The 116,326-nt window shown below is 39.0% G+C and overlaps 6 protein-coding genes across 6 annotated transcripts in view; 1 reads left to right on the top strand and 5 right to left on the bottom strand.

The window, feature by feature from the left end:
• Positions 1–6,288: 6,288 nt before the first annotated feature.
• Positions 6,289–13,179, bottom strand: LOC135475660 (uncharacterized). The gene is made up of 7 exons (XM_064755592.1): positions 13,077–13,179; positions 12,437–12,570; positions 9,365–9,511; positions 8,607–8,810; positions 7,871–8,074; positions 7,191–7,394; positions 6,289–6,408 (listed from the first exon to the last, which is right to left on the bottom strand). The coding sequence occupies exons 1-7, from the start codon at positions 13,177–13,179 to the stop codon at positions 6,289–6,291; spliced, it is 1,116 nt and encodes a 371-aa protein (XP_064611662.1).
• A 5,037-nt stretch (positions 13,180–18,216) lies between these two features.
• On the bottom strand, positions 18,217–26,280 carry LOC135475462 (uncharacterized). Its single transcript, XM_064755371.1, has 7 exons — positions 25,875–26,280; positions 25,216–25,353; positions 23,482–23,686; positions 21,269–21,458; positions 20,349–20,397; positions 19,494–19,696; positions 18,217–19,156 (listed from the first exon to the last, which is right to left on the bottom strand). The coding sequence occupies exons 1-7, from the start codon at positions 25,998–26,000 to the stop codon at positions 18,847–18,849; spliced, it is 1,221 nt and encodes a 406-aa protein (XP_064611441.1). The 5' UTR covers positions 26,001–26,280; the 3' UTR covers positions 18,217–18,846.
• A 181-nt stretch (positions 26,281–26,461) lies between these two features.
• Positions 26,462–54,629, top strand: LOC135475266 (integrator complex subunit 8-like). The gene is made up of 27 exons (XM_064755101.1): positions 26,462–26,627; positions 27,454–27,579; positions 28,979–29,087; positions 29,707–29,853; positions 30,389–30,454; positions 31,044–31,104; positions 31,574–31,747; positions 32,460–32,552; positions 32,758–32,907; positions 34,189–34,286; positions 34,807–34,936; positions 35,484–35,548; positions 36,601–36,788; positions 37,478–37,617; positions 37,853–37,963; positions 39,262–39,472; positions 40,678–40,787; positions 41,877–41,961; positions 43,738–43,868; positions 44,604–44,663; positions 47,787–47,848; positions 48,768–48,886; positions 50,979–51,082; positions 51,493–51,543; positions 52,453–52,591; positions 53,337–53,380; positions 53,629–54,629. Exons 1-27 carry the CDS (start codon positions 26,507–26,509, stop codon positions 53,743–53,745), a joined length of 3,012 nt encoding a protein of 1,003 aa, XP_064611171.1. The 5' UTR covers positions 26,462–26,506; the 3' UTR covers positions 53,746–54,629.
• Positions 54,630–60,834: 6,205 nt separating this feature from the next.
• On the bottom strand, positions 60,835–81,789 carry LOC135474876 (neo-calmodulin-like). The gene is made up of 7 exons (XM_064754523.1): positions 80,977–81,789; positions 67,639–67,678; positions 66,030–66,173; positions 64,203–64,312; positions 63,124–63,214; positions 62,056–62,112; positions 60,835–61,283 (listed from the first exon to the last, which is right to left on the bottom strand). The coding sequence occupies exons 1-7, from the start codon at positions 80,980–80,982 to the stop codon at positions 61,120–61,122; spliced, it is 612 nt and encodes a 203-aa protein (XP_064610593.1). The 5' UTR covers positions 80,983–81,789; the 3' UTR covers positions 60,835–61,119.
• Positions 81,790–86,386: 4,597 nt separating this feature from the next.
• On the bottom strand, positions 86,387–97,984 carry LOC135475534 (sodium-dependent proline transporter-like). Its single transcript, XM_064755457.1, has 12 exons — positions 97,548–97,984; positions 96,272–96,743; positions 95,324–95,456; positions 94,268–94,402; positions 93,381–93,484; positions 92,730–92,854; positions 91,241–91,353; positions 90,400–90,531; positions 89,576–89,675; positions 88,596–88,696; positions 87,702–87,869; positions 86,387–87,231 (listed from the first exon to the last, which is right to left on the bottom strand). The coding sequence occupies exons 1-12, from the start codon at positions 97,729–97,731 to the stop codon at positions 87,046–87,048; spliced, it is 1,953 nt and encodes a 650-aa protein (XP_064611527.1). The 5' UTR covers positions 97,732–97,984; the 3' UTR covers positions 86,387–87,045.
• A 13,725-nt stretch (positions 97,985–111,709) lies between these two features.
• Positions 111,710–116,326, bottom strand: part of LOC135475659 (sorting nexin-21-like) — a 10,491-nt gene continuing 5,874 nt past the window's right edge. The window contains exons 3-4 of the mRNA XM_064755591.1: positions 115,977–116,092; positions 111,710–112,713 (exon numbers count right to left, since the gene is read on the bottom strand). Of these exons, the coding sequence (XP_064611661.1) occupies positions 112,036–112,713; positions 115,977–116,092 (794 nt within the window). The 3' untranslated portion in view covers positions 111,710–112,035. The remainder of the gene's footprint in view (positions 112,714–115,976; positions 116,093–116,326) is intronic.

Raw genomic sequence — 116,326 nt, 5'->3', positions numbered from 1 at the left:
AGATAAGTCCGAACGAGGAGTTGGTGGCGGTGAGCACAGAGTTTCCAGGGCCTTTATTGCTACTTAGTGCCAAGGACAGGGTAGTGAAACAAACCCTTGGGCCTCAGGAGCTCAGCTGTTATGCCTCTCTACACAACGCCTTCTTCACAAAGTGTGGGGGCTTCTTGATGCTGAATGTCGCGGCCGTGCCCCCTGGTCTAGGAGGATCCGAGTCCTATTACATCGCTGTCTCTACTAAAACAGGTAAAACACACCCTGAAAAAAGGTCCAAACATCGTTTCAACGAACAGAAACCGTAATTCTTTATTCGAGATCGGTTTACGCGTATCTCTGATTCTGTCAGCCGTATCTGTTAAGGTTTACATTATGCTAGCAAATGAATTTCGAGGTGAAAAAGAAATAATGAGTTACTACTTAACGTGTTGTCACAGAGGGAGAATGGTTACTGGATGGCGTAACCTGATATAGTTCTGATTTATTAATATTTGGAGGCAAGATGCTGTAAAATCCGGGAAGCACAATTTGAGATTGAAAGGCAATGGAAAATAATTTTAAATCTAATTTTGACACACTAGTGTCTGATGGACCCTATGATAAGAGGTATCTTTCTGTTAGTTTCCCTGCAGAGAAAGTCAGTTGAAAAAAAACTCATCGAATTGACACCAGCCTACAAAGGACTGGGCCCGCTTGTACGAAGCCTACCACGGCAATCAGCAAGATAGGGGCATTACGTCGCAATGGTACTTATCAGCTCGTAACGTTAAGTGGGATTCATACAAGTGGACCCAGATGTCTACCTGAACGAAATTCACTTCAACTAAATAGCATTAAAATCAAGTTAAAGGTAAAGCTGCATCCGATCTAAAGTGATCCCTGTTTAGGCCACAGCGGTCAACGGTTAACCGATTAACGTGAGTCTAATGCTGTTTATTGGGTAGATTGCATGGACGAAATATTTAACCCAAACCCATCATCCGCTAGAAGGTCAGACAAAAGAGAATGCCCGAAGGTCAAGTGAGATGACCGGTCTCTTCATATCCATGGCCTCCTACAGCACCTCTTGGTCAAACCTGTGTCAGTTTGTGGCGATGAAACATTAATCTCTGTAACGTGTCAAGATTAATTCATTGATCAGCTGTCCAGCACACAGTAGAATTAAGGCAATTTTTCATCAGCCGTTTCCCCAAAGAACAGATACGTTACGTATCACTGAGGTGTGGAATGGAACTCGTCTTTCGTCAAATATTATCTCCTCATCCTCCTCCCACACTTACTGGGAGCAAACACACCACATAAATCTTGTAGACGTCGAGCCTCATTGGCTCATTGGCCGAAAGCCTCGCTTTCATGGCGGATATACATGTGGGCAATCATGTCGCGCTTGTTCGGGTACGGCCCCAAATCAGGATATTTGTGATAAGCGTGACGGAGAAGAGCGGGGCTCTCCCTAACCCCAGGGGTTTTTACCATGTTGTTGAAAGCCGTTACTTAAGTGGAATAAATCTAGAATACGTCGTGAAAAGTCATATCAAATCAAAAAATAAATTATTTAATACATAAATGAATTTTATGTTTCACGATATTTCACCAGGGAAAGTTGCACACCACTTGATTGATCGACGAGACTATAACAACTATCTCAATGACCTGTCCGACTTTCGGGTATCTGTTGGGGCGGGATGTCATTTGAGGGAGATGTTAGTATTGGTGGGATCTGACGATGGGGTCATACGCCTCTGGGAACTCAGCATGGGTGAGTTATTTACGTAATTAGTAATGAGCAATTGAACTATGTCCATAAGGAGTTCCCATATTGCCACATTTTTTTCCTCTCCAGCTCGACTTAAAAGTCATAGCTCTGTAAGTATGTACATGTGGACATGTATCTGATTTGTTTATTTATTTGATTGGTGTTTTACGCCGTACTCAAGAATATTTCATTTATACCACGGCGGCCAGCATTATGGTGGGAGGTGACCGTGCAGGGCGCGAGGGAGAAACCTAGGCATGTATTTGCAATCTTCAGTTAAAATCTTTTCACCTTCTAGAAAGCATTGTCTACTCCAGTTCTGCTGCTGTGAAGTTCATTTCATGATTTCTGATGGTCACATATTTCTCTTGCTTTGCACTCATCTGTATCAGATGTTGCTGTAAATCAACTGTTTTCTAGGACGACCACAGCGTTTTCTATGCGTATTTCAGACGATCCTGCAAATCTCAACCCATGTTTTCAGCTGCAACCTCGCCCTTTACTGTGTGTATCTGAAATGTTCCTGCAAATATCAATCCATGTTTGCTACAGCGACTATACACTTTATGTGTTTTTTCAAATGCTCCTGTTAGTTTCAACCCATGTTTTCGTCATCATATCCTGTCGCTCTGCGTTTTTTTAAAAATGTTTCTGAACATCTCAAGCCATGTTTTCCACAGGCACGGGTGCCATTTATCGACCTCTGATGTAATTTTTCTTGCTTTGCATTAAATGGCATCATTGTCTGCAGTGCTGCCGGAACCCTATTCAGTTGTCAACGACACCAATGCTGCATTTCCATTTTTTCCTCCTTTATTTCCATTTGGCAAATCTAACTTTTTAGGGTTTCAAATTTGCTCACTGTAAATGAGCTCCCGCATCCTTCTCGTTCATCGCTCTGTGGAACCGAGCATTGCCAGTATGTATCCATATTGTTCACTGTCATCGTGAAACTCCATCGAAGGGCAAGATAACCTGCATGATCTAGATAGAATCTACTGGTCAGTTTTTTGTTTCGTAACACTGTTTTTCTGGTTCGAAATTTATTTCAGTTTTGCCGAATAAATGCGACAGATCATATCACATGTAATTAAATTTTACAGGTTTTAAGTTTAATATGAATAATAATAATAATATTTGAATATTAATAGGAATGTCTATGTCCATGATTAGATGACTTTACTAGTGATTCTCTCTTACATTTCATTGGCATTATTCCTTCTACCGATGAGCAGCTATACGGCATTGTTGTTCTTCTTCTTCTCCTTGAATGTGAGTGCATTTTTCAAATACTCTAGCGTCGCAGTATGTGACTGCACATGGCATTAAATGGGTCGATTTTTCCTGTTTATCTCTGGACAGAAAGCTAACGGCGAATTTCTGAACCTATACTGTGTTTTTTATTGGATTGATCTTTTCCTCCCACAATATAAAGCTGCCCGCCGACGTGTAAGTGAAATATTCTTGAGTACAGGGGTAAACCACCAATCAAATAAATAAATAAAATTTTGTGGGATTGGAATTTTTAGTGTTAGTCAAGGTTTGATATTAAATCAGGACAGTCACGTTTATGGTTGAAAGGAAACGACCAGAGATTGATGTGGACATCTTCATTTTGTCACCTACCATACCTGACACTTCCTGAAGGTAATGGCAGTCTGATTACGCAGTGAGAAGACAACGGAACTTTAAAGGGCACCTTTTACAATCTAAGTTCCACGATTAACAAAGAAAATGATTTCATATCTTTTATATCTTCCGGATGAAACCCACGACCATATATACGCAGGTTGCTGTCAGGCTTTCCCACGTACAGCCAGAGAGAGGGCTAGCATGAGTTTGACTTGAATTCACTCCTGAAGAGGTTCCTGGATCACAGCGCCGCGCTAGTGTGCTAACCACCTCGGCCACGGAGGCCTCATCTTTCTTATAAGCAAAGCTTTACTCCGATGTAATGGTGTCCATGTATTAAGCCTAATTGTGTCTGACAACGGAAAGACCGTATAGGGGCCACTAAAATCCACAGCCATTGTTCAGCGCTTAACGATATCAAATCAAAACTTTTTTCCAGGTCAGCTGCTTCGGCGCCTGCGCGGTCATACCCAGGGGGTCACCAGTCTATCAGTGTGCGCACAAGGGACCAAGTTTGTCAGCCATAGCTCGAACAAACAAGACGGCGCTTTTCGGTTGTGGGATGCTCAAACTTTCCAGTGTGTGGCTAGCTTCAAGGGTGACAATGAGGTGGATATAAGATAAAGTCAGCAGAATCGCCTAGAAGTAGTTTATCCTCATGTAAACTCCATTCATTCGGTGACATCTTCCAAAGTACAACCAACTTATACTATTTCTTGTCTTTCTAAAAACTAATTATCCTATACATAAGAAATCTGTGCTTTTACAGGGGTTTTTATTGTAAAACATCCATAACAATTGCAATGGGGTAAACTGTCCATGTCGACTGTAAATATTTAATGACTTATTCTAGCTGTTCATTTGCCTCTCCTCTCGCATGTAGGTATCCCATATACAACTGCTGCCCCACGGTGACCTGATACTGGGAGGGGACACGACGACCCGTGAGGTTGTCAGCTGGACCCTGGAAGGGTGCGGTCAGGTGGCCCCTAACCCCAAGCCAGGACCCATGGACTTCAAAGGAGAACAGTTGAACCTGATCTTAAAACTGGACGAACCTGAAGATTGTCCGGATGATCTGACAGATCCGGACACGGACGTGGATGAGATCAGTGACGAGCCGGAATTTCCGGAGGAGTCGGACAGCGCCTTAGACATATTAGACGACACTATTGATGCGAAAACTGGTTATGATGGGGACAATGATAACACAAGTGTAGAGGTGTCTTTAGATTTAAGCCTGAGGTGATGAGCCCTTTCATCCAGTCTTCTAACCAAGCATACCTGTGTAGTCTTTTCTATATGTACAGCCAACACACAGTACGGGGATAAAAAATTCACCATGCAATTATTGATGTGGAACGCCCGTATTGGTTGACGGCTGATATACCAATTTTTGAATTGACGTACAGATTTCAGACATTCAGACTTGAAGTTTGTTAGTACATTTCTAGTCCCGCGCAGTGAGAACCCTTTCCGACCTGATGTAGTTCTGACACAAGCTGTGAAGTATGTTGTTCATTCCTGGCTTTGGCATGACAAATTATGGGCAAACTGGTTACTAAGTTGGAAGCCATCTCTTATCAAAAAGCGAGGGTCAGCCCGGAATGGACCCGACTCGCCATTTTTGCCCGAAAAGATGTCCCATTAAAGAACATTCACCAAACACTGCATGTATATCCATTTTCCTATGACATAATTTTCCCGTACTTTGCGACAAAATCTACGAAAAAATATTAACGAAGTTGTATACAAGCCGGTCGAGACTGGTCAAAGAAACGATGTGTCGTTGGAATGACTGTCTGCAGTGGATTGAATAAATCCACAAATTAAACCTATGTTAAACCTGATGTAGCCTAAAAGACTGCACGCCTGTATAGCTGAATATGGTAACTCTTAATTAATTAATTAATAACTGTCACAATCTTCTGTACTGACTTTCGCACGCGATTTTTAGTATTAGCTACTTGGAGCATACAACAATGTCACAACGCCTAAACAACGAGTCACATGCTACTTACATCGGGTGGGCATAAAACATGGGCCTTACTTTGACACTCAATATCTCCGAAACCCTCTTTCGTCAGCTTCTAAAATTTTACACACTCAAAAGCCATTACGTCTATAGTATACAGACAAAATTTCAATTTCACCCTTCTGTTCATGGGACCAAAATCAAAATAGAGTCAAAAACGCATGTTCCGGACATGTAAAAATGATGGTCTACCTTGTTTTCCTTGAAAAGGTGATCAATTACTTGTCCGCCGCAGAGAGACCCATCTTGATTCAGCAAAACTTGTGCCTATCTGGCAGAAGGGTTTCTCGGACACTAGACCCAGACAATTTTTCCAAAAGACACTTGTTTGACGCGTGTCAGGTGCAGCGCGCGCTCTACTCATGACACCTGACAGGTGATGCATTGTGGGTCACCGGAACGTGCATTTTTGTGGCTTTGTTTTCCTTTTAACCCTGTGTACAGACTACTCAAGGTATGACCTTGAAAATTGGTCAGTATATTAACACAATCATGCCCTTTGAATCTTTAGGGTTTTGAAAGGGTTTAAACAAATAATAATGGAGCAATGCAGCGTCAAAGTACGGCCCATTTTTTTTTATGCCCACTCGATATGTTTTAGGGAAAAGAGCAGGTTTTGTATTCGATCTGTATGTGGCGTGTCAACAGATGCAGGGTAAAAGTACAATTAAGACTACTGGATCTGTTAAGTGACGGATATGAGATGGATTGGAACACAGCGTAAAGGTACAATCAATGCTATTGGGTCTGTAAAGTGACGGACCTGGGTAGGATTAGGTAAACGTACAGTCAAAGCTACAGGATCTGTAATGCGTCGGATCTGGGCAGAATTGGGTAAAGGTGCAATCAGGACTAATAAGTCTATAAAGTGTCAGATCTGAGAAGAATTAGGTAAAGGTACAGTCATAGCTACGGGGTCTGTAAAGCGTCGGATCTGGGGAGGATTAGGTAACGGAACAATCAGGACTATTGGATCTTTAAAGTGACGGATCTGGGAAAGATTAAGTAAAGGTACAATCAAAGCTACAGGATATGTAAAGCGTGGGATCTGAGCAGGATTGGGATTGGTAAAGTGTCGGATCTGGGCAGTACAATCAGGACTAATAGGTCTATAAAGTGTCAGATCTGGGAAGAATTAGGTAAAGATACAGTCATAGCTACAGGGTCTGTAAAGCGTCGGATCTGGGGAGGATTAGGTAAAGGTACAATCAGGACTAATCGGTCTATAAAGTGTCAGATCTGGGGAGGATTAGGTAAAGGTACAATCAGGACTATTGGGTCTTTAAAGTGACGGATCTGGGGAAGATTATGTAAAGGTACAATCAGGACTACTGGGTTTTTAAAGTGACGGATCTGGGGAAGATTAGGTAAAGGTACAATCAAGGCTATTTGGTCTAAAAAGTGTCGGATCTTCTAATGATTAGGTAAAGGTACAATCAAGGCCATTCCGTCTTTAAAGTGTCGGATCTGGAGAGGATTTGGTAAAGGTACAATCAGGACTATTGGGTCTTTAAAGTGACGGATCTGGGAAGATTAGGCAAAGGTACAATCAGGACTATTGGATCTTTAAAGTGACGGATCAGGGGAAGATTAGGTAAAGGTACAATCAGGACTATTGGGTTTTTAAAGTGACGGATCTTCGGAGGACTAGGTAAAGGTACAATCAAGGCTATTCGGTCTATAAAGTGACGGATCTGGGAAGATTAGGTAAAGGCACAATCAGGACTATTGGGTTTTAAAGTGACGGATCTGGGGAAGATTATGTAAAGGTACAATCAGGACTACTGGGTTTTTAAAGTGACGGATCTGGGGAAGATTAGGTAAAGGTACAATCAAGGCTATTTGGTCTAAAAAGTGTCGGATCTTCTGATGATTAGGTAAAGGTACAATCAAGGCCATTCCGTCTTTAAAGTGTCGGATCTGGAGAGGATTTGGTAAAGGTACAATCAGGACTATTGGGTCTTTAAAGTGACGGATCTGGGAAGATTAGGCAAAGGTACAATCAGGACTATTGGATCTTTAAAGTCACGGATCAGGGGAAGATTAGGTAAAGGTACAATCAGGATTATTGGGTTTTTAAAGTGACGGATCTTCGGAGGACTAGGTAAAGGTACAATCAAGGCTATTCGGTCTATAAAGTGACGGATCTGGGAAGATTAGGTAAAGGTACAATCAGGACTATTGGGTTTTTAAAGTGACGGATCTGGGAAGATTAGGTAAAGGTACAATCAGGATTATTGGGCTTTTTAAAGTGACGGATCTTCGGAGGACTAGGTAAAGGTACAATCAAGGCTATTCGGTCTATAAAGTGACGGATCTGGGAAGATTAGGTAAAGGTACAATCAGGACTATTGGGTTTTTAAAGTGACGGATCTTCGGAGGACTAGGTAAAGGTACAATCAAGGCTATTCGGTCTATAAAGTGACGGATCTGGGAAGATTAGGCAAAGGTACAATCAGGACTATTGGATCTTTAAAGTGACGGATCAGCGGAAGATTAGGTAAAGGTACAATCAGGACTATTGGGTTTTTAAAGTGACGGATCTTCGGAGGACTAGGTAAAGGTACAATCAAGGCTATTCGGTCTATAAAGTGACGGATCTTCGGAGGACTAGGTAAAGGCACAATCAGAACTATTGGGTCTTTAAAGTGACGGATCTGGGGAAGATTAGATAAAGGTACAATCAGGACTACTGGGTTTTTAAAGTGACGGATCTGGGAAGATTAGGTAAAGGTACAATCAGGATTATTGGGTTTTTAAAGTGACGGATCTTCGGAGGACTAGGTAAAGGTACAATCAAGGCTATTCGGTCTATAAAGTGACGGATCTGGGAAGATTAGGTAAAGGTACAATCAGGACTATTGGGTTTTTAAAGTGAAGGATCTTCGGAGGACTAGGTAAAGGTACAATCAAGGCTATTCGGTCTATAAAGTGACGGATCTGGGAAGATTAGGTAAAGTTACAATCAGGACTATTGGGTTTTTAAAGTGACGGATCTTCGGAGGACTAGGTAAAGGTACAATCAAGGCTATTCGGTCTATAAAGTGACGGATCTGGGAAGATTAGGTAAAGGTACAATCAGGACTATTGGGTTTTTAAAGTGACGGATCTTCGGAGGACTAGGTAAAGGTACAATCAAGGCTATTCGGTCTATAAAGTGACAGATCTGGGAAGATTAGGTAAAGGTACAATCAGGACTATTGGATCTTTAAAGTGACGGATCTGGGGAAGATTAGGTAAAGGAACAATCAGAACTATTGGGTCTTTAAAGTGACGGATCTGGGGAAGATTAGGTAAAGGTACAATCAGGACTATTGGGTTTTTAAAGTGACGGATCTTCGGAGGACTAGGTAAAGGTACAATCAAGGCTATTCGGTCTATAAAGTGACGGATCTGGGAAGATTAGGTAAAGGTACAATCAGGACTATTGGGTTTTTAAAGTGACGGATCTTCGGAGGACTAGGTAAAGGTACAATCAAGGCTATTCGGTCTATAAAGTGACAGATCTGGGAAGATTAGGTAAAGGTACAATCAGGACTATTGGATCTTTAAAGTGACGGATCTGGGGAAGATTAGGTAAAGGAACAATCAGAACTATTGGGTCTTTAAAGTGACGGATCTGGGGAAGATTAGGTAAAGGTACAATCAGGACTATTGGGTTTTTAAAGTGACGGATCTTCGGAGGATTAGGTAAAGGTACAATCAAGGCTATTCGGTCTATAAAGTGACGGATCTGGGAAGATTAGGTAAAGGTACAATCAGGGCTATTGGAACTTTAAAGTGACGGATCTGGGGAAGATTAGGTAAAGGTGCAGTCAAAGCTACAGGATATGTAAAGCTTGGGATCTGGGCAGGATTGGGATTGGTAAAGTGTCGGATCTGGGCAGTACAATCAGGACTAATAGGTCTATAAAGTGTCAGATCTGGGAAAAATTAGGTAAAGATACAGTCATAGCTACAGGGCCTGTAAAGCGTCGGATCTGGGGAGGATTAGGTAAAGGAACAATCAGGACTATTGGGTTTTTAAAGTGAAGGATCTTCGGAGGACTAGGTAAAGGTACAATCAAGGCTGTTCGGTCTATAAAGTGACGGATCTGGGGAAGATTAGGTAAAGGTACAATCAGGGACTATTGGGTTCTTAAAGTGACGAATTTTCGGAGGATTAGGTAAAGATATAATCAAGGCTATTCGGTCTGTAAAGTGACGGATCTGGGAAGATTAGGTAAAGGTACAATCAGGATTATTGGATCTTTAAAGTGACGGATCTGGGGAAGATTAGGTAAAGGTACAATCAGGACTATTGGGTCTTTTAAATGACGGATCTTCGGAGGATTAGGTAAAGGTACAATCAGGACTATTGGATCTTTAAAGTGACGGATCTGGGAAGATTAGGTAAAGGTACAATCAGGACTATTGGGTCTTTAAAGTGACGGATCTGGGGAAGATTATGTAAAGGTACAATCAAGGCCATTCGGTCTGCAAAGTATGGGATCTGGAGAGGATTAGGTAAAGGTACAATCAAAGCTATTGGGTAGATAAAGTGTTGGATCTGGGGATGATTAGCTAAGGGTATAATCAAGCCTGTTGGGTCTGTAAAGCGTCGGATCTAGAAAGATTTAGGAGTGTCACTCAGCTCTTAGCTGTTTATCATGCTCGTTAAATAAAATTTTTGCAAGCCAGTACATTTTGATGCGTGTAACATACATGTACATTGAGTTATGTATCATTAACCTATTATTGTTCTTTGTTATTGTTCGCCGTTTAGCAAATAAAAATATGTTTATACTTGTTGAACACAGATGAACACATGTAGATTTGCTCGCCCACGTTGCTTGAGGTCCTTGGTGACAATAGGTGGCGCTGGCTAGGCCGCTTGCGCAATTAACGTTCATTGCGTCATACTCAATGGAGCGCATGCGTCGCTTTCAACGTTCACTTCCGCAGGTTGTTGGGAGACCTCCCCACGCACGGTCGGAGAGGAAGACAGTATGAGCTGGGTGAGTTGGGCTCACAGAAACAGCTTTGGTGAGAGGCTCTTGGGTCATTTCGCCATGCCGGCGGTTTAACCACCTCGAGAACGGAGGTCCCTAAACAACGCTGAAGTCACTGGCGTCTTGAAAACCACAAACACTCTGTCTCAACCTTTGTTTCCAATAATACCTTATACACAAGAATTATCTTCATCTAACGTGATTCTAACCAACACCTGAAACAGTTTTAATGATGAATGCTAATAAAATAGCTCCACGAGGAAACCAGTGAGGCTAAGTCCAAACAGGCTTCAAGGGTCAAGCTTGTCATGGTGGCAGTGACGTAAAGCGATCGTAAAAAGCGGCATATAAATAAGCTGTAAAGACTGTCATGGAATATCATTTGTCTCTCCATCAACATATATGGAATATACTTCCGTAGCTATAGGTCCGTCTACTTGATTGTGCGATTATTCATCAGGAATTTGAAAAATGTAAGTTGTAGTTCCTCACAGATATGCCAATCACGCCATTTAGGCCTGTTTTCACTCCTCTTCCTCAATAAGTTATATTACCTTTTGTCTTTTCTTTTGAATGCGCTCTCTCACCATGCTGGCTCGAGAGAAATCAGGTTGGTGTATAATTTATGAAAGACTAACTTAAGCTAAGGCGGTTGGTTTCAGTGGTTTAAAAGCAAAGAAAAAACTAACCTGAAGTATGTATTAGATGAAATACCATTAAAAACTGCCCAGGAAAATAGCTGGATTTATGTTTTTTTACAATTTGGTTAATCTACTGAAACGCATTTGAATATTTTATTCTATGGTGACATTTTCTGGCCACGATGCTACCAGTGACGTAACATAAGTTATTTGTTACTTCACACACAGACGGCTACATTTCATCATTCTAAATGCATATCCACATAGATTTGTGAATGCATTCGTCAATTTGACCTTGAAAGAAATTATTTCAGGCAAAAGGTATGGATGTGCCGTAGTTAATACCCTCTGGGTCACAACAGGCCACCGTAGAATCTGATCTTTTAAAAGTTTACTTGGTTAGGAAAAATTCTAAAAAAGATAAATTAAACTATTTTCCTGGCATCAGGTTGCGTTTGTGCTGATAAATATTGTCGGATGTAGTGTACAAACCTCAACACTGTACACTTAAAGCTATACTATGCAATAATCTATGCATGTAGTTTCCAGTTTATCGTAAAGTTTGTGGCATTACATTCGCAAACAAAAAACTACATGCACAACTTAACAACAGTGGTTAAAAGAAGGAAGGAGACATAGTGACCGGCTTTGGGTGACGCGAGCCGCTTTATAAATTTTAGAAATGTTTTTACCGATTTAGAACTGTAAGATGTGCACAGACGAGGCTGATATTTTGTGAAAGGAAATTATTTGGGCTGTTCCAATATAATATGAAAAATTTGGCTGGATTTGTGCTGATCGAGTTCTAGCCAAAGATCTCTGGTAGGCCTATAGCCTCTTTAATATTAAAGTTCACTTATACGACGGCAATGAGATTAACGCGACAAAGCGTGTGGAGGGACTCGGGCAGTCTGAAGGCGTATCCGGAAGCTTGTGGTTTTGGCTGGGTCGGACGCTGACAGAGGAATTGGACCTATATGTAAATATAGACAGCTCTTAGAAGTGAAAAAAGATGATCGAATTAGGGCTTTAGCGCTTTTTGCGTAATTCTTGTGTAAAACCTGCTGTCTGAAACGTTGTTTTATTGATGACATCCTCAATTCGTGTACTGTTCTGAAAACGTATTGTTTTTATATTCGAAGCTAACGAAAAGTTCATCATACAAAACCTTAGAAGATTAGAAGAAAAAAGTCTTGGCCTATAGGTCATGGAAACGATTAATAATTAATGGCCAGATCAGTTTTTATTTCTTAAGTAAAGTGATATACATGTAAATGTACGTAGGCAAATGAGTAATAGCCTTGTGCCATCTAGTGAATAATTTGAAATTCAATCTTAACCTTCTCTACTCGATGAGATAAATGTTATTTGACCCTTACTGGGTTACCAGTGAGGTCGCACGAAATTCATTCAGCTCTCGCTGGTTCCTCATCAGCTTGTTCTCATACAACACGGCCTCCACTAAACAGGCTTGACCTTTGACCTTCCCGTTAGTCTCACAACTGGTGTCCTCGCGCGGAACTGTTTAACCAGCTCTCATCAATATCAATACACATAAGTAAAGAGAATGCATGTATATAAAATGATATTGGAAACTAAAAGGTGAGACGTAGTTTTTGTATTTTCTGACTTCATTTCAAGATTGACAAGATTTCTGTAAAAAGTCATACTCCTTAGAGCACCTGCACGAGTCTCTACACTCGGTTTACTTCACTGACCTTCCTCACTGAAGTTTGACCTTCCAAATGTTGAGTTTCAAGTGTTGCTTAAAATCATGCTGTATACACTTTAAATGAAGAGGATGTGTGTGCACAAAGTCAACGTACTATTAGAAACAAACGTTGAGAAAGAGTTTTTGCTGTTATCTGACTTCATATCCTGCCTCATCACCTTGGCCTCAGTGACCTCGGCGTTGTTCAAGATTTGTTCACAAGGTTTGCTATGATGTAAGTGATGTAAAGCGAACGTAGAGAGCGGCCATATCCTATAAGTGTGCCAGTAGTGACAGTGATCTAACACAAACTCACAGAGCGGCGTATGTGCTGCGAGGAGTAGCTTGTCAGAAGGTTTACTGGGTAGCTGCATGGTGAAAGGCGTGGTCTCACCTTGGTTTTGTCGCGTTAATCTCATTGCCGTCATATAAGTGAACTTTTCTTGAATATTAAAGAGGCAATAGGCCTACCGGAGACTTTTGGCTAGAACTCGATCAGCGCAAATCCAGCCGAATTTTTCATATTATACTGGAACAGCCCAAATAATTTCCTTTCACAAAATATCAGCCTCGTCTGTGCACATCTTACCGTTCAAAATCGGTAAAAACATTTCTAAAATTTATAAAGCGGCTCGCGTCACTTTTTAAAACTTTAGAATAATTTTAACACTGTAAACGGCACAGGAACGACAGTGATAATTACTGACAGGCAATAATGTACCGGTAAGATATTACAGTATGATGAAGCTAACCAGTTGGGGACTAGAACCAGCGATTTATGGGTTTGGAATCCACGCTACTATACCACTAGCCTAACAGGAAATTCCGTCCATCCCGGAAGAAGATCCATAGCGCTTATATATCACCCTGTTACAATGCATTTATACAGAATATATAATAATAATGTAAGTTGATTAGTTCACTATGTATTTGTTTTCACAAATCTCCTGTATAGCCTCTATAAACTAATAAAAGAAATATATACCGCAACGGAAATGAAGGCATGCTTGTGTACGACTTATGGTTGTGGTCATTGTGGTCAATGTGGAGAAAGTAGGCCTACCATTGCCATGCACCAGGACCACACAATAACCAGAAATCGAAGACCTGTCTACCTCCAATATGATGTACATATCTGTACTTTAAATGTTGAAAAGTTCACAAGGTCGGTGGTTTACGACGAGCACTCCATTTTCCTCGGTTCATGAAAATGGATGCCATCGTACAAATGACAATTCCTGAGTACGGCGTTAAACCGAATCCAAGATATAAATTCTGATACAAATAGTTGTAAACAAATGCATGTGAGTTAAAAAATTCTTTTCGTTTGTGATACTAAAAACGGTTGTGGCGGGGAAAATCGTGATGTAAAATGTAAAACCTTCCCCGCCCAAATCATTATCTGATATACTTCTGGCTTTATTTGATATGACACAGTGTGAATGCATTATACGTATTACCTCATCAAATTTCACACTTGATGTGTACCAACACTTTTTCCAATTTTACACATCATAATAGCTGTGGCTTTGTGATCATGTTAACCAAAACTGCAAAAGTTTTCCCATCTCATTCAGTAACATACATATGGTACCCTCAGTTTTAGTTGATGTATAATGTAACTTACAGGAAACAATTACTACTACACACTTTATCTGCAGTCAAGTTTTGCATATACGCGTGGTCATTTTACAAATCTTGTTAAGTTTGCTCCTTTACAATCTTGGGTGTGTATCTTTTACCTTTTCAGGCAACACGTATTTTACATATTCAGTTATTTTTTTTTACCAATTTCGGCGATTTTACAAATTTTGGCAATTACTCCGCATTTTTAGATTTTCGGGTAGCATACTTCAGTTAATTTTAACAGAAAGTCTGAGTGATGCTTCAGTGTATTCTGTTATTATACCATAATATTCCGACATGTTCAACATAATTTAAACTATTTTGTGACGTCACACGATTGTTGTGACTGCGGATTTTTTTTCACGAATCCACACTTGGAAGTTCTGTTGCGTAACATATTGTTTGTTGGTAGCATTTAGCTGTTATAGGCTATACTTAACCTATTGTCCCACAAACGCCTCATTGGTGATTCGAACCCATTTACTGTTGTTTGGCACGCCGCCAACTATCCGACAAGCTGCTGAGACAGGCTATGCAATCCTGATAATTAAGGGACTACAATGTTAACCATAGCAGAACACAAACGTGCGGGTAGTCTGGCCAACTGCTTACGTACAAGCTCGCCTTTAGAAATATCACCCGTCCCAAAGGATGCCCAGACGAGATTTGTTGAATAATACATAAAGATATTGTTTGCAGATTGACAAAGGTAGATACATACACGCGTAGGCTATATTTCCATATGAAATCAGAAAGAAAATGCTAAATTAAAAGCATCTTTTAAGGCCTCATCTAATATTTTAGCCAGGCCGATTGCCGGAACGAATAACCTGCAGATAAACGGTTTGTGTATGCAGTGAAGCTCAGAGATCGAAAAAATAATAATAAAAACAACTAAAATGAGGTAAATTTGAAAAACTTTACGACTAACTCTACAAGTTAATATCGCTCAGACAAAGAACAAAATCGGCTGAATATTTCAACTGTTTACTACGGTACCACGTGAAATCATGGACATAAAATGTATGGCAGGTTCCTTCAACAAATCCTACATAAGTTAGGAACCATTTCAGAAATTCGGTAAGTTCACAGTAAAAATTGAATCACTTGAATCCACAGATTCTATATTAGGCCTACCCGTACAAGTATTAAGCCGGAAAGCCAATAAAAAAGAAAGCCTTCCAACCATATATGTATTTCCGTATGTAAATCTAGTAACATATAACTGAGTAGAGCAACATGTATAACCGTCATCACTGGAAAGCACATTTTTGAAGATCAAAGTATCCTCATCTCTTAAACTTTACATTTGCATTTGTGTTGGATTTTTTTTTTTTCATGGACTGCTCCTCTGGCTGAAAGAGTGATCACAAATAATATCGTTGGCAGCATTTCTCTAAGTTTCGCTTGAGCGTTTGTACATGTACTCGCGGACAGGACTGCTGCGCATGCGGTGTACAGTCGCGTCACAGCTGTTGCCCTCAGCGAGTGGTTGGATACCCGCCTATTCCAGCTTCTGCACGAAGTCTCCCAATAGTTGCAGTTAATTGGTTGATTCCTATACGTTGTTTGGAATACCAGATGTCCCCAGAAGGTTTTTCTAGTGGCCACAGATAAAATGCTGGCCGTTTTTGAGGGCAGACATTACTCGACTTTGGCATGAACCAAGACTCCCAGCCACAAAACGGCCTCCCAACCGACTGAGAAATCATGACAAAGCTAAAACTTCTAACCAGTGTTGGTTATAAAGTTGAAACAAGCGAATGACGCACCGTTCCGGATTGTTTTTATATTTGTACTGTAGGCGTAAACCCTTTTACGCTTGATTTTGTGGTGTTTTAGCCCTCCCAAGTTACGCTTTGATAAATCCTCGAGATAACAGTGGCACTGTATATGATGAGAATCTCGTAATATGGATTATCAAACGAATCAACAGTTACTCGTGTTTTATCCACCACACCCCTGTTAGTCTAATACAATCCTGTTGTTGAATTTATAGAAAATGTGTTATATTTATCAGAATACATTCTAGCATCAATTATTAAAATTAACAGATTAATAATTGTTTGAGTGTATTTTCTCCGCTCTGTCATGGAGGATATATATGTACATATGTCACTGAAGGAAAGAACAATGCACTAAGCATGATAGCATAACTCAAAGAGCTATATATAACAAAGTACCCCGAGGCGTGGACAGGACTAGTAAATCATGCTGGCTTCTTTGCATGAACCCAGAACAGAAACGCAGCAAATCTGGGATACATCCCAGTTATTACAGAGCAGTAGCATTCATAACACATTTGGGCATTTGTAATAGCCTTATCTAGAATTCCTCGGGGAGTCTGCTGTAGTGGCATTCGTGCACAAATAACAAAAGACTTATCCAGCATTATCAGAATAATGTAGATCATCTGTATTACATTAATATTAATAGGTATATAGGTTTTAGCACATTACTTCAGATTATTGCCATGTCTTTAGAGATAACTTAATACTGTTGTATATAACAAGGACTGGATGGTAATGCGTTTACATGCCTTGACAATGAAGTTAACTCTTCTCACAGATGCTTGGAATATATAGATAGCGCCATGAATTATTCCGGATAATACACGTATTTACTTATTTATTTCATTGTTAGGTAATAACCGGTAATTTGATGCCTGGAAGAAAGCTGGGTGCCGTACAAAAGCTACAGATCTTTGGTGGCTTCTGACAAAATTTCCCCACCACAGACATACATATGAACAGTGACGCCATATGGGTAGAAGAATGGTAGTCTCCAACAAATGATAAGAATGCTTAACCATGAGCTCCATTAACAGGTAGCTCAGACGAATCTACAGATTCCCTGTCCAAGGCTGAGGTTTGAATTTGCTCCTGGATAATACCTTAATTTTTTATGTTACAGACTCCAATGACAATAGGCAATGAACAAAGACATGCTTTTAAAGATTCTATACAAAGTCTATTTACAGCTTTTCATCAGAATATACATATACATACATGATAAATGGATGGTTCAATATCAGCTCAAGATACATGCATCAAGCAAGCTTTACACTCTCATTTCATTTCAGTATTAATAATAAATCTTTAAAAGTGAAACTTAAGCACAACATGTGTACAGCATTACTTACAACACTGTTTACATAGAAAGCTGTATTTCATTTTAGATGGGCTCTATACATGTACCTTTTCATAATACAGGTACGGATCTGTCTTGTATAACATAATGCCAGAGAGGAGGCCAGCATGAGCTAGACTAGAACTCACAGCAACAACACTGGTGGGAGACTACTGGGTCATTGCTCCTTATTGACATGCTAACTCCCTTGGCCACGGAGGCCCCTATATCATTGAAAAATGGGCCACATCTTGTTTTTTAAACATGATAGTACCATCAGAATTCTGGCAGACAACAAGTTAAAAGAATTGGAACACTTTTAAATGTTGTTTAATTAACGACAGTTAGTTCATAAATTAGTCTTTAAGGCTCAACTTGAATTGTCAGAAAATATAACATAAGAAATGAGTCTGAGTGTCATAAATTCATGTAGTTGAAGAACATGGAGTAGTTTCAAACTTGCACCATATTTTCCGTAATGGACTCCACTGAGTGTAAAAATGAATGTCCAGAACTATAAATGGATTTTAGGATGAATAGTAGTATCATGAGACATCTGAAGACTTTTCCAATTCATTCTGACAAAACTAACCAATGCATGAAACGAATTGTCTGCATCATGACATGCAAAGGAGGCATGTTATTAATACTCTACCACATACCCCCTCCACTCCCCCCCCACCACACCGACAAACCCGAAAAATTGTTAATGGCAATAATGACAGATGATGTAAAGACTATGGGTAGCCAAACACTTTCATTCGCTACAATGATTTTGATCATATTCCTTACTTTGTGTCATGTTCCTGTTTATTTATTCCATCGTAAATTCATATTTCATTGATGCTCTCCTCTTACACACCTCCTAATAAGCTGTGGCCTTCTAAGTGTCAAGGTCACAAAAATAGAAATTATGAACATGTTACAAATGACAGCTATATCACTTAAATAAAGCTGAGAGTGATTAAATGTTGTAAAAATGCAATCATACCGTTTGGTGTTTGATTGGGGAAAATAGGTATGGCAGCAAATTTTCCTCAAGGTCGGACACACTCTGGCAAGAGGGACTGAATTCTGGGTCCAGGAGCACTAGGGGAAATAACTCCTCCAAAGCTGTTATCTAGCCAGACTACTTATCTCCCCTTTACCAACTCTGGAAGTGGATATAAAGCTCTCTCTCCACATCCCACCTTGTCAGTTAAATCAGATCGACGTCATTCATCATCCAACATATAAAGAGTTTAATTACACAACGTAGAATTTACAGAATATTTCACGTTGTAAAACAGAAGTCTGATTATATTCTACCAGCTGAAACTCTCTTGGATCAGCTAGAGCCAGGTGAGGTTAATATCACAAGGTGGTAGATAGTCATGCATGGCATACTTCCATGTCCACAAGCGCGCAATCCTGTCAAACTCTGCACGGTGTTTTGTGAAAAGCTGGCCTATTGAGGGCTCCATGCACACTTTACAGTAGGGGTCCGTTAACAGAGACTGTATGCTGATCAGAACTTTGGATATCGTTAATGCCAAGCTCCAGTTATGGTGAATGGAGTCCAGCCCTACATCACCGTGACGACTGATATTGGGGTGGAAGATTTTTGTGATGAATCTCACTTTGGGAGGCCTCATAGGATAACTAAAATCAGAAATGAAAAATAATATTAATAATAATACCTAAACTTTATATTCCTACAGAATATCTTTGATGAAAATATTACAGTGAACAAGAGCTAAACGTTACTTCAAAATGCAAGTTATAGCATCAAACAACTAGTCAGAAATCCCAATGGCCTCAGAACGTCTACCAGGAGGGTACCTTTTGACCATACCTGTCCAGTTTCCTTGATGGTCGCTATGTCCCTAAGTACTAATTTATTCCAGAGTAAAACATTACTCAAATAAACAAAAAGATAACACATTCCATACATTATTAAAACAAAGAGAAACATGAATTTTTCTGATGTTACACGTACCTCTCTGGAATCTGCAGGTAAAGTAAGAAGAGTCCTCCTTGGTAAGGGCTTCCCTGAGGGCCAGTGATTGATGCCTGCCAGTGGCAGCAGTGCCTGTCAAGGGGCGTGGCTTGGATGCCCTCTGGGGGGTCAGTCCGCAGAGTCTTAAGTTCACTCCTCAGTCTTCGATGTCGCCAGGAGTTCTCCTCTATAGGGGGTGTGCTCTTTATAACATGATACGCAAAAAGTTAAAGATATGCATCATTCCCACGCTGCTAAACAAATTATAACGATATTATAGGATAAAATATACCCTACACAGAACACCAGATTTTCATTTAGTGACACAAGTTTGACTGGAATTCTGACATTATCATTAATATAAGTAACACTAAGTAGTCGTTAATATTTTGCAAAGAGTTTACGACAATGTTCATCAGACAAAGGATGACCGCGGGGAGTCAAAGGGAAAATCAGCCCCAACGACACGAGTGCATAGCATGCAAGTCAATATGTGCAGCTGATAAAAATGTTTACCACTTTAATATATACAAGAATTGAAATGGATAAAGTATTTTCCCAAAGTATTTTCCCACAGTACGTGTATCTATGATATGAGTCAACATATCTGCTGATGCTTGCACTCAATGACAATGCAGACGACAACGTCACACAGTAAACGAAAGTAGTCTGGCACGTGTCCAGTTTTTGTTTGACTGATTTTTAGCAATGAATCGGTGTGAGCCTATCAAGTAGCTCTCCACACTGTCCATGAAAGAGGCTATATAGTATCTATCCCACCCCTTTATTACATGTTCTCAGTCACGTTTATGGGATAAATACAAGTAGCAGTGAGCCTCTGTAATGCTTCTTTACCTGTAACATCATGCTCTCCAAACAGTACCTACACGGGGAGCTCTCAAGTCTGCAACAGAGAAGGATCATATGAAGACTCTGACACCATAAAATATGATTAATAAAAACAATGATTTCCCGAAACTTGGGATACACCATGTTTGAGAAACGGTTAACACAATGCTGCATCAGTCATACCACATGCTCATGTGGTTAACATCTAAAACAGGGTTCAGCTGACATCAGAGGGAACAGCTGTGATCTTGGGTTATAGAAGTAACAAGTGGCAGATTGGTTAAAATTCATAATATGGCAGCACTTTCGTTTTTCTCAATGTGCTTGATTTCACTTAATATAATGTACGCTTCCATATTTCTATGACACAAGAAGATCACAAAAATAAAAATTGGACTGCTGGGATACATGTATGTGGGATACTGTATATACACATTTGATTTAGTGCTGTCTTTTCTTTCAACAATATCTCACACTATGAGAAAGAGCCTTCAGAATCTGAGCTACAAAACTACAAATAATACTAGCTTCAATTATGATTTATATTTACTTTCATGATGAGCTTTCTGTTAACATATTTACTTATTTGATTGTTGCTTAAAGCTGTACTCAAGAACATATTACTTGTAGAATGGTAGTCAGTTTCATGGTTGGAACAAACCGGAGTACTTAGGCTTAAACCAACTACTTTTTGACAAACTTTCCAACATATGACATAGAAACTTGCTCACCCTAATTAATTTACTAACTGACAGCTCTCTAAATGTCTTTTCATACGTTACAACTTACAAGCAGAGTGGTAATCTGCCATTTGAAGGGTAGACGACAGAAAATAGCATTACTACAACAAATTGTGAATTTCAGTCCATTTTCTCAACAATACAATCAAATACCCCATGAATGCGTGCTTGATCATCATGACTTACAGTTTAGCATAGACAGTCCTCCAGCATCTGACTCTGTACTGAGGTCGGAAAAGGGGCCATCTAAGACAGATGAAGTGTTTCCACTGATCCTCAGTTGTCTCCCCTTCCAAGATCTGCCTCCATCTTTGGCAGACATTTCCAGCTGTCCATAGTGAGATATCATCCAGGTAATTGAACACTACCAGTAGCACTACAACAGACACATCATGTATTTATTTGGTTGGTGTTTAACATCCTAATCAAGAATCTAACTCCTTCAGTTCTGCAGCAATTCAGGTTTTGGGTGGAGTAGGTTTGTATGTTTCATACGTCACTTGTTAAATTTCAAGTGAAAAATGTGATGACGAGGAGTCATTAGGTGTGTGTACTTTACTTTGTCTTCTTATGGCATTCGCTTTGAGAGCAGTAGATCCAGGGTCAATCCTGGGTCGAGTCACACCTAAGACCTTTACAGGGGAAGTTGTAACTTCCTCGCTTGGCTTTCAGCATGAAGTGCAACAACTGGTTGACCTGTATCAGTATAATGGCTCGGGCAGGGCGGCTTACTTGTCTTCGGTAAGTAGTCTCAGTGAAGCAGCACTAGATAAAAGAGCAATGGAAATCCGTCCTGCAACAAGGAGGCACATTACATCCACTCTAGGGATTCCTTCGTCGTCATATGACTGAAAAATTGTTAAGTACGATGTTAAACCCCAAACACTGACTCACTATCTCTACTTATGGAAGGGCATGGTCATGTCTCATGTCTCCCAACTCAATCCTGTTTCCTGGCCCTGAGCTGTAAGTGCTGAGCACCGAGCAAAGGATCAACAAGTACCATTTTTAAAGTCTTTGGTATGACTAGACCTGGGTTTGATCCAAGGTCTTCCAGCTTTGAGACGGATGTTCTAACCATTAGGTCACCAAAGCGATTTAACCCAGACACCTGCAGAAAAGTTCTATGTACATACATGCACATGTACAGAGTATAATTAGAGTGCAGCCCACATTCCCAGAACAATGCTATTACCAGCATGTATGTGATGCTGTAAAGAAGAAAATAAAGGGCATGAGTCAAATTTGACACACAGTTCGGTTATTTGATGTGATGCAATGACAGGCAATGAGTGCAGATGGCAGATATATGTATAGGAAGCTCAGCTATCTTATATACATATACACGTGTAGCTCTTTCCTGTTCTTTAAGCAAACCCACCCTTCTCATCCGCCCATAAAGGTTACAACAAAAAAAAAAACCCTTGCGCATTTCTTGCGTGCAATTTCATAATGATTGGTTTGTTTGCATTGACCAATTATAATTGGTTTGTTTGTATTGACCAATAAAAATTGGTTTGTTTGTATTGACCAATTATAACAACGTACACAACTGTTGCTGGATTATGCATGAGAATGGCTTCAACTTTCACACTGGGGATAAAAATTCAGCACACATCCCGCAAGTTAATCCCAGTCTTCATTCATCCATGGAAGAAACTGAAAAAAGCTCAGATAATCTTGGTTTTCAGAAACTTGAAATCATAGGCCCGATTTGGCTTACGTGTATTTGTTTATAATTTTCAAACACACAGAGACCACCCAGTGATCATACATATTTAGATTATTACTGTGTCTGGTAAGTATTTTGTCATGCTCTGAGCGTTTTCGTTGCTATCATCCTTTATAAAGATGCCATACACATACAAGAATGGACCTCCTTACATTATACAATCGCTGATGGACTCTAGTGAATCTCATACTACATAGTCTAGACATTCAGACAACAAAGGACCATGAAAATACATGCAGTGTAATCACAGCTTGTATGCGCGCACTAAAAATATGATCGCACTAAAAATGCTTGGGTAGTCGCAAAGTAATCGCTGTTTGATGCACGCAGAGAACAGTTGCTATAAAATGACCAAGACAATGTTTTGTTTTAATCAAGCCAGATATGAAGTTATTTCGTATTTGGTTTACTACACTTATAATTAGCTTTCACTCTATCATATTAATTACATGTGCGATCTACGAGCGAACGCTGCATTGTAAGAATCTTGGCGCTGCCTCATTGGCGTGTTATCTCATCGGGCTGACAGTGGATTTCCCCTTATAATTCTCATAACTGACATTTTTCAGCAAATATTGGGAGGCCAATATTCTGAATTTCTTTTGGCGGTATGTCCCTCTAAGCTTGATTAGTACTGTGCATGTGTGAATATCATATACATCTATACCTTCAGGGGGTAGCGAGTCCACCAGACCCTCGGGTACTGCTTCTTTTTCCGTGTCTCTGGGAATGGTCAGGGAGCTTATCCTTTCTGCCAGCTTGTCCATCTTGTGAGAGCCGGAACGAAGGACCTTGGAGCGACTCTCAGGCTTCATGTAGAAATCTGCAGCCATGTCAGGCTCCTCATTACCCGAGTCGTCAGAATCAGCTTTCTGTAAACACAAACTCAAATCTGAAGGTACATGAAATATTACATTGTAAATTCAACAGTACTGTGTGCTTCAATCCTTCCAATACATCCTTCACATAGGATCAATGATCTGGATCTCCTACTGGCGTGTACCTGAGTGGTCAGAAACAGCTTTCTGCTAACCCAGACCTGGAGGTACATGATTTTGTTGGAATTCAAGCACATTCTATGTGTAAAGGGGAAGGATCTTTCAAAAATACATTTTATTTATTTGATTGGTATTTTACAGCTAGCATTATGGTGGGAAGAAACCTGGCAGAGCCCGCAGAACCCCACAACCATTTGCAGGCTGCTGGCAGACCTCCCCAAGTACGGTCGGAGAGGAGGTCAGGATGAGCTGGACTTGCTCGTAGCAACCACATTGGTGATAGGCTCCTGGGTCATTACACTGAGCTAGCACGCTAACCAACTGAGCCACGTTCAAAAATACGGTAAAAGGCCACTGACAGCTGTACATGTAAGCTGTAGCGATGATCAATGTACGGCGACCATGGATGGATGGAAGAGATAATATTCAGATTCAGATGTTTGGCCAGATTCTCACATAGGGTTGAGTTTTCTTCAACCATGAAATTATAAATTCTAAACTATTCCTCTACTGATGTCATTTACTCAGTGGTAGCTCCCAAAATTCTCTTTGAGCTTAAACCGGTTTGAGCTTAAACCCTGATAGCACAGTTGGTAGAGCATCTGCTACAGGAGCGGTAGAACCAGGGTCAATCCTGGGTTGAGTCACACCTAAGACCTTAAAAGAGGAAGTTGTAACTTCCTTGCTTGGCGTTCAGCATGAGAGGGGATAGTGCAACGACCCGTATCAGTCTAATGGCTCGGGCGGGTCAGCTTACTTGCCTTCGGTGAGGCACTCCAGAGAAGCAGCATTAGATAAAAGAGTAGTGGAAATCTGTCCTGCAACAAGGAATATCGTCGTCATATGATTGAAAAATTGTTAAGTGCGAAGTTAAACTCCAAGCACTCACTCATTCTTTGAGCTTAGGATTTATTTATTTGAATGGTGTTTTATGCCTTACTCAAAATATTTAACTTGTACGACAACAGCAAGCATTATGGTTGGAGGAAACCGGGCAGAGACAGGGAGAAACCCACAACCATCTTTAGGTTGCTGGAAGACCTTTCTGCATAACTTCCTGTCATTTCTCTTTTGTTCACTTTAGCCTCACACCGCCGGTGCAAAATTTTGTCACAACGCAATTTTCCATTTGTATAAGAACTAAATTTAATACCTTTAAAATTCATTCTGACTGACACCTGATTACTTTTCTTCAATTGTCCACTGTCAATACGGCTATCAACTAGAACACATAGTCAAGTGTGAATACCATTAAGATGGCTTTGGTGAAAAGTGAATTAAGATAATTCAGCATGATGATTCATGCCACACGGGTTACTTCTATATATTCAACCTCTTTATATCTGAGTCAATATGTATGGCATTTAACCCTCACGGAAAAATTTCCTTTGATGTATGTTTACCTCTTTATATTCCTCTCCACCTTCACCTTCCTCATCTTTGTTGATGTCAGTGATGAAAAGAAAGATGTGACAAGTGCTGCAGACTGGTTGACCAAAACTACGCCCGTAAAATCCCTGACACATCATGCAGCTCTCGTACTTAAAATGGAAACAAGATTTAACAAAAACAGTTAATTTAGTCAGAAGTGGTGCAAAACCTGTAGCAGGACAGATCTGTAGGGTAGGCCTATTCTACCTGAAATGGTTTTCCATCTAATGGCAACCTTTTGCAGCTGTTATACAGAAAAACTATAGAATATCTTTTGAAAAAGGAGCCATACAATAAACAAGCTAGCTGCACAGTGGGCAATGCTACTGTGAGAGTTAATATGGTAAGAAAGAGGTTAGTTAATTACTGAGACCACTCAGTTGATACCATTTCATGCTAGGGAAGTTTTAATACATGTGTAAACAGCGGATGTTTCTTATGGTATATCTGACACATTTTGGGCCTTTTTCACCATAACCACAATAACTCTCACTACTCCACTGCTTGTATGGAGTCAGATTTTAACATTACTTAGGCCTATATATGAGATGGGTTTATTTATGAGATTATGAATTGATGCTGATACAGCGCAACCTACAGAAAGTTAGAAAGTGTGTGTGCTGTTTTCTACCTCTGAGGAGAGAAATTCGGTGAGATCCACACTACTCTTGTCATCCCTGTTACTCTTGACAACAGCTTTGGTCAGTATCCGCGATGAGGACACTGAAGTGGACGCTTCGGGCTTCATGGCAGCCATGCTGTGAATCTCGTCCACTTAACAACACATCACTGCACAGACTTGACTGATCTTATCTAAAACTGAAAACTGTTTGCAGTCATTTACTTCGACTTCAACATCGAACATCTACATGTTTTAAGACCCAAATGTACACTGACTGCACGGAACAGTTTGCAACGATAACAACTGTCCAGCCATCACTCGGGCATTGTGGGCTACAAAACTACTTGCGGGTTCGCAGTTTACAGCTGACATTGATGAGAGTTGCCATACTTTTGACAAGTAACATGCACACAGACATTTCGTCTGGCCATTTGCCATAAACACAAGCGGAAGTGGAACTCTTTAGTGTTACCTTATTCTTACGAGCTAAATTTCCCTGCGACACGCGTGCCCGTGTTGAGTGATATGCGCAGCTCGTGGTATTAGAGGCGCCTGTGACTGTGGTGTATGTTGCCGCACTCGGCGGAAAGGCTGAAAGTGTCCCAAGACAACGAACATCGGACCTGAAAGAATGCTCAACCATGTCGGAGACTTTCCCCCGTCTGAATGCTAGCGGCCCTGCTCATATGCCTGCAGTTTCTTGGTTTGAATTTCTCCTGAACGAAAACCTTTTGGAAAACCACTTATCCGACGAATCCAGTGGTAAGCTGACAAACTGTCAGGGAAGTGTAGCACGACGACAGTCCATTTTCCAGGCTATCCTGTCCCATGCAGAGTAGTGTTGATTTTTAGTTATGGGAAGAGGCACGGCAACACCAATGAATAATTAAATACAACGCATTTGTTATGGTGTCTGGTAAATGATACTTCCCTGCGTTTTCTGATAACCTTTATATAGAAATATCCAGACAAACTTCACGTGACAACGTGTTGAGAAGAAAAGGTAGGAACAACTTGAGCCTCAAGTTAAAAAGTTGGGTGAAGGACCTTCAAGCACAGCAGTCATCTGGTGCTAGTTGCCACAACATACAGTATAGTGTATTATAACTATAATGGTTTGGTGCATTCTCCTGACTCATGACTCTATGGCATTCCAGTACCCTGAGATGTGATGTTGGGATGTTCGACCAAAAACAATGTTCCCACAAATCAAGTCATTCGTAACTTCTGATTTTAATTGTAGTTTTCACTTGTTCATCCAGGCTGTGTGTGACTTCTAGGCCTGTATTCAAAGCAAACTGGTGACAAGTGCATGATGGATTTCCACTAGCAACTGAAAACAAAAACAGTAACTTGGCAATCACATATTTCTCAATAAAGTACTTTATACTCAATAAAATGCTGTATTCTTGGTTATTTTGGTCATTGCTGTTTTATCAGTTTACATTTTGACTTGTAAATATATTGAGACCAGCTCATTTGGAAGTGTGTGTACATATTTCAATATTAATCACTTTATTTCTGATTGCTCATTAATTTCTACTATTTATTTACTACATGCATTTGCTGCTGTACTTTGTACTTTCAGATCCCACAGCTTCACAGTTGATAGTTCAATTCATTCAGCAAGCAGATGTCCATGTGGCTAACCTGTACTCGGGGAATGGGCAGCCAAATAATGGTTTCTCAGACTGGAAACCAGAGGCGAGTTTGGGTAAGATCAAATGTCAGTATAAAAGATGGCTGATTATAACAGTATCATAATTGACTGCCTTTTCATCGCAATCAAAGATGGTTGGTATTTGATACATGTAGATATGCATGTAAGTTGATATTTTTTTCCATTTCTCTGTCATCATCCAGCTACATGTACCAGTTAATATGTATCAGCTGTCATTGTACTTTTTGGGGCCACTTTTTGGTAGTCAAAAAAGCCCAGCATAACTTGTAAGAGAATATTGTGGGACAGTCTTTGTGTGGGCTACTGAATAATGCTTGCTGAAGCTCATAATCCATGTGATCTACAGTAAGGGGATTATCCTAATTAAAGGTATGAAAGAGGGATTAAGAGATTGAAGGATTAGAATTAGCTGCTCTTTGTAACTCTGCATGGCCATTTCTTGTGCTTGGATATTATGATAAGGCAAAGTAGCCATGTATAATATATATGTATACATTTACTAGCCTATAGGGACACCTTACTGCTGAGATCACAACATAGGTCAGGGGTCATTGGGTTGTCTGGACCATGGATTGAATGACTCACTAGTTTATGTGCTTACAGCCAGGTTGATACACTCTACATGTAGTATGCCATATATGCACATATAGAAAAGTAAACTGATTGCTTGTGTAAGTCATTCAAAACAGAAGAAAACCAACATTTTGCACAATACGTCCACAGTTTTGAATCAGTTCCTGATCATCCTTAAGAGAAAAATATGGAACATTCCAAATGATAGAATACAGGTTACTGTACTTTCTACCCTAACTAAAACATGTGACAAATTCATACGAACATGTATGCTTACAACTTCAGTTATAGAAAATTGTCCAGAGTATGATCCTCAAGGGAAACACTACATCGGTTTTTGTTACAGTATAATTCGACAAAAGCTTTACAATAATAAATCCACACCCAACTTACATTCGTTATGTGTAATATCATAATAAAGAAGTACATGTACACCAATTTTCAATGAAATACGTTAACACATAACATAAAAAGTGTGGAAAACTGTGAAATAAGTAAAATTGGCATGTCCAAAAAAATGCCTCCCCCCTCCTCCCAAGAAAATGAAAAAAAAAAAAAAAATCAGCAAAACACTTAAGAAAATCAGAAATCATTCTTAAATCAACACAAGCTGTAACTTAAATAACACTATTCCCATGTGCAAAGTTTCAGTCAAAAATCTTCAAAGATATTGGAAAAATATGCAGGAAACTTTGCAGCCTTCATGTTATGTTCATGTTATGTTTAACTTGGTATAGCGACAACATTGCCTAAGTGGCATTGACTTATAGGCTGTTCTTGGTTTCTGCAGGAATGAACATCTTTTTTAAGTCAGAAATGGTTGTTATAGTGGCCATAATTTTTTTTTTCTCGCTTACAGTTGATAATAAACAGCAGGTTAAAGAAAACAAGAAGATCCAAGCGTTACGGATCTTGGCGCTGAAGGTAGCTGCTTACTTGAAATGGGATTTATCATACTTAGAAAATGGGTAAGATGTAACAGCATGTTTGGATGTGCATAACAAACACACAGACATTAACAGATGGGCTTGAGTGTCATTTTAATATGTTTTCTGTATGATGACTTTACACATAGGTGGTTTCATATTGAGTACTTGATGGGAACATGCTTTCTGAAGGTTCTTGACAATTAATGTTTAGGTTTTGTTTCAGCTACATGTACAAAAATCAATGCTCATGTACCTGAATCACATACAGGCAAGATTGTTAAATGTATATACCTTTTTCTGATATAAAACACTTTGTAGATTTATAATGTTTAAATATTTTATGTAGATTTTGATATAGGTATTTGTACTTAATGATATGCTGTATTTCCTCAACTTTTGCACATGCTTGGAAGGCATTTGTGCAAGCATACTCTGAAGGCATTAACCTGTGTTGACTGATAAAATTATACTTTTTGTGAAGCTCTGAAAATGACCAATCCAACCAGTGTAGTTTTGTCTCAAAAGTCAAATTAAAAATGTACATAAATCGCAGTGAAAGATACTCTTTTAAATGCGAAACAGTTGAGGAATGAGTGAAGTTCTTTTGTGTTTATTTGACAAGTGTGCCTATGTTATGCTGTGTTTTGATGGTTTGCAGAGTGCCTTTACCTTTGGTTCAGTCACTGCTGTCTGAGCTGATGAGGATCTGCGTGGGTGGAGACTATGAACTGAAAAAGTCTGCCGTTGATGGAATAGATGGACTGTCGGACGAAGCTCTGTTTGCCATACAGCTGTACCACAGATGGTTTGTAAAAAGCTATGCTAAACCTTGCTGTATTGTAGCTGTATTGTCATAAACCTTCAATGTTGATACATGATACTGCAGAGTTATGCCTTTACACATCATTATCAGTTTGGTTAGTTTTGTTTGAAACATTTGGTCTGTTTGAAATATTTCGTTTGTTTTGTTTGAAGCATTTTGCTTGTTTTATTTGAAACATTTCATTTGTTTTGTTTTGAACATTTTCAAGCTGTTTATAATTAAAAATCTATAAAGTAATACGTATGATTTGTCATATCATTCTAGTTTTATTGATAATCATTAATAATGTGAGTAATCAGTATTTTATAAAGTGTCATTCTGTTGATGACAGAAAGGTACATGAAGCAATTTATTGAGACACAGAGTTCCTTTATGCCTGAATTAGTGACCCATAGTATCGAAGATAGACGTGTTCTGTATGTAAGGCTCAAGATTTTCATCAATTAAGAATAGATGAAATGTGAAAATTCTTGTCTGCTTGCTCATTTCAAAGTGATGTTATTGTTTTGTATTTCAGGAGTCTGAAGTCGATAGTCAGAGACAGTTTTCCTGCAAAAGTTGCCAAAACTGGCTTTTTCCAAGGGTATGTGCTTTGTTTAATGAATTCGCTCTATTAGTAAAATAATTATGATCGGTTAAGAGTACATTTATCTGAATGATGTTCCAGTTTATGTTGCTGCAACTAAAATTATTGTGAAAGGGACTAAAGGGGGATAAATCTTGCCAAAGTAAGGTTGAGATTAGAGGTGTACAAAAGTTATAGAACGTGTGCAGAAAGTATTTATCCTTCGCAAAACTGTACAAGTGCAAGTCAGTGTTTGCAAATTTGTTTATACGATTTTGTGTTTTCTTGTTTTTTTTTCTACTTTTATAAATGCATAATATTAAATTTGAAATTAATTTTTATTGCTGAGATTCATTTATAAAAAAAATTACATCATCCAACGAGGAACAACGACCATTATTTTATACATCAACACACTGGGAAGAAATTGTCTTAGTTTTGTGGAAACATTTGCCAAATTATGTAAAAAGCCAAGACTGATGCAGGTATCTTATCTAGAGCTTCCTGCAAGTTGTTATATTTCTTGTGACCGGTGTCACATTTCCCAGATATTTTATTTGAGGTACAGTGGTGATCAAGAATTTAAATGTTGTGTTTTGTGTTACAGACCAGCTGTTGTAGAACAGAACATTGCAGCCATGGCTGCTAATGAGGCAATCGTGAAGGCTGTAAGTGAATATAGCTACCGTTAAAGTTAAAGAATTTCCCCCCAAAATATGTAAGCATCAGTGGAAAGACCATTGAAAATAAAATCCAAAATTACCTATTCAATCCAAAATTGTTTTTTAGGATAAAATTAAAGTACAAAAGCTCAGTAAAAGATTGCTGGCATCCCAGCATTATCAATATGGACCATCAAGCCTACCATGAAATTTAAGCAGGGCTTTGATGACAATGATTTCTCATTGAGGCCTATGTGTCACAGTCTAATTTTTCTGAAGGACCACTGATAAGATGTACATGTACATTTTTGTACATCACTCTTATGAAAGCTCAACAGTAACTTGTGAAAAGGTGGTGGTTTTACCCAGCAACACTGGTTTCCTCCTGCTGTAAACTGACCACTAAATGTGAAAGATTCTAATTGTGGCATAGAATAAGAATCAAATAAATGCACTAACTGTATCTACTTTTCAGTGTAAGGAGCAGCAGGCAGCCTCCCTGAAGGTGCTCGAGCGATGTGCCCAGTGCGGTCGCCCCTTACGAGTGCCCACCCTCCACAGTCTGGGCATGCTCAATGAGAAGACGCAGGAGGTCACTCATAACTGGGAAAAGGGCATAATGGTGCCCTTTGATGAGCTCAAATGTCAGGTATGGCTCTCTTCTGGCCCCAAACTATATTTTTGCTACTTTATTTATACCTGTCTTTATATAGTTTGTTGTGTCGCTTATGCAGAATCTACCTTGGCAGAGCGAATAATAGGTTAGGCAAAATCTGTCATGTGGAAAAATCCCTGCAAGAAATTAATCATTGATATATTTATCTTAAGTTTTGGAGGAATCGGTCTTTTGAAGATTTGCCAAAAGTAACAGGTGAAAATTGGTCAGAGATGTTTTTTCCCTTGGACTGAAAATAGTCAAAATTCTGTAACATTTTATTAATATTGGTATTAAGCTGTTCATATTGAAACTTAGAGGGTGTGGATGTATAATTCACATTATCTGGCCTGCTGTTAGCACTTGGTTTCTGTCAATAGTTTGTTGTCTATGTTAGCAGTCTGTTACCACTGGATTGAATAGAACAAGTGTATACAGCATATTCAAAAGAAATTATTTAATTCCCTACTTGCCAAAGATTTCTACTAAAAAGCAGAAGTAGCGGCTGTGAAATATATTAAAACTATTGATTCATTAAGTCAATATTTTGCAACATGTGTACAAGATCTTAAGCACTTTTTGGTTTGCTGAAAGTGAAAACCGTTAAGTAGAAATTCTTCATTATTAAAAGAGTGGAGCTCTAAGAAAAGTAGGCACGAAGGCCACTCTCTTAATAATTTGCTTGTCTGATATTCATCCATTTCAGATATATTACGACCTGGGAGCATTCTATTTTTATCAAGAGAATTACAGAAAAGCAAATGAATATTTTAATCAAGCCAAATGTCTTTTTGAAACAGTAAGTATGCAAAACAATTAAACATTTATATATATTTAATACTTTTTTCCCTACTAAAGAAAACATTTTAAGCACTTCATACATACCTGTTTTTTTGTTGTTGCTTTTCTTTTGTGGCAGAATTTGTTTTGTTGCTGAACATGCTGAATCATTGATGCCTTTTTTTTTTTTTTTTTTTTTGAAATGTATACTTGATATGTTTCAGATAAAAGCACCAGTATTTGTAGGATTGGAGTTGTCTAGGTTAAAGGGTTACAGCACGGCATGTAGTACCTTACAGGCAGTATCTCAGGAAGTGAGTGGTCAAATGTCACTGATTGAACAGGCAGAGGCATCCAAGAGACAATTCTTCAAGGTAATACTAGATGAGAGATCAAATCCAGCTCTTCTGGCTTCATCAGTCCTCTGATACATAATAGTATCTCTCTGTATGGCTCTCAAGGTGCATAATTTGGTCATATTCAAAGCTGTCAGTTTCACCATTTCAATGTACGCAAATAACACAAAAATATAAAAATGTTGTCATTTGAGATCTCCCCTCACCCATTTCTTCTCAGACCCTTTTGACAGATTAAAAAATGCCACATTTCAGGCCGTGCCTTGGTGGTGGGCTTTGTGATTGTGTTCAGTTTTTCATCTCTGCCTAACAATGTTGGAGAGGACTTCGTGTCATTGTGCTGTCTGATGTCCCACAGCCATCCTCTATAATTTATTTAATTGATTGATGGTCTACACTTTACTCATTAATATGGTGATACGTGTGTCTTCAGAACTTATGGCTTGACCATTACTGCATTTGTCTTGAAGCTTCATGACCTGGATTTGTGATTTGTTAACTTTTGGGCCATGTCCATTTGTTTGTTCGTTTGTTCATCAGTATGCCGACATTGTAACAGACAATAACCCCACCTGTGCCATACCTCCAGAACAGCTTGGGCTGAATTTAAACAAATTTGCTTTGAAGCTGAATGACAGGAGACATATGAAATGATCAACTTTTGAAGACTGCATGTCTGCATGCTTAATCACCGTCGTTGTCAGCATTTGAAATATTAATAATCTGTACTGTTACAGGACACCACACCAGTTCCACACCAGTCTTCATACGTGTTCCATTGTCAGGGTTGCAATTGTTTTTAGAAATTAAACATGATAAAAATACACAAACAGTGCATTCTTGTATAGCAAAAATTGTTGTATTAAACTGATTCATTAGCTTGCTATCTTCCTATTTGAATATAATTATCATCTGTTTTGACTTGACTTACAACTATTTTTATGAGACTTATTTTGTTATTATTATGATTCATAGCGTATGGAAATAACATGGTAGAAAAACAATTCTAAAACAAATGAAAGTCTACATGTGTGAGAAGATGTCTATGAAAGAATAACTGTTATGCAGCAGTAATGACTTTCATGTTACATGCACTGGGAAAAATCTGGAAATTTCTCAGGTGCTTTCCGAGACATAGTCCCATCCTTCGGGGTCTAGTTGGTGTCCTCTTGTAGACATGACCATTGTCACTTGCCAGGTACAGTGCATGGATGAAATCGCATTGTGCAAATCTTCCTCCTCAGCCAGATAAATCAATCGACTAATAAATCAATCAATCTCTGATCCTATATGCCACAGGGAATCACAGACATACTGATGGAGGACAACCTCAGACAAGAGCTGCCCATGGAGTACAGGCTGGATGTGGAGGAAGAGTTCATCAAGAAAAAACCCAGGTGTGTACTTGTTTGTATTGTGTATCAAGGCAAAAGTGTTATGTTTTTTTTAGAGAGCACGGGGAAGGGTCTTTGGAATGATGGACGTAGCACTAGTTAATGAAAAAAAGCTGATGAAACTCACATTTTTGGTGCTACTGTAAATGTATTTCTTTAACCTTTTTGCAAGTTCTGTCATGTTCTGTGTAGTGAGGGCGTTATTTGTGTGTGTGTCCGTTTTGGTGGGTTTTTTTTTTCTTATACCTTTTTTCCATACTTTTTGGACAGAAATTTTATTTTTGTGCTAATTTACAGGTTTTGAAAACTGATAACATGATGGTGCTTTTTATTGTTTCAATGTCCCTGATTTTGCCAACATTGAACTGCAGTGCAACATCACAAAATAAACTTCATGTGGAATACTTCGTGGATGCACATATGCATTTTGCATGTGGTTTAGTTTTAGTTTTATTTTAAACAACAGTCAATTATTTGTACTAATCACACTCCATTGTGTACACTATATCACTGATGGTTACAGGGAAAAGGCTGGAATATTCCAACTTAGAATCTGTAATATTGTGAGGAAGGTGTTAGAGGGGCGAGCCGTTTTGTCTGATTTGTCAGAAGATCTCAATAAAAAGCCCACTAACGTCGAGTTTCTCATGAAAGTAAGTGTTCAACATTATTTTAATCACACAAGGAAATTGACCTGGGTTGGTTTTTAATAAATTCTAATTGTTTCACTTACGATTATAGATACAAGCTAGGGATTTTTCTTCCACAACAAATTTTGTCAGTAACTTGCCAAATGTCAGTGGTTTACGCTGACAGTCCAGGTTTCTCCACTCATAAAACTCACCATTGTTACACAGGTGAAAAATTGTTGTTTTACTGTTTAATGTTGTTAAACCACAATCAGATAAATAAATGAATTAATTTCCTAAAGAAATTCAACTAAATAAAATTTCTCATTAATATTCTCACACGACTATTGTTGCTGTTTGATTGATTGCCCTTACGGCTGCAATGGAGTGGAGCTGAGGTTTATTCTCAGAGTTGTTCTGTGAGCCTTCACCTGCAGATTTTTAGCTGATGATCATGGAAATAAATATTTTGATTTGGAAGATTGGAGTTAACAATTGACATAAATGTCTTCATTAGGTTCTCCTTGCTTTCATAACATGGTTGAGGCTTTTAAGTGTATCCTTCTTTCAGGTATTACGACATGCAATGAGTGGAGCATCATATGGACAAAGATCAAATCTGAAGTGCTTTGTCTGGTAGGTCCATGTACTTCATCACCCCAGTTTATATACTTTAAATGATCTCAAATTTCCCCAACAAAAGTGCATTTTTAGAAGCAAATAAATGTCACAAAATATCATTTTTTGGTGCTGAAACTTACAATTTTCCAGTATTGTATCATTCCATGTTCCAAGCAAACCTCAATACACCTTGCCAAAATGAATAGAACTCTCAGAATCAGAAAAATGGGCAAGTTGGTTAGGGTGAAATTTGTGGTCATTTAGGTAACACAGATAGTGCATGCTGTGGGATGGAATATCAGGAAATGTTGGCTCAAAACAAAGGATGTCCATCAGGTGTGTAGCATGTGCTGAACACCACTTGATCTGGAAACTAAACACTTCAGTTATTCTGACTGGACAGAATTATTGGTTCACTCTCGAGACCTGTCAAAATGGAGGCCTCAGTTTTGGTCGTTAATATTCACACCTGCCACGGTTTAAATTCATATAAATTTCTGTAAAAAAAAAAGTTCACAAGAAAATTTGGAAAACTTGATCAAAAAAGTTTTGGAAAACTTGATCTATGTAAAGCCAGAATGTTGTTGTCAACTTTCCTGAAACTTATTTTTAATGTGCTTCTTCTTTAAAGTAAAATAGGCATGAAATATAAGAAATATGGGATATTGCAAGACGCAAACTACACAAATCTGGACAGTATAGTTTAGGCTTGTCTCCACTTGATTTTGGAACATCATGCCATTCTTTTGTTCCTCCCCCATGTAGCTGGCAATGGACAAACTGTCATATTGTATAAAACTTGAATGAAGAAGGTGTCATAAATTTGTAAAAACAATGACAGATCAGCGATGCGCATTTATGTTTTACCTTGGACAACAGAAATGCACATATTTATATAAAGGAAAAATGTTTTATTTTCACCAGTAAAGAGGTCAGAACCTTGTGTCATGGTGAGAAAAGTCTGTATTTGCAAAGATTAAAGTTCACCTTTAAGGCAAAAGATGTAAAACTAAATTTTCTCTTCTCATTTGTCGATGATTTTTATGTTTCATGTCAATTTGTTGCAGGCACATTTTGCAGTCGTTACCCAGGGACTCTGACTTCAGCGAAACTCTCCTGAAGAGTGACCTCCGCTCCTATTTTGATGAAGATGAATACTCAGAGTTTTCTTCATACGAGGAAGACGACTTCACCTTCATGGATGACACCTCTTACACAGTGGGGTCAAGGTCACCCAGATCTAGTCTCTCTAGAGGTTTGTGACTCAGCTGGGACTTTCCATAGAAACAGAACAATTTCTCAGCAGTGATAAAGCTGAAAGATTTGTTTTTATTGCATTTACTCCAGGGGCATTTTCCTTACTATAGCAACAGTGGCATCCAATAAATCTGATTTAGTGACTAATGACTGAAGATCTTGAATAATCGATTGTCTCCCTTTGCATTGCCAATCAAGAGGATATTCTGTCACTGGCCACAGGGCACCTCAGATTTGGCTTGTTTTTTCAAAAAATTACTCTTCCAAAAAATTTTATTTCACTTAATGTGACCCTTTCTGGAAATTAGGGTAGTCGGTTATGTTGTATAACTTTTTTTTTTGTCTTAATTTTACTTTTACACACATAATAAAATATAATACATGTATATGTATATACATAGGATTGAAACGAGAGACAGACTTGTGGTTCAAATTTCATGCATTTGATGATGAATAGTTTAGGGTCGTAGTCTTCGCACAAGGCTGTCATGCGTCAGTCATTTTCAGTCATGCTCATGTACTCTGTATGAAGAAAATATCAATGTGCAGCACGTCATCATGGGAGATTTTTTTTTTTGTGTAATGAGCAGAATTGATAGTGAATTGTAATGAATATTTGCTAAGAATCGATGTACATTTGTCATCAGTTTACATGTATGTTACTTTTTGTTCTCTCATTTAATACAGATAGTAGCCGACTTGTAGGGGGTGACTTGGAGCGACAACTTATTTGTGCCTATGATCCCAGTCTCATCCGCCATTTGGTCAAGGAATTGTCCTACAAGATGGGAAGACAAGCCTCCAACCTGCTGACATTGAATGATAAGGCAAGATACCTCTGTTAATCATCTCTTCTTAATGAACATACTGAAATTCAGTTCAGCTTATTTTAAAAGTCAGCAATTACATAAAAGGGGCATTGGGAGCGGGTGGGAGGGGCAACAAACTAAGCACTAATTAAAACAAATAAGAAAAATGCCAATGAAATAAATGATTATTAAAAACATCTACAGTAAAATTGCTGATATTACATCATCTCATAATTACTGCTTACTGTTTTAGTGGAAGTTGCCCAGGGAGATTCAACAGGGATTGGAACCGCTAGCAGCAGGGCTGGACAAGAATTACATCTCCATCCTAATAGCCAAAGCCAGGCACTGCATGGAGCTGAGGGTGAGTGAAAGTTTTGATGTTTACAACAGAACAAAGGGCACTGTTCATTCCAGTGTCAGGAAAGGGCATATTTGTCGTAGCTGTGAAAACCTGCAAATAGTTATTGTTTTTTTGCGCTCAAGCCCCTTGATAGGTAACAACCTGGGTTAAAAGATGGCATGTTCAGAATTTGACCAACGGACGAACCAACCAGCAGACAGGTGGTGTATATCTAACAGTCTGCGCCATTTTAGTTCACTGATGCCAAGAGCAACCAACTTTTATCATTTGTTTATTTGATTTTTGCCTTTGTGTTAATTGTTTCATTATGGTCTTTATTATTTAGGAATAATTAAATGATGCAGATTTGGAATTACTTAAGGATTGAAGGAAACTTGTTTAACGTACAGCTTTGACACGCTGCGGACAGGACAGTTAGAATGACCGATTTTCAGTTTATAGAATTCATGAGAACAGAATCTATGTTGTGAACAGCTAAGCTGTGAAGAACGACAAAGATCTTCAGGTGTTGGCTACCTCCTTATTAAGGTATACACATGTACCTGTGACAGATATTTGACAGGTTCAGGTGTTGGCTACCTCCTTATTAAGGTATACACATGTACCTGTTACAGATATTTGACAGGCTCAGGTGTTGGCTACCTCCTTATTAAGGTATACACATGTTCCTGTGACAGATACTTAACAGGTTCAGGTGTTGGCTACCTCCTTATTAAGGTATAAATGTGTACCTGTTACAGATATTTGACAGGTTCAGTTGTTGGCTACCTCCTTATTAAGGTATACACATGTACCTTTGACAGATATTTCACAGGCACAGGTGTTGACTACCTCCTTATTAAGGTATACACATGTTCCTGTGACAGATATTTAACAGGTTCAGGTGTTGGCTGCCTCCTTATTAAGGTATACATGTGTACCTGTTACAGATATTTGACAGGCTCAGGTGTTGGCTACCTCCTTATTAAGGTATACACGTTCCTGTGACAGATATTTGACAGGTTCAGGTGTTGGCTAACTCCTTATTAAGGTATACACATGTACCTGTTACAGATATTTCACAGGCTCAGGTGTTGGCTACCTCCTTATTAAGGTATACACGTTCCTGTGACAGATATTTGACAGGTTCAGGTGGCTAACTCCGTATTAAGGTATACACATGTACCTGTTACAGATATTTGACAGGCTCAGGTGTTGGCTACCTCCTTATTAAGGTATACACGTTCCTGTGACAGATATTTGACAGGTTCAGGTGTTGGCTAACTCCTTATTAAGGTATACACATGTACCTGTTACAGATATTTGACCGATCTCGCCAGCTGCTGAGCAAAGCGGACTCTTTCCTCACACAAGACTCAACTTACAAACTCTCCAAACACATCAAATGGCAAATGGTGCTGGCTGACCTACAGCAGTTCTTTCTCAACGAGACATTCCCTGAGGGATCCACCCAACAAGATGTGGCCAAGAAGGCTAAGACCTGCATCACAGCATTACGACTGGACCAGGGTAAGAGCAGACACAGTCCTCTTTAAGGGCATTTGTAAACATGTTTATTGACCTAAATGCCCAAGACATACATTGTCATTACTCCATCTCTTTCTACAAATCTGTTGCCTGGCATACTGTTGTCTCTGTTGTGACATGCTGCACAGGCCAACTCCAGTAGGTGACGTTCCACTTTTGTAGTTCCAAGTCTCAAACCAATCCTGCGTCCTGTCACAGTGCTGTCGTGTGGCCTATAGGCGACACAGAGCAGGATTCTATGCTCATGTTTATTGAATAGCAGTCAAAATGTCTTGTCAAGATTAAGGCATTATGCCAACAGAACACAAAGAATCTCAAAAGAAAGTGTGTTAATGTATTACAGACACGAGTTGCAAATTTTAAGATAAAAGCTGACAATGATTTTTCATGTCATGCACAGAAATTTCATGTGCAGAGCTGCTATGTAATTGGAGATAAAATGAAAGCTTTTCAGATCGCTGTTGCCAGTTGGGAAAGTTTTCATGATTCAGTTCACTTTGCTGAGTAAAATATTCTTCCATGGTTGAATTATTTCCATACATTTAGCTACAACTACAATACACATTACACCTAATACTTTCAGTAAGGGAAGTTGACACTAGCCCTGAATAAAGTTGATTTAACTTCATAACATATGCTTAAGTTTTAAAAGTTCTGTATTTGTGGGTTTACATTTGTGGAATTATTTACATTTGTTACACTATCCAGTATTAAAAGTCAGTTGATGTAAATGTAGGCCTTTGACTAGACCCCTGCTTTTCAATCCTGGAGTAGCCTATTTCAAATCACTCAGTGTGCTTAGGGACAGCATGGCTCCATGGGGCTGCCTTAACGCCTCATTTAGTTCCTCCTACAGAATTGTTTTCACAGCAGTCATTGTTGATGTCATCACCACAGGCCTAGGGCCTTCTGGAAATTGTACTTTAAAGCCATTTAAAGCCTCCCGAATAGGAGGTTGAGAATTTTTTTTGTACTGTTCTATATTATTACCCATCCTGAACTGTATATTAAGAGATACACAGAATCATTTCATGCATCCTTTAATGTAAATAATGTATTGATTGACCATTCATGTATTAGCAAGTCCACCTTGTCATGAGGGTCAGTCCTGAACCTGGTGATATAGCCACATGAACGATAGGAATCTATATGTAGTTTTGTTTATTTGTTTATTTGTTTATCACCAGATATCCAGCCTAGCCAGGAAGTGCTGGAGCACTGTATTGCATTTCTGCTGAACATGCAGGACTGGTCATATATGTGTAATCTGGAGAACACTCGCAACGGATTCATTGAGGTCAGTTGGAAAATCAACATAATGTTCATTCATGTCATGTATTGCCTTGCGGGGAGCCTCTGTGGATGGTCTCCGTGGTCTTGTTAAACCCAATGTTATCAGGTCAGCCATTTTTGTGCATGCTGAAAAGGAATCTGACATCGAGCATGGCACTCACACTGCTTACTTTGAGAACTTACGTGTTTGAGAAGCGACATCCATTCAGATAAGTAAGGAACCCATTTAAATGTGGATCACAGATGTGCATTTGATATGCACAGGTGTTCATGTGAGTCCTTTCTTCAAGTCCAGCATCACACACAGACCCTGTCAGGAAATGTTCCACCATATACATGGACATACAGTTCATGTGTGACAGATTTGTTGGCCTGTTTCAGGACACACAAGTGATTCAAGCTAAAGATTGCCCAGACAGGTGTTCAATCTAGCAGTCCAATGGCAGTCTGTAGACCAATTGTTCTGGTTAGGAGGGATGTATGTATACCTGACCTTGAAAACATCATTTTGCCCCTTGACTTGTGGTCCACACACGTACCATCTACTTTTATTCATTAGTACTGCTGTTAGACAGTATTCTTTTGTCTGTCATTTATGAATGTATTTTTTGTATTTTTATGTATGATTTGTATTAATGTCATATTTACAATTTTCCCACTGTATACAAATTACTCTGATTTTTTAACAGTCATATTGTTTGCTTTCATGTAGCACTCATAAACATATCCACAATTATATCAGTTAAAGTATGGCATTTAAACCCCAGTGAAATAAATAAATAAAATCTTTCATCAAATATAAAGAGAAGAAGTCCTTCTTGAAGAACATTGACCTACAACCATTTGTTCATTCATTTCATTTGTTTTCAAATATAATTTGCTGTGGTTGTAGACAACCATATATGCCTAAGATTTCGTCCATGACTGTTATAGATCAAGTTCATAAGTTAACCTAAATAGTGTTTTTGGAGCAAATTTTTATCTCAAATACAGTATGTACATGTACTACATGTAGCCATCTAGTAAAATGGAAATGTAAATCCTTGTTACCTGACTCAGTACTCAGCATGAACTTGATTGTATCTTTTTACAGTTTGGTCGTCTCATTTCCTGCACATGTAAAGATTTACCCAACATCAAAAATGCCAGGAAAGCTGCTCGCGATCTTTGGGATGCAGGTCAGTTTACCAGTACATGTAGATGAAGGATATGTATCGCCATCATTAGGTTTGGGTCAGCACAGTGATACTGAAAAATCTGTTGTGATCAGAATGGATAAATATACTGATTTAAGGGCTGTTTCTCTATACATGCTGTAAGGCTGTAAGGCTCCTGTTTATTAAGCAACATAAAGACTGAAGACATAAATTGCAAGTGCTTGAAAAACCAAACCCTGATCGGGATTGAACTCAAATTCTGGGTTTTACATTGTTTATTTGAGTCAACTGCAATGAACAGCAAATTCATAACAATATAATTGCTCATTTAGAATTTATGAGAATTTTTTTAAAATAGTTGTAACAGAGAGGCTTGCACTATCCAGATTAGAATCACTGCAAACACAGCTTGATGTCCTCTACACAAATATAGGCTATTTGAAACATTCAGTGTCTGAACAGAACATACAACTCAGTACAAGAAAATACAATAAATAGAGAACTGTTAATGTTTTTTATTGGTTTGTTTTTAGGTAGCACCAGTTTTTGTGCTTTATGGGCAAACTGACTAAAAAATTGAAATACATGTATGTAAATGGAAAAAATTCCACCTTTTTGTCCAATCTTAAAGTAAAAAAACTCAGTCAGTTAGCATGCTAGCGCAGCGTAATGACCCAGGAGCCTCTCACCAATGTGGTCGCTGTGAATTCAAGTCCAGCTCATGCTGGCTTCCTCTCTGGCCGTAAGTGGGAAGGTCTGTCAGCAACCTGCAGATGGTCATGGGTTTCCCCAGGCTGTGCCTGGTTTCCACCCACCATAATGCTGGCCGCCGTCGTATAAGTGAAATATTCTTGAGTACGGTGTAGAACACCAATCAAATAAATAAATAAAATTTAAGAACCCATGTTGTTTGTCCACCATCGAGTCTTTTGTTGGCTTTGGTGGCTACTGCCACGAAATATTCTTGAGTACAGCGTAAAACACCAATCAAATAGATAAATAAATAAAGTAAAAAAAAGAGCTAAAATTTGAAGAAACGTTCATCGTACGGACAACTGAAAACTATGTGTAAAAATATTTTCATCTATTTTTTCAGATTTTTTAAGAGTGTTGAAAGGTATTCAGATATTTGAATTCTATGATGGGCTTAATGAGCCACACTGACGGTATTTAGAGACACTGACGTCATATCACCTTTTTTCTTGATGTTCAAAAGCAGAAAGAAATTTTGAAAACATGATTTCAGTCATGTTCCACTCATGAGTTATTCCAACAGGTAGATTCGTGATTAGAGATTGAAAAATTTCCTGTGACATCACAGTTCCTAAACTCTGATAGTTTGGTCCATAAAGCCCACCTTAGAATTCAAATGTTTGAGCACCTATATGTCTTTGCACAAAAATCTAAATAAATAAATGAAAGTATATTTGTGCATAGTTTTAAGTGGTCTATTTAGTGATGCCTACTTCAATTTTTAGAGTTCTTTTCCTTTAATGTCTGTTTTTCAGGGCTTCCAAATCACATAAATATTGTCTTTGACTGGATCAATTGCTAGGAAAGTCCACATATTCCACAAATTAGATGACGTTTCACTTTTATTTTTAAACATAGACATAGAAAAAAATCATTCTGCTGGTAAGACAAAAATTAAAATTTTTGTGGCCTTAATGAATAATTAAAAGTGTGCTTTTCCTAGTCATTGAGAATAGTATTGATCCTGAGATCCCAGTTATCTAAGGATGGTCAGATTTACAAGGTGAATTAAAGTAATCTAAAGCCCTGTATTATATTCTCCAGTGTTACAGATTTTCTCCACTAATACCCAACACAAAAGAAGCAACAGTGGTCGAGACAGCGCCTTTCACAGAGACTCCCAGTTGGGAGTCTTAAGCCGGGAACAGTTCGTCTCCTTTGTTCAGAAAGTCAAAGTGAGTATTGTTTTGTTTTATACCGAGAATACAGTTTCCAGGTCACAGTTGACTGTTTCAATGCTGAATTTAATACTCCCCTGGCTTTTACCAAGAGTAGACTTTATGTTTTCACCTCATCTGTCAGTCCATGATAAAACATTGAATCACCATGACAAGCTTCAAATTAAGTTTCAGTTTTATGTTATTCATTCTGGGTCGAGCCTCCGTGGCTCAGTCGGTTAGCGCGCTAGAGCAGCGTAATAACCCAGGAGTCTCTCACCAATGCTGTCGCTGTGAGTTCAAGTCCAGCTCATGCTGACCTCCTCTCCGGCCGTACGTGGGAAGGTGTGCCAGCAACCTGCGGATGGCCGTGGGTTTCCCCCGTGCTCTGCTCGGATTCCTCCCACCATAATGCTGTAATTTTTTGTTTCTTTGTACAAGCATTCACAGATTGTTCATGTAAATGCATAAATAGTAGCAATTTACAAGCCCCCTTGCACCATGGCTTAAGCAAAACTAGGTAAAAAAAAAACATGCAGTGATGTTAATTGCAATTTATTAGATGTCACTGGTCTAGAATTACTCAAAATGCTGTGTATTCAACACATTTAACACACAGGTAAAATCGCATTAAAACAATGCCATTATGGCAAATATGTGTGTGAAAACTTCAGTCCTTATTGTACCTTGGATAGTACCTGACGTGTTCATCTCTCTGATAAACCATTTGACAGGTGTGTATTCTGCTTACAGGATAAAGTTATTCTCTCCACTTTGATTTCCTGCCTGACAAAGTTCTACAATGCCCTAAAGGTAAGTCTTCTACAAAAACCATTGCTGGCTGATTTGGATGATTTGTAAATTCTGTTATGGCCTAACGGGGAGCGTCATGTTTTTTAATCCTGTGAGGTGGTGCTAGTGTAAAGCAGGACATTGAGTCATTGTTACGTGAAGAATAGATAGCGTAACGTCTACATCGTTGTAATGTCATACAGTCTTTAGTGTGACATCATCATGATGAGCTGGGAAAGGAACATTTGCCGTCAATAAAATGATGCAATGAAAAGTCCTGCTGCTGGATTAAAATTCCCATCAAAATTAATTTGTGTGTGTCCTTCTCAATACACAGATGGGTCAGCTGCCTTCAGGGCATACATATGAAAGTAAACTCAATGGATACACAAAGTGTTAAATTTGTTTTATTTTTTGTTGTCTACATCTAGGTGACAGACTCCGCTCATTTGACTATAAAAAGCTATATTTGACTATATTTGCCACAGCTCATCAACCCTCAACCAATGATTTATTTGTTTGTTTGATTGGTGTTTTACGCCGTACTCAAGTATATACAATGTATGGTGTCCGATTGCCAAACCTACTAGTGAAGCTGATTGCTGAACCAGTGTCAGCTGATTGCTGAACCAGTGCCAGCTGATTGCTGAACCAGTGTCAACTGATTGCTGAACCAGTGCCAGCTGATTGCTGAACCAGTGCCAGCTGATTGCTGAACCAGTGCCAGCTAATAGCTGAAGCTACCAGTGAACCTGATTGTTAAACCAGTGGTGGCTGATTGCTGAATCAGTGATGGCTCATTGCTGAGTCAGTCTCAAATGATTGCTGAACCAGGGCCAGCTTATTGCTGAACCAGTGCGACCTAATTGCTGAACCAGTGACATGTAATAGCTGAAGCTACCAGTAAAGCTGATTGTTAAACCAGTGGTGACTGATTGCTGAATCAGTGCCAGCTTATGGCTGAACCAGTGCCAGCTTATTGCTGAAGCTACCAGTGAAGCTGATTGTTAAACCAGTGTCAGCTGATTGCTGTACCAGTGATGGCTGATTGCTGAATCAGTGTCAGCTGATTGCTGTACCATTGATGGTTGATTGCTGAATCAGTGGCAGCTGATTGCTGTGCCTGTGGTGGTTGGTTGCTTTTTGTTGGTATCATTGTATTCTTGGGTATATACAGTGGTAATTTGCTACAGGTGTAATAGCTCCATGTAGATGTACAATTAAAAATGCTCGGTCACGGAATGGAAAGGTATCTGTAAAATTACAAACAGACCGAACCCCGTCCTTACTTCCAACCAAGGAGAACTTAACAACCTAACATATGGAAATATCTCAGTTGACACTAGAGGACACAATAAGAGTTGTCAGATGCAACCACAAGACTACTGACATTTGTGTTGTAGACTGTGCTGGCCGAGTTAGTGTTTTGTTTTTATTTTTTTGTTTTCCTTGGCCTTGAATAGATTTGATATGGACCATACAACCTAATGCTTAAAAATTAAAAATGATCTCTAGCATTCCAAATACTCCTACTGATATAGGATTTATTATATGTGACTACATTCATATACATGTGGACACTAAAGGACTTTTAGTTGAATGCCTCGTACATAAATGGGGCTGCTGTAGTATTTTCATGAAATGCATGATAACTGTCTTTTTATCAAGTGTTGGAGGTGTTTCAAAGGAAGCTCTAAAAAGATCTTGTAGATGTGTCTGCCCCATGCTGTACTTGAATGCAGGTCTTTTGTGTTGTATGTATGTATGTGGGAGTGTACCTGTATGTGCATGTGACAATGCTGTCTGTTGTAGCTGTACATTGACAGGTGTACACATATATGTGGGAGTGTGCCTCTATGTACATGTGACAGTGGTGCCTGTTGTAGATGTACATTGACAGGTGTACACATGTATGTGGGAGTGTGCCTCTATGTACATGTGACAATGCTGTCTGTTGTAGATGAACATTGACACCTGTTCACATGTATGTGGGACTGTGCCTCTCTGTACATGTGACAATGATGCCTGTTGTAGATGTACATTGACAGGTGTACACATGTATGTGGGAGTGTGCCTCTATGTACATGTGATAGTGGTGCCTGTTGTAGATGTACATTGACAGGTGTACACATGTATGTGGCAGTGTACCTGTATGTGCATGTAACAATGCTGTCTGTTGTAGATGTACATTGACATGTGTATACATGTATGTGGAGTTGTGCCTGTATGTGCATGTGACAGTGCTGTCTGTTGTAGATGTACACTGTCACGAGCACACATATATGTGGGAGTGTGCCTGTATGTACATGTGACAATGCTGTCTGTTGTAGATGTACACTGTCACCTGTACACATATATGTGGGAGTGTACCTGTATGTACATGTGACAATGCTGTCTGTTGTAGATGTACACTGTCACGTGTACACATGTATGTGGGAGTGTACCTGTATGTACATGTGACAATGCTGTCTGTTGTAGATGTACACTGTCACGTGTACACATATATGAGGGAGTGTACCTGTATGTACATGTGACAGTGCTGTCTGTTGTAGATGTACACTGTCACGTGTACACATATATGAGGGAGTGTACCTGTATGTACATGTGACAGTGCTGTCTGTTGTAGATGTACACTGTCACGTGTACACATATATGAGGGAGCGTACCTGTATGTACATGTGACAGTGCTGTCTGTTGTAGATGTACACTGTCACGTGTACACATGTATGAGGGAGTGTACCTGTATGTACATGTGACAATGCTGTCTGTTGTAGATGTACACTGTCACGTGTACACATGTATGAGGGAGTGTACCTGTATGTACATGTGACAATGCTGTCTGTTGTAGATGTACACTGTCACGTGTACACATGTATGTGGGAGTGTACCTGTATGTACATGTGACAATGCTGTCTGTTGTAGATGTACACTGTCATGTGTACACATATATGAGGGAGTGTACCTGTATGTACATGTGACAATGCTGTCTGTTGTAGATGTACATTGACACGTGTACACATATATGAGGGAGTGTACCTGTATGTACATGTGACAGTGCTGTCTGTTGTAGATGTACATTGACAAGTGTACACATATATGAGGGAGTGTACCTGTATGTACATGTGACAATGCTGTCTGTTGCAGGACGACATCTCCAATGACATTATGAGTGACTTCCTGCCACTCTGGCCTACAGCTCTCAGCAAGTATGACAATCCAGTTCTGTCTTAGCCAGTCACAATCTGTAAAGATGAATTGTTTGTGAATAATTGAATGGCTACGTTTGCTCATATTCCTAGAGCTCATTACACAGTCTCATTTGTTTGACAAATCTTGCTTTTATTACTTTACACTTATTAAATGTTTATTTACTTCATTCCACCTAGGACTTAGCGTTTTTTTTCGAGTGACACTTTTTGATTCTGATTGATTCATCCACCCTTAAGTTTTAGAATCAAAGGTATCATTTAAGACCTTTTTAAAGCCAAATTTTTAACAAATCAAAGTTTATGTGAAATGCAATGAGTGAGTCATGCAGAAGGACACTGAATGATTTTGATTACATTAAAGAGACTACACTGAAACCTGTGAAAATTATTCATCTGCAGGACCAATGAAAATGTAGGTATCTATTCTTCAAAATAAAGGCAAGAAATCAAGTACAGCCCATATAACTTTATTTAAACATTTCTCTGGGGGAAACCCAAACCATCCGCATTTTGCTGGTAGACCTTCCCACATACAGCTGAAGAGGAGTCCAGCATGAGCTGGATGTGAACTCACGACAACCGCATTGGTGAGAGGCTCGTGGGTCACTGAACCATGCTGGTGCGCTAATCACAGAGACACCCACGTGTACTTAACACAGTTGAACAAATTGGGGCAAATAAACAGAGTTCGCACATTCTGGTATCTCAAGGTCGAATTGTAAGTATTTTAAATTGATAATAAAGCGGACTGCATTAATCCTGGGGTGTTGACGAGATTCAGACATGCCCAGGTTCTGGTTTTCACAAGTTTCACTGTAGTCACTATAGGATAAAATTTTGTACAAGTAACTATGCTGTATTTTAATGTGTGTATGTTCTGGAATTTGTCCATTGTATTTGAATTGTTTGTTTCTAGCACAAACGCTGTGAACGTGTCGGCTGTCGCAGATACAGTTGTGTTGGTGATGCGCCATGCGATAACCATGCACCCATCAGAAGCATCTTGGCTGCGAACCCAGGCTGATCTTCATTTAGGTACTTCAATCATTCATGCATTTGTTCACAATATTATTTCAGTAGTCATTTCCTTAATCAACAGTGTGCATATAGTTTACAGTGAAAAATGTTTGGACCTTTTCTATCCCTAATCAATTTAAATGGCATATATATGCATATATACATATATGTATATAAATGATGGTAAATTGGAGCGCATTGTTGAACAAAATATGTTTTGATTAAGAAATGAAAATTGTGCTGTGTGCCATGCCGATATGCTAACAGATATGTGTACTGTGTATCCCACACACTCATGTACATATGCAGGCTTGTATGTATTTACATACCTCCATGGCTCAGTTGGTTATCACGCTAGCGCAGCATAATGACACAGGAGTCTCTCTCCAGTGCAGTCACTGTGAGTTCAAGTCCAGTTCATGCTTGCTTCCTCTCCGGCCGTATGTGGGAAGGTCTGACAGCAACTGATCGCAGCGTAATGACCCAGGAGTCTCTCTCCAGTGCAGTCACTGTGAGTTCAAGTCCAGTTCATGCTTGCTTCCTCTCCGGCCCTATGTGGGAAGGTTTGACAGCAACTGACGGATGGTTGTATGTTTCCTCCGGGCTGTGCCCGGTTTCCTCTCACTATAATGCTGGCTGCCGTCGTATAAGTGAAATATTCTTGAGTATGATGCAAAACACTAGTCAAATAAGTAAATTAAATAAATTTACATACATGTGCATGTATATGGATATATTCAAGAGAAAATCAACATGTGAGATCTCCATGTAGGTGCAGATTTATCCTGGAGCAGTCAAGATATAGATTATTTACCACCATTACATGTACATGTAAAGATTAAAAAGCTTTTCCTGGCAAGCTATATATAATTTGGAGTTTGGCATTAGAGTGTTGTCTCCTTTTCACGTGCAAAAATGCTTCTCCGATGATGTACATGGAACGGAGAAGTCTACTCATAAAAAGGAGTGTTATTTTGGGTAGAATTAATTCCACAAGCCATATGCCACAGAAACAGTTTCCTGATTAATTTCCAACATCCTAATTTGTGATTAGTTTGATACTCATTCAAACTGAAATCTATAACCATATAAAGCTGGTAACCGTCTTGTTGATAGGCCCTGCTTTCACCCGGTGTGTGTGACGTTGTAGGCCATGTGCTATTTGGAATAACTATGCAGGGATCTTGTAACACTACTTCATATGGGTGTGAAAGTTTTTTTTCTTATTTTATTACTATTCACCAACATTAAGCATTATTGAGGAGAGTTATAGAAGAGGAAATAACTTTCTTGCTATGTTTTACTTTCAGTAAGGTGAACAGCAGTTTCACTGTCAATCAATAAGGTGGACGAAGTTAAAATATTTTTTATCCCGTAAATGTGACCGAGAGCATGGGATTAAAGGGGGGGGGGGGCGGGGAATAAATATCGTATTCCCTTTCGTTAACAAAAGTTGAGAGCTAATTGATTGACTCACGTCAGTTGATTGACAAAAATCAGCCAGTCAAAAGCTATACACGCGCCATACTACTTTGTATACAGCGTGACTATTTTGTCTGCATGGAGTGCAAATGTCCAAGATATGGTGACTGTATAGCCACTTATAGATACTTTGGAAATTCCTTTATTTCTCTATTTGTTGCGTAAGAATGATGTTGTTGCCAAAGTTTTTTTTCTCTTCTGGTATGTTAAGGCACATTTCAGCTACGTACTCCTGTTGTTGTCACTGGTTTTGATGTGACTCTACAAGGTCTCCTTTCACAATCATTTTTGGGAACTTAAAACAATTATCTGCTAACCTTGCATATGGTAATGTAAAAAAAATTCTCAAAATTTGGTCCGTAAAGGCAGGTCTGATGTTGAACTCTTCTGTTAGTATATATTTCATCCTGTGCAGAAATACCTACAGTCACTTGTTGGAGACCCTCTATTTATGCCTTTGACCTAAAATAATAACCCCGTCCATCTAATTGAGTGAGTGAGTGAGTGCTTGGGGTTTCAACAATTTTACAGTCATATGACGACGAAGGAATCATTAGGGTGACTGTAATACAGTCAATAGACACTCACAATAGGAATATCATTTCTTAATTGTTCCCTCTTGTTTCAGCTCATGGACAACATGCCCCAGCGATGAAGTTTTACCTAGAGTCAGGTGTGGTGGCCACAGATTTCTTCACCGAAACTCACATTAATCTGGTTTACGATGAACAGGTGAGAAACATTGCAGATTACAGATAAATATTGAAGAAGCCCTTCAAGACAAACTCTATTAAATGAAGGTGAAAAGTTGATTGATTCAGGGTTTTAAAGACAGCAATAATTTAGGCTTCCTGTTTTCTTTAGGCCTCGTACAAACATGCGTAAGAGAATGTGCTGATTGTTTCAAACCTGTCTTCCAACCTGTAAGATTTGTTTCAAACCTGTCTACCATCATGTAAAGATTTGTGGCAAACCACTCTACCATCGTGTAAAGATTTTTGCAAACCTGTCTACCAACTGTAAGATTTGTTACAAACCTGTGTAGCATCTGTATAATTTGTTACAAATCTGTCTGCCATGTAAGATTGAGGTATGGCCTTAAAAACCTGTCAGGTAAATAAATGGTATGACTTTGGTTGTAGGTGTACAGGCGAATGATCAAGTGCTCCTCCTACCTCCAGTGTCACACACAGGTGAGTCACAGATGATCTGAAAGACCTAAGACTACCTGTAGCCATTTATCATATGGGGGGAAATTATCATTCATTTTTGCATTGTATGATTGGTCCATACCAACTTTATTTTGTGTTTTATGGGTGATCCAGCACAAAAAAATGGAAAAAAATAAATTTCAACTTTACATTTTGATTGATTTTCATGTTGTGATTTCCTTGTTTTTCAAGACTTTCCAGTCATGTAAATATGTCTTCAACAGTAAATAATTGCTGGGAAAGTCCACTTTTTCCACAAATTAAATCATTTTCAAATTTTGTTTTTATACCCGCCTCTGACATTGAAAGGAAAAATTTATGCTGGCCAGTAAGCAACAATTTAAATTTTTGTGGAGACCTCATTGGCCGAGTGGGTTAGCACGCCAGCACAGCACAATGACCTAGGAGCCAGCCACGAATGAAACCTGTGCATGGTTTTGGGTTTCACCTGGGCTGTGCCTGGTTTCCTCCCACCATAATGAAGATCGTCGTCGCATAAATAAAATATTGTTGAGTACGGCGTAAAACACCAATCAAATAAATAAATAATTTTTTTTTTTTAAATTCCAGCCTTGCACAAGAAATCTGCTAAATGACACTGTCACCACTGTGGAATTTTTGTGGGAAATAAGTGGATGAATGTTTAGGTGGTCTTATATGAAGTTCTTTGGAAGATCACTTGCCTTCCACCAATATGGCACCCAATTCTGCGAGAGAAAATATGTCATTTACTTGGCCAAATCAGTTGTTTACTGCGATGTTTTGTAGGGCCTGCTTCACCAGTGAAATCCACTGCTACTCATACACGGGGAAGTGAAATATTCCTAAGTGCAGCAAGAGACAACCATAAAGACAAGAGAATCAAATCAGATCAAATCATCATTGTTTCAGGTGGCTGTTCTTTGTCAGTTCTTGGATGAAGTGGATTATGCAACGGCTTTCAAGGCTCTGCAAGAAAGGAACACGTACGACGCCATGGACACCTATTATCCATTTATCTGGGACATCAGTATTTTGGAATTCCTGATACGTATCCTTTCAGTATATTAAGAGAGTTGGTCTTTTTGCCAAATTAATCATTATTGCAGTGTATTTTTGTGTTCTACTCTTCACTAAAACAGCAGATTGTTCCAGAAGTCATTAAAGCCTTTACTGTAAATGAGGCAGCATGCTCTTATTCGACTCAGTCTGAATTAATTGAGGATGTGAACAGGTTTGTCAAGTACTTGTTGAGGTGCCGTGTAAGGTGTATTGAGTTTCCCTCAGGCTCTGTAAAGTTTCCTTCCACCAAAATGCTAGCTGCCAGAATTTAAGTGAAATATTCTTGAGTTCTGTGTAAAACACCAATCAAATAAATCCTTCCATCGGTAAGCCTGACTACTGCTGTATTTTATAGCCACCTAGATTTATGCTCTATGTTAACAGCTGAGTGGTTAATGTTCTACAGCAGCACAATAATTCAGGGGCTTCTTTTCTTCTCCAGATGATCTGTAAACAACATGTGGATGATTGTGGGTTTCTCTGCCCAGTTTCCTATCACCATACTGCTGGCCGCCGTCATAATAGTAAAATGTTTTCGATTACTGCAAAAATTTAAAAAACCAGTCAAGTGAATATAAAATTTACAAGGTATTTTGTAAGCTATACATACATGTGCATGTAGTGTGGAGTCATTTCTAGGTAAGGTTATTGTTCCTCTGAAGTGCTCTTCCCCCCACCCCCTAAATCCAAATTTCTTGAATGGAACTTTTCATATTTACCTTAACCATTGTCAGATTTACATACTAAACGAGGTGAAATGGACAAGCGGCAAGCAGCTGTAAGTGTTCTGGTGGTCAAGGTACCCGACCAAGTTTGCTTGTGGTGTACTTGTTCAGTTGTACAGTTTACAGAGTATATTAAAAAAGTTTAAATATGTTTGTAGTTGTTGTATTATAGATTTAATCGGAGTTTACCTGTATATTGAATTGTGAAGTGCAAGTAATATTCAGGCAATTGCCTTAATTCTAAGTTATTTTGACTCAGTGGATTTTGTGTTGACAGTTTTACATTTCATTTTATTTCCAGCTCAGGGCACTGAATCAGTTGGACGTCAATAGTAACAATCCTGAAGACATCCTTCAACAAGCCATTCTTGTTCGCAAGAACCGCTTCCTACAGTCTCTTTCCAAACAGTATCTCTGATGAGATAAATTTGTGATCATCGTTTGCAATGCTTGTACTTAGCCCCTACGACATTTCCTGACCCAGTCAGAAATTATTTTCATGGCATTTAAAGTGACGGGTGTGCATGTGAGGATATAGGTATAAGTTATGTAATTGTTATAAGATACAGCATCTAACTTGCACTCTAGTACTGGTGGTGTTGATTGTGCATTTGGTTGATTGTGCGTTTGCTTTGTCAGAAAGATGTAGAGGAGTGTTAATACTTTAGCTACCGAGCAGCAGGTGTTCGTATTTACTGAAATTGGAGGGCCTCAAAAACAAGGACATTGGACATTGTATTCAACACCTTAAGTAAAGGCAGTTAGAACGTAGTGGGCGGAAAGGGCATATAGTGTAAATCAAACATTAGGACAGGCTCCAGAGAGCTAAGTGAAATTTTTCATTGGGTGGTATAGGGAAGTGTGTGGGGCTCTATCTGCCAAGTAAACTCCCGGCTTTATTGTTATTACCACCAGACTTAACTGACTTGAGTGTCATATATTGTGTACATGCATCCTAAAGTATGAATAATATTCTTTAATGATATGTTTCTTTTGTTGCATTTACTTTTTCTGTTTTATTCTGTGTTATTGATTACAGATGTGCTGATTATGTAACAGAGACCTAAATGTTCTGATTCACTTGGCTGTTTTGTATCTTATTGTGTATATATTTATATATGTATCGTTATGAATTAGCGTTTGTCTCCAATACTTTGTAAACTGTTTTTATTGCTTATTTAAGATAAAGACTTAGATTAAATGTGAGTTATTGCGTTTATGGCGAAAGTGACCGTTGAATCATTTTGGATAATTTGTACACTACAAAACAGATGTTACTCCTGACCATAAATAAACTATTTTGCCAAGAACAAAGGAGTCATGAGCTTCATTTCTGCCATTGTTTAATGGGATTGTGTGTTAAATGTGATGACAACACAGCATTTTGAGTAATTCTAGACCAGTGACGTCTAATTGATGGCAATTCAAATCACTGCATTTCTTTTCTTTTCTTTTTCTCACCTAATTCTACTTAAGCCATGATGATAGGGGGCGTGTAAATTGCCACTGTTTATGCATATACACGAACTGTTAGAATAAAACCCTGACTAAGGTAAACTGACAAGAGGCCGTACATCACCGGTTATGTGTGACTACTTGCCAGCCATTACACAGCCATCACACATCGCTGCCCTGGTCTTACTCTCTATGCTGTGCGTCTTTAATTATATTAGAAAAATTCATTTAAGCAACGCCTTAATGTTGTTGCATTACATAAGATATATGTATACAATTTCTATTTATTCAGTGAGCGATTCATCGGTATAGGTGCTAATACCGTTATCGAGCGTAGAGATCTGTTAGTAACGTCAATGGGTACACGTACTTAAAGAGAGGGATAAGTTGTTGATTTCAACATCTGAACAGTAAACAGATGAAACATACAACAGATGCCGGATGGTTAGAGGTCGATTTCCCGAAGCGTTGAAAAGGCTTTGAGAGTGCTATTGCTACTGAAAATAGCGACATTTGGCCGTTGGACATTTATGAAGACTGTGCTTCGGGCTTTGTCTTTGAACCTATAAACTGTATACAGTGTAATGTAGGCTACATTTATAATTGTCGGATATTTTCTCAACATTGTCGAGAATAGTTTCTGTATATTTGTAGGCATTCTGATTATTGGTAAGAGCCACATATATCTCTTGTTCGGTCATATGGTTCCCAAATGTTCCCAGTTTTGAAGTTACACGTGAACAAATATGTTTGTCGATTGTCCACAGACTCTAGTCCATTCCTGACTCGCGGCATTCTTAGGACTGAAACTGACAACATTGTTCGTCTTCGTATCGAACAGAAAGGTGTAGGCCGTGTAAAGATCGTCAGTGGAGAGGGCAGAGAATGTGTGACTTGGCGTCACGTCTTTTGGCGTATGTATAGTTTTCCAGTCGGCAGTATTTTAAACTGTAACCTGTTTAGCAAATATTAGTCCGACGCTAGGAATAATATGCTACAGTTAGACACCGATGTGACACACGTATGACCCAAATAACGCTGAAAGGGACGCTGACTCAAGCCAGCGAAACCGACAAAATTTTCCTCCATCATCGCAGTGAACTGTACATAAAGTGAGATAAAACATACGTCACGAAGCAGCTAGAGCTGATCTAAAGTCTGTCATATTGCTGGACACCCTATCGTTCAACTCGGCCAGTTAATCTAAAGTCTGTCGTATTGTTTGACACCTATCGGGCAACTCGTCCAGCTAATCTAAAGTCTGTCGTATTGTTTGACACCTATCGGGCAACTCGGCCAGCTGGTCAGAAGCATGTCGTATTGCTGGATACCCTACCAGACAATGCGGCCAGCTGGCCTAAAGCCTGTCGTATTGCTGAACACCCTATACCCCTATCAAGCAACTCTGTCAGCTGGTCTAAAGCCTGTCGCATAGCTGGACACTCTATCGGGCAACTCGGCCAGCTGGACTAAAGCCTGTCGTATGGCTGAACACCCTATCAGGCAATTCGACCAGTTGGAGAAAGCCTGTGGTATAGCTGGAAACACGTATAAGACAGTTCGGCCACCTGGTCTAAGCCTGTCGTATTGCTGGACACCCTATCAGGCCACTCGGTCAGCAGGTCTAAAGCCTGTCGCATAGCTGGACACCCTATCGGTCAACTCGGCCAGTTGACTTAGCGCCTGTCGTATGGCTGGACACCCTGTCAGGCAACTCGGTCAGCTGGTCTAAAGTCTATCGTATTGCTGGACACACTATCAGGCAACTCGGTCAACTGATCTGTGATCTTGCTATCACACTATCACACACTATCAGACACGTCCATGCTGGCTTCCTCTCCGGCCGTACGTGGGAAGGTTTTCCAGCAGTCTGCGGATGGTCGTGGGTTTCCCCAGGGCTCTGCCCAGATTCCTCCCACCATAATACTGGCCGCCGTCGTATAAGTGAAATATTCTTGAGTACGGCTTAAAACACCAATCAAATAAGTAAATAAATAAATCAGACACGTCGGCCAGCTGGTCTAAAGCCTGTCGTATTGCTGGACACTCTATCATACAAATCAGTCGGCTGAGCTAAAGCTGACCGTATTGCTGGACACCCTATGAGGCAACTCGGTCAGCTTGTTTAAAGCCTTTCATATTGCTGGAGGCAACTCGGTCGGCTGATCTAAGGCCTGTGATCTTGCCGGACACACTATTAGACACGTCGCACACCAGGTCTAAAGCCTGTGGTATTGATGGACTCACTTATCAGACACGTCGAACAGCTGGTCTAAAACCTGTCGTATTGCTGGACACCCTACCAGACAACTCGGCTAGCTGCTCTAAAGCCTGCCGTATTGTTGGACACCCTATGAGACACCCAGGCCAGCTGGTCTAAAGCCTGTGATCTTGCTGGACACACTATCAGACACGTCGACTAGCGGGTATAAAAGCTGTGATCTTGCTGGACACACCATCAGACTCGTCGACTAGCTGGTCTAAAGCCTGTCGTATGGCTGGACACCCTACCAGACAACTCGGTCAGATTGTCTATAGTCTGTCATATTGCTGGACGCCCTATCGGGCAACTCGGCCGGCTGGTCAAGATCCTGTCGTATTACTGGACACCGTAACAGACAACTCGACCAGCTGGTCCAAAGCCTGAACACCGTATCAGACAACTTGGCCGTATCTGGACACCCTATCAGACACTTCATGGCAGGCTAATTTAGACCCTGCTATCTTGCTGGACACCCTATCAGACACCTTATGGCAAGTTAATGTTCAGTCTGCTATCTTGCTGGACACCATATCAGGCGCCTCGGCCAGCTGGTTAGCCTGCCGTCCTGCTGGACATCCCATCAGGCACACAAACAGGCGAAGTTTCAGTGTTACCTATTATGGGCTTTCTTGAAGGTTAAGCCAAACAGAAATGAATACAAACTGAATTAAATGGCATCTGAAGATAGCAGAAGAGAATTACAGTCTGCATGTATATGGGTTATCTATTACATGTGTGTATACTGCACATTTTGGGCCAGAGTGCGAAAGCAAAATACATTTTATATACTGGCGGATTCTGGCTGGCCAGTAGGTTGGTGTGAATAGCCCAGATCTGAGGCTTGACGTTTGTGTTTCAGTTAGAGTCTTTTAAGTGACAGTTTCGGGGCGAATCTATGCATCATAACGGACATTTGTAATGGCTTGTGGTATTTGATTACCATGGCAATCTAGCAATTACATTTCTCTGAATACCTTGTTGACATGGCAAATGGGTTCCGATAATCCGTTTTTCTCCTACTACATCACAGATTTATTAAACCGTTCGTTTATTGTCTTTCAGCAATATCCCTTTTCCACTTACTACAGCTCTGTCTAAGATTTTTCGACATACATCGTCTGAATTGCCTGACATAAATCCACAGTTGAGCTACAGAGCGTTCATTGGTTAAATGGTCTATACATTTATTTATTTGTTTATTTATTTATTTGTTTGTTTGTTCTTGAAGGCAATTCACACTCAAGAATTTTCACTGACGCGATGGCGGCCAGTTTTGTTTTGGTTTGGGGAACCAGAGGGCTTAGCAGACCAAATTTCCAACGTGTGGCGCACAGATATGCACACAACGTGTGGCGCACAGATATGCACACAACGTGTGGCGCACAGATATGCACACAACGTTGATGGAATAAGAGTGGTCTTCAGCGAACGTTGGACTACACAAACGGTCATTGGAGCATCACTAACGAATTATTTTCACCAGGCGCCACGAGTAGTGAGAACTGGGGAATGTACAAACTGCCTGCCCAAGGCCGGAATTGAACCCGTATATGTCGTGTGTCCTTGCGATTGAAACGCTCGATTGAAATAACACAAATATAAACCTTTGCTCAGATTGTGTTATTACTCAGCGTTTATTCTCAGCATTCATCACAAAATACATTTACCTCTTAAATAACACAATATTCATTCTAATATAGCTGTATGTATACATGTGTATAAGAGAGCCTATCTATAACTACTTCGTACAAGCAAACCTGAAAATATAATGTGCTTCACAGGCTTATGTGTTCTTGACGGCGTAAAACACCATTTAAATACAAATGAAGAAATCCATAGGCCTAATAATAAACCTGCGTACATAATACTGAAAGGCGGGGCCCCCTAATGCCAGATCTAGTTGCTGCACTCAGTACTGACTTGATCCGGGATGAGGGGTTGAGGGTGGATGGTGTTCGCTGATTCAGATTCTTAATGGGCTGGCAAGCTGCGATTATTAAGCCCTTGACCACTGTCGCCTGTGGTTCTCGCTCTTTCATCTGCACATTTATGTAAGAGGCTTGTTAGGGGCCTGTTGAAGGTTGGTCATTTATTCTGCGCAATCCGTTTCCATCCACCCATAACCCTAACCACTGTCATCTAAGTGAGAACGGTGTTATAAGCACCGATTACATAAATAAATACCTGATCAGAAGTAACAAGTCTACCAATGTTTGTCCAATGAAACTGTTGCTTCCGCATACTGAGTCCATTTCATTTCACTTCTCACGTTTGTATTTTAGAACAATTCAGATTCGTGTTGTTTGACCTCTAAACGGACGCACTGGAAACAGGTATTTTACTTTGAGCAGACAATCAAGGATAAAGTGGAAACCAGATCTGACTGATGACAGTGTGCTTATCTAGTGTATGCATATCTCCGCTTATGCTTCATACTGCATTACGTATATAATCTCCACCGAACAAAGTCTAACCTGTATTTAGGTGGGTGCGGCGTATTAAGACAATAATCAACATCTTCATAATATGCAGTACGTTTCGACAGTCACCGTCGGGAGAGGAAAGTATGGTAACACGTCGATTAAGACACGGCAGGTTAATTGTGAGGCGAAAGAATGCCTATGGTAGAAACACGTGTTCTCTTGTGCACGTGGCACTGTCATTACAGGCAGCAGGTTAGTGCAATGAACAATATAGCAGTGGGCTACTAGCTTTAACATGGCAGAAGGTGAGATCGCAACGAAGTCCCCAAAGCGATCCATTAAAGTTATGCCGCTCTGAGTATTCTTAGTGAAACTTTCACATTGTTTTAACATACCTTGTTAGAAAGAGACCCGAAAATAAATATCAAAATTCCGGCTTGAATTTTACCTCGACGGTCATTTTTGTCTGGTTTTCACGCTCCCAGAGAACGTCGAATTGTAAAACCCTATTCCCAAACCAAATGTCAACAGTTGCTCTATACCGGGCAGTCATACTTCTTGGCCTTTAGCGATTGCAATTCTATGGAAAATCATGAAGCGTGCTAAAGTAAGTTGTACGGGGTAGAATTCGAGGTTTTCGCAGAGCAGAGGTAACGATGTCAAAATGAGTCCAAACATGGCCGTGCAGGAAATCGTCGAGCTGAAGTTGAGATAAATTGAAGGTTATAAATATATAAATCAATGACTTTTCGACCAACAAGGAGCCCATTAAATGTAGAAGACATTTCGTACACCACGGTAAAATTTGTCCACGTTCATGTAAAGGCTATGATGTTTGAGAGCAAGATTTGCAGGTTATCAGAAACGGGATAACGTTGTACACAAACCGAGTCCAACTTTTTGCACTGAAAGTAGCCATCTACTTTCGAGCAGTGTGCCATTAAGAGCTCAACGCACATGCAGAGACAACATATAATTGCTGTCGACTTTTCACATCCAGCAGCACTCGGGCACACAATTCGTTCAATGTCACGTGACCTAAAAAAACGCCATTTTATGTATACTTGTATGACACTTCTATCGACGCTGACTGGTTGATGTTGATGCTGACGACAAAAAAAAGATCCCAATCGTCCACACACTGTCAAAAAACATGTACATGTAGACCTATCATGCTCCAGGTTAAATTGCTTCTGAGGCCTTTAGTTTCGAAAAATTAAACATGTTGATTCTTTGCATCAATTTTCTAGAGTCAAAAAGTTTTGCAGCTAATGGCGCACGAGTAAATTTTCAGGGATCAAAAAGTCTCGTTTTCGACAAGAAATGGTGTCATTGCATGGGCTAGGTTTTAGTTTCGTTTTAAGATCCATGTATTTTCGACATCAATAAATTTATCACCACATGGATGAGAAGTTTTGCAGATATCAATGTTATGCATTCACTGACGTCGATCATATACTCCTGAATACATGACTTATCGATACATGTGTACTTACCGATCTCGTTTTAATGATATCGATAACGAATTGAGTTCATACCGGTTTCAATAATTCAGAAAAAAATGTTAATGAACTTAGTACATGTATTTCTATCTCAAAATGCCTCCGAATAAATAAATAGGTGCAGGTGTGAAATCAGTCTGTGTGCCTGGTCACTTAGCCTCACTGCCGCTAGAAGATCCCGACTCGCTCTTCCGGGGTCTTTCGGCTCTCTCCGAGATCTGATCCTCCACTGAGAACACTGATCCTCCTTCATCCTCCTCTTCCTCCTCTCCCTGGCTCCTCTCTCTATCCTCACACATGCATGCAATGAACTCTTGATTGAGGAAAACAACGAAATCCAAGGACAACTGTTATACTTTGAATATTAGTACTATTTTACGTCAGTCTTCAGGGATGCATTATTATGAATATCTATCTCATATTGTTTGATAATATTTAAATATTTATATAAATTGCTTAAATGACACTATAGCCAACTTTATCACTTTGCAAACTTTGTGTTTTTATCAAATTTACATTAATCCCCGCACAAATGAAACCCATGTAACTGTTACGTTTACAGAGATTACCAAATGATTTATTTGATTGCAGTTTTACACCGTATACTGAAGAATATTTCACTTGACGGCCAGCATTATGCTGGAAGAAAACTTAAAACCACCAGCAGATTTCTGGCAGAGCTTCCCACGTACCACCAGAGAAAAAGCCAATATGAGCTGGACTTGAACTCACAGCAATCGCATTGGTAGAGGCTTCTGGTTTGTTGTGCTGCACTAGGACGAGTAACCACTAGGTCAGGGTGATCCCCTGAATAGTCGTTCATCTGCTGGAAGTGCGATATTAACTGGGTTGTCAAGCCTCAAGCGCGCGGCTTAAAACATAAATCGAATATTTATTTTTTTTTGATTGGTGTTTTACGCCGTACGCGGAATACTTCACTTATGTTACGACGACCAGCATTAGGGTGGGAGGAAACTGGACAAAACCCGGGGAAAACCCACGACCATCCGCTCAAATAAAATAAATAAATAAAAGTGTTGCCGAGATCTCGACTAGATTACAATGTAGCTTTATATAGCTCTTACCTTCAAAGTCTATACGCCCATCGCCATCAATGTCCACTTCTGCAATCATCTCGTCAACTGAAACCGAGGTATTAGTATATGTGGTAAACGGTGTAGACCATCTAGAAAACATTGACCAAAGCTGTGCATAGCCTATTCCGCACATACCAGTCCTGGCTATAGGCAGATGAAGTTAAAAAAGGTAACAAATAACATAAAAGTTATTTCGGGAGAGAAAACGAGTCCAAAACGACCAAAGCCAGTTTTTTTTTTTTAATCTGGAATTCTTATGAGGTCACATTACAGGTAATGTTAGAGACACCGCAAACACGATATCGCCTCATTCGAGTTTATTTACATATAAACTTGATTAAGATGTGGGGTATGACATGCACACGTCGCAATAAACAAAATAGCACACCGCCGGACAGAGAAAAGGGAGACAGATCACCAAAAACAAAAAAGGAACCTCACACAAGATTTGGTCCAAACAATTGTTGTATTCATACCATTACCCAATGTTAGCCTATTTGGATCGACAGTAAACATGAATAGTATATATTTAGCACGTTTTACTCTAAAATTAAGGCATTTAATAACTAAGGAAATTGTAACCCAGGCTTAACGTGAGGCGTTCCTGAAAACATGTGTGCTTCTGGAACAAGTGGAGATGTGATCGGTAAATTAATGTTGTTAAAGGTTGTCTGACATATTTCACAAGCCACATGATACAGTACGACTGTTTCTAACTTCATTAGACTTTTACAGCCGGTGCAGATAAATTTAGTTTAAACATTGGGAAAATCCATAACAGGGTAACACACCGCGGCATTTCCGTGCGTACTTGATGTAAATTTTGAAAGAAACACCATAAATCAGCCCAAATCCCATAACTTTCAACACGTGCGTCCTAAAAAGTGAATTTGTCAGCATAAAATAATATAAGCCGTAACATGAGATCTTGGTCGTCCAGCTATTCGTGGGAATTGCCGTGTAGATGGAGGGATGGGTTTGTGTGGTGGTGCAGTGTGCGGATGTGTGTTAGTGGAGAGGTGGGGGTGGGGTTAATCAGTATAGAGAGATACTTACTCTCTTCCTCGGTAAGATCTTCTCCCATACACTGAAGAACAGCCCGCAAATCAGACGCACAGATATAACCACAACCGCTTTTATCGAACACCTGCAAATACACACTCAATTATCTCCAATCATGGTATTAACCGGAACTGATCCTATGAGTTCATGATTCAGATCGATCGACCCGCCCCGTGCAGAAGTATTTTTACAATACGCATTATGTTCAAACATCTTGAGTCCGACTCGAGGCATCAGATTCGAGTTCAATTCTGAGACTGATCATTTCCGAGAATGTAATATTAACAATCTTGATACTTCGTGTCTCGACACACGGTATGACGAGCACTGGTTAAGTTTTGGATAGACTGGATGGGGCGTCATGTTTGGTCTATTAGGCTTGGGGCGTTCCTTTTTGACAGTATTATAATTATGTCGACACTGAAATTTTACTGAGACAAAAGTTTCAGTCTTCTCATTGAATTATCTGAGTTGTGAAATTCAGATTTTTGAGTCAGTTGACCTCAGCTTTTCTCTCGGTGCGACCAGAAACACGGAGATATCGTGTAACCATGGTTAAACTTCAAGTAAGCAAACACATTGTCATCCACCTTATGGGCTCCATGTTTTGGCTGGTGATCGGATGTCCAGCAAAATGCAGATGATATATGTGGTGGACAAGTAAACTAAGCCACTTTCACATGTTGCGGAAAATGTCCAAAATGTTAGGCCCCTATTAATAGATATTGAGACAGGCCGCTGTCTTGGAAACCCCGTTGTCATAACAACCAAGCGCTCTGTGTATCATAAGGAAACTGTGTAATATTATTAACATTTTATTTATGTTTTGTGAGTGTCTAATGTCAAAGTTCTAGCACGAGCAAATCAGCAGGTAGTGGAAGCCATCTGTCGGCAAATCGTCTAATGGATTCTCCAAGACTAGTCCTTGACCAGCGAAGTCGTGTGTTCGAATCCAGCTTCAGCTGGATCGACAGCAGCAGGTTTGACAACAATATTATTTTTACGGTGATGTTATAATGAAAGTTTTCTCCACAATTCTGTGAGAGTCAAGAAGAACTTATATTGAAGCTTACCTTAAAGGCCTGTCTAAGTTCTTCTTCTTCGTTCTCCTCGGTGTTTTCGCTCAACCCTCCCATGTTTGCCATCACCTGTACAAACTCCTCAAAGCTGAATGTCCCGTCCCCTGAGTGTTAATCATTGCAGCTTTTAGTACGTTTGTTTGCAATTAATACTTATTTTATCATGTTACTCCTTGGTATACCATTATGTGAAGTTTGTGACGTTAATTTTGCAGTTAAGATACCCTGTGAATCCAGAACTATATTATACATAGATGAAAAGTGAATTGTGGATAACAGCGTTCATCAATGAGTCATTGTAAGTAATTATGTTTTGTTTTGTGCAAAAAGCCACACGGACACGATGCAAGACGCTTTAACGTAACAACAGAGGAAGCTGCATTGACGTAATGCAAAACGCCTAACCGACACGGTAGAAGAATTCGCATCTATACACATTACACAGAGCTGCATCGAAATAGCAAGCAGCTATTCCGAAACGTCGCTGGATAAACCAGACATTGTTTTGCAAAAAAATACTTATTTGTTTATGTCTGTTTATTTCCTACATCTTCCAACAGGCCACAGAAAGAAAATATCTTCATATCTTAAACATCCCATATACCATGTGAACATCATTATTTATGTAGATATATCTAAGGAACAGGACACACTTGTTGGTGCTAACTTTTTTCGATACATGGTACTGTATTGATTTTTCAGCTTATCGAGGTGTTATACTAATTGTGTGCTTTTTTAATTTTAAAACATGTAAAGTTCTCTTGTCAGTAAATATGGACGCGGTATCAAGGATCGCTGGCACTTTGCTTCATATTTTTATTGCTTTAATTCGTTTTCACGAAGAAATATGGGCCGTATATTCCGGACGATGAAATAAATCGCCACGTTTGATGTATCAACAGATATAATTAAAGCTTTTCATTATCAATAAAAACTTTGTACTTTATAGACTTAGTTCTTTGGTGGATTTTGTTCAACGTTGTTTTAGAAATCAGTCGCGCAATTACTGATTCGGAACGTCTATTTTGGTTGATGGCTTGTATACGAACGTCTGATCTGACGCCTAGATTTTTCAGCTTTGAAAGTCTGGTGACTTCATAACAGTAAACAAAATATTAAAAAAGGATAAATGACTGTGATGTCGTCACAATTAATTAACAATAGCATGAAAAAAAAATAATAGGTCCACCAGCAGATTTTATGTAGGCATACAATAAAATATTACAACATAGCGAGTAAAACCATAGCAATGATGACAGTGTGATAGTTGACAACATGGTTACCCGAAATCGGTGAAATCCGACCTCTTTTCATCACAGTTAGGGTATAAATATGTTCATATAAATACTTAGACAGTTTCAGTTACCTCACACATAGCACCATAACTTAAGCAGGATTAGGTTACATTTCAAAAGCCGTGTCGTCAGCATATCTAATAAACAGCAATATGAAACAATGCAAAGGGACAAGGCTTATTTTACTGTAGAATGCAAATGGTCAATAACCTGTCATACCCTGGACCAAAATTATTATCAATCTTATTATTACTGCTTGGTTTTGCCCCATCCAGAAGATATGGAAATGATCCCTGTTCATTAACGATAACCTGATCATCTGGACTTAATGCTGATAATCTGGAATTAATGCTAAAGCCATGAGATAACGTACCACTGCTGATTGATTTTATCTGCAGTGATAGATACCAATACGTCGCCTGCACTAAATAGACAGTGTCGAAATGACCATTGCAAACCAGCACACTGGGAAGTCTAAGTTTGGGAAGGTCTATTTCTGTTCAAAGCTTAAGAAAGGTTTTCTTACCATCAATATCGATTTCTGTGAGCATCTGTTCTAGTTCGTCACTGGACGGGTACTGGCCTAAGTTCCTCATCACCGTGCCCAATTCGCCCGTGGTAATGGAACCATCGCCATCCTTGTCGAACAGACGAAAGGCTTCCCGTAATTCTGCCACAAAATCAACAGTAGGGTTGTTGTACGCCATATTGAAATCACTGTCCTAGTTTAAACCAATATGCATGCAATCTCTTCCGCTAAATCCCCCAAAGTGGTCAGCTACGAACATGTACAAGCTCTATCCAATCTGATCAGTTGCTCCAGCCTACATCATCGCCTGACATGGCGTATAGACGTGACAACAGAAACAGGCTTATTAAGGATCAAACCACAGCGTCATTAAATCTTCCTCTTTTATAATACGAAATGGGTCAGATGTCCTCTCATATCGTTCTGCATGTACATCTTACTGAAGGCAACTGTTGATCAGAAACAGTTGTGTGCGCCACAGCTACTGTAAGATTCAACTTCCTGTCTTCAGAAAGGCCATCACCCAAGCACCATATCCGGGTCAATATACGCGATGAAGCCAGGTCGAGATGACAGGTCCCATAATTGGCTTTAGCCTGTGATCGTTTCTCCTTCAGAGAAAAACAATTAGCAATTTGATTCGGTGCAATGACTTCAAGCCAGTTCGGCAACAGTTCAAATGCTCTTGATGAACGCTGGCCAATAGTAGACAAGAATCGATTAAGGTTTTTGAGGAAACTCCAAACTCCAAGAGGAAAATCTTTCAATGTTCTCCGCGTCGATACTTGACCTAAAAACGCACGGGAGTAAAGCAGCTAATCTTAAGACCACTAGAGTCACTAGAGCCTTGAGCTAATGTGCATGCCCGATTTTGACCATGAATTTCTATAATTGAGTCCCACTCAGTTTATGGAGTGGTGTAAAGAGAATATTTCGCACGCAGATTCGCACCCACATAGTTTTCGTCCAAACAAGTGAAAGCTGCAGTTAAATTTAAACCTGGTAGGCTTTGGCCCTTTCCCCACTGAATTCATTCAGTACTAACATATCCGTCCAAAGACATGGTCCGCTATGATTTTTTCACACTAAAATCAGCTCATTATGGACAATACTTTTCGGATTTGATGGGATGAAAACATTTCAGACCATGTACATGAGGGAATGGGTATGCATCAGGGTGGCACTCAATTTAAGGACTGCTGTGGAAAGAATTTCTTGATAGCGGATGTAACTATGTTATCAGCTCATGATGAACAGGACTTTTCGGCCTTGATCGGATGAAAACATATCTAAACATTTAAACCATCTGTCACAAATACATACATACACGCATAATACATACAACACAAGGTTCTACATTTACTTCAAATATCCTATATGTGTAAATAAAAGACGATACATATGGCTTAGGAACGGCTTTTAGAAAAGACATTCCATCTGCACAACTTTTTCTTGAGGTGTCACTTATCGAGCAGAAATTCCTAAGGCTTACTTAAATTCCCGACCTGACTGTTTCTTCTATTCAAATATTCGTATAAAATAACAACATCAATAATTTTGTTTCAGATAATAAGACTGGAAAATCATTATAGGTTAACAGACTTACCTTGTATCTGAGATGGAGGATACTTCTGCAAAATACCAGTCTGAAATGACAAAATATAGCCGCATAAAAAAGATAATCACGTAATTTGTATCACAAGAGTACACAAACACAGAGAGGAAACCTCCGTGGTCGTGGTGGTTAGCGCCGCGCAATGACCAAAGAGGCTCTCACCATTGTGGCCCTCGTGAGTTCAAGTCCAGCTCATTTTGGCGTCGTCTCCGGCCCTACATAGGAAGTATGAGAGCAACCTGGGGATGGCCTTGGGTTTATCTCCCACCATGATGCTGGTAGCCGTTAGGTAAATGAAAGATTTTTCTTTAAATAAATAGATAGACAGATAAATAAACAAAGTGCGTTGGAGTATGTATATGGTGAATCACGTGGTACACATGTACATCCCTCTATTTACATACTTTGGCAAATAGTTAACATCTTCCTTTATAAAGACACTATAATGAAGTATAGTTCCATTTCAGTGGCTTCAACATCTCAATCGTCTAACGACCATAATATCTTCCGTCCTTAATCAAAATAAGCTCTTCTGCTATAAATAACTTTATCCTCTGTCAATAATTACGACATTCACAGTCATTAATCAGCATATTTCCCGACATTAATCACGATATTTCATGTTACTAGTCACGTTATCATAGTCACAATATCTTCTGACAATAATCACGATATCCTCTGTCAGTAATCACAATATCTTCTGTCAGTAATCATGATATTCCCTTTATATTAGTCACAATATCCTTTGTTATCAATCACAATATCCTCTATTATTAATGATATGTTTATATGTTTTGTTATTAATCACGTTTTCCTCTTCCATTAATCACGATGTTCCCCTTTTATTAATCACGATATCCTCTATTATTAATCATAATATCCTCTGTTATCAATCACAATATCGCCCATTATTATTCACCACATGCTCTGTCTTAACAGCGATAGTTCAGGCTATTAATCATATCATCCTTTGTCATCAAAGACACAATATCTTCTAAAAATCTCTTCACGATATTGATATCATTAATCATGTTTTTCTCTGTCATTAATGACAATATCCTGTATTATTAATCCCGATATTCCATTCCATTAATCGCGATACCTTTTGAGATTAATCACGATATCCTATGCTATTAATCACGTTATTATCTGTCATTAATGACAATATTCCTTATTATTAATCACGATATTCCCTTTTATTAATCACGATATTCTCTACCATTAACCACGTTATCATTTGTCATTAATCACGATGTCCGCTGTCATTAATCACGATATTCATTTTATTAATCACGATATCATTTGTTATTAATCACGATATCCTTTTGTTATTAATCATGTTTTTCTCTGACCATTAATCAAATTATCCTCTGCCATTAATCACATTATCCTCTGTGATTAATCAGACGGGCCTCGATAGCACAGTTTGTAGAGCGGGAGCGGTAGATCCAGGGTCAATCCTGGGTTAGGTCACACCTAAGACCTTAAAAAAAGAAGAAGTTGTAACTTCCTCTCCTGGGTAGGGTGGGACGGTTTACTTGTCTTCGGTAAGTCGTCTAAGTGAAGCAGCACTAGATAAAAGAGCGATGGGAATAGCTCATGCAACAAGGAGGCACAATATATACATTCCAAGGACTCCTTCGTCGTCATATGACTGAAAAATTGTTAAGTACAACCTTAAACACCAAGAACTCACTCACTCACTCACTCTGTCATTAATCACGTTATTCACTTCCAATAATCACGTTATTCTCTGTCATTAATCACGTTATTAATCACGTTTTCCTCTGTCAATAACCACGTTATCATCTTTTGTTAATCACCTTATTCTCTGTCATTAATCACGTTATTCAATGTCAATAATCACGTTTTTTTCTGCCATTAATCGCATTATCATCTGCCAATAATCACGATATTGCCACTCATTACCCACGATATTTCCTGATATTAGTAACGTTATGCTCTTTTTAGTTCAAACTAATAAAATCTAAGTCACTAATCGCCATATTCCTTGGTATCGCTATGATAAAAATCCTTTGAAGAAACCTTTAAAGTTCTTGGAGATTAAAACACAATGGCCAGAATACATATAGGCGTTATTTAGGCATGGGGTAAGAGGACCATGAAAACATTTATCACCTAAAAGGGAGATATCAAATGTGTCAATTCAACAAATCTATGGCCTTATAACGGTGTTGTACAGGGTAGGTAGAACCGGAGGGTGGGGGCAGCACCACCCAGGGTAACCCAAGGAGCATTTTCTACCGCGTATCACGATCACGTAACACTAAATATAAACATGTCTGAAGTGGGTTCTCGGGATAAGCTAACTTTTGATTAAATCAATCATTAATTTGGGGGGGGGGGGGGGGGGGTATTTGGAGTAATTTGGAGTAATTCTAGACCAGTGACGTCTAAGTAACTGCTATTTACATTACTGCATGTATTTGGTACTTAATTCTGCTTAAGCCACGGTGCTAGGGGGGCATGTAATTTGGTACTATTTAAGATTCTACAAGAACAGATAGAATAAAATCCTATAACAGGACAATTGACGAGAGGCAGTGTTTCACCAGTATAGTGTGACCATTTGGCAACTATCACACTGTAACAACAACATCCGATGGTTCAGCTTAAAACAATGTATTATAATACTCCAATGACGACATAAATTTACACCCTGTACATACAAAATACAAAATGCTCTTCCTTTTTTTATTCACAACAAACAAATTGGTAAAAACTGTTTTTAACATGAATGATTCGAATTTGACAGTATGGATTTTCTGACCTCACGCATTCAGGGAACTGACCGTCTCGGAGGCCTAACGATGCCTCTCCTTATCAAAGAATTCAACATTATGTCAAATGTAACTCAACTGCGCTTTTCTTCTCATTTATCGCATCACATGCGTGCTGGAAATAGAGTCGTTCTGCATGGCAAAAAATATGCGTTTTGCATTTTTTTTAAAGTTGTTTCTGGGCTGTACTGTAAATATATCCTTTACATGTGCATGCATGAACATAGAATTTATCTGTTGGTGTCCAGGTTAAACCGCTTCCCTGACCTAATTGTTAGACTCGGGTCAAAACCGGCGAGGATCATACCAAAGACTTTAAAATGGTACTCGTTGATAACTCGCTTCGCGCTGAAAGGTTAGAGCAAAGAAAATATGACCAGTTGGCCTGGTGTCAGTGTAATCTGACTTGTTGAAGTGTCATGTCTAGTGTCTTCGACATGATAGTTCAATGGCGGCAGCACTTTGGCAACATAGTGCAAAAGTCATTAGATACACGCATCTAATGACTCCTCGTCGTCATATCACTGAGAAAATGTCAACTACGACGTAAAAGCTCACGCATATATATATACATACGTCAAGGGAACTATACATTTTTGAGGAAACAAGGCCGTGAAAAGTGTCGGATATTCTGTAAGGCGGGTCGAAAGTTGGGGGTCACGTGACTACCCTTTCGTGTCTAAAACAAAATGGCTGTCAAATGTTAAACCATTGAGGAAAGGTCACTCTTTGCTACTTCTCTAGGGACCAGTAAGGCCTAGTTGTACAAAGTAACGTCACGAAAGCTCTGCAGAAATACTCAGACTATCTGGAAAGCTGACAATTATACAAATCCATCGGATACAAAATCGCTGACAGCGTTTCAAAAATAGACATTTTCCTACGCAATAAGGTTGGGAGAGGCGTTTTCTTCACCCACGCCGTTTGTTACTAAGGAGATCACGTGGTCTCTAGCCTCCGATTCGTCTTGCAGACTAATGTCTGAGAGCAGGGCCTATTGCTTACAGCGCATGTGTCACACTCTACATTCGCTTTACATCACTGCCAACACCAGCAAATTTTGTACCGCTACAGAAATGTTGAACAACGCTGAGATCACTGCGCGATGAGGCAGAAAATGATGCCAGAAAACACTAGAACTCTTTCTCAACCTTAGTTTCTAATAATTCTTTCTACACATGCATTCTAATTATCTAAAGTATGCGCAACATGATTCTATCCAACGTCTGTTGGATCGAACAGAAAAAAACATCCAATTCAATTTTTTTGATTAATGCTGATTAAACAGTTCCACGCGAGGACATCAGTGGCGAGGCTACGCCGAAACAAGCCTACGTGCGTCGCACAGTCCCCAAAGGTCAAACTTATCTGGCAGTTGCAGTGATGTAAAGTGAGCATATAAATCGCCACAGGTGCTGCAAGGAGATTGCGAGTAGGGTCGACCCTGTTTTGTTCTCAACCGAGTCAGTCTGTCTGACAAGAGTGCACTCCCCTGAAAGCTGTTTTCCATCCATCATTAAATTTATATATTTATTTATTCTATTATTATTCTAAGGTTTTCGCGGTGCTGAAAAATATTTCAGTTATACAAAGGCGGCAAGGGTTATGGTGTAAGGGAGTCGAACAGAGCCCTGGGGAAATCAACGACCATCCGCAGCTTGCAGCGAGACCTTGTATTCTTCTCACAGCGGCTATGAGCAGTAGATTATACGTATATATGGGGTTGAGTACCAGAATCTCTGAACATTTTCTTATTTCTTTTCATTTGTTGAAAGCAATAGATCCATTGCAGCAGCACATGATGTGTAGCAGTTTTAAGTGTAAATCCAGTTAAGTACTTCATTGTTACAATTTGTTTGGTTTTGTCTTCCTACTATCGTCTCTATACAAAGTATACTTTCCGATCGAGTAAAACCGTTGTATTCCCATCAGCGTCATCACCTGGTAGTATATATTAGGTAAATCTGCAACTGATAACTTTCAAAAGCGTAAGGCGTAAGAGCTGAAACCAGGGCGAAACTGTTGGTCTTTATCCATACTTTATTTCATACATTGACAATTTTGGGGGACGAGCAGTAGCTGGAATGTTATTGTCAACCAAGTTTAAATTATGGTTACAAGACAAGGTTATTACTTTATTGCAATATTTACAAGACCGGTAGGCCTATCTTGAAAAGTATGTGTGCTAGAAAACTAAAACTTTTACTTATCAGTCTTGTAAGATTCAAATAAACTTTAGACTATCACCCGCTAGGTATCGATGTAAGGAACGTGACAGCTTCGATTATTATTATGATTATTATTAGTTTTGGCAACGCGTGCTCCAAATTATCGATGTTTGTTAATCGTGCAACGCAAACACGAGATACAGACCCGCCCCGCAGAAAACAAAGAGATTTTGTTTGTCGCGGCTAATAAAGGTCGCAACATGTCAATACGTATTCACGGAGGCCACACACAATCAGTACAAATACACCTCCTCCCCCGGAAGCGTAGGGCAATCAATACTGGTAGTACTAAATGCAACGCCAATCCGTATCGTTTTTCTTCTACAGAACAGATTTTTCAGACCGCTAACACTGTGCCGATGTGCTAGGCATTAAAGGCTTTTTGAAATCCCCATATCGCAGCAATTCCATACGGCAGACGGTCGGCGTGTAATCCACTCTGGCTTCAACCTGTCTCATTCATGCTGCAAGTGTGATATTAATTATCTCATCAGCGCTGAACAATGAACTCCCGTGTGAAGTCCACAGGTCGACGGCCTTGTTCGGCCCAGGGACATTCAGGTATTGGGTGAAAACTCTGCAGTATACAACTTCAAAAGACTCAGACTTCTACACGACATCTGACAATTATCAACTATAAACCATACGAACCATATAGCAACACCACGTTTGTTTGGGTGCATGCAGGCTCTATAATACCATATGTATTTTTTTCATTTACGTGACTTTCACTTATTAGTATTTTTTACTCATTGACGCATTCCAATGATAAATACTTATTTGGTGGAGACAAGATGGCCGTCTAAAATGATAGGGTCACTGTTGTATGGAGAGATGTGGGGTAAATCCTGTTGCAGAGTGAACGTGATATTTGGAGGTACTCGATGGTATTTGGTGATACTTATCCACATGGAGCACATCACTATTTAGACTGCCTTTCTGAAAATAAGACTGAGAGCTATGACGATCTTGTTTTCCAATGTAAGGACTGAGTTTCCATGAAGATTAAACCTCAGAAACGTCATATTCTCACATTCAAATCGCAACGGTCAAAGATACCGACAGTGTTTCTAAGAAAACAGAACAACGATTTGTTTATAATAAATTTTTGTGACTTTATAACCTATGGATAAAAAATAACCGTATCTGCCTAAGTGTAAATTCTTGAAAGGTCTCACCACCGAAAGCGGGTGGGAAACCAGAAAACAGAAACCTTGAGTCATCTCTGTCTGACATTAGAAGCTAGTTTTATTTCATTGCCTGTATACGCAAAACATACATATATATGGCTATGTCAGTTTGACTCGATGAACGACAATACACCCCTCGCGTATAACGAATTTACCTAAACTATATGCAACATATGCTTATAACGCCGGGCTTAACCACTTTGCCAACGAGATAACATATATAGAGATGCCTCGCATTGTGATTGGATGAATGCTGATGCGATGCTTGAAGAGAAAAGGTGGATTTAATGTTACACATATCCTTGTATTAAGGCTTTTTTTGTTTCTGTGATTACATGTACAGCATGCGTTTTGAATTTTGTGATTTTGAATTTTTTTTTTTTTACAAAATGCATTTGTATTCAATAGTCATACATTCTACACAGACGTGTTTAGCTATTGAAGTCACCTGCTGGGCAACAGTTCTATTCTATCGAGATTCCCCCAGAGCCAATCAAATCAGAAGGCCTCTTTAAGTCCTCTCCCAGTGGAATGAAAATTCCAGTGGTACACATGAAAACTTCTCCAGTAACTAGATTTAGCATTCCAGTCAAAGGCCAGTTATATGCGACAGTAGCGAAATGATCAACACAATGTTGCTTGATGAATGTTGAAATAGATCCATACAAATTCGAGTCAATTTTCTAATCTGATCCAAACATTTCACAGCGAGAATGACAGCAAGGTGTGGAGAGTGAACGGCCTAGAGATCGCCTGGAAAATACATGTACTCTAACTGTAAAACATGCTGCTAGACGCGTATTCTGTCTAGCTTTTATGTTTTCTGGTAATATGAGAAGAACAAAAGTTTGACGAATTTCAGTACAGAGCAGGAAATGGGCATGTTAAAATTGGCGGTTATGAAATTACGCAGAAGAATGTATTTCTATATTTCAAATTAGACCAACAACTCTTGTCAAGTTATGTGTATGTGTAGGAGTTGTTTTCTTAGCTTAAATACACACAAAAAACACCGATGTGAAATCTAAGACAACAACTTGTGTTGCTTTATTGTGATGTTTCAATAAAAACTTGTGTTGAACAAAAATGAGGTAATTTATGCAATACAACAAAAACTTGTGTATTTTGCAACAAGTAACATCCAACTCATTTTATGTCCATTTCCTTCAACACAAGGCATTGTGTTAATTCAACACAAGACAGAGTTGTTCAAATATGACAAAAGACTTGTGTTGGAAAGAACACAAGTTTGTGTTCATACCACACTAGTGTTTTTGTGTGTAGTTGATGGTGATGTGAATTTTGAGTTTCATTAGAAGCGTTATTAAATCTATATGTCATATTTTCAGAATGGGTGAACTGTTAAAGATACAGGCTAAACTTTATTTATTTATTTATTTATTTGATTGGTGTTTTACGCCTTACTCAAGAATATTTCACTTATATAGTGAGATGGACTTGAACTCACAGCGACCGCATTGGTGAGAGACTCGTGGGTCATTACGCTGCGCTAGCGCGCCAACCAACTGAGCCACGGAGGCCCCACAGGCTAAACTGATTAGCCTCTTCAGCTTTAAAGTGTGCTGATCATGTGCCATTATGAATGATCAGACATTTCCTCATTCGTCAGTTTCGCACTAATTTCGCACATTTTTCAACCAATAAATCTCTTCTCTTTTCTTCGTTTTATTTTTTTTTAAATACTGCGGTATGGATCGTCATCACTCCATGTAAGGATGCGTTGCTATCAATGATCTATATTTTGACAAAAGACCTCTATAAAAATTAATATTCTGCAATGTAACTGTCGCATTTCACAGAATATGGTACAGAAGACGAGTAATGATATTGTATGAGGCATTCCCTTGGATGGATGAGCCATACAATGTACAGAATGGGATAAGGGTTAATTTCAAAATCCCTTTGACTCGCGAATCATTAAGTATTATTTCACGAGAAAAAGGGTCAGTCGTATGCTTCGTTTTTCAAGCAGTTGTGATGATCGACTTCATTTATTTATTGATTTATTTGATTGGCGTTTTACGCCGTACTCAAGAATATTTCACTTATACGACGGCAGCCAGCCTTATGGTGGGAAGAAACCAAACAGAGCCCGGAGGAACCCCATTAAAGTCCCACTAGGTTGCTGGAAGATCTATTTTCAAATGAAACGCGAGTGTGCATCATCGCCTTTGCTGCATCATTCTGCAGCAAAGGCGAGTAGCTACAGCAGCTTGAATGACAGGTCTAATTTCATTAATCTATGTCGTATTGCACCAGTAACGTTCAGCAATTAACGACGTCAAGCATGTGTAGCCCTCCTCCACCCTCCACCCCATCACCCACCTCCTTATCTTCTAACAAGCTTTAGACGTCATGGCTTCCCCCTGGTGAATGAGCTTGGTCAACTGCCGCCTGTGTTACACCGTACGATATTTCCGCTCAGAGGAAATATCAGCCCGACATTTTCTCGATTGTTTTTAGACCTATTCCGGCCTAAATCGATCCCCATCAGTATAATGCATGAGGCTGACTTTAGCCCGGCTCAGTTAGATGGGGCTTCATTTCCTGGCACGAGTCAATCTGTGTTCGTGGTTCGGGGACAACATAAGGCCGTCCGGACTTGAGTAGACAGTTCACACACTGACAGCTGCTAGTTATGCTCCCAATTGTGGCCATAAAGGATGGCGGATAAGTCTACAATTAATCTTTCTATCTAAACTAACCCATGTGTGTATTATCTTTCCAAATAAAATGAAATGAATACTTGATGTTGGCCGAATCAAAAGGTTTCAACACTTGCAGGGCTGCACGGCTCGTGTCCTTATTGCAGGTTTAGCATGTCTGTTTTTATTGACTTTGAAAGTTTAATGCAAAACTAATATATATTGAATGAATCTGGAGAAGTATTTTACCAATATTTCTCCTAATTCGTTAGGTGATAAGTCGAGCAGATGTCGGCGCGGTGTTACTATACACTGTACATGTATTTACTGTGACTACGAGGGGTTTCGAATCTGGTGAATTATGGCATAGCTTTTCAGTGAGGCAGCGCTACACATCTGTAGGCTGGGAGCACTGGTATCTTGAATGGTCTGCTTCACGGAAACCCCACAAGGTTACGTGTAAGACGATGGACAAAAAAATTAAAGCATACAGAGTAAAACCAGAGCAGCGACCACTGTGTCAAAGTGGAAAAAGGGCACACGTAACCGGTGAAATCTCTTGTCAGTTTACCTTAGTTTGGGGATTTTTTTCTTGTTCTAAATGCTTAAAAAGCGGCAAATTTCACATCCTTGAGCCCCATGACTTAAGCAGAAATAGGTAAAAAAAAACATGCAGTTGGTGTTAACTGCAATTTATTATACGTCACTGGTGTAAAAATTTTCTATATATACGGTGTTATCATCACATTCCATAAACAATCACATAAAACAATATGTGACAGCAGCCAAAGAGTTCACAAAGATGTCACATGGCACAGGAATAAGCCCGATCGGCAAGTCTCGGGGGTTCACGCAGACTTAGGTGAGACAAGAAGTGGACTCTCGCAATCTACCGCGGCCAAAAGACGTGATTTTACCATAGGTGCCAACGGCGCCGTTGAGTCGACATAAAGATATATATTCAGTCTATAATTTGTTTCTTTTAGCCTGTCGCCTATATTCAGCTGTCCGTAGAATCAGTCATACTCGCTAGCAAAATGCCTTTAGTCAGTGACACCTAACAATACAAGCTTTACACATGGATATGTTGCAAGTTCATACTCTTACAAAGAAAATGATATTAAATCATTTTTTGTAATTCATAATGTTAAAATAGCGAGAGCTCCCGCTTTGTCTCGCCATATCTGCATCAACTTGCGAGACCCCCGAAGCACCAGTTGGACTGATAAATCATCTAAGCTACACAGCGTCATTTCATGTCACGTGATTCTGTCACGGCGGTACAAGCAGGCCTCAGTCTTGAAGTGCATACCCTATGTCGGACAACTGTCCATTCCACATCGCTCGCAAGACGTGATCTACTCAATGATGTCTTAGGTACCAGCTACTGAGATTTATCGTCTCCTTCCTGCAGCCATTTCTTTGCCTTATGCCTAATTCCACTTAATCACGCTATAACAAGTGTCCCCCGTTGGCGAGGTTTATTCAAACGCTGAGCTATGCAAGCCCATAGCGCCCATCTCTCGGTGGTGCCGTCTACACTCAACAGATAGTCTGTTATCTGAGTGATGCTAGAATGTATTCTGTTATTGGAGCTGACCATTATGTTAAATATAACACAAACTGCATTAAATATTACTGGGAATGTCTTCAATTTTTGTTAGTGTTTATTGCATCTATTTACAACAATATGACATATAAAATAGAAGCGAACTGTCAGCAGGTATATGGCTGGTGAAAGTTGGTTCCATTTCATGCTGACAGAGCATGGGGATTTGGCAGGCTACTTACGTGTATATTCATGGGAAGAGAATGAAACAGTTCTGTGCCATTCAGTTCCGATCTAAACATAGTTGATTTCCATGTTACAAAGTAGATCTGAGCTTAAATGCTGATTTAACATTTTCGCCCTCTCTTTTATTGAAAAATGTGTTTACAGCACATTTTTTTTCTTTTGTAGAGTTGATTACTTTTGCCTCGAAAATCCAGAGGGAATAAGCCATAGTCAACCAGACAACGCGTACACTGACGAAGTCGAACTTAACTCAGCTGTCATCCTTGCTCAGCGGGTATATCAGGGAGTGGCTTCTTATTATAAGAAATGTCGAAGCCACTATCTAATTTACTGGGATGACCATAACTCTGCAGACATCTCAATGGAATAGGGAACCCATCCTGAGTGACATGGACTTTTTTATGTGCTATCTTCTTTCTATATGATCAGAACCAGTTCATCTGCTGCTCCCGTTTAAAAATTGTGAAAAGAATCGTCGTAGGCCCCAATGTAAAATATTCTTCCACGCAACAAAACATATCGGTCAAGGAACATGCAGATGCCCGCGGCAAAGATTTTAGAAGTATGAGCACTGAGATTTATTTCATACACAAAGGGCAGAACAATACAATAAATGATAGCAAATAAGTAATGCATAAGCCAATGGCCTTTATTTATTAAAATTTATTTGATTGGTGTTTTATGTCGTACTGAAGAATATTGCAACTATATGACGGCGGCCAGCGTTATGGTGGGAGAAAACAAGGTTTTAAATTTGTTTCATATGGTATAGTCTTTGTCTGGTATGGAGTCCGCGAGACATAAAATTGAAAATTAAGATGGCGTGTATACTGTAAATCGTCAACCTTTTCTACCACTAAAGCCAAATGCCAAATCAGGGCACTTTAGTTTTAAGTTTCAGTCGTTCTTTTACACATGGATTAATTTAAATCAACCTTGCTGAAAGTAACAAACTTTAAAATGGCGTAGCTAGGAATCACACCAACACGAGAATGCAACATTGTAACTTAAAAATCGTGTTGTCACACTGGCACAGTGATGTGGTCCACATGTCAAGGTGACATTTTGAACTTAAAAAACACCGCCATCGGGTCAGCCAAATGCGCTCCGTTCGACGTGGAGAGACCACGGAGGAATGAATAATTTTCCTTTCATCCAGTTCTCCGTCTGCATAACTTCTTCCGTTATTGACTAACGGTCAAACAGACATGTAAACACCGACACTACATAACCTGTTAGGCGGGGAGTAGAATACCTGTTTTTGTGAGTAGTTCCCCTCGTGTTTATCAGCCTAGCTCGTGAATAAATTCGTAAACAGAGATGGTTTTTTCGGAGAGATTTTGCCTATGTTTTCCACTCTCTCAGTGCCGTCTCATTAGTGCTTATTATTTTTTTCTCTTGTGACCATTGATTTCAAAGTTATATCTATTATATATATTTGTGTCGTTTCTAGTCGTCTCTAGTTTGTCAGTAGAGTTTTGGTCACTAGTAATTTCATGGCACGAAGTCTAACATTTCATTTTAAAGCCCATAGGCCTACTGTATCCGCCCTTTTAGCGATAAGTTCGCAAGATTATAATAGGGTTTTCAAGAGGGTAAGTAGATCTAAATGTGGGTCACCATTCCAGCTTGGAAGGTTTTAGGCATCCTGTGATGAAATGCTAGAGCTGACCAAGTTCTATTATTATACACGCGTTGCAATACTTATGGTACGTGTGGTTTTTGGAGCTATCTTGAAATGTTTTTAATGATAAGTATATACTAGTATAGTGAAAATGTATTCACAGTTCATAAGATCAAAATATTAACAGTCTTCCGAATCCAGTATTTAATAGCCACAAACTAGGATGTGGGTATATGAAATAGGATAAATGGGTAAATGTTTTAAATCTCTCACGAGCCGTTTAGTATTTCTTGACCAGGAAATGTGGTCGATTCATACTACACGTAATTGTCTGTTTTATTCGTCTAGAAATTGTAGGCCTACAGATAGTAATTGTATATTACATTTCACACGTGCACTATGCGATATGTACCTTCATAAAGACATCTGAGCGACATCAAGTGTAATTAGATCACACGTGTATGAATTAATACAAAACCAATCAATAAATTATCGCTTACGTATGTGCGAAATCCAAAACATGTCCTCAGTTTGCAAATGTTAGAAATAAAAGTGATAAAGCAGTCATGCACTGTAAAATAAACACAAATATCTGGAAATCATCTCAAAATATAACAATTTCTCATCGATAGATGCTCCTTTTGCATCATATATATAACAGTAGCAACGGACACGAAGATGCCGAACAAAGGATATGTAGGTTATAGTACTTCAAAAGAACAGTTGTAGAAAACCTTAAACGTATAATTATATAGACTTGGAGAGAATATCCTTTCAAAGCTGAAGTAAAATAAACTTCTGCATTAAGGAAAGATATTTGATTGTTTGATGCGTTACAGAATTTCGTACGCGGTCAATTTGAATACTATGTACTGACTACCAAAACCACTGGAGTTACATGTATGTACATGTTGGCCTGTACATGCATGTGAATTTCCGGAATATGTGACTTTCCTCCGCGGTTAAGCCAAATTCTCTAGTTCATTCATTCATTCATTCCTTCCTTCTCCACGCACAGTACTTACCGACATGCTGGACGTTGTGCTATTTCAGCAAAAAAAAAGTATATCCCACTTCTATAACAGTCTATCCCAGCTCCAACAAAATGTGGTAAATCCGCTTTTGTTCTCAGTTTTGTCCTTAAATGTACTTGGGGGAAATGTTAACTCGTCCTGTGCAGGATAGACGCGTGAGCGCAGCTCTCTGGGACAAGCTCAGTCAGTGTTCTAGTGTCCAGCGTGGAAATGTAACCACTGATGAACATTTGTGTGGGGTAACGTTGGGAGACCACTACAGCAGGCTTACGTTTCACTCATGTATGTACGAGGCTCGGCCCAGTCACGTGAATCACTGTACACCGAGCTTAAAAGTCAAAAGGAAGTATATTATGAAAGATTCACTGGCAGTGAAATGCTAAGGCATCAGCAATGTCACAGTTATCCCTTTTAGAAGCTAGAGGCGAATAATGCTTGAAATATAGACACTGGCTCTGCCAGTGGAGGGTGAATGCCTTAGTCAAACTACGCTGTCGCAAACTATAAATGTAAAAGCGAAAGCCTCTCTGAATTAAGGCAAAACCATGTAACTGTACGCCTTCAGTATAAAACGTTCCGGCTAGAGCTAAACAGCAATTCAATTAAAATGTGACTGAAACCCGAAATCAATCAGTGAAAGGCCTATAACGGGGTTGGTCAAACACTGGCACGAAAAAGAAAGTCAATTACATGGATTTCGGTGTGTCGCCAAGAGAATCCAAGCTACAGTGTCAGAGTATCACCTAAAAGTCTGCTTGGGATTTGTCCGATCGTTTTCTGTGGCTGGCTTTATAGTTGCTTAATTTATTCTCGACATGCCACAACCGCTGGGCTGAGATTGGGTCGATATAGGCGGACCTGGTGAATGAACTGACTGGAAATCACTGCCGGATTTAAATGGCGTAATGTGTTAAAACGGGCATTGGAAGGTCGAGGTGGTCAGTGTGTAGGGGAATAAAGCTGTTTACTAATTTATATTCAGATCGATATCGGAAATTGACGAAAGGTGATCGAATTACCGTAACAGATGGCAGGAGACAGAGAAATCCGGCAGAGGCCGACGGTAAAATTGCCAGTCTGCTGGGTGCTTGTATTCCGATCAAACGCATTCCCCAGCCAACTTGACCTAGACCTAAAAAATCGCTTACTGCAAATTTGTTGACACAATTGATTAACCAAATCAATATAAACATACAAGTTATGGATAAATTGTGCCCATGCAGATAACAATAATTAAGGTTATAATGTGGAGGGCAGTATATTAGCAAATTAAAAAGTGAATTAAGGGAGACAAAGGAGACATTTGAGACCAGTCAAAGGTGCCAGTAATTATACGGTTCAAATCCAGGTCATAGCATATTTTTTCTGTGCGTCTGTTTGAGAACTACGCGTTTCAGAACTGCTGCTTGGCAAGATAAATGCAAGCAAAATAAATGCAATATTTTCTAATCTATTCGCCATACATGGTACTTGGTGAATGTATATCATCTATATGCACGATGGTTTTGTTATGCAGGAAGAGAAATACAGAATTCACTATGATTCCCATGTAGTGTGTAATTTCATGTTTCTAAAAGAAAGTCGATCACATAATGGAGGTGTCTATAAACAAAACGTTGAATGGCAACCTTTTCTGTAATGGAGCAGAATTTATTCATGAATACACGTTTATTAGTCATATTTACGATCAGTTAAATGTTTCCAAATAACTCGGTAAACGATATCATATCATTCCAAGAAACAGACACAGCTGAAATACAGTAACTGAATCACAAGGTTTGATTAATGCTTTCACTCTGTTTAATTAATGGCACATTGCAGCATTTTTTTTATTGCTGTACACATTTTTCTTTTCTTTACTTCACGATAAACGTTAATCACAATATTTAATGTGCCATTTTAATACTAGTCTACTTCACTTCTGACGGCGGCTTATAACTTATGTGGAATCCGAACAACTGCAAAACAAACTCACATCACCTGCACGCTGCGACGGGATTCTGACTTATAGGGATTTGATTTATTACTTATTAACAACTGTTCTCATATAGGTATAAGAAAGGTTGTCTTGGAAAAAGCTTACGATCTCTCAGCCATCCTAGAGCTCAATTTGAAAAATGTGCATTGGGAGTTTGTTAAGGCGATAAACAGTAACGTGTAATTTATGCTTTGTCTTAAAAGTGTTTGAAGAGAAAGCAAATGACAATTTGGTATCTAACAGCTGAAGAAACATCGGGACATAAACTGAAATGAGTCTGACGCCGGCTGGACACGGGATAGGATACTGTTCAACATTTAAGCATGCAATTTAGCAAGAGGCAAACCGTGTTCTGTATCGAAACTTGTAGTTTGTGAAAAAATTTTGAAGTAACATTTTCGATTGTAATGCCAATTCAAAAAAAATTTCATAAAATAATAAATCTCTCTCCTTGACTGTATAAGCTACTAATATTTGGCATTGTAGTTTTCAATATAATAGTCCGGGGGCTACAGCGAGGTTTTTTGGTCAAATCACGAAGGTGAAAATTCCAGTATGCTGCATGATTCGTAAGAGCATCACCTAAGCATAGCCCACTGGGAGTGGAGTTCGAATTCAAATTCCAGGTGTCAAACATTTGGCACGCGACTTGATCGACAAACATGTGTTAGCTCCTGCAGGACCATATAACAGAAAGGATCCAATTTCATACATCTAAGGCCAAAATTCAGGTTGAAATAGAAGTCAGAACAAACTTCGAAGTGATATGAAAGCATAACTGATATACAGTCCCCCTCCAGCGCCACGTCCACCCAATATTAACTTTCCACCATTGCCTCAAACCGACATTCTTTGCCACGAGCACAGCTCTACACGTCACGAGCAGAGCTCTATACGCCATTAACACAGCACTATACGCCACTAGCAAAGCTCTATACGCCACTAGCATAGTTCTATACGCCATAAGCACAGCTTTCTACGCCACTAGCACAGCCCTATACGCCACTAGCACAGCTTTATACGCCACTACATACAGCTCCTGCACCACCCATCCACCTAAAACATATTCCACAGCCCTGGTAATTATCAGAAATGTTACGGTAATGCACAGAAAAAACCCCTGCACTTACCATGATTATTTAATAAGAAACTTACAAGGATAGAATATGTATGTATTGAACTTAATGAGAAGTATATGACTGTGTTACAATTGTAACCCATACTGATATAATATTTCATTGCCCCGCTTAATGAAATAACTAATTAATGAAGAGTTGATTTGTTTATCGCCTATTGGAATAATTATTTCAACAAACGTTGCATATGTAACGCTTACTAGAACAATTTTTTTCAGTAAGGATAATTTATTTCATTTAGAGTTTCAACAAAGACAGTGTTTCGTGTACTTATTAAAATGGCGATGTAATGCCTTCAGTATGTTATGGCGTGTGCGTGTCAGAGAGCGTTATTAAGCTATATTCCTATGCGCACGTTACTTTTATATAAATTTTAATGTCTTCATCACTGTAGCAGTTTCACGATGCCCAGATTGCGCTACGAACACCTATGTATGTATGCTTGGGGTTTAACGTCGTTCTTAACAATTTATCAGCCATATGATGTACATATACTGTCTTCTTCTAGCAGGGCGAGTCGATGTTGCCAAAGTGCTGATGCCACTTAAGTACCATGCCTAAGACACCAGACATGACTCCCCCACCCAGTCACATTATACTGACACTGGGTCTAACAGTCCTTGTCTAGTGTTCTCAGTGCTGAGCGTCAAGCGAGTCAATAACAAGTACCATTTTAAAGCTTTTGGTGTGACCCGACGCGGCTTTGATCCCGGGTGTAACGACTTCGAGGCGGACGCTCTGACCATTAGCCCACCGAAGCTGTTAGCGCCAATTAGATACATGTATATAGTTCTGTACGCTTAACGCCACGAGAGCTTCTAACACAGGGACGGGACCATTTACAATACAATATGAATGTCAAACTGCGATGCCAACATTGAACCTACGGATGTACAACTAATCAGAAACATACACACATTATTCTTGTAAACCCCTGAGTTTTTATTTGTTAAACATAATACAAAGTATTAGATCCGCTATAGACCGGCGAATGCTGCGGATTCTAACAGATAAACACTGTGGTAAATACTGATTCTGGGGCCGGTTTTATAAACCATAAGAAACGATCCAGTATCCGTGAGAAATACAGCACCGATGTTTACATAAAACAGGACAACATATACTTAACAGGATACATGCAAACTTGACCTCTTGGCAAAAGTGACCCTCCCAACAGAATCAGAACATACTATCTGGCAGACTGGGGAGTGGTGTAATCAGCTATACTGTGGAAAAACAGTGACCCGACTTCTCCAAGCGTTTGTATTTGTTCGAGTGCATGCACGTAACTAGCCACCAGGGCCCACTTTTATACAACTTCTGAAACCAATTTTTCGCAGGTTTTCTTGTAAATGTTGTCGCCCAGTTTTTCTTAGGACAACTGTTCCTTGGCGAACTAAGGTCTATATACAGGCAAGAGAGTATATGCATTTAAAACCCTCGGTCACAGACTCGGTCACTGACTCAGTCACTTACATGAATACACTATGCTATATGTGGGTTGAAGCCAAAGGGCTAAATGCTGAACGATGTTCCATTTTTTTCCTGGGGTTAACTGTAATATAAGCATTTATGACAGAAAATCAATTACATGTATATAATGGTCTATAACACTGAGGCTGGTTTTACGAAAATTCTTTGATTTCAAAGTAAGAATTGATTAGGTTAATATTCTACTTGCCATACTGAATATAAAATCTCCTCAACTTTACCTTATATGTTTGAACATGTCATGGACATTCAGTTTATAGCTACAACACATTCATATACTCTGTTCCCATTGTTCCTAGGGCCGCTGGCACTTTACTGAGTCAGTCTGTTGGGCCATGTGATTGGTCATATTCAGTTTGACGTACAAAAAAATATGAAAATAGGCTATTTCACATTTGTTTTGAAAGTTCTCATAACCATTGTCAGATTAACAATATATCATCTTAAAGACAAAAGCAAACATCAAACTGGCTTATGAGGTATATTTTTTGCGACATGCACGGACTGGCAAGTGTCTGTTCACAACACTAGTATTACTGGAAGACGAGCTGACTTAAAGACCTTGGTCCATTGAAGTGGCACCAAACCGGTGAGATTATAAAACTGACTCTACACACTGAGAAAGATAGTCACTACTGCGCACATACATTGGACCAACTTATCTTACATGTGGTCTATGTGAATGCACACAGCAGTTGTAATATGTACATGACTGTATTGCATGTATAAGAGAAAAACCACCACAAACTATATAAACACTTTTAGATACATAATGATTCGAAATTCTCATCTTCACTTATACAAATACTGTTTCAATGGTCAGATGTTTTGATTCATCCAAATGTACACAGCCTGTAAATTGGTTTAATTGTATAAACAGTGATCATCACTTCACTGTCTTTTGAAACCTTATCTGAAATAACATACACATATTTTAGACTGGTTACCTTTTCTCTTCACTGAAAGAAAGTCTGTTCACTTATTTCATTGTTGCTTGTCACCATACTCAACCGCCTGTTTAAATATATTTATTTATTTGATTGGTGTTTTATGCCACACTCAAGAGTATTTCACCGCAGTAGCCAGCATGATGGTTGAAGGAAACTGGGCAAAGCCCATGCAAACCCCATACCCTTCTACAGGTTGCTGACAGAACTTCCCACGTACGGCGGGAGAGGAAGCCAGCATGAGCTGGACTTGAAGTCACAGCAACCACAGGCTCCTGGGTCAAATGAGTTGTGCTGGAAGGCTAACCACCTCGGCCACGGTTTAATAGTCACAGGTAGAATTCAACATAACTACATTTGACTTACTCAGACAATTCATGCCATGCAGAGTGACACACCTCATTTCTGCATTTATACAGTGTCTAGCCAAACACACACTCACACACACACAGACAAAAACCAACATAATGACAAATATCAAACTACATCAAGCCTATTTCCTTCTATGTCATGATTCTGGATGCAGAGCTGGTTCTGACTCTACCCCGTGGGCATTCCCACGCCGGTGGAGACCAAACAAACGGAACATCCAGCCCCTGTCCCTCAACTGAGTCCGCCTCTCTATGTAATTCTCTCTCATCTTCTCTTCCATTGGTCCCCAGCTCTCATCAGGCCGTAGTAAATGTCGGAACCGCTGAAACCCACAATACATCAGGTCAGAAGGTATATGGTAAGCACAACAAGCAAGAAAACCATTGCTTGTTTGAATAACGCAATATTCAGCATTGTTTAATTCACATTCAACTATGATATTATATATTTCATAGTATTATGGTTTTTCTTTTTGCTTTTCTTCTTGTTTTTCCTGAATTTTTCACTTCTACCATGTAAGTTAGTTTTGTGTGTGAACGAAATTAAAAAACCCTACAAACCACTACAAATTACTGACTTTTTGACATTGGTCAAACAGATTTGCTGTTGCCATACTGGCGAAGGACAAGCTGTCTTCACCGAACACACAGATCCACAAATGATTCCACAAAAGACATCTGCCAATTATTGTCATCAAGGTTCCACACACAGTTTTCACAGCATTATTCATAAATGATACAATATAGATATCAAGGCACATGGTGTAGGTATTAATACACACTGAAGACTAACCTGACAAAAGCTGCCACGTGCTTTAACCACATTCCAGATCAAGACAGCGGGTATTGGGATAACAGAGACAAGGGAGATAAGCACGCCTACAGTGATGGCCCAGCCAGGGTAATGGTATTCCCCCAGCGTGGGAGGTTTGTACACAACCACGGTGAATATCAAAGCACCCTGAAACAGAACACAACAATCAGATGCTGTAAAACTAAACCGCCATGATGAAAAAAAACAATGTCCTGGGTCAGACGGGTAATAACAATGTTCAGGTGACTGTCAGACCCAAGTGTCCTGTAAAAAGATCTGGCGTAAGCTTCAAATTTTTATATTGTAACTCCCAAAGAATACATGGGCCGTGTGTTCCTCAATGCATTTGTAGACTGTAGAACATGCATATACTTACCATTTATGGTAATAGTACTTACAATATTAGCTGAAAATGATTCATTTGATTCATCTGACAGGTGTTTTACATCATACTCAAAAATATTTCAATTATACCACAGCATATGGTGGGAGGAAACCTGGCAGAGCCCAGAGAAGACATTTCAAGGTCTTATCAGCTGCTCCTTGGCTGAGCCAGCTGTTTTACAGGGTCTTCCTACTAGATCTTGTTCCAGGAGCTAGTGATTTCCTTTGCGATCTTGCTCATTTACTTTCACCCTTGAACCAAACTCTTTTAAGGGAAATCTTCTTTAAAATACACCAAAATATTAAAAACAAACAACAAAACAAATTTTTATAATTACATGTATATTTATTTAATTACTTCATAGTTGTTTAATGCTATGCTCTAGAATAATAGCCATGATAGTGTGTAAGCTCCTCTCATTGCTTGCTATGCTGAGAGCATGTTAGCCAGTGTAGCTGACTGACCTCAGCTTCATCCCAAGTACTCACCAGTAAGAGAGCGGGAGTGATGACCACCCAGCAGAGCCTGAGAAACAGTGACGGTCTCTTACCAGACATCTGGTTAATATCCTCAGAGAAGTAGCCTGCACCTAAAAACACACAGCACATGGGGTAGTTACTGGTTTTGTTGTACTACAGAATTATACAATGTTCTTGTTGGTCTATTCCATCCCAATGTTATCAAAGAAGTATAAGGGTAGGGTGGGGAGAAATGGGGTGGTGGTGGACAACACATGGGGTAGTTACTAGTTACAGTGTGATACAGTGTTCATCGGGTTGAGTAGGGTCGACCCTATTGTAGAATGGGTTCCCGCACACAAAATGCTAAGTAAGGGGAGATCACTCTAAAGACCATTATGTCATATTATAGACAAAGAAAACACTAAAATGAAGTATCAGATCAAATACCATAATACAGTATCCAGGAAAATAGTTTATTTCCTTACCCTTTTTTCCAACCAATAAACTGGTTTTAACACATCTGATTAAACGGCAGTGTGCAGAGGGTATCAGTGACATCACATCCATACATTTTACTAGAAATAGTTTTTTTCAATTAACCATCAGTCAAACACATTCATATATCTAGTATATGCATATGCATGTAGAATGGTGAAATCTGCCAGTCTGTGTGTGTTAAATGGTAAAACCATGATGTGTTGTCACTGGTCCCAAGATGGTCAGATAAGGTTCAAATGCAATTCCATGTTCCAGCATCCGTGAGAAATACAGCACCGATGTTTACATAAAACAGGACAACATAGACTGAACAGGATACATGCAAACTTGACCTGTTGCCAAAAGTGACCCTCCCAACAGAAGTTGAAGAAATTCTAAAAAACAGACTGAACTGTGCTTACTGACAGTGGTTAAAGGCCTTTTATTGGACATATATTTCAAGTAAGTGTTATCTTTGCCCTTAAGTAAGGGGAGATCACTCTAAAGATCATTCCATCATGTTAACTCACCATATATCCAGCCAACAATGATGCACTCCAGCAAGGCTATGGTGAGAACACAGAAAGTTCCCGCATACCAGTCCAGTATTTGATACACATACATGCCACCCTGTATATCAGCAATGAAAACAAGTTAACAAAGTTTAGAACTTTGCATGAAGTAATGAAACAGCATAAAATATCACTTTAAAAAGAAAGTGATACCCAAGGGAAGAAAGTCTACACATTTGTATCAAGTTCAAAAAACAAATTAGCAGAAAGTGTAAATAAATTTTAAAAGAATAGTTTTACACACAATAAAACTGTAAGCCAAGTTAGATTCATGCACTTGCGCTCACGTTGGAACTCCAGAGAAAGAATGTAAAGGTCTCTCCAGGAGGGAGATTTTCACCATTGTATTAGACATCAATGAAATAGAAGACAGGAAAAACAGTTTTGTAAACAAAACTGAACTTAATGACCCAAAGTTTAAATTTCCAGACTGTTCAGTAACATGAATGATCAAGGTTTAAAACCACACTGGTAGTATTTCAGCCACACTGAAGTGATGCTTACTTGAAGAGAATCTGCAAATAAAAAGCATGAAAAGATTTTTCGAAAAGCTGATAGCAGAAAATCAAACCACAACTGATCCTATCTCATTACCCTGTTATTGTCCATGTTCATGGAGTAAGCTGAAACTCTCCACAGGCCAAATTCTGTGTCAGATTGAAGATAAAACAGCTTTCTTATCTATGACCATGTATGTATGTATGTCTGGTGCCTGAATTAGTCTCCAGTATTCACTACCTACACTTAATGCTGATGCTGTGCCCACACATCTGAAAACTTACCTGAGTGGTAAATGGTAATCCAAGGATAAATGCAAAAATAGCCAGAACACCTGTGACCAATCTCTTCTTGCCATGGAAAACCCTAGGGAATTCATCGCAGAGTCCACTACACAAGGATTCAAACATGCCAAACTGAAACAAGACAGCAGTAACCACCTGAAACTTGGTAATCTTTTCCCCATCAGTTTTCACACTTGAAACACAGAAATTATGAAGTACACATGAAGTACACACTTCCCTCGTATTTATTTATTTATTTGATTGGTGTTTTATGCCATACTCAAGAACATGTCAATTAAACGACGGCAGCCAGCATTATGATGGGAGGAAACTGGGCAGAGTCCGGTGAAAACCCACGACCATCAGTAGGTTGCTGACAGACCCATTTCCCTTGTAAGAAAATATCCCAATCACCCCTGAGCTGTTCAGTCAAAAAGAATAAGAATTTATTTACACGTATATTCTCTTAATAATCCTTAGAGGCAGAAGAAATTAAAAATGGAATGCCTCTTCACAGAGTGGAGTTATTTTACAGAAATTGCATATTTTACAAGATTTTGGTCAGAAAACTGCTGAGCACATACATGTGTAGAGTGGACAGGCTCATCCCAAAGACTGACCAGTTCTTAACGGCCATGTAATTAAGGTTCAAACCCAATTTTGGTAAAAATCATGCTATCTATTAGCTCTGGAGATATTTTATGAAAATTGTCACTCTGAACACCTGACAAACAAAACCTAATTCATGTATATGTACGTGTGTTCTGCGAGACAACAAATTGTTCAGAAGTGCACGTTTACACATGAAAATGGATGTACCAAGCTGTGAGAAGTCCCTAACCTCACTATCCAATCCCAGAAATATCAGGGTGAGGAAGAAGAGGAAGGCCCAGAGTTGAGGGAGTGGAAGCTTACTGATGGTTTCAGGGTACACCACTAATGCCACACCCGGATCTGAAACAAAAGAACACCTCTAACATTTATATGTACATCACTGCTAAATGTTACCAGTGTTTAATGAGCATTAAATGGCTGATCCATTATTATACTGTGACATACATTTGTGGATGAAGTGCCCAGATATCTACATATGGGCTTTATGCAATTATAGTTTAATAGCTACAATTATGGGCACAGAACATCAACATATATGTACAATGTACAGAGAAGCAATACAAAAGGTAAGGAACTGTTCACACACACGGTTCGTACACATTCCTGCCAAAGCCAAAATTTGCTTCGTCTTAGCCACCTCAGGACATGACAAAGGATTTTTGGCTAACTTTCAAAATCTAAGACAAAAAGCTTTAGTCGATAGCCAAATATTTTCTTTTGCATTTCATTGGCCATTCACTGTATTTAAAGGATGCATTGTTGACCTTTTACACTTCACAAACTGTTCACTCTCATTCATGTGGCAGAAAAAAAAGACGATTCTTCCATTAATTTAACTCCTGTAACATGGCAGCAATCATATCCTTTATAAGAGAGAACAGCTACATGATAGAAGGGCCATTCCACGTTATGATACTTGCTCTTTTTTTAATTGGCACTGCTTACACTCCACAACGTTGAAGTATGGGTTATTAGTTCAACAGCCTACCGCTTTATGGCAAAGGCAACAATGTCACCATATCGAAGAAAACGAAACCACTAAAGAATTGTTCCAAAGAACACTGCCTTTCTTTCCTGTAAAACAAATCATTCAACACTGCACTGTTCTGATATGGCGATTGCTGAGTTTTCAGGAGGGTAGGTGCGCATTTAAGCACTTTTAAGGATTTTTCAAACCTGGACAAATATTCCAGGATATTTCCTGATTTCCATGAAGCATACAAACCCTGCACACAAAATAGACTGGTAAATAACCACAGAAAATATCAAAAAAGAAAAGAAAACCTCTTGTAGACCCCAAGCAGACCAGTAAAACAGTCTGCAGCTGTGGTCACGACACTCACCTGATATAACCACCTCAGAAATGTATTTACCAGCCTCACGAGCCATGAAGCCCAGTACACAGGAAATGACAAGGCCTCCAAACAGACCAGTAAAACAGTCTGCAGCTGTGGTCACAACACTCACCTGATATAACCACCTCAGAAATGTATTTACCAGCCTCACGAGCCATGAAGCCCAGTACACAGGAAATGACAAGGCCTCCAAACAGACCAGTAAAACAGTCTGCAGCTGTGGTCACAACACTCACCTGATATAATCACCTCAGAAATGTCTTTACCAGCCTCATGAGCCATGAAGCCCAGTACACAGGAAATGACAAGGCCTCCAAACAGACCAGTAAAACAGTCTGCAGCTGTGGTCACAACACTCACCTGATATAACCACCTCAGAAATGTCTTTACCAGCCTCATGAGCCATGAAGCCCAGTACACAGGAAATGACAAGGCCTCCAAACAGACCAGTAAAACAGTCCGCAGCTGTGGTCACAACAGCGTCCCTGAAGAAACAAGCAAATTAAAAGGATGTATATCCCACACTAATACTGGAAAACTCGTGAATAGATCCAGCTGGTTTACATATTTCATATCGGGGTCCGCAGGATGAATCTGTGCAAAGAAAATTACCAAAATCAGACAAATACATGAAGCCTGGAAACAGAAACCTAATGAGAATCAAGAAAGCATGAATACAGCCTGTTTTCACACTTCATCTGAGGATACAAAAAATGAACCTGCATGTACAATATTTTTTAATCAAAATCAGACAATATTTGGATAGACAGACGGACAGACTGACAGTCCCAAACTTTCCCATAAATAGAGACACGTAATGCGCTGATATGAATTATGGTATTGATAGACATAAAGTAATCAGTTTTGTGAATATTCTCAAGAACATTCCAACAAAGCACTAAAATAAGACTAAAATTACAAAAATACTTATTATTTTTAGGACAGTGACAATGTTTGTGTGACTTTAAACTTAAATGATGCACATTTAGAAATTCTTCAAAAGATATTCACCTGAAACAGTTGTGTTTGAATTTGTTGTAACTGGACATGGTGATGAGACCTCCCCATGCCGGCCCTAATGAGAAGAACACCTGGATAGCTGCCTCCAGCCACACCTGCACAAAAGTAACGAAGTCAATATACATGTTTATTGTGTGTGGCATACAAATATAACTTCATCTGACTTCATAATAAAATCCTGAGGCAACACCAGCAAACTTATATCAAGATGACATACATAAGAATGTCCTGTCAGGACACCTACTGAAATTGTATTGAAATTTTACCGAGAAAAAAAAAAAAAAAAAACGCTGATCAGATGAGTTTGAAATTTCAGGTGTTGTTAAAGAGTGAGTAGGCCTACTTAAATCCCCCAAAAAGTTTTACTTCCATATGCAAAGCAGGATCTGTCATCCTTTTTGGAGGTCACAGTTTTCTTCCGTTTTCTCACTAATTTTATTTTAAATCTTTCTTGCTAAATATTTTTTAATTAAACTCGTGGACAGAAGGTGAAAAAAAAAATCCTGAACAGAAGGTGAAAAGAAAGTTTTCAGGCATTTTACATGTAGTATGAGTTCAATGGTATGTGTCCCAGTCCTGAAAAAATTATTAAGTTCTTTTTCTTTCCTTTATCCACCATTTTGAAGAAATCAGAGTTTGCTCAGTAGAATGAAAACTACAAATGCCAGAATGTTGGGACCTGATTGTAGCCCATGATCTGGCCTTCCACAGGGTATATACCTGAATAGGTTTGAGCTCTGAGCAATGATGGAAACTGCTTATCTCGGATGAAATGACATACTGCCCTCTTCAATTCACATGGGATGTCCACTACAGCAGAGCAGGCTGTAAGAGAACAATGTCTGCTACTAAACTATTAGCAGTAAATCAAACAGTACCTGTATGTTAGCCAGTCTATTCCACTCTGGTGTAAGGAAGTAGAGGACACCCGCACCAGCACCAGGTAAGGTCGCAGCACGCACCAGAAAAATGGTGAGCAGGACATACGGGGCTAGTACTGTCACATACACCACCTGTAAATAATACACAAAAGTAGACTTGTTCAAGGACTGGTTCGACTAAAGTGAAGCTCTTCCTGCAGCTGCCTGACCCTTTGACTAATACGGCCAGCGGGGAGGGGAGTGGGGCCGGGTGTCAGCTGTCAGGTGAGTGATGGTGGTTTATTCTGCTACCATAGGTTCCGCTTTCCATAGATACTTAATATATGTAGCTGCTTTACATAATTTCACACTTCTGCAGTATGGCATGAAACAAATTAATTAGGTGAATCCTCCAGCATGCAGCTTCTACAGAAATTCCTGTTGGCAAATTCCATTTTTTTTTTAAGTTGTAAAATAGTACATTTCCAGCTGCTGTAAAATTCCTTGGTGCATATCCCCATCAGCTGCAGCTGCTGGATTTGTTGTCGTGAATTTGTGTTACTGCACAATGCAGTCAAACCAATGGAATGTTCATGTAGCAAAACTGGTAAAATCACCATACCTATCCCCATACATATATATAAGGCCACAGTACTACATCAGAACTACCCTGTACATGGTTCAAATGCCACTTAATGTCACTGTAAACTGTCTTGAAGTCCACTACGGTTTTGATTTTTAATACGTGTATTAGGAAAGGTAAACTCTTTTCAAATGTGCAAAGCTGATCTCATATGTGTAGACAGGTAACTTCAGTCTTGATCTTTGTGTCTGCTTTAAACACTGTACAATACAGGCATTTGTTTAAACTGTTAAAGACCTTTAGTTTACATGTTCATGCGGAAAACCCATGAGTGGCTAGGGCAATGAGGTGGACAGATCTTGGTCAAAGTTACAAAAGATTTGTGCACATCGTACATGTATTTCTCAGTCAGTATAAGCAAAAGTTCAGGCCTGCCTATGGAAATGCTGAGTTCCTCCCTGTGTCTACCATTTACCTCCTCAATGTCTTACCCTGCCCGAAGTTCTGATACCTTTGACAAGGCAGAGGAAGACCACACCCCAAGAGACGAAGAGACACAGGACAAGCTGCCATCTGGGGTAGCCAAGGTCATCAATACCCGAGGACAGTTCTAATACACCTCGTCTGTAAACCAGAGAACAGGTTGCTTAGTGTCAGGGACAACATTCCAATCTCTACAAATCATAACATGTATGTAACTTGCGATTTGTTGGTATGTGCTCTGTGGTGTGAAAATCAGTCCTCTCCTTGTGCATGCAGAATGCATTTTCAACTTCTCCAAGCACAGGGTTGTATTTTAGAGTCTTGAACTACTGTCAGCACCTTGAGAATATTTAGGTAGCAGAAATACACCAGGAAATATTTCCTGCGAATTATGCATGTTTCACGAGGGTTTAGTTACAATAATACCCACTTTACAAATAAATAACAACTTTTGTACAGATGTTGAACAGTGACATTTCCACAGCTGATGCTGATATTTTGTTATTTTTTGAGCTTTTCTACAAAGAATAGCAAAAATTCTATTGGATTTACAATGATCAATCTTTTGCCAAAAGTCTGTCGTATAGTCTATTCATTTATTTATTTATTTAATTGCTGTTTTATGTCATACTCAAGAATATTTTATTTGTACGACGGCAGCCAGAATTATGGTGGGAGGAAACAATTCAGAGCCTGGGGAAACCCATGACCATCTGCAGGTTGCTGGCAGTCTTTTTTATAATATTTACTCCCAAAATTTATGTATTATTGATTTGATTGTTGCTTAAACTAGAGTTCCTAATGTAAACTACAGACCTTACACAAGCTATTGACAAGCTATTCCATTTATGATGTACACACTTACATGCCATACTGATGGAAAACAAGCAGTCTGACTGCTAAATGCCACTCATAAACAATGACAGTGTGAGAAAATCTAGAAACTAAGATCTTACTCCCAAAATTCTTCAGCAGCAGTTCTGTAGTGACTAGGTGCCAGGGTGGTAGTGCTATACAGCGACGAGTTGGTGTACAGGGTCCTGTCATCTGTCACAGGTCCCAGGGTGGAAGCCAGGCTGATATTTGTCATGGATGAATTCAACAGGCCAGGGGCAGGTGTTGTGCCATTCTTTTTTCGGCTCAGGATGCACAAGTCCGTGTTGAATGGGTTGTCACAGCTTGCCCAGGGCAGCTCAGGCATGCAGGACATGACGAGAAAATACATTGTCCAGACAATCATCATGATGTAGTAGAGACTGAGGATGCCAGAGACGATTACCATCCCATAGCCAATGCCCTTCAGGAGAGGGCATATCCGCCAGACAGCCAAACAACTGAGGCTTGAGAACTGACCAATGGCCACCTCCAGGTAGAAGAGCGGGAATCCACAGAGCACCATGAAGATGAGGAAAGGGATGAGAAATGCCCCTGGAATGAACAAACACGATGTGGCAGAATGAAACAGCATTTCAATACTTTAGCGCAAAAATAGCAACAAAAACAAAAGTTATTAAGAAGTATATGTGTTTTCCAGGGACTTATTTACTTCATTGTTGTCTAATGCCATACTCCAGAATTTTTTCCTTATAAGATGGAGAACAAACACAAGGGTGGATAAAAGCAGAATGTCCAAGATAAACCACAAACCTTTGGCAACTTACTCATGAACTTTTTGATTTGTGATAACAGATATGCACATCACATTGAAGGAAGAAAAGTGGTCTTCCACGAACAAGTGTGTAAATGGCAACATGAGCGTCATCAAAATCTTATTGTTACCAAGGCCTTATGAATAGTGGAAGAATCTACAATTTCCCTAACCAAGGCCAGGTTTGAACTCTTAGTGATCAAAAAGGTCATCACTTTTAGTCTCTTGGCCACCTCCACTGCCACCCCCCCCCCCCCCCCCCACCCTTTTACAACATATGGGAAATAATTAGGTAATATTTTTCACACAAATCCCTGCCAACAAGAAGCTTATGAAACTTGTGAACAGCAAGACAAAACCTTTTCTTGTACTTTTTGTGTAGATATACTCATATTTATTGTGAAATTACCTCTGACAGCTCTTCACCTAAAGTTTGGCCTCAGAAACACATAAATGCACATTTGATGCCAACACTTAAGTTTTTTTGATAACAATTTAATCAAACTTCACAAAAAACTCTAAAGCTGTCGTATGTAAAACACATACAAGAAGAGAGTAATAAATGCTGCAGAGCCCTTATATACCTCCACCATTCTTGATAAAAACATAAGGGAAACGCAGAAGGTCTCCAATTCCAACGCCGTAGCCAATGCAGGACAGGACAAAGTCAAGTTTGCCCACCCAGGTCTCTCTCTGCCCCTCCCCGATCGGTTTCTTTCCTGCTGCCTCCCGGTCAACCTCCATCATCTCCCGTTCCTCATGTCCCATGATGCTTTGCGGCTAGTCTGTGAGGAGAGGCAAGTATGAATGTTCCCAGGGCAGGAGTCAGCTGTGAGGTAACTGAGTGATGGTTAACTGTGTCACACAGAGGCTGTTTGGGGAGCGCAGGTCTGTCACCTCAAAAATCAGCACAGAGTGAATCACCTCTGTATAGACTAGCCCTCCCACCCAGCAGTAGAAATGTCCCTGAGGTCACAGAGTTCAGCCAGTCTGTCTCAGCCACTGCACAACACCCTCTGGGTCCTATACCTGAAAGACACAACAAAATGACAGTGCAATACATCATGACTGTGATAGTTAATATAAGAATATATACTATATGTAAATCATACAAGTATCTTCATTTCTCTTTACCTAAAATATCTGAATACAGAAAATATATTATCTCTGCAAATATTATAACTATTTAAAACTCCTCAGAATCATTTTGTCACTTCTATAGTCAAAATTCAGTCAATGCTACACATGTACATGCACAACTTCAACCCAACCACTGCCACCATATGGCTGAGGTATAGCGGATGAGGTGTTAAGACATAATCATTCACAAGCTAAAGCTTTTATAAAGAGGGTACATCATTATGTACAGGAAAAGGAGAATCGACACCGATGCCTACTCTGACAGTGATACCGATTTGATTTGATTGTCTGGTGGTTAATTCTGTGTTTGAGAATATTTACTAATACTGTCAATACAATGGCACTCGGCAAAAAGGTCAAGGGCAAAGGAGGTGCCCAAAGGTCAAGGGCACAGGAGGTGCCCAAAGGCATCGCAAATATTTCGAGGCTGGAATCAAACCAGTATCTCCACTATCTCTCCCGTGTTAACTGTCATCAAAATAGCGTTTCTCAAAACCATTAAGCTCCCCCCTCCCCCAACTTCACCAGTAAAGCACAGGGTGAACCTCCTATGCCTTCTGCTGACAAGAATGGGAGTGAGAGTGGGATCTGAACATGTGGTCACATTAGGCAAGGTCATGCAGGACTCAAATACATATTAACACATGAGCATAGGCAAATAATTCTTGGCAATTTGTGCAATAAGGGTGCTGTTACAAACAAAAATTCAGATATATCAAGTTAAGCACATATACAAAATACTTATATGTACATGTAGTTATCAAATATTATGAAAACATGAATAATGATGTACTGACACAGCCCCCATTCAATGAAAATCACAATCAGATGCAAGGAGTCAAGGAATACACTTGTAAATGTAAAAACTAGGTCATATACCTCTCTTATATCATAGAATATAAATTTTTCAGCAGCAGCTTTCAAAAGAAGTGGAAAACCTTCTAACTGAAATGTAAGCTGAACATGCGATTCAATGTATTCATACAAAACCCAGCTTTACAACATTCTAAAACTATACCTGGCTAACCTGCGGAGCTGTAGAAAGTCCACCCTTAACCATGTTAACAGTTATCATTTGCACTGTTTCACACCAATACCAGTGTGCTATATGTTTCTGCTCCTCACCTTCAGGGTCTGTATGGAAAAGTAAGCTCCTTAGCATGTGCTCTAAACCACTCACCTCTTCTGCTCTCTCTCCTTCTCACTTAACGTTGCCACTAGCACCTGTAAGCCAGAGATTAGCCGAAGACACCTTAGTGAGAAGGTCACTAAACCAGAACACCTGCCACTTCAAACTGCCTGGGACCCACAGCTTGGAAACAGAGCTTGGAGTCAGCAGAAAACTGGCACAAGTAAATATAACATGCACACATCATAATTGCTTCGCTCTGAACAGCCTGCCTGTCCTCGCTTAAAGATTTCACAAAGGAATGTGCGAAAAGGAAATACATATGCATATATCTACATATAAAATAACAATATATCTGTGCATAAATATATATATATATTTATACATACATGTATATATATATAATATAAAGGATAATAATAATAAACTATATATATATATATATATATATCAGATCAACCTACAATGTTAAAACCTTATTGGCATAGTGCTTTTTTCTATCATCAAGCCATGACCTTAAAAAATTGATTCCAAGTCAGCTGGCCCTGCTGGACTTTTGATTTGTGGGGCTTATTTCTATCCCTCTTATAGTGATATTTATGTCACCCGAAACTGTTTGATTTTATATACCACATATTAAAACTTAGAGTAACTGCATACTTTGTGGTACTAGATTTGACCTAGATTCTGGTGGATTCCCACAAAGCAAACCTACAGGAATCCATTCCGGTGAAAAATTACGGAAATAAAGGCCTACAAACCACACTACACCAGACGTTTGGATAGCCTTACAAAAATTGCAGTTTAAAGTCATTTTTATGCCCAAAGAAGAAAGGTAAAGAAGAGTTTTTGTCGTTTTCTATGGAGAACATTTAAACCCACCCAAGTGGTTCAGTACAAAGCCCACATCATGCTCTGAACTAAACTTATCTTTAACCCCATAGAGGGCTTGTGTGTTATTAGTCTGGGTGCCCTAACAAGCAAAGATAATAAAAATCATAGGAAAAACATACTGTCAATTGGTTTATTTCGTATCACTATTAGTGTGGTTAATTATATACAAATTCTTTTTTATACTGACTTAAACAGACATCTGAAGATCCCTTGTCAAACCAACTACAAAGCACCAGAATATCTTGTATGGATATGCATACGGATTATGTATATAATAAAGGTTTTAATCTGTTGGTATCACTAGGATTTAACCTCTGATATGCATCTCTTAAGTACTGAAATCCATACCATTTTTCGCAAGGCTGTTACATGTATTCACCTACATGATCATGATGATGAGATCAATTATATGGAATAATGATTATACATAATGAATTAACAATTTGTCCATTTCAATTTTACATCCCAATGTCTGAACCCCGGGTATTTTCTTCAGATGATTTTGTATGACTATAAGTAGACATTACTGCCATGATTTATCACAGTACTATAGGCTCATACAAATACTGTACCATAGTAGTACTGTCAATTTTTTTTTCAAGTGAACTCACAGTCTGTTTCTCTACCTTGGATCAATTTGCATGTCAATCTACCACTGCTATTTTTCATGAGCTGTCAATCGATATGTATTTGTTACTAGAAAAAAATAGCTCTAAAAATGGCAGTTTGTGTATTTAATTGCTTTGTGAATGTACATGTACCTCAAATAAGAAAGAATTACATAAATGTAGAAATGGGAATTCCCACTCACTACAGTTTGTATACAAACACTAGAATGCTAAGCCATAATGTTGTGTTTCATGGATATGGGACTGCATTTTTCTGTAATTATAATGTGACAGTTTTTCTGCGACATTCATCGTATGTACGGTAGTTGTACTGAAATATTTCCACTGACTTTGTGCAATTGTTTAATGCATTAATGCTGACATATCTCAATTATAACGCATTGCATGAGTATTTACTGCTGAGTTGGACTGACAGCACAGCTTTGCTCGATTTCCTTGCACCATAATGCTGGCATAGTGTAAGTGAAATATTCTTCATGTTGGGTACAGTGTAAACACCGATCAAAAAAGTAAATAAACAGAATCAAAATCAGTTACTAATGCATGGTCTGTGGACAGCACTGTTATCAGAGATGGACTACTGTAAATGCAATCGAAAATCAATGAAAACACTGCATCAAAGTGATTTACCGTATACATGACATTAGATAATGTTACTTCAGCTCTGACGGGCCATAGTCACTTGGAACCAACCAATAAAGAAAAATAAAATACCAGTACTACAATATAGGATACACCAGGATAGGCTATTATAGTATCCTAGGGCACAATGTATTGTAGTATTTTGCTTTGCTGTACTTGACGGTTCCAAGTGTCTGCCTGATGGGCTCACTGACTTGTGAAGCTATTATAATACATACCGGTAACCACAGTCATGACTGTACTAAGCTGATTATGGATGCACTAACAACTGCCAGAATAAAACCAACTATTATCAGGCTAAACTAAGCACTTTCTTTTGCGTATACATTATAACTGGCACTAAAAAACGTCACAGCATCCATCGCACGAGCAACAGTCAGAAAGTTAAAGTATACATTGACGTGTTTACGGGCCTATGCTTTGAACAGCATATGTTGTTGTTGTTGTCGTCTGGGTGCAGGCTTGTCAATGCAGCTTTTGTTGTTTTTGATGCGTGTATTAGCAGCCTGTCGTGCTGTAAAATGCTCATATCACTTTTAAAACGGCAGTAACCTATAAACTATTAGTCTGTTCACAAACCTTATGCAGATGAAAATCATTTTCTTTTCTCGACTAAACTGTTCAGTGCCTTACTTCGCTGCTTCTTGCGGCCAGGCATATGGCAGTCTCCTCACAGTGAACAGTTCAACGTGACCATACTTACGTCCAAACTGTCCTGACATGCACATGACCGCTAAATGCAGGCCTACATTCTACATATATTTATTGCATATTTTAAAGCTTTATAAATCAATTTCAAAGCGTTGTAAATACTCCAATACGTATTGCTGTTGTCTGTGTTTCAATTACTCGAAACGTGAGTTACAGGGCGATTGTGGCATGAAAGTCAATCACAGGCCTATTGACCCTAAATTAGCCCATCGAGAAGGGCTACAATTGTGCTAAAACTACTGACCTAACCTACATGTGCACGCATGTATGTCGGCTTATGTAACACTTCTTTTAGATGCATGGTTAATGCAATAAACTATCGAAGATACCACACGGGTAATCGTACTCTTAAGTTTGCTAGGTATGTTTGGGTTAAGCACGGATTAAGATAGACGGCTATCTTAATCTCAGGGCTAATGTTAGAAACTATCGAAGAGATTATTAGTGTTCATCATGTCTGGTATAGTACAGTAAATACTGTCGTTCGGCGTGCCCATAAGACGGTCTGTATATGTGTAGTTTAAAAAGATGGGTTGACACGTCTAATATATCATTATTATGGGCATACTGTACGTATATTAACTCAGATGGGTGTTTGGCCATGGTCTGGCACATATAAATAAAACCTCATGTTATTATCATTATTTTTTAAAAGCTTCAGAAGTAATTTTGAAAGCTATGAAAATTATCCTTATATACAATGCTTAAAGAACTGATATTGATTGCATGGTTAATAAACTTAATTTTCAGGGGAATGTTTTTGCCTTCTGGGGTTACCGCATGATCAGTATGGACACCTAACAGCTTGTGCATGGGCATTGATTTGATTGGTTGATTCCCTGTAAAAGTGATTCCCGGAATGTTCAGCGATAACGTCATTTCCAAATATTTCAAACTATTGACGGAAAATACGCATGAAACAGTGCGGCTAATAAGAAATGTAAAATATGCCTCAAAAATTATGGTTCTGTTCTCATTTTCCGTAAAAACATACTCTTCGTTAAATCGTCTACCTTTTCGTGTTTCGTTAATTTTTATAGCACAGTTCTTATAGTTCTTGTTCTTACTAACAGAATTGCAGTGGTTTTGTCACTACTAATTTTTTTCTAAGCACCATTTACCACCATTAACAAGAGATTTACCACCATTAACAAGAGATGCATTTCGTGTATTTGTTCATGTAATTGACTGGTGTTTTACGCCGTATGCTCAAGAAAATTTCACTTATACGACGGCGGCCTTGTATTAAAATCTGTAATGTTTTTGGCTGAATTGAGCATTGTAGCATCATTATCATACACTTCTTGGTTACATTTATCTGTGCGCAAGAGTATGTCTTTTAAATAGAGAATAAAAAGGAGGGGTCCTAGGATCGAACCCTGAGGAACACCAGTTTTAACATTAATGATGTACTGGATAGAGTATTACTTAGACATACGCTTGAGTCCTGCATTCAAAAATCATTTAAGTTCTTTTGACGTAAAACACCATCCAAGTAAATCTAAGCTCTTTTAGACTCATGCCATAGATTTTTGATTTCTGTAGATGTTTATGATCAGTGAAGGATAAAGCTTTCCGGAAATCAATAAGCACTGCTTAAACTATTTCATTACTGTTGGTGGAATTGATCCAGTCTTCAGTGAGTTTCGTGAGAGAGGTTAAGCAGGAGTGTTTTGGTCGGAATCCAAATTTATTATCACGTAGTAAATTGCTACTAGGGTGTAAATATATAGTCAGTTTTCACTATGGATTATGCTGGAAAGATTTTATTTAGTTGAAAGACGGAGTAGTAACAATACTGTCCTTAGTAAGACACTTTCTGTTTCTTAACTCTGTGAAACATTTATTAAGATCTGTGGCAGTTCCAGTATAGGGTCTTCCAACTGCTGGACAGTAGTCTGAAGAGATCTACGGGTAGATTTAGTATGTAAACTCTTAATAGTTTTCTAAAGGTTAAATGTGTCCCACTGAGTATAGACTTGCATGAAGTTTTTGTTGTGTATCTATCACACAACTTGTTGCGGTTTTACTTGATTGCTGTTTTGATAATTCGTCACGTATTTTCATTTCATATATAATTTCTTCAGCAATCCATTTTTATCGACGTAATGGTTTATGCCGTACTCAAGAATATTTCACCTATACGACCGCGGTCAGCATTACGGTGGAGAGGAAACCAGGCAGAGCCCGGGGGATACTCACGACCATCCGCAGGGTGCTGACAAACCTTACCACTTACGGCCGGAGAGGAAGCCAGCAAGAGCTGGATTTGAACCAGGAACGACCGCATTGGTTCCTCGGCCATTGCGCGTGTGGCGTGCTAATCCCCTCGGCCACGGAGGCACCCCATTTATTGAGATCCGAGCCCTTTTATTAAGGGAATTTGTCATTGTTAAAGTTTGCCATAGTCCTAGAAGTAAGTAATAGTTTTGCACTGACATGTTTGTGTCACAAAGATTGCAAAGTGGCAAACATATACAGGTATATGGTTAAGGTCTACATGTATGGCATTGGTGTGGTAGTAGATATGTTCAAGATTAGTCACGTTGGGGGTAGATGTGTTCAGTAAGAGTTATTGCTTGTTTGCTTATGCAAGTTGGTATATGTACTAGTTTAGTAAGAGTTAGTAAATCTTTCCAAGTTTTTGTGGTAAGTAGATTTACATTAAACCCCCAGAGAATTGTAATTCCTTCGTCTCCTGGACAGGCGTACATGATGCAATAAAAGTTCAAAATCATTCACCCTTTTAAAAATTTAAAGATTTAAAATTTAACCACAAGCTTTGCAAAGTGAATCTGTAGTCTTTGGAAATGATTTCCTATTAAGCTTTAAACCTGATTGCAGATACAGAAAAATGGACAGTCCATATCGGCTCTATGGCAGAGCCTGTGTTGAATTGATTTATTTATACTGGTAGAAAATTTGACGCCTCTGACATCGGCAGTATTAATTCAGACGAACCTGAGTTTCGTGTAAACAAGTTTTGATATGAGAACTACAGCGGTTTGGTTAACTTAGGAATGTATGTCGGCATTACCATGTCGGTAGGCATTTGCTTAGTCCGCCAAACCGCTGCATGGGTCTCGTGCAGATTAATCATCTGCAGCTGTTTTTCGCCGCAAAAGACTCGAATAAATGGATGGTTGTATTTTTTACGTCGTACGTAACAATTTTTTAGTATTATAACGAGGAAGAGCCATTAGGTATGTTTACATATAGTGTGTCGTCGTATGGCAGGGCGGGTCCACTCCGCCAAGGCGCTGCCCTCACTGAGGTGTCATGCCGAAGACACCAGACATAACACCCCACCCAGCGGTCAGAGACGTAATCGATGTTAGAAATATACTACCATACATGTACATACAAAAGGCTTCATCGTGATCTTGTGCGAATTCTTCATGTGCAAATACGCGTAACCAACCGTATTTCACTGGTGCATATATACGGTAATTCTTCAACCTTTACTCATGTTTGCAGGGTGTTTACTCGAGCATATTCTGAAGGCACTGTTCTGTGTTGACTGATAAAATTATACTTTTTGTGAAGCCCAGAAACTGGCGAATCCGACAACTGTAGTTTTGGCTCCAAAATCAATTTATAAATGTGCATAAATTGCAGTGAACGTTGCTGTTTTATATGCGAAAAGGTTCAGAAATCAAGGTGACAAATATGATAGACATTTACAGATTTTACTTACCTGTACAATCATTCACTCTTATGGTATAAAAATCAGTATCATTGTGAGCGACCCATGCGGGACCTGTCACCAAGTAAAGAGCTTACACTCCCTTATTACGTCTTTGCCCATATTACTCAATGCTAACTGCCGCGTTTTATGCATTTGAACATCTGTGGTCTGCGTCAAACACTGGCCAAACTAGATATACATTATAGCCTCATGTGTACTTACGGATACCCATCCCACACCAAGCAGACATTGACAATTCTGAGGTACAGATAGACTAAATATTACTCAAAAGGTTTTGAAAATATTTTCATTGAAATATATAACGTAAAATAAAAACAGCGTTAACAAATAAATTTTGCCTGGGAAGTGAAGCTCTGAAACTGCTCACCACAATAAACGCAGTCTTTCTCTCCAAAATCAAATAAAGAAAGTACATTAATTGCATCAAAAGTTGCTCTTTCATGTGCGAAGAAGTTGAGGAATTAGGGCAGTCGTAGTAGTAAAATTCTTGAGAAGGTAAACTAAATATTAAAATATATTCCTGAATAGTTATGTACCGATCATGATATTTCCTCATCCCAGTATAGCCAACGTATACGCATTATGTCAAACACGTCAACAGTGGTACAACTATAGGCCTATACTTGATAGGGCATATATATTTTAATATTGATAAATGGCTTTATAGATGGTGGCAAAGTGGTTTATTTTAAATCTTGCAGAAGGCCTTTGATTGTGTATCACGACATAATGGTCTGCTAGCCAATTTTAACTTCGTCCAATATAGATTGACTTAACTGGACGTCAGTAGAGGGTCGTTTTCTGTGTTCCTCAGTCAACCGTGGCTCCTCGGAAACAGGTGTTCATCAAGGTTCAATCACAGGACCGTTGTTGTTTCTTTAATATGTCATTCAAACTCCATATAATTTGCTAAATAAGAATAACTCGTTTCTGGTGACCAATGGTAAATAAGAAATGCTTCAAACAAAAACAGATTCTAACACACGAAACATGAATTTATGTCTTACAACTTATTTTGACGGGTGACCATACTGTGGTACGAGCAAGCAACTTTACCCTGTGCTTTTACCACTAGACCAGCAGCCCTGTTATGTTCTTATGTAAAACCTTTTCACTCTATAATGCCATTTTGTCATGTACGTACGAGTAGGAGTACATATACGAGTTATACAACATGTTGTCCTTATGTAATTTTACTTCTGAAGTCCTAATTTGGGGGTTTTAACTCGTGTAACCCACAGTAAAGGACCTCTAAGCCTACTATATAATTTCTTGTCCTTACATAAGTTATTTATGGTTTTATTAAGGTTTTTAACTGGAGTCCTTCCAAACAAACTTACCGAAGTTCGTATACATGTATTACCCAAAATGAAGCTCAAGTACCATTGTGTTTTCCAACTCGTTGTCATGACCTACTATAGCAAATTGTTCGCATTTTTGACTTCTGAGCCCTCTGTCAACAAACCATAGTAAAGGACCACCATTCAATATATTTTTAAAATTTTTATTGCTGCACAGTTTTGAAACTGACCGAAAAGGCAAAAGGCTTAAGTACATATACGGTTACAGATCGTATACATGTTTCCAATGTTAAACGTTCAGTTTTTGTTTTTGGAATCCTAAAATGTTAAGCTCCAAGGAAGTGTTTAGAACAACAAGTTCAAGTGTAGAACAATGTAATCAGGGATTTTTTCACGACTTGATGAGATTACCGTGTAATCATTGTAATAATGCATTTATAGCCATACATGATACATACTGCATGGTGACTTTAGCACTGGACAAAATAACAGAACTTTACATGCGGACCTATTACTGTGTGAATGCATGCCTAGGGTTTTATGTCATACTTAACAATTTTTCAGTTATATGACGACGAAGGGTCATTAGGTGTGTTCTTATATATGCTCCTTGTGGAAGGGCGAGTCCATGCCACCAAAGTGCGGCCGCCAGTGATATAATGCCGAAGATGTGAGTCACGACACCTCTAACCTCTTGGCGCCAAACTAGGTAGCAACAAGTACCACTTCTAAAGTTTTTAGTATGATCCGGCCCGGTTTGATCCTAGGTCTCCCCGCTTCGAGGCAGACGGTTTTACCATTAGGTTACCGAAGCTGCCACGTCCATTTCTGTGATTCCAGCTGAGGTAATTTTCCTATGTGTAACTTCTGCTTATCGATTGACACTGACCCTTTTGATGGGCTAACTAAAGTGTTGTGTACAGAAACAATATGCTCTACAAGACTGATCAACTTTTAAGTTATCGCCTCTGTGACAATTAGCTGTTGTACGCTATTATTTAATAATAATTAAAAAATGACCACAGACAAAGTTTGAAGAAAATGTATCAATTTCATTCAGATTACCACTGCAGGAGACCAACAAATAACCAAAGATAAATACAGTATACAATATATTAATCAAATAAGCATGATTGTGATATAAACAAAAAAAAATAATAAACATGCATATGTCAAGCACAAAAAGAAAACAAATGTGCATCACTTTCCAAATTAACCAAAAAAATGTAGTATTTGCAGGTAAAAGAAGCACAAGTTTCTACCTCAAATACTCCTGTGGCCATGGGAAAAATGTCTACAAATTAAATGAAATAGAAGCAAATCAAAAACTGTATGCAGTATCACTTGTAAACCTAGTAACAACAACAATTTAAATCAAAATGTGAATTAAACTTAAGAGAAAAACTTGGGAATTGTATGAATCATAATGTGCATGTATGACATAAGCGTATAATTGAGCTGGATAACTCAGATCTTAAAAGAAAAACATCATGTACTTTATTAGCAAGTGGCTGTTGTTCATCTACAGATTTTCTAAATACAGTGCTATAGAATAGTTCCCCATAGAACTTAAAACTTGGTAATTTAAATTGCTTTGGATAAAACAGTGTGGAAGAAAATGCATGGCCATATGTTTAAAGGTGAAGTTCAGCTGTATGTATGTTTGGGAGAGGACGTGCGATCAAAGTACATCCCAACACCAACATCAACATCCAGATATATCCAATAACATGTAGTATAATAATAAATCTATTCTGGGGAATAATAATTAATGTCTGTCACAGATGAATAATAAGTGTTTCTAACATAGAAACATCACCTAGTACATAACTACTAATGCATCTAAACGCTGTTAATTATATATTTTGGTGAAATAAATTAAATGAGTCATAATGCCAACTAACAAACTACAAGAGGCATTAATTTACACCATACACTTACATAGACATTACAGTGTTATCTTCTGCTAAGAGTAATGTACATGTACAAAGGCTTTGTTAACAATGGTATTGATCTCAGCATGTGATGGTCTTGTCTTTAGTTTGCTCAGTAACTTTCAAAACAAATGACTATAAACTTCAAACCTCTCAGAGGGATAACAACTATGGTAACTCAAACAAAAACATCCTGATAACTTAAAAGCATAAGAAGCAAGTATATGCAGTGCACCAAAATATATCCTCATTCATTAAAACTATGTTTCAGCCAAATGATTGAAGCAAATCCACGCATACATCTATACGACCACATTTACACAAAGATTAATGCTCAGCAATAAACACACGCCTTCAACAATACATATAAATTTATCATTTATACAGATGCTTGCAAAATCTCACTCTCAAACAATCTGTTGTTAATATTCTTCTGAGTACCACATTCTAGCATTTATAAACAGACATGGTACATTGCTCACAGAGAATGGACATTTTATTGACCCCTTTGGTAAAACTGTGCACTGATCTATGACAGTCTCAGATGTGATACCACAAACATTTCTTGTGGTTGCCTAACTGGAGTTCTACCTAACGTGCATTTCATAACAAAAACTTAAGTACAAGCCAAAAGATTTCTGAACATGCCTTACACAATTCTACATGCAACTGTCATATGACACTCTACAAAAAAATGACTGCTAAGTGGAACAATAACACATGTATCATGTATGCTTGTGAAATGCATCAAAACAAACACACAGGTGGGTGGCTTCAGCTTCCAGCCCCCCCCCCCCCCCCCCCCCGTTTCTGCCACCTTATGCATCATTTACATGATAACCATAAATAGTTTAAAGTGTTCAAATTTTCGAATATTGACTTACCATTCTAGTCATGTTTTAATCTAGTAGATACAGTTATCCACATTGGATTCATCATTCTGTCACACAAATCACTTCTACCAACAATCCACAAGTCTACATGTACACAAAAACATTTACGTTAATATGATCACTGTGAGTAAACTTTACAACAAGTTAATGTATTTCAACTGCATAGAAATCACATTATACATGCATGTAAATTTCAAGTATATTAATAACGAAAAAACATGACCAACATGTAAAGTTCTCATATATATATTTGATCGCTTTGACATTATCTACAATAAACACACTTTAATGGATGGTAACTACATGTACATGACATACCAATATATATCTAAATGTAAATTCTCATTATGTAGTTTTATATTGTATGTACATGCCAGTCCTGACTAAAACATAGAAAGACAAGCAATTAAATAGCCACCTGGATCTCAAAAAAAACCCCATCAGACAAAAGCTCGGTGGCAAATACACTTAATGCAAACGTTAATTTACTACAACCTTTTTTGTCATATTAGTCACTTATACATACACTGTGTATGTAGTATGAATATTAGTCACTTATACATACACTGTGTATGTAGTATGAATGCACTCTTCATTGTAGTTTGATCATGTAACTGCCTTTAAAGTAAACGTATGTTCATCCATAATGTATGTGATGAACAAGACGTTCCACAATAACTTACACATACATACCTACACATAGGGCTGTGTACACTTGGACACGTGCATTACACAAATGACATTCACACAAAACCAGAAATGTATGTCAAGTATATCATTCAAACTAAATAATGATTTATTTATTTATTTATTTATTTGATTGGTGTTTTACGCCGTACTCCAGTACATTTTACTTATACTCAAATATATTTTATGAAGGCAGCCAGCATTATGGTGGGAGGAAACTGGGCAGAGCCTGTGGGAAACCCACGACCATCCGCAGATAGGTGACTGACCTTCACATGAATGGCTCTAGAGGAAGCCAGCAAAATAAATAATGACTATAACTACTTACATGCATATTAATGTGCAATGTATATATGGCAGTCAAGCAAAAGCAAATCAGTATACAAAAAAGTCATGTGTAATTTTAAATATGTCAAATGACAAATTATGTACTAAAACAAAATATATTTCAATACACAATATATGTATATAAATAAAAGTTAACTATTTTAAAAGAACAGTGTGAGAGCTGTTGAATTCTTGAACATTTTATAAACTTTAGGAATCCATGGAAATTTTGGAACTCAAAAATGAACACTTTGGATGGGATTCTGTATCTAATTTATTAATTATTAATTTCATACGATTCGTATTTAATGCCACATCTAAAAATGTTTAATATATATTGATTCCACTCAGTAATGGCACGTCAGACACTGGATCGAGAGGTAAGGGCCACAGATGACACCAGTTCTGGATTGCAGGCATCTTTTGGAAAGATTTATCAAATTTGGTAAGAAATAGTATATGTGTTACCATAAGTTCCTGTATGATTCACTGCCAACCAAACATAAAGAGGAGTTGAAACAGCCCTCCGGTACTACATGATCATCTAAAGTTTTACTCAGCACAGGCTGATATCACTGATCAAAGAGCTTGTTTTGGACCAGAAAAATGTGCAAACCAGCAAGTTAACTAATTTCTTCTACTGTATCAAAATTTGGGCACTGATTATAATCTAAACCCTATGGTATATAGAAAAGGCTACAAATCAGAAAAAGAATAATTTTCTTCTCCTTTTCCACAGCTGAGATTTTGGATTGGTAAAGTGTTTTCTTACTGTTAACCATAGTGTACATGTATGTTTACATATGGTAAGTAGAGGGAGGCAGATGAGAAGCTAAGACTGCAACCAGCACGACTGGTGTGGGAAAGTTGATAGCCCATCTCATCAAGATATGAACAATTTTACAAGGAATGAAGAGAAACTTAGAGTAAAAATATGACCAAAAATTCATCACCAAAAGATCAAAGCAAATCTCCAATGGCCAATAGGAAAGTCATGTACACGTCTTTATGCTTAAACATTTTACAAATGCTAACCTACATAACAATAAAAACCAGATGAATAAGGCTGATATGTATCAGACGGATAATTCCTGGTAAATGAGATCCTCTAGAGGCACTATCTTGTCTGCCAGGCCCAGCTGCCTTAGATCATTCAGACGAGCCTCCAAGTCCTGCTTATCCTTGCCTATTTCCCAGCACAGACGAATTGAAGTCTTCAGTAATGAGGCAAGATATTTGTTGTTGACATCTTGATTTAGGCAGTTTAGAGCCGTTTCAGCATATTTTTGGGCCATCCTGCCATTGCCTACCGTGCTATAAGAGTGAACTAAGGTGCACAGAGTTCGAATGACACTCGGGTGGTCATCCCCTAGCAGTTTTTCCTGAACAGGAAGGACATGTTCAAATAGTGGGATAGCCTCAGATATCTGCCCCTTCTCCATAAGTGAGAATCCGCAATGCAAATCTTCCCTGTAAAAGAAATTTGCTAGTTCAGCGGATTCTCGCACTTCTGGTAGAGAAAACACATGGGCAAGATACTGCTCAAAGCCACGGCTTCGCCTGGCAATAGTTTCGCTTGTAAAATTACCTGCTATCTTCTTTTTAGGGAATACCACATCTTCAAGCAAAGAATGGAATTGTTTCTTTAACTGTTTATTCAGCTTGTCAAAATCGGAGTACCGTTTCAGGATCACTGAAGGCACCGAATTCCCCGAATTTATCCCTGAATTTCTGGTTATCAGAATTGTGTACAGCTGAAATGCAACAAAAACATTATTTACATTAAAACAATGCAAATCCCTGTACTACAGTTCTAAACGTTCTCAAGAAACATGTATGTGGATATCTTTACTCATACATGTATATCCAGCACCCAATATGCTGGATGCACATCTTGTATTTCCATGTCAGGTGCAAACAATTTAACACAAATACTGAAATTCATGAAAATTAAGCATTCTTCAAGTGACAGACTTTACCTGATTCTCAATGAATCATTCGTCAGATAGGGCCACTGTTTTTTTCTTTTGATGTTCGATTAATTTCTTATTAGAAAAAACTGTATGCATATATAGTATCATTTAAGGCCCATGAATATGAATTTTTACATACAAAACATAATGGAAAATGATGCCAAAATCAGATGACACAGCATGAAAACTTATTTGCCAATACAGTCTGTAATGATTGTTTTTGATTCCTCTCTTTCAGGAGAAGATGGCATCTGAAAATATTTTTGCATGGTGGGTATTTGGAACCACATCTTAGTATATATCCCCTTGGGATAATGCTGCTCTAAATAAGGATGTGATAGATGTCTAATAAATTTATTTTAATGTAAATTTATAGCTTCAATTGAATTTCCATTTAATCTGAGCAAACTGAGATAATACTTATGACTATATTAAATGATCAAAATCCAGGCTGAACACATTTCAACAAGAAAAGGTTAAATTCTAGTGCAAATATATTAATAAACATTCACTACATCCTCATTTATAACATGGTTGCGCAAAGACAATATACCACGAGTTGGTCTCAAATACCCACCAAACAAAAATTACCCATGTTTTCAGGTGCTTTTTTTTTTATCAAAAATGAAATATCTGTAGGCCACATCTACAACTAGTTTTTTGCACACTCATCTTTCATTTTTATGTTTTTTCACCTTAAGGTGAAGGACAATAGCTGGTATTTCCCTTCTTTGCAGAAATGCGTAGCTTAAGTCACATGTTTTCAGGTATATGATATGGCTACAGACTTCTGCTCAATACCAGGTAAACAAATTAATGTCATGTGATTTCATTAGCAAACATATAGTATGTCTTACCTTATATATAAAAAACAAAAATGTATTCTTTACCTGGTAATGCTGTATTATTTGATTTATTTATTTATTTGATTGGTGGTTTACGCCGTACTCAAGAAACAAAATGAAGAGAAAGCTATGCGCACTGGATTTGACTCTTAATATATGACTATGTAAATTACTGACATGTATGCCTTTTGCCCCATTAGGGCTCAAAAGACTTTAATGGAAACAAATACTTCAGAAGCCAAGACCTGTGATGGGTACATGTTGGAGCAGGTCAAGACGCCTGCCAAAAGCCATGCTACCATAAAGCTTGATCATTTTGCTCAAAATGCCTGCCAAAGCATTGCTGTAGGTTAGCCGATATAAGTGAGTAAAAATGACTCCCCAATCACTTGGAAACAACAATGCATGCATAAATCAGAAAAATCCTGTCTCAAAGGACTGATGAACATATTCTCACAGGTTTTACTCTCAAACTCTGTTTAAAACAGTCCAACACTGTCACACTAAAGTGAAATATTCTTGACTTGACTTCATTTCAAACACGAATCAAGACAGAAAGGTACAGTGGCAAACATAACTCTTATATGAATTGTAAAATTAAAGGAGACGGAAAGTTTAGAAATGACACCACATGTCAAAAAAAGCACATTTTTTTCTATCTGGTGGTACCTGGTGCATAATTTTGCGATTTTTCCTTGCCATACATGTAAAGCCCGAAACGAACTGTACTGTCCACTACCTTCTGGGAAGAAAAGTTCTACTGAAAATGTACAAACTGCACTTCGGCGGTTTCCGACAGCAATTCTCCTCCCAACATAGATTTTTTTTTTTTTTTTTGATTGGTGTTTCACGCCGTACTCAAGAATATTTCACTTATACGACGGCGGCCAGCATTATGGTGGGTGGTAACCGGGCAGAGCCCGGCGGAAACCCACGACCATCCGCAGGTTGTTGGCAGACCTTCCCACGCCCCAACATAGAAGACTTCAGGAGTAGTTCTTAGGCAAAATGGAGTCGCACACAGCGGATTTTGGCGCTGACTTATTTATAATTTATGAACTTAAGGTACGTATTAGAATTTTTTCATGGCATGCACCTGCAAAGAAAATGCATACTCTTTTCAATGGTATTTGTTTGATATTTAAGATTTCTTCTCCTTTAAGTTCACCGTTTGCATTACAGTCAACAAGGCATCGTATAGAAAAGCTTCTACCCAACTAAGGCACAAAAGAGGACTGGGCAATAGGGGAAGATCACGAAGCAATACCTGTAAACAGTGAGAAGGGAAGCAATTTATGCTGATTTATGTTTATTGATCTGCTTGTCATTATTATTTATTGCACATGGGCACTATGTCTTGAAATAAAGCATGGTGCATTGTTATCTTGCTTTAACATTTATTGATTGATTTGCAATTGCTCTGAAAGGAAGTGATCGGTTGGGCTGCCTCCCTTGTAAGGAGTTCTTCACAAGCTGCAACATGGACACAGACCCCCATAACAACTTCCGTTTTTCGGTAGGGACAATTGTAGTTCTGTGAATTTTAGGGTATAAAGTCTTTTTTTGCTCCCAGGCGTCCATTTTTGGTGCACAGGTGCATGCTTGGTATTAAAATGCTGGAAACTGTCTAAACTTTGAGGAGGTATGAGCTTTATTGATGAAAGTTTGAAATTCTGGGCGAGAGGACACAAGGTGTGAGGTAGTGATGAGGCTGCGAGTGATGTCCCCTTGGCGTTGCTAGGCACGCCTCGCAGCTGCCGGCATGGAAAGGTCCAGATTTTGACGGTCAACCTATGTCAAGATTTTTATGGCTTCTTTCTCACAGGATGGGCCAGGTATGCACCAAAGCTTATTGGCCACGGAATGTCTGGGACTGAGCTACAGCGCTAGACGTTAACATTGTCGCTTATGGAAAATTAATGGGGGTCCGAGGCCACATACACACACAATGTCTTTCATGTCTTGTTGTTTCTAAGTGATTGGAAAGTTATTTTTACTCGCTTATATCAGCTAACCCACACAAATGCCTTGGCAGGCGTTTTGACTAAAATTAGCAGGTGTTTTGGCTATTGGGCGTTTTGACCTACATTCGTAAATGTTCATGTCCAGTTTTTTTAATGAAAAAACGCTGCATTCACACGACTCCCATAAATGCCGAGATGCACAATATTATTCAAATACCTTCAAATATAGTCTTACCACAAAAGTTGATTTACCATCTTGAACCTTTTCAGCTGATGTTACTTCAAATACAACTCTCTCAACTGTGCCCTGATGTCCTCCTTCAAATGGTAAAACAGTTGTTGACTTGGGCTCTGGAATATACATTCACAAAAAATCTCCATAAATCATTAAGCTGTCTGGCACATTTTCACAGGGATGTTTTCTGTCTGCAATTTTGATAGATCAAAACACCAAGACTGTTGAATTACTGCCTACATGTATCCAAGGAGCAGCATAGCTCTCAGGAGGCAAACACAAATACACTTCTGCAATGATGACGCAGAAAATCCAAAAAAATTATCCTTCTTATATTATATATTTAAGTT

Source organism: Liolophura sinensis, chromosome 9 (assembly GCF_032854445.1).
Source record: "Liolophura sinensis isolate JHLJ2023 chromosome 9, CUHK_Ljap_v2, whole genome shotgun sequence".
NCBI lineage: Eukaryota > Metazoa > Mollusca > Polyplacophora > Chitonida > Chitonidae > Liolophura > Liolophura sinensis.
The sequence above is the reverse complement of the archived record's forward strand: the minus strand, read 5'-3'. Positions and strand labels throughout refer to the sequence as shown.

Excerpts from the sequence above, each read along its gene's own strand:
- LOC135475462 (XM_064755371.1), bottom strand. The coding sequence starts at position 26,000 with ATGGCTGCCATGAAGCCCGAAGCGTCCACTTCAGTGTCCTCATCGCGG. Across the intron at positions 23,687-25,215 it reads GTGGAGAGGAATATAAAGAG|AAAGCTGATTCTGACGACTC; the intron begins GTAAACATACAT and ends TTGTGTTTACAG. Across the intron at positions 21,459-23,481 it reads GGACTCGCTACCCCCTGAAG|TGCTACTGGTAGTGTTCAAT; the intron begins GTATAGATGTAT and ends TGTCTGTTGTAG.
- LOC135475534 (XM_064755457.1), bottom strand. The coding sequence starts at position 97,731 with ATGGGACATGAGGAACGGGAGATGATGGAGGTTGACCGGGAGGCAGCA. Across the intron at positions 96,744-97,547 it reads TTTTATCAAGAATGGTGGAG|GGGCATTTCTCATCCCTTTC; the intron begins GTATATAAGGGC and ends TGTTCATTCCAG. Across the intron at positions 87,870-88,595 it reads TCACTCCCGCTCTCTTACTG|GGTGCTTTGATATTCACCGT; the intron begins GTGAGTACTTGG and ends GTTCTGTTTCAG.
- LOC135475266 (XM_064755101.1), top strand. The coding sequence starts at position 26,507 with ATGTCGGAGACTTTCCCCCGTCTGAATGCTAGCGGCCCTGCTCATATG. Across the intron at positions 44,664-47,786 it reads AGTTCTACAATGCCCTAAAG|GACGACATCTCCAATGACAT; the intron begins GTAAGTCTTCTA and ends TGTCTGTTGCAG. Across the intron at positions 52,592-53,336 it reads TATTTTGGAATTCCTGATAC|ATTTACATACTAAACGAGGT; the intron begins GTATCCTTTCAG and ends AACCATTGTCAG.
- LOC135475660 (XM_064755592.1), bottom strand. The coding sequence starts at position 13,179 with ATGAGATTAACGCGACAAAACCAAGGTGAGACCACGCCTTTCACCATG. Across the intron at positions 12,571-13,076 it reads CGCAGCACATACGCCGCTCT|TTCCGCGCGAGGACACCAGT; the intron begins GTGAGTTTGTGT and ends CTGGTTAAACAG. Across the intron at positions 9,512-12,436 it reads AATTTCGTGCGACCTCACTG|ATCCGTCACTTTATAGACCG; the intron begins GTAACCCAGTAA and ends AATCTTCCCCAG.
- LOC135474876 (XM_064754523.1), bottom strand. Across the intron at positions 66,174-67,638 it reads TCCTCCATCTCAGATACAAG|AATTACGGGAAGCCTTTCGT; the intron begins GTAAGTCTGTTA and ends ATTTTGTGGCAG. Across the intron at positions 62,113-63,123 it reads AGATCTTACCGAGGAAGAGA|TTGACGAGATGATTGCAGAA; the intron begins GTAAGTATCTCT and ends CCTCGGTTTCAG.